Genomic DNA, 144,179 nt, shown 5'->3' with positions numbered 1-144,179 from the left:
ACTCATTGTAAAAGGTGTTACCTATAAACCTACAAAAGGACTCTTAGAACTTCTTTTCTCACGAATACCTGACAAGGATATAATTTTACAAGATGATCTTAAAAAATATAAAGCAGTACTTTTTGCTACTGACGCAACACGACGTAATTACAAGAGAACAGAAGCTGTAAATGCGAATAAGAGTTACAAGTATCGTGAGTTTATTTCTAAGCTGTTTCCGACTGCACGTAGTCTTGATGTTATCTACAAGCCTTTGTTGCCGTATGTGGATGTAAGATACTGGAATTACCCAAACTTACTCGTTGAACGATTACAACTTTTAAGAGCATCGCAAGAGGCTGGTCACACTGGTCACGGATCAGAAATTCTAGAAATAGAAAGAGAACTAAGTTATGCCGGTATTATTTTGTAGTGACTCGTCAAGAGAAGATCTCACCTGTAAAGGTAAACATCTCACATGAGTTACATAAACCAGCACGTCGCACCTACTGTCGCAGACGCGTTATTACACGATGAAAAGATGATCTCTGGCAAGCAGACTTAGTAGAAATGATTCCATATGCCTCTAGTAATAAGGGGTATAAGTATCTACTTACTGTTATCGATGTGTATTGGAAGTTTGCTTTTGCACAACCCGTGCGTTCTAAAACAGCAGCTCAAGTTAAAGAAGCATTTAAACATATTGTTGAAGAATCGAAACGTTGCCCAAGGCTTCTTCAAACTGATCAAGGTAAAGAGTTTTACAACAAGGATTTTTCTTCTTACCTCAAGTTACTTGGCATTCAACACTACTCTACGTTCAGCAATCTCCAGGCAAGTGTTGTAGAACGCTTTAATCGTACACTCAAAACAATGATGTGGCGAGAATTTACAGCACAAGGTTCATATCGTTGGATTGATCTGCTACCTAGACTTTTATCTACCTACAACGATACACCTCATCGCACTATCGGAACAAAGCCACGTCTTGTTACAAAGAATACACCTCGTCTAGATGCTATTCATCTTGTAATTAAAACAGCTGATCCACGTCGCCATCGCTTTAAAGAAGGTGATTTTGTTCGCATCAGCAAACACAAATCTATCTTTGCAAAAGGATACACACCTAACTGGAGCACTGAAATTTTTCAAAGCAGAAGTGTTAAGCTTACTAATCCAGTTACGTATTTACTTCGCGATCTCAGAGGACAGCCTATTGAAGGAGGATTCTACATCGAAGAACTGCAGAAAACAAAATATCCTGATCACTATTTAGTTGAACGTGTTATTCGACGTCGTGGCAATAAACTGTATGTTAAATGGCTTGGTTTTAATAACAGCTTTAATTCATGGATTAATAAAGAGGATGTACTTTAAATCTTATGTGTGTTTTCTTTTAATCCTCTACGTTTCCTTTCTTCTAAGTCACTAGGACATGCTGTAGGATTAAACAACACCCGTAATATGTTTTGACAATTCATATTTATTTTAGAATATATATATATATATATATCCTTTGTTTATTTTACGGTCTTTGTCACTCAGTTTTCGTTTTATTGCACCAACAACGACAAGTGCTGTATATTCTTCTGAGCAGCTAAAGCACTAGGTAATAACACACACACACACACACACAGCATAACTTTACGAAGCAGATTTTAACAGCTACACGACATACTCTATGCAGGCAGCATGGAACTACGTGTCAGGCGAACGTGTTCTAGGGCCGCAGGGGAGATGAAGCACGAAGAAAAGAAGATCAAACACTCTATTGATGAGTCCACGTCCAACATGCTTCCTCATCTTTTTTCCAGCACGTTTCTTCACCTTTTCCTTGTTTACTCTCTCCACAGCCATGCTATGTGTTTATAAGCGAAGACAACTCGTTACTTTTAGGTCCGTGATACAGTTTAATTAGTTGACATGTACGGCACTGTCTCACAGAAGGTCTTCTACCTAAACTCACGTGTTCATGATGTAAACTACTCGTTTGAAGCTCTGACAAAACAGGATCTTGAGTCCACTCACGAGGCACCTTATGCCAAATCTTCTTTACAGCATTCGCAGCTACATTAACCAAAAATGCCTTTGGTAATACATTTAACTCTTCTTCAGTAAAAGTGTTTAGTTTCTTTTTGCATGCATAAAACTTTACGATCGCCTTTTCACCTGCGTTACACTTAGTATCTGTTAGTAATGACATGATGTCTTTACTCTACAAATGTTTCTTTTACACTAAGGTTATTTCGACACTGCAGTTTACATATGTTGTTCACTTCCCGGCATGCACTGCAACACAACCAATCAAAGAGCATGCATACATGTTGTAAAGACTGTTTACTTGTTTCTCTACTATGCTCTTTCGGAAGAGTTTTAAATGATGGGCACCCTAATTCATGCATGTCGATAATTTCACACGATGATGGTAGAAAATCACGCAACCATTCTTTCTTTTCACAACCCTTTAAAAGAACAAGATCTGCTCTTGACAAATGTGCATTCATCATTAAAGGTAGAAAACGATAAGGTATTCCTTTTTCTTCCCACTTCAAACCTAAATTGTTTTCAATCCACTGAGTCTGCTTTTTATCTTCATCTGTTTGCAAACAGTAAGGGAACGGTGGGCTAAATACCAAACTAACAAGTTTTGGTGCCCACAACACACTGCAATCTAACACAGCCACCTCTTTAAACACAAATTTGTTTCCGTTTACTTTAAAGCCGTGCACATCAACTATTAATGTTTTCGTCATGTTTGCACTCTACTCTCTATCATTGTTTCTCGACGACTAAAGCTTTTAGTCAACGAACGGGTTTAAACATGCGCACCTACAATAACGTCATCGCTGCAGCACATGCAAACTCTTGTTTTTATGATGCATACTTATTGCATTCCTTTACACCGACTTACTCTTAAGAAAACGGACAAGTCTAAACATGCATGATGACGTCATCACTGCAGCACGTGCTTACTCTAGCTCCCCCGATGTATGATAAAACTTGCTCGAATTTACCGCCACCACATTTCAACTAAAGAGTGTAGCACCGAGGTAAGCGGTGCAAGATAGCGGTAACTGTGTTGAATAAAGATGGCTGTTTGTCAAAAAGAATTTTTCAAATTATCCGCTACTACATAGAGTGCGGCACTGCGCTCTCTTGATTAAAGATGGCGGATGACAAAAAGCACGTAGGTTTGTAAAGCACGTGGAATTTACCACCACCACAAAGAGGGCAGCACGGTGCTCTCTAGATTAAAGATGGCGGATGACAGCTGTTAGAAAAAAGCACGTGAGTTTGTTTCCAAACAAGAGCACGTGGAATTTCCCGCCACCACAAAGAGGGCAGCACTGTGCTCAAAGATGGCTGCTGTCACGTGGAATTGTCTGCCACCACATTTCAGCTAAAGAGGGCAGCACAGTGCTCAAAGATGGCTGCTGTTAAAAAGCATTTTTCAAATTATCCGCCACCACATTTCAAAGGTATGTAGCTAAAGAGGACAGCACTGTGCTCTATAGATTGAAGATAGCGGATGACAGCTGTCAAAAAAGCACGTGGATTTGTTTATCACGCGCTAGTGAGGTTAAGTTGGTGGCACTAAGGTTTAGGCCCGCCAAGATGGCAGCACTGCGGATGACAGGTGACGAATTTACAGCTACTGCGATAAAGAGGGCAGCATGGTGCTCCGTAGTTTAAAGATGGCGGATGCCAGCTGTCAAAAAAGCACGTGGATTTGTTTACCGATTCAAATCTCGCGCTAGTGAGGTTAAGTTGGTAGCACTGAGGTTTAGGTCCGTCAAGATGGCTGCACTGAGGTTTGCGATACGTTGTTGTCTGTCAAAAAGCACGTGGCTGTCAAATCCCGTGGATTTGTTTACAAATTCAAATCTCGCGCTTGTGAGAAGTTGGTACTTCTGAGGTTTTGGCCCGTCAAGATGGCAGCAGTGAGGTTAGCGATGCGTTGTTGTCGATGATAGCTGTCAAAAAGCACGTGGCGTTGTTTACAAATTCAAATTTCCCGCGGGTGGTGGAGGAGACCTCTGGGAGGCCTCTGGCTGTGGTGGTGGTGGAGGAGGCCTCTGGGAGCCTGTGGTGGTGGTGGCCGCAGAACCATCCAATTATACTACTCCCGCCAACTTAAGCTCAGAGGGCCAGTGCTGTGCCGTCTGAGTTAGGCAGCCCGGTTTATCAGAATATGTATTTGTGACTTTTTCCTTCTAACATACGAGTTTATATATCAACATAACTTAGAATTAATTTATTTATCCAATATATCTTCGTATATTTCCTTTATCGTAATTCGCGACGCTTTTCTCTCTTGCAATAAATTTAATTTGTGTCCTTAAAATGTTCATTTTAACGCACTAATTGTTGTATAATCTAATCTGACACAAATTTTATGTTTGGCTGCTAGTGTAATAATTCATTTATCAGGCGAGTTGGCCGTGCGGTTTGGGACGCCCAGCTGTTAGCTTGCATCCGGGAGATTGTGGATTCGAACCCCACTGTCGGCAGCCCTGAAGATGGTTTTCCGTGATTTCCCATTTTCACACCAGGCAAATGCTGGGGCTGTACCTCAAGTAAGGCCACGGCCGCTTCCTTTCCACTAGGCCTTTCCTATCCATCCCATCATCGCCATAAGATCTATCTGTGTCGGTGCGACGTAATGCAATAGTGTGATATATTTTGCTTTATATATACACTGTGTTCTTTTTATTAAGTAGAAGCTTGCACTAAATCTTAATAGGTTGAATGAACTTCATGGAGAGGGCTTGTGACGACGTGTGTGCTGGCCTGAGCAAGATATTTCTTATCCTGGGGCTATCGTCGCTAATTTATGAATGCTGGGGAGGATCACTGTGGTGTCGCAACGTATACTTCGGCTTAGCGTAAAATTGAAAAGACAGAGTGACCAATTTGTAAACAGGAAAATGATACTGTCCAATTACTAATCGGGAAAGAAGGCCTGTGTTTAGAGTAAAGGAAATTCTGGGCGGTGTAGTGTATTTAGTAGAACAACTTCGGAAGATAGGCACATGGATTGAAAAAGGATACTGAGTAACTCGATTATGTTATTAGTGTTTGATTTATTAACAAAGAGTGAAAAAAAGGGTGAAATTATCGTCCTCTCCGCCGATCTTGTTATTCTTTTCTCGTCTCTTGTTGGATCTTGTAAATTGCGGACTTCGGAGAATATCTTCATAGCTGGGTGGACTCTCAAATATTCTTACCGCTTATCAGTAACGGGAGGATTTGAAATCAGTCATGCATTAATAAGCTAAGTAGACTAAAGGAAGAAGAGCGAGTTGGCCGTGCGGTTAGGGGCGCGCACTGTGAGCTTGCTTACGGGACATAGTGTGTTCGAACCCCACTGTCAGCAGCCCTGTAGAAGGTTTTCCGTGGTTTCCGATTTTCACACCAGGCAAACCTTAATTGATGCCACGGCCGCTTACTTCCCATTCCTAGCCCTTTTCTGTCCCATCGTTGCTGTGATACCCATCTGTGTAGGGGTGACGTAAAACCAATTGTGAATAAAGTTTGCAAAAACCAGTTTACATAATTCCAGTGCCAGGATGAGCAAATTGGAGTGCAATTATTTTAGTACTATTTTTCGTACGTAGATGTTTTCACACATGGTAGTTTATAGTAGCAAGCTTTCTAGATAATCCGCATGTTTTGTTCGTTGTTAGACTGGGTGGGTTGCTTTTGTTCCAAAAAATAATCAGAGACTAAGTCGTAGAAACTGAGTAATCTATGTAAAGAGGCGGTGTGTAATTGTTTTATTTAATTAGCGACGCATAATGTTGTGCTCCGTTATCATCCCCTTCCTCCTCAATCATAGTTGTCAAATCAGTGGTGCAATCGGTTACTTCTTGGCCCTCCATTCGATCCTAGCTGAGATCGGTAGTTTTTACTGTAACTTATTTAAATCCAACATCTCTGTCGTAGGTTGCAGTACGTTCATGAACTCTCATGGGGATGATTCGGATATTTCGGCGTATATGATGACTGTTGGCAGTTAAGATCGACGTTAAACAAACAATAAAAAATAATCAGTAACATGACTAGGTACTTGTTAGACTAGTTACGAGATATTATTTACTTCACGGGTTTGGGGTTATGTTGAAGAAACATCTAGAAAAATATTCGTATGTAATAATCCTGTGTTGCATATCATGCCGGGAGGAGGGAAGAAGGTGGAGAGATTGGTTGAGGGAGGGGTAACGTATGATGATAGTTTCCAAAAGATGTTCCGTCAACCCTGCTAAATATCTTAAAATCCTGTGTTATTTGACAAAATTCTTGATTAAATTACGAGAGAAATGTTTCTAAACGTTGGTTCATTAAATCAGGTGGCTCAATTGAGCTTGCAATGACTCTAGAATAAAACAAGTTAAATTTACATCGCATATAGCCTACGCATAAAATGTTGTTCTTGTAGCAATTATTATCAAATTGATGTCCGGGTACATGGTTAGCATGCTGGCCTTTGATTCAGGGAGCCTCGGGTTCGATTCCTGGTCGGGTCGGGGATTTTCTTTCATTAGTTAATTCCCATGACTCGGGCGCTGTGTATTTGTGCCGCCTTCAGCATTAGATTTCATCGGTAGGGCCCCATCTTCATAGACGTGCAGGTCGCCTATACAGCGTCAATTCGAAAGATCTGCACCAGGCCTCTCCGGGGACCACATGCCATATATCTATCTTTCTATATATATATTAACTTGTCCTAACTGACTGACTGACTGATTCATCATCGCCGAGCCAAAACTACTGGACATAAAGAAATTAAATTTTGGGAATACATTCATATTAACATGTAGGTGCTCACTAAGGGAGGATTTTTGGATATTCTGTCGCTAAGGAGGTGAAAATTGGAGTGAATTTTATAAATGAGGTTATCTATATCTCACAAACTTAAAAGTTTACAGACGTAAAAATTGGTATTTGCAGTCTCTTTTAAAAATAAACACGTATTTTTTGTTTTCGGAAAATCACATTGCGGGGGGCGGGGGTGAAAAAAGGGGGGGAATGGGTTGAACACCTGTTATGGGGAGACATATCTCAAAAACGGAAGATGTTACAGACATGAAAACTGGTATTTGGAATCTCTTTTAAAAATAAAGAAACACGCATTTGTTGTGGGAATTAACTTGGTAGTGGGGAGGGGGATGAAGACGGAGATGAATTCCTTTAACGAGGACACATATATCTCAAAAACTGAAGATGTTACAGTCGTGGTAAGTGGTATTTTTAAGCTCTGTTAAAGAAACGGATACTGTTTGTTTTTGGAAAATTCACTTGACTGGGGAGTGTAAAAGGAATGAAAAATTGAATTCTTTTTGTGGAGAAACTTCTCAAAACTGAAGGTTACAGACTTGGAAATTGGTATTTGGAATCTCCTTTAAAAATAAAGAAACACGCATTTTTGGGTGGGGGAACCAACTTAACGAGCGGGGGTGGAGTGAAAAAGGAGTTGAATTCTTTTCATGAGGATACTTATATCTCAAAAACTGAAGATGTTACAGACATGAAAATTGCAATTTGGAATCTCCTTTCAAAATAAATAAAAACGTATTTTTGTGTTTTTGGATAATCCGATGAATAGGGGGTGAACAGGAGTGACAAGCGGGGTGAATTTAAAAAAAGACTATATCTGAAAATTATCTCAGACACATAACGTATTACAGATTTGAAAACTGGCATTTGGAATTTCCTGTAAATGTAAAGAAACATATATTTTTTCGGAAAATCCACTTAAGGGCAACTGAAGAAGGGGGTGAATGTTTAAAATGAGCGTATCTACAGTATATCTCAAAAACATATTGCAGACGTGAAAATTGGTATCTGGAATATCCTTTAAAAATAAGGAAACACTTATTCTTTGGTTTTCGGAAAAAAAAACCTTTAACTGTGGGTGGGGGGTGAACGAATTGAAAAATTAGTTGTATTATTTGTATGGAATGTATATATACCAAAAAATCTAAAGATGTTAGAAACGTGAAAACTAGTATTTGGAATCTCCTTTAAAAATAAAGAAACACGCATTTGGTGTGGGAATCAACTTGGTAGGGGGGGGGGGGATGAAAACGGAGATGAATTCCTTTAACGAGAATACATATATCTCAAAAACTGGAGATGTTACAGTCGTGATAATTGGTATTTGAAAGCTCTTTTAAAGAAACGGGTACTTTTTTTTTGGAAAATTCACTTGAGTGGGGAGTGTGAAAGGAAGCAAATATTAAATTATTTTTGTGGAGAAACTTATATCTCAAAACTGAAGGTTACAGATGTGGAAATTGGAATTTGGAATTTCCTTTAAAAATAAAGAAATACGCATTTTTTTGGGTTGGGGAAACCAACGTAGTGGACGGGGACGGAGTGAAAAAATGGTTGAATTCTTTTCATGAGGATACTTATTTCTCAAAAACGGAAGATGTTACAGACGTGAAAATTTCTATTTGGAATTTTCTTTCAAAGTAAAGAAACACGTAATCTTTTGTCTTTGGAAAATCCACTCTGGGGAGCGAATTAATTGAAAAATTTTGTTGAATACTTTCTAAGAGGATACTTATGTTTCAAAAACTAAAGATGTTACAGACGTGAAAATTAGTACTTCGAATCTCCTTTAAAAATAAAGAAACACGCATTTGAGGGTGAGGGAAATCTACTTGGGGGCGGGGGCGGTGAAAAAAGAGTTTAATTCCTTTCTATGAGGATACGTACATCTCAAAACTGAAGATGTTACAGTCGTTATAATTGGCATTTGGAAGCTCCTTTATAAATAAAGAAACAAGTTTTTTTTTTTTGGTTTTCGGAAAATTCACTTAAGGGGGAGGGTGAAAGGAAGTGAAAAATTTAATTGTTTTTATGGAGAAGCTTATATCTCAAAAATTTAAGGTTACACATGTGAACATTTTTATTTGGAATCATCTTAAAAAATAAAGAAACACGATTTTTTTGGAGAGGGCGATTGAACCTAACGGGCTGGGGTGAAAAAGTAGTTGATTTCTTTTTATGAAGTTACTTATATTTCGTAAACTGAAGATGTTAGAGGCATGAACATTTGTATTTGGAATCTTCTTTCAAAGTAAAGAAACCCCTGTTCTTTTGTCTTCAGAAAATCCGCTAAAGAGGGATGAATAAATTGAAAAATTAGTTGAAATTTGTGTGAGGATACTTATATCTCAAACACTAAAGATGTTAAAGAAGTGAAAATTGGTATTTTGAATCTCCTTTAAAAACAAAAAGACACACACTTTTGGGGAGGGGGAATAAACTTAACGGGTAGGAAGGGGGGTGAAAAATGAGTTGAATTACTTTTATTAGTATACTCATATCTCAAAAACTGAGGATGTTACAGACGTGAAAAGTAGTATTTGGAATCTCCTTAAATGAAGAACACTCACTTGTTTTTTTCGGAAAATCGACGTCAGGGTTTTGGGATTGAAAACAAGTAAATAATGAGTTGAAATATCATTATGAGGATACTTTATCTTAAAAACGGAATCTGTTATAGGCATAAAAGTTGGTATTTTGAATATCCTTTCAAAATAAAGTAATACGTATTTTTTGTTTTTGGAAAGTCCACTTAAGGCGGGAGGGGGTGGAAAGAAGTGACGAAGATGAAGTTGAATTATTCTTATGAGTATACATTTATATAAAAAACTGAAGGTGTTACAGACGTACAGGCATAAAATCTGGTATTTTGGAATCTCCTTTAAAAATAATGAAACACGTATTTTTTTGTTTTCGGAAAATCTAATTAAGGGACTGAGAGGAATTGGAAAAGCGGGTGAATGTTAAAATGAGTACTGGTATATCTACATTATATGTCAAAAACTTAACATGTTACAGACAAGAAACTTGGTATTTGGAAAATCCTTTAAAATACGGGAACCTGTACCTTTTTGTTTTCGGAGAAGGCACTTAACAAGGGGTGAAAAGAAGGGAAAAATAGTTGAATTATTTTTTAAGTGGATACTTATGTCTTAAAAACTGAAGATGTTACAGATGGGAAAATTGGTATTTGGAATCTCCCTTAAAAATAAAGAAACATGTATTTATTTTTTCGACCTGAGAGAAGACTTTCTCACATGTACAGTTCTATGTCGCATGGTCGTCTTAGCCCCGAAAGGTAATACCAAAAACATGGTTTACAAAGAATTTCTGGGGTAAATTAATCTCAATTTGTGGGTGAGTTTTTATACTTTAGGAATTTTCAGTACGATGCCGAGGAACGATTACTTTGATCAAATTACGAAATCCACGCGAGCAAAGCCGCGGGTAATTGCTAGTCTATATACATAAAATAACTTGTCCTGACTGACTGACTGACTGACTGACTGACTGACTGACTGACTGACTGACTCATCCTCGCCAAGCCAAAACTACTGGACATAGAGAAATGAAATTTTGGGGTTACATTCATATTAACATGTAGGTGCTCGCTAAGGGAGGATTTCTGGATATTCCATCGAAAAGGAAGTGAAAAGGGGTGGTGAATTTTTAAAATGAGGACATCTATATCTCAAAAACTTAAAGGTTTAGAGTCATAAAAATTGGTATTTGGAATCTCCTTTAAAAATAAACTATTTTTTGTTTTCGGAAAATCCCATGAAAGGGGGGGCTGATAAGGGGGGAAAAGGGGTTGAACACCTTTTATGAGGAGACTTATATCTCAAAAACTGAAGATGTTACAGTCATGAAAATTTAAATTTGGAACCTCCTTTAAAAATAAAGAAACACGTATTGTTTTGTTTTTGGAAAATCCAAATAATGGGGGGTGAGAAGGGGGTGAATTTTTAAAGTGAGTGTATCTATATCTCAAAACTTTAAAAGTTTGCAGATGTAGAAATTGGTATTTAGAATCCTCTTTACAAATAAAGAAACACGTATTTTTTTGTTTTCGGGAAATCCCAACAGGAGGAGTGAAAAGGAGTGAAAAATGGGTTGAATGCCTTTAATGAGGATACTTATATCTCAGAAACTGAAGATATTACAGACCTGAAAATAGGTATTTGGGATCTCCTTTAAAAATAAAGAAACATGTACGTTTTGTTTTTGGAAAATCCAAATAGTGGAAGGTTGAATGGGGGGAGGATTTGAATTTTTAAAATGAGTGTATCTATATCTCAAAACTTTAACAGTTTACAGATGTAAAAATTGGTACTTAGAATCTCCTTAAAAAATAAAGAAACACGTATTTTTTGTTTTCGGAAAATCCCAATAGGAGGGGTGAAAAGGGGTGAAAAAAGGGTTGAATGCCTTTAATAAGGATACTTATATCTCAGAAACTGAAGATGTTACAGACCTGAAAATCGGTATTTGGGGTCTCCTTTAAAAATAAATAAACTGTATATTTTGTATTTGTTAAAATCCAAATAGTGGGGGGTAAGAGGTGGGGTGTATTTTAAAAATGAGTGCATCTACAGTATATCTCAAAACTTTAAAAGTTTGCAGATGTAAAAATTGATATTTAGAATCTCCTTTAAAATTAAAAGAACACGTAAATTGTTTTTCTGTAAATCCCAATAGGAGGGGTGAAAAGTGTGAATAAGAGGTTGAATGTCTTTAATGAGGATACTTATATTTCAGAAACTGAAGATATCACAGAACTAAAAATTAGTATATGGGATCTCCTTTAAAAATAAAGAAACTTTTTTGTTTTTGGAAAATCTAATTAATGGGGGTTAGACAGGAGTGACAAATTGGGGTGAATTTTTAGAAAGACTATATCTACAGTATATCTCAGAAACGTAAAATGATACAGACGTAAAAACTGGTATTTGGAATTTCCTGTTAAAGTAAAGAAACAGGTATTCTCGGAAAATCCAATGGAAGGAGGGGGAGGTGAAAAAATTGAAAAATTAATTGAATTAATTGTATGAGGATACTTACATCTAATAAAAACTAAAGTTGTTACAGACGTGAAAATTGGTATTTAGATCTTCTTTAAAAATAAAACAACGCGTTTTTGGGGGGTAATCATCTTTGGGGGCGGGTGTGAAAAGGAGTTGAATTCGTTTCATGAGGACACATATCTCAAAAACTGAAGATAATCGGTATTTAGAAGATCCTTTACTATTAAAGAAACAAATATTTTTTGCCGGAAAATTCACTTAAGAGGGGGGGGGGGAGTGTGAAAGTAAGTGAAAAAAGTGAATTATTTTTATGGGGATACTTATATCTCAAAACTGAAGGTAGCACACGTGAACATTGGTATTTGGAATCTCCTTTAAACATAAAGAAACACGCCTTCCTTTTTTACTGGGAGGGGGAGGGGTGGTAAATCTACTTAACCGCGGTGGGGTGAAAAAGGAGGTGAGACTAATTGATTTTACTGTTCATAAAGTACTTATGAGGAGCCTCCGTGGCTCAGGTGGCACCTCGCCGGCCTCTCTCCGCTGGGTTCCGTGGTTCAAATCCCGGTCACTCTATGTAAGATTTGTGCTGGAAAAAGCGGAGGTGGGACAGGTTTTTCTCCGGGTACTCCGGTTTTCCCCGTCATCATTCATTCCAGCAACACTCTCCAATATCATTTCATTTCATTTGTCATTCATTTATCATTGCCCCAGCTGAGTGCGAGAGGCTTCGGCAGCCGGCACAATTTATATCCTCACCGCTAGCTGGGGGCTTTATTCATTCCATTCCTGACCGGTTGAATGACTGGAAACAGGGTGTGGATTTTCAGTGTACTTATTCTGATCATAAACCGATCATTTTTAATCTTTCCTGGGTTCGTTTTCAAGAACCATCTTTTCCTTTGGAGAACCTTCTTAGATTACAGTAGATTCTCCTGGCATATAAATAAAAATGTAAACACATGCAAAATAAACGATAGGAATGAGATTGACCGTTCAATTGTTCACCTCTATAATAAGGTCAATAATGCACGGAAGTATGTCATTGGTATCGCCAGAAATCCTGCGCACTTGCCTACGGGCAGCAATGGTGCTGGTCATATTGTCGTCAATGACAATGGCAGCAGATGTATATTACCGCCAAGTAGCGGTTCTGCATCCTGCTGTGGGGTCAATAATAATAATAATAATAATAATAATAATAATAATAATAATAATAATAATAATAATAATAATGTTCTGGACCGTCGTCAAAATGTGCGGACCGCGCTGGATACGGGTCCTGGACGGGTAATGACTACGAATGCAATCCGGCTGCGGGTTCAGTACCGCCAAAGCACCCAAGATGACACCACGCCGGATCTCCTCAAGGATTTGATCCATATTAAAAATGCTTATAGGGAAAGATGGCAAAGATTTAGGGACCCAACTGACCGGGTGGAATACCTGGACCTAGTCCGGGAAGTACGAAATCGATTGCTGGAAAAAAGATTGAAAAATGGGAGGAACTTTCCCATAATCTCTCAGAAAACGAGTCAGATCTCGAATTTTGGCGGAATCTCTTAGAAGACGAGTCAGATCGCGAATACCGGCGTATTATATATAAAACGTTAAGCATTCAATTATAAAGTTCAGTATAATACCGTAGCGAAGCACAGGTATCTTGCTAGTATTTATAATTGGTAGTGTAGCAATAAATGGTAAAGCATTTTTGTTTTACCCGTTGAGTAGTGCTTATTTATTTATTTATTTATTTATTTATTTATTTATTTATTTATTTATTTATTTATTTATTTATTTAAAACTGACATTTTATGAGCTTCATTGGACCACTTAGGTAAATTTTATAAAAAGGATTTTACAGTTTTCTATCAGCCCAATACTTCTTCATCCTCTCGGATCGTAACTTTCTTTCTTCGTCTAAAATCACCCGTCCCAATGTCCGTCTGGTTATCTTCGTCTGTAGTCTGGCTTGTTTGCCCGTGAGTTCTTGATTTTGTCTGTTTTGTTTTTTAAATCTTCTATTGTAATTTGTAGTTCACTCATGTATTCCTTGATTTCTGTAATCCATCTAATGTTGCTCTTACTGTGCCATCAATTTTCAATAATTCTCCTGCTGATCCTGTTTTCTGGAGTCCTGACTAGATGTTCAAAGAATGAGATTTATTTCTTACTGATATTGCTCATTACCGTTTCCATTTCCTCGTAGACTAGAAGCTAGTGTCCTTTTCCTTGGTAGTTTTTGTTTATGCACGTTCTGATTCCTCTTCTTTCAATCTTGAGTAATCTGTCTATATGTTCAGTGTCAGTTGTTTTAAACGTGGTTTCACTTGCGTATGTTATTTCTGGTTATGTAGCTGTTTTATATCGTTTTAATTTTGTGGCTATTGAGAGGCCTTTTTTGTGTGTTCTTGGTGATATATAGTGCTCTTGTCAGTTTATTTATTCTATTATTCCATGTCTCCTTTTCGTTGTTGTTATTATTATATGTATTTATTTGTCCGCTCCATGGCTAAATGGTTAGTGTGTTGGCCTTTGATCACAGGGGTCCCGGGTTCGATTCCCGGCAGGGTCTGGGATTTTAACAATAATTGGTTAATTTCGCTGGCACGGAGGCTGGGTGTATGTGACGTCTTCATCGTCATTTCATCCTCATCACGACTCGCAGGTCACCTACGGGTGTCAATTCAAACGACCTGCATTGGCGATCCGAACTTGTCCACAGACACTCCCGGCACTAAAAGCCATACGCTAATTCATTTATGTATTTATTTAATTAGCCACGAAAGTTAATTTATCGTCCTGTCTTAAGGAGTTTCCGTATGATTAAAACGGAATATAGTCAGGAATTTAGCACTTTACGGGTATGTTTGTCTCTGTTATTACTAATTCTGTTTCACTTCGTGTCTCTGTTGTTTTTTTCTCACTGTAAAACATCGTATATATGTACCAAAGTGACTTTAAATGAATGAACCCCACCGTCAGCAACCCTGAAGATGCTTTTCCGTGGTTTCCCATTGATTAAGGCCACGGCCGCTTCCTTCCCAGTCCTGATCCTGTCTTCTTCCATCGTCGCCAGAACCTGCCTGTATTAGTGCAACGCTAGGAAATAAAATCAGTTCTGTATGATAAAGAAAGGTCGATGAAATGCAGATTTTTGTACAGCATTTCAGGAGCAAGAACAATTTCAAGTGATTCGTTCTTAGAAACAAGTCCCATTGCATTCATATTTCTTCATTATGAATACTTTCCAGTTCAAGCAGTGCCATTAAAATGTATCGTTTTTTATATATTAGATTACTGTACTTGCGATAGTAATGATTTTTGTTGAGGTGCAGTGCAATGTCTGTAAATTAGAAGTCTTCTATGGATTTTTCAGATATCATTTTACTGAAATATATTTTTATATTTCTCCTATTGAACGTTTAAATGGTCTCTACACTCGTAAACTCAACAGAGTATCGAGCTAAAACTCTTAAACTCTTGAGGTCCTTACCTGCGCCATTTGTGCACGAGTGTGTTCATAAAAGCAATCATTTCTTCTTCGGAGCCTGTGCCTTTAAGCGTTGGGAATATTTTTATTGCTCTCTCTTTCGATTAAGATTTGATGAAATGAATCGATAGTGGGTAGATTGAGATCCGCGAATCGTTAGCTCAATAATGCTACACTATAAACAATATTGTAATGTGCATGTGAAAGAATTTAACGTCTAGTACCTGGTCGACTGAATCATAATTGTGTAATTATTACTACTATTTGTTGGCTCCATATATACGAGTCAGCTGTTTAACAGATTCACAGTTTGAAATCTCCATATGAATAACACTGTAATGGTGTTTTCATTCACCAAATAGTACGTGTGGTTTATATGTTCTCTTGTTTCCTTCTGTTCATCTCATGGACGGAAGGAATGGTAACGCAGCCATAATTATTTCTGAGGCCCGCAAGACTGAGGGCAGGAACCTTCAGTTTAATCGTCAAATGAGTCGTAGTTCAAATCTTAATTTTCTCTCTCTCTCTCCCTCTCTCTCTCTCTCTCTCTCTCTCTCTCTCTCTCTCTCTCTCTCTCTCTCTCTTTCTCCTGACGTTTTGCCCACATGATTGCAGGTTCCGCAAGATATTTTGCTTTTGTCTTTCCAGACACAAACACTGTGGATAGGTCAATAGCGATACAGTTTATTTGACCTCCCGAATCTAGAACATCTGCTATATCTTGGTAAAATCCTACTTAAGCCACACAGGAATAACCTTTTCTAAACCCACACTGCCTTCTATCAAACGAATAAGTAATTTGGCAAACGTGTGCAATATACACTGACTGACAGAGCAAATGCAACACCAAGAAGGAGTGGTCAGAACTTTATGCCAATTGCAGGGTAGACTGACGTCACTGAGGTATGCTCATGATGTGAAATGCGCCGCTGTGCTGCGCACGTAGCGAACGATAAATGGGACACGGCGTTGGCGAATGACCCACTTCGTACCGTGATTTCTCAGCCGACAGTCATTGTAGAACGTGTTGTCGTGTGCCACAGGACACGTGTATAGCTAAGAATGCCAGGCCGCCGTCAACGGAGGCATTTCCAGCAGACAGACGACTTTACGAGGGGTATGGTGATCGGGCTGAGAAGGGCAGGTTGGTCGCTTCGTCAAATCGCAGCCGATACCCATAGGGATGTGTCCACGGTGCAGCGCCTGTGGCGAAGATGGTTGGCGCAGGGACATGTGGCACGTGCGAGGGGTCCAGGCGCAGCCCGAGTGACGTCAGCACGCGAGGATCGGCGCATCCGCCGCCAAGCGGTGGCAGCCCCGCACGCCACGTCAACCGCCATTCTTCAGCATGTGCAAGACACCCTGGCTGTTCCAATATCGACCAGAACAATTTCCCGTCGATTGGTTGAAGGAGGCCTGCACTCCCGGCGTCCGCTCAGAAGACTACCATTGACTCCACAGCATAGACGTGCACGCCTGGCATGGTGCCGGGCTAGAGCGACTTGGATGAGGGAATGGCGGAACGTCGTGTTCTCCGATGAGTCACGCTTCTGTGCTGTCAGTGATAGTCACCGCAGACGCGTGTGGCGTCGGCGTGGAGAAAGGTCAAATCCGGCCGTAACTGTGGAGCGCCCTACCGCTAGACAACGCGGCATCATGGTTTGGGGCGCTATTGCGTATGATTCCACGTCACCTCTAGTGCGTATTCAAGGCACGTTAAATGCCCACCGCTACGTGCAGCATGTGCTGCGGCCGGTGGCACTCCCGTACCTTCAGGGGCTGCCCAATGCTCTGTTTCAGCAGGATAATGCCCGCCCACACACTGCTCGCATCTGCCAACAGGCTCTACGAGGTGTACAGATGCTTTCGTGGCCAGCGTACTCTCCGGATCTGTCACCAATCGAACACGTGTGGGATCTCATTGGACGCCGTTTGCAAACTCTGCCCCAGCCTCGTACGGACGACCATCTGTGGCAAATGGTTGACAGAGAATGGAGAACCATCCCTCAGGACACCATCCGCACTCTTATTGACTCTGTACCTCGACGTGTTTCTGCGTGCATCGCCGCTCGCGGTGGTCCTACATCCTACTGAGTCGATGCCGTGCGCATTGTGTAACCTGCATATCGGTTTGAAATAAACATCAATTATTCGTCCGTGCCGTCTCTGTTTTTTCCCCAACTTTCATCCCTTTCGAACCACTCCTCCTTGGTGTTGCATTTGCTCTGTCAGTCAGTGTAATTGGAAAGAATGCTTTCCCAGAACTTACAGGTAACAAGTCAAGCTGACGGGCCAGTAATTATCCGCCTCATATTTTTCACTGTTTCTTTTGTATACAGGAGCTGCTATTGCAACTCCAGAGCCATTTGGTAGCTCCTTCATGCAAACAGTAATTAAATATGTGTCTCAGATACGCTACGATATCCCATCCAATAGCCTTTAGTATAGCCCAAGTGATCTTATGAATTCTATTTGCCTTTGTAGTTTTCAACTCTTATACCTTATACCTTTCTGTAAATATCTTTGTTATCATAGGCAAATTTTAGTACTTCGTTAGCAAAAATCACTTCCTCTACCTGGGCATTATCATTACATCATACTATCTGACTAAATATTTCTGTCTTCTGTAAATCCTCACAGTCATATACAGAGTGGTCGGAAACAATGAGCGTTGGATGGTTGATCATACTGATAAATAATTTGAAAAATTATTCGATATCTCACACCGTTGCCATTTTATCAGCTGCTGAAATTAGCCAATTAGATCGCTTCGGGGGCGAATTCAGATGGGCTTTGCGAGGCGGCGTTGCTGAATGTGCACGTGGCTAAGACCAGCTTGGGAGCACCGTTCGAAGAAAAGAACTTCGCCAGGAAAGGGATTTGAATACGGAATTCGGAGCTGACAGGATCGCGCTACGGTGACACTGGCTGTTTGTGTTTGATGCTGATTGGCTCTCAAGGCACGTGACGGTTTAGCAACACTGACTCGCAAAGCACATTTGAATTCGCCCAAGAAGTGGACTGATTGGCTAACTTCAGCACATGGACAACGGCGCGAAATATCGAATTACTTTTTACAAAGTATTTATTAGTATGACAAATGCTCTAACGCTCATATACCCAGTTCACCTTGTTTCCGACCATCCTGTACAATCGCCTTGGCCATTTTTATTTACTCCTGGAACCCGTTTCACCCACAAAGTACCTGTATGTCCCCTTCCATTTTTCACAAAAACTCTTACAACTGCCAATTATGTTTGCCATCATGTTATCCGTAGCTAACATCTTCGCTAAGTTCAATTTCATGGTGAGTTCCTTCAATGTCTCCACAACCTTCATTAACTCTCTTTCATAAACCTCTTTAATGCCTTTATTGATTTATTTTTCCCAATGGTGTATCTTCGCACCAACACATAGACGGTTTTATCGACCAAAGGATGGGAAGCCACAGAAACCATTTTCTGAGCTGCCCACATTGGCATTCCAACACACCATCTCCCGAATGTAACATCACTGCTTTGAGACCCTAACCGCACGGCCAACTCGCTCGGTAATATATTTCTCTGTTATAATATACCCTAGTGGATGTTTGCCATTCCTTGCCACTTTTAAAGGTATATAGGCCTTCGTATTTTGACACATCTCAACATCACTTTAAACCCATCCCGTACGCTGTTTATTACTTTATTTACCATTCCCACTGATCATAATTACTTTTTAACATCCTTATGACTTCCTCATCAACCATAGGGTACTGCCAAATACTCATACTTTTACAAATTTCATATCTATGACATTTATTTTTAACTAAGGCGAATACTTTGTGATCACTTTATCTAACACTTCAGTTTCCCCTGTAGAGCTCACCTAGTCCGTTCTTTCCGTTCAGTTGTACTTCTCAGTTTAACTCATTTACCATTTGTTGATGATGTTTTCTGTCATTCGCATGCATTACAATCCCAGTTACGATTTGGTAATTTTAGATCACCCGCTGGAAACACGTTCTTATCAGTGTCATTTCCAACATAGCTGATTAACTTACCAAATAATCCTGTATCATCGTCACCCTTTCGAGGACTGTACACCCTAACAGGTCAACTTATCTGTTATCTTGAGAGATGATCCTGTCCTAACTTTTCATTTCTGTGTGCTCTGCATTAATCTGTATGTCATATTCATGCCTTAGTCAAACCCTACAGTACTTACCGCCTACATTTCCCTCAAAAACACAGCCACAATCGCTTAAATTAGAAGCTAAGCTAAGCTTAAATTAGGCTTGCGACAACCCTACAATTTAGATTAATTTTATGTAGGCAATTGCCAAATAATTTGACCATTTCAGCATCCAACCAATCATTCACACTCATACAAACGTAAATGTATAACATACATAATTACACTGTAGTGAAATGAAATGGCGTATGGCTTTTAGTGCCGGGAGTGTCCGAGGCCAAGTTCGGCTCGCCAGTTGCAGGTCTTTTGATTTGACTCCCGTAGGTGACCTGCGTGTCGTGATGAAGATGAAATGATGATGACGACGACACATACACCCAACCCCCGTGCCAGCTAAATTAACCAATTAAGGATAAATTTCTCGATCCTGCCGGGAATCGAACCCGGGACCCCTGTGACCAAAGGCCAGCACGCTAACCATTTAGCCATTGAGCCGACTACACTATAGTAATACATGCAGACCATAATTTTTTGACACATATAACTAAGCAGAAAAACCATTCCAGAAATTCATATGGATTTCGTATCATATAGTATTCAGTCGGGTAGTCATTTGCTTGTACAACTACTGCACATCAAGTTGGCATTGAGTCCACCAATTTCTCAAGGCATAAGAGAGGAATTTTGGACCATTCTTCATTTAAAGCTTCGAAATATGCCTCCTTGTTCATGTACGTTTTGCGTTTAACACGCCTTTAGAGTTCCTATCATAGATATTCATTTGGGTTTAGGTCAGGGCTTTGACTTTGCCAATCAGTAATCCTGACTCTTTTCTTGCTGCGACATGTTTTGACAGACTTGGAGGTATGTTTAGGATCACTATCATGCTGATACAATAACCCACGAGGCATGTTTTTTCGAGCATAAGGTGCAATATATTGTTTAATGGTCCTGCCATATACAAATTGATCCATAATCCCTTCAGTTTTTGCCAGTGGACCAACACCAGTTTTAGAAAAGCAGCCGCAAGCCAATTCATGACCACCATGTTATACTGTGGGTTTTTGGTGCCGTACATCATTGCGTCTGTTAACAGGACGTATGAGAAAGGAATTTCCATCCGAGTTGAACATACCTCATCGCTCCACAGTACTTTACTCCATTCCTTGTTCGTCCAGGCACCATATTTCTTAGCAAAGGCAAATCGGGCCTTCCAGATCTTCGCTGAAATCAAGGGTTTCTTGCTCGGTCGTCGGCCCATTAAACCTTGGTGTATGAGGTACTGTTTGATAGAAGTTACGCCAAGTTTAAGCCAAGATTGATCTTATAATTGTCTTCTAAATAACTCCGTACAACTAATGGCGTCATACGAGGATCAGCAACACATTCTCTTCGAATGAGTCTCTCAACAGCAGGGGTAACAATTCTAGGGTGACCAGATCCAGGGTTATTTAAAAGTGTTCCGCGGTTGTTCCAAACAATTTGTCTAGAAAGGCCAAAGTCTTTTGCAACTTGTGCTTGGATATTGCCTCTCTTCAAAGCCGCAATCACTGCCTGCCTAAGATCTCATGAATACTTTTCCTTTTCCCCATTGTAAAATCTGTTTGAGCGAAAGAAAGAATTGGAAATCAGGCGTAAGTTAATCATTGTTATAAGTAAAATCTCACATGTCAAAATACTTGCGGTCTCCACTAAACAGTTTACTGCTAGGTTTGAAACATAAACAACACTGAACTCTCTAATCCAGGGCCTCTCAAACGCCCAAAATCTCACGCGTGCAAATTGAGACGCAGAGTTCCTGTGCACAGTGCATTGGTCCCATTCGGCTCGGCTCGGACCTACGCTTCGTCTCTGGGCTACTCGGCTAAGCTCGGCTCAACTCGGCTCGGATTTGGAGCGCTGCGGAGCAAGTGAGGGAGAGGGAGACAGGCGGAGCGAGCGAGACAGGCGTGGAGAAAGAGAGAAACAGCGCTATTGCTCCAAATCGAGGAGTGGGGGTATGCACTCTGGTCAACCAAGCGAAGTCGTCTCTTGCACCGTGCACAGTGTATGCACCAGGTGCATGCACTCTTAGAGGCTCTGCTCTAATCAGACACAAGCAGGTAAAGTAATGAACAGGTCTCATGTTTGTTTTGCATCATAGGTGTCATTTACGCTATCTATGGTCGAAAATATGAATGTCAAAATACTTATGGCCGGTACTGTATATTCCGTTACACTGAAACTCGTTATTCGTATCTCGAATTACGTTCTTGGTGTTTCTCAAGGCAATTCTCATAACTGTACTTCTTTGCCTACCCCTGCATCCGGTGTCGTCCTGATTGCGAACAGTCCAGATTGCGAACAAGTGGGAAATACCAAGTTACCCAACCCGCTTGACTAGAAATGTTGACTTGGATATGAACAAAATTCTAATTTGACGGGCTGCAGAAAAATTAACCCTCAGTTGGTACACCAAGTTCTGGTACACACAATTGGAATACTGGGTAATATACAAAAACAGTTAAAAGCATGTAAGAAAAAACCCACTTTTTCCAAATAAACTGACTATTTCACTTCTTATGTATTATTTTGAATAATAATAATAATAATAATAATAATAATAATAATAATAATAATAATCAATATTCTAAAGGCTAATGCCTTGTCGATGCAACCACTCACTTCTTTTATTGGCATAATAATGATACCGGGAGAGTGTGCCGTGCGGTTAGGGGCGCGCGGCTGTGAGCTTGCATCCGGGAAATAGTGGGTTCGAATCCCACTGTCGGCAGCCCTGAAGATGGTTTTCCGTGGTTTCCCATTTTCACACCAGGCAAATGCTGGGGCTGTACCTTAATTAAGGCCATGGCCGCTTCCTTCCAACTCCTAGTCCCTTCCTCTCCCATTGTCGCCGTATTACCTGTCTGTGTCGGGGCGACGTAAAGCCACTAGCAATAAAGAAATATAATAATAATAATAATAACAATAATAATAATAATAATAATAATAATAATAATAATAATAATAATAATAATAATAATAATAATAACCTATTAATAATACAACTCTCACTATCCACCATAAACAACTACCCCTCTAGTTATGTTATACAATAAAAAAGATAATCTTCTAAATGGTAAGATTACCTCGAACCAAATTATTAAACATTTTCAATAAGAAAAATATTTTTATAAAATATGGTTAGGTTATCTAAAACATCCTAATGTACCAGTTAATGTTAATACTACTAGAACAAAAATTACATATGAGACTGTTTTAAAAATAGTATCTGTTTTATGTATCTCACGTCAACACTATTCTCTTGTTCGCAATCTGGACTGTTCGCAATCAAGACACAACCCTGCATCCAACCCCCCCCCCCCCCACACACACACATCCTCCGTCGAGAAACCGAAGCCCGTTAACTGAAAGCTGTTTAATAATATTTGATGGTGGTCTTTTAGCAGATCTTAACGTTGCAGTAAGTAATTTGTATTTTACTCGACTCGCTTTCTAATTTGCATTACTTATTATGCACAAGTACCTTGTAAAATAAATCTTCTGTTGCGACTTGTATCAGGGAGTCTTGCGGCGGAAATCAAAGACGGTCGTCAGCATCATATACTATCGACCATTTATATCTTAAGCTCACATAATGAGCTACGTTAGTTTTAATGTGGTTTGCTCCGTAGCTAGAATAATGGATGTTAATGTACTCCATATTGTGCTGTTGCCTAGCAACGTGATGTAGTTTTGGTCGTCTATTTAGTACTTCCAAGTTCCTTAGGCAGGAGTATGTCAGCAACGTGATGTTCCTTTCGCTAGAGAGCTACGTTCCATTGTTAATAATTTACACTATCTGTGCAATTTGTGCTAGCTAGCCAGTAGTGCTTCTGGAAAATTAAGTACTGTATTGTAAAAATATATAACAAACAAGGAGAAGTAGAGGGAGATCAAGACGACGATGATTAGACACAGTTTCTAACGATTTAAATATAAGAGGTATAACAAAATGAGGCCACATCATTAGTTTTAAGTAGAGGAGTGTGGCGACATTCAGTAAATTCACAGAGGCTTGCAGCGGAACGCTGAAAGGCATAACGGTCTATAATGATGATGTATGTATCAAAGAGGACACTATGTTAACCGGCCTGCTCGGTATCAGACTGTGTCGGATAACGAAATGACCTGTTAAACCGACAATATTAAAATCAAGGGCCTATACAACAATTTGTAGTACTTTCACCGTACATTTGCCGACTCCTAATTTATTACAAATTAACTGAACAACCTTTATCTAAATGTTCTAACGCACCAAGTTTCTGCTGGATTGTTGTTGTTTTTTTCCAGCACTCATTTTACAACCACTAAAATAGTCCAGCTGCTTACTCCACTGATTAAGTCAACAAACTGACTAAAAACGGTATCCGCGGTTTTACGTCGCACCGACACAGATATGTCTTATGGCGACGATGGGACAGGAAAGGCCTAGGAATGGGAAGGAAGCCGCCGTGGCCTTAGTTAAGGTACAGCCCCAGCATTTGCCTGGTGAGAAAATGGGAAACCACGGAAAACCATCTTCAGGGCTGCCGACAGTGGGGCTCGAACCCACTATCTCCCGAATACTGGGTACTGACCGCACTTAAGCGACTGCAGCTATCGAGCAACATGGAATAAGTTGTGGGATGGGGGTGGGAGGCAGCGCGGGCTCTCGTGATCGTGGGAAACCGAAAGTGACATTCGGCCGGACGGCCGTTTACCAAGTTATCTCTAGCTCTCTTCTATTCGGTTTTATTTTTACTTGCGGTTTAAAAGTGTCGCGCTGAAGCATACAGGTTTGTTGTGACAGTGGGATGAAAAAGGCCTAGGATTGGGAAGATAGCTTCGTGGCCTTAATTATACTCCGAATAATTTGGCTTCTAAATTGGCAGTTCCAAACCACGTGACCAACTCTCACTCTGTGTCGTCAGTGTTCTATCAGCATGAGAACAGATATACTAATGCAATACATTCATGTAACATATGTGTTCTAAAATGTTATACCCAGAAAAGTACACGAATTACGAATGCACGTTGTAAACAAATACACTAGAACTGAAAAAAACACCGTGCATACTTACTAGCGACATCTCACGCGAAAACGTAACGATTGAATTATTAAGAACTGCTACTACTACGGAACGTTTTCATTCCTCCCCTGAAGAGCGAAGGGCTAGGAGAGGGAAGGAAGCCACCGTAGCCTTGATTAACATACAGCCCCAGCATCTGTTTGGTGTGAAAATGGGAAACTACGGAAAACCATTGTAAGGGCTGCCAACAGTGCAACCTGTCCTTAATGTTTTTAGCAGGAGAGTAGCTATGCTGTAATCATCGTGCGTATAATCGATTTGATTCGTAGGTTCAAGAGAAATAATCCTGAATGTCAAACCGCCGTATGATCGGAGAGTAAGACCTACAGTATTACATCGTTTAAGTTTGTTGTATTGTAAATCATGCCCTCGTACTCCGTAGTTGGTACATTTTATTTCGGGTAGATTTGTATTGTTCAGGTTATTGAATCCCTTTTCACGGAGATAAGCATATCGGAGTATCATTTATGATCTTTCGAATTCCTCTCATGCCGGCCTCATTGTCTAAATGTTGCAAGCCCACCTCTTACCAGGTGGTCCTGTGTTCTATACCTTGCCATGTCATGGATTTTACCTGGATCTGGGGGTTGGTTGGAAGATCTCTTACCCAACATGAGAACAGTTGAGAAGCTGCATGACAGTGAAATTGCGACCAGGATCTGGGGATGTTTTAAGTACTCTGAGCCAACGTGAGAACAATTGTGAGGCTACCTGATGGTGAGATTGCGACCCTGGTTGAGATAGCCAAGAATAATGATGGATTCGTCGCGCTGACCATGCACCTCCATCGCGTAATCTGCAGACATCCATGCCTTGAACCTTGTCTCTTTGAGAGTCCTATGAGGTATTTGGTGGCGATACGTTTTTTATTTCATATTACGACGTTGGATATTGGATATCAATTTATTACTACTACTACTACTACTACTACTACTACTACTACTACTACTACTAAACACCGACCTCAGCCAGGATCGAACTCACTCTCTTGAGAACAAAACGACAACGACTAAGTTCGATTCGAAATTGTTATCTGATTATAAATATATAGTGCAGTCTCTCTGCGCTGTTTGCTTGCGGCTAGAACCACCAGATCTGTCACGGGACGTCTCGTCATTAAAAGAGTTACAATAAAGAAGTGTTTAATTGATGATTGTGGTGATGAAGGATAATTGTGTAACTCGGTCTGGAAGTGATACACACCCACAGGAGAAGCCAATTACGCTGATCCTTGACTTAGGTAGGTGGCGTACTGTTTTTAACCGTGACGTTGGAATTGATCGTATTAATTAACTCGTTTCAGTACTGCCATAGCGTACCGCATGGAGCAATTGAAAACAGCTCTAACGGCTCCAGATAACAAAACACGTTTCTTCTCTATCTCTCTCTCAGTCCCACTTCTTGTTTGTAATTCGAATGCAAATTAATTTGATAATTGATTGTTTAATGTAGTAGTCGCCTGACTGAGGCAGTTCGTGTACATATATATACATACTGTGTACTGATTGGTGTTTAGAAATGAATGTGGATAATTAGAGAAGAGAGTTCCTCGCATTCCGTCCGGCATGACGGTGCGTAGCGCGCTTCACGGTCAGCCGCGGGGGACAAACGAGGACCTTCCACCCAAGCGTCCCTGATACTTGCTGGTCAAGCTAAAGAGAGATTGGCATTATAGAGCTAGATTTTCTCTGTGTGATGGATCCTGTGTTATAACCACTCGGTGGCAGGGTGAAACCTCGATAAACACCCATTGGAAAGTATACTGGTAAGTGTTCTTGTATATTCTTTGGAAATATTATTATTAAAGCAATCACGTAAAAAGAACACAGTGTTTGATTTTGCTCTACCTTTCACGTCTGCACGACATAGTGGTGCCGAAAGTCAGGAAAAGTAGTTAACAGAAAAATCTTCAAAGCAGAGTTTCAACCGAGTGAAATCAGCAAACTTCATCACATGGAAGAAATTACGTCAATACGGTTCTCTGTAAATTGATGTCACCTACATCTCACATACAAATAAGTAATAATTACAGAGTGTTTGCTTACGGGTGGGGCCGGAAGAAATCTCGCTAACCACGGGCGGGCTTGAGAAGCGCCAGTCAAGGTCGAGAAGGCGGCAGTTGTAAGCCAGCCAGCTGTGCAGTGCGTGTGTAACGCAGTGGTTAGAATTTTTGTGTACGGTACATATGTAAAAACAGAGTTATATAGAGAGGTGCGTAGACAATTTGCAGTGAAATATCCGTGTGCTCCAATTCCGGATAAAAATGAAATGGCTTATGGCTTTTAGTTCCGGGAGTGTCCGAGGACAAGTTCGGCTCGCCACTTGCACGCTTTTGATTGACTCCTGTAGGTGACCTGCGCGTCGTTTTGAGGATGAAATGATGATGAAGATGGATAAACTGTTGGAGACTTGTTAACTAAGGACCGGGCGAGTTGGCCGTGCGGTTAGGGGCGCGCAGCTGTGAGCTTGCATCCGTGAGATAGTGGGTTCGAGCCCTACTCTCGGCAGCCCAGAAGATGGTTTTCCGTGGTTTCCCATTTCACACCTGGAAAATGCTGGGCTGTACCTTAATTAAGGCCACTGCCTTTCCTTTCCCATCGTCGCCATAAGACCTGTCTGTGTCGGTGCGACGTAAAACAAATTGTAAAAAAAACTAAGGACAAGAGGATCGCTAAATGCTTTAATTCCTAAGCGAAAAAGAAGATTATTGACGGAGGACAAAATTGGTGAAATCAGCGCATCATTCACACGATCTCCGAATACATCTCTAAGATGTGTTTCACAAGAAGTTAGAGTTTCAAAAACAACCGTTTTTACGGCCACTAGACTTCTAAAACAGTATCGTGCATGAATTACGGCCTAGAGACGATGAAAAGCGAGTTCAGTTTTATAATTGGATGTTACAAAATATTGTAACTACTCAACTAGGGATCAATGACCTCGCGTCACAATCGGCATAGCCTTACTACTCAACTAGGGGTCTATGATCTCATGGGAAAATGCTGACTCAACACCGATTGTTTTAGAACATACATTGGTCATCTAATTTCCTTACTCTGGATTAAGGTTTTCCGTGCAATCTCGTGGTTCTCTTCTAACATACGAGTTAATCCCTCGGTTACATTCTGGTACTCACAGTACGTTGGCTCCGGTTTTCTCTGCAATATTCCCGGTATGTTTGCCTTTCGCCCGAATATTAGCTCATACGGTGTGAATCCCGTATTGCTGTGCTTCGATGTATTGTACACGAAGGTGGCTGTTGGCAAGTCATTTTGATCTTTACACACGTTGGACCCGCCCATGTGGTGGTCAGTGCCAAGTTATCCCGGTAGCTCTTGATTTCTTCTCATTCCGCTCATAAAATCTGTGATTTTATATATAGTTATTTTACGTGGTTTCGGATGAGAATCAGTCCGCTGGAATACGCGTCACGGGAGTACTTACACGCACAAGTACGAACCTGTGGCCGATAAGTTCAAAGGAATCTCTTACCGCTTGTAGAACTAATCAATTGCTTATATCTACAAAACTTATTAACTAACTTACAAACTAACCGTTACCCAAACAGAAATTAAGACACAGTCACTTACTAAAAGAAAAATATAAGATTATTTATTGAATAAACGATGTTCGATGTAAAATAAGTGAAATCTGGGTAGTATTATTCGAGTAATATTTAAACATGAAGGATTAGAGTCAGCGCTGGCTCAAATAAAATAAAATGATTAAGGTTTAAAATATTTACATTCTTTCTTAATTAATGTTCAAATTCATGTTAATATATATCTCAATATTCGTAGCCATGTTCCGAAAAGTATTTCATTTTCTCAAATTATATTCAAAAGATCACTGAGGAATCACGGAATCAATAAAAATACACGTTGTGAATATTGTCACATTAATTATTTAAATTATTCTCACAACATTTAAGTCATCTCGCTGAGATAAAATCAATGGTTTGCTAACTTGAAACGAAGAAAAATTAAATGGGAAAAAAGTCAGATTGTAAATATGAATCTGCTCATATTTTCGCGTAATTATTTCCCAAACAAACACTTGCGTGAATATTAAATTGTAAAAGTGTTCTCCAACTTTCCATTCATAAATTATAATCATTCATAGATCTGAACTCTGATTATTTGGTCACATATTTCGAGTACGCACAAGTAACAACTTACGGGCTAAGACAATACCTCCCTAAAGCCTACGACATATGGATCCTAACTAACCATTATCATATTCTTCATATTTAAAATACTTCAATTGAAATCATTATTGCATGAAAAGAAATAAACATCTAACTAACTATTCAAGTAGTTTCCAATCCACACACTCCTCTATTAACGGCTCGATGTGCTCTAGCAATATACTCTTTCTCAATATTTCATATGTATACGTGCTACTCAACTCGTATGGATAGTATAGAATGAAATTATTACGTATTATATTGTAACGTCACCGCACTAAAGAATATCCGATGTATACTCAGTCATGAGTCTAGCGAACTGTATATTAAAGTACTCTCATATACACAGTACCCGTTATTCACCAAAATCAGACATAAATATAACTGTCACGATACACAATTCTACCATAATACATGTCAATCTTACCTTAAAATGGTCATCTGCGCGATGTTCACACTTTAGTATAATCTTTCCAATATGGCACAGAAACTCACTTTGTAATTCTAATACACGTTTCCTCATCGAATGGCAACTCTTACTCTTTCCGTATGACATAAACAAACCTCTATACTTTAACTATTCATCAATATACTCCAATAACTAATCACATTTCAACGCCATTCCACATATACTTTAACATAACACTGGCTTACATATAGCCGAATGCATATAGCCATTACTCCCAAAACCATATGCTAAACATTCTAGAATTGCCTTGTAAAATACGCAGTTAATAACCTTTATCTTAAAAAACAGTAGTACGAGTTCAATGCCCTCTTTCTATGAAGAAAGGAATACTTAATTTGACAATATTCATAGTATCGCGCAGGTAATTCGTGACGTAATCTATGTACAGGTAAGCGAGATTAATCGAAACTTCACTAGTAAATTAGACTCATAGCTACTAGGTCTTCACAAGTAACACTTCTTTCTTTTATCCAAACTAGTTTCCACTGTATGTATGCAAGTGCGGTTACCTGTATATGTCATAATAGCATTCTAATTCTACACTTCCATCTTATCTTATAGCCTTAAATATCTCACACATCACTTCATATTTCACACGCGTTCTTAAATAATTCATAAATATCACCAAATATTCAGCACATGCCGAGTTAGATTGAGGGTGCAGATTACAAGAAACTACTCTACTAAAGAAATGTATGGACTTAGCTCGTCAGTTGCTACGTTTGGACTGGTTGTTGCTCCATCCCTCGGTTGTAGTTAGACCCTTCGATCGGATCTGGATCTCTGGTTGGATTGCATGTTCATGGTCATCAGCTGGTCACATGGCTCGCCGGTCCACTCCTTATCGTCCGGTATTTTGGCTGGCCGGTGCTCATCCACGTCATCATGTCCACTGGTTGGCCGGTCCAATCATCCTCAGCTGGTCATCTGGCTCGACGGCGCATATCCCCAGTTCAGTCCATCATGTTGATTTAGCAGATAGTCAACATTTCGAATCTGTAGACAACGAAGAAAATTCCTTTTGCGGAGCAATCAGTCATGATATATTCCATATTTCTATTATTTATAGTAATCGTCGAAGTTTTCTTTGATTGGAAAAATTTCTCCGTAAATAGTTATTAACTTTACTGCCACAGTAGTAACTATCTTCTCGTATGAAATAATCAATATTGTAAAATGGTGAGTTCCTTTTCCTTTAATCGTAGAGTGGTTGCTCACGAATCCAAGTCCGACGTATCTCACCACAAATTCTTTATTTATATAATTTTTCGCCTCTTTTCTTAGCATACACCGGTGAATTACTTAATCGTATGCTATCGCCGATTGTAAATCGTTAATATTCTCCTCAGTAGTTAAGAATATTCTTCAAATATGTAGCTTCGCTCGTAACTGCGTCTTGCTTCTCCGAATGTAATTTTTTTAGTATATTCTTAAACAATCCTTCCGCTGCTATATTTTTTTTAAACAATTCAAAATGAGCCTCTACTGTTCTGGAGTGTCTTCCAAATTAATCCATTCCGTGACGTACGTAGCCTTCTATACGCTGTATTAATATGAAGTTCATTGCCTTAGTAGATCGCATGGGCCATACCTTCCTACGCCACCATTTTGAAACTGGTCAACGAGATGCGAACGGGCACAACGTAGTGACACAAATATTCTGTAATTACACGGTGTGATCGCTCTGTACCCTCATTTGATTGCCGTTGTATGGATCTTTTCAGTTCTCAATATTTTACAATCTCTTAAAGGTTTGGCTCATGAAGTTACTTCTCATATCTGTCAAGATTGTACTAGGAATCCCCAATATGCTGTTCACGTTCATTACCAATGTTTTCACCACCGTATCAGCTTCCAGATTTATCATATGACAAACAATTAAATATTTCGACAGTTGGTCCTGGTAGGCAAATATATACATGTTTCCTTTCTCTGAAGTGATTGGTAATGGACACATTATATTGATTGCCTCCTTACTGCGTGTGTCTGTGATAACCATGGGCGCTCTGACCTCTGGACCTGTGATTTTATTCCTCTGGCATGAAGGACAAGATCGGATAAATGCCTCTATGTCCTTATTCATATTTGGGCACTGTATTGCGTCGTGCTAATGTTCTCGTGATCTCTTGATGTCCGCCTATAAGGGACGTACGGTCATCACGTAATATCGCTAACTTTTCCTCCTCGGTTAAGTCCTTCCGCTCGTTCGCAGGTGAACCTTGTTCTTCCTCGGACTCATTCTCCTCTGCTATCACATCCTCGGATTTCGAGTCTTCGGTTCGCACCTCTTTTCCTGACCTCTCTGCTGACGCGTCCTCGAGATCATTCCGTTCATCATTAACCCTTTCGGTTTCATCTGTCTCACTTTCCTCTTAGGGTATAGTTCCCTCTGAATTGACCGCTTGCGTTGCTCTCTCAGGCACAGTGGGATTTCTACTCAACGCATCATCGTTCTTGTTCGTCTTACCCGTCTTTTATACGATCGTAAATTCATACTCAGCTAACTTTAGCCTGAACTTTTATTAACCTGGAGGACGGGTCTTGGACATTGAACATCGAACTGGCCTTCGGTTCAGAGGGTCCTGGCTTCGATTCCCGGCCGAGTCGGGGATTTTAAGCTTCATTGGTTAATTTCAGTGGCCCGGGGGCTGGGTGTTTGTGCTGTCCCTAACATCCCTGCAACTCACACATCACACATAACACTATCCTCTACCACAATAACACTGTTACCTACACATGGCAGATGCTGCCCACCCTCATAAGAGGGTCTGCCTTACAAGGGCTGCACTCGGCTAGGATTAGCCACACGCAATTGATTGTTTACCATGAAAGACACTGCAACTAGCTCAAAAATTGGCATCATTGCTTTCGAGAGTACTCACGCGTTTACTGCCCAGCTTAGCGTTCCTCAAGACATCACTGCTCTCATGCGCACCCATAAATTGAATTTTGCGGGCACAAAGAAAGAAGGGGAAGACATTCCAATAGAAGTTTTAATAGGAGGTGATAATTATTGGAAAGTGGTAAAGAATGCCACTCCTAAATGAATTTACACTCCATTGTCTTTATTCCCACGATATTTATTTGGATGTGTGCTCAGTGGGAATCGTTCCGGAATATATGTGAACTTACTTGTATTCAACCTCATCGATCTAGACCAGACACCACCACTTCTATACGACGAAGATCTACATGGTACTCAAAAACGTTGTAAAGGAAAAAGCCAATACACATAAAATAATTGATATATATCTTGAAGTGCGTGAGGTCAGTCATCTTGTGTTTACTGTACTGTAAGCATATTGTACCACGAACGCCCGTACTTAGCAATCTTGGAGAGCATGGATTAGCAAGGCGTGTACGGTCCATGCTTGGAATGCATACAGAGAGAGAGAGAGAGGTTTATGGAAAACTTTTTAAATTGAACTGTTAGTTTATTCATAAAATAAGACAAGTTGAATATAACCTTTAATACAGAGGAGTGAATGTCCTTAGTGTTATGGCAGGCGATGTTCCTCGCTGCTGATACTTCTTCCCGGCACCATAGGTCAGCACTCTGTACCATGGGACCACGTGAATTCCCACGACGACTAAGAGTTCTGGAAGTCCTGGCAGATCGCAGACGGTCTGGGAGTCCAAGATCCGGGGTTCAATCATTCGGTACGATTGTGTACACTCGACTGAATATTGGTGTAGTTTGAAATGAAATTGAATGGTTTGAAGGGTTCCCATGAATGGAGTAAAGAAATGTGGTTATACCGTGTAGAATGTCAGTAGAATCTATCACGAACATTTCTTTACTATAACTGCATTTAGGAAAATAAAGAGATGATTCTGCGGTTCGAATATTAATGGGATCAAACGTGCACTCAAAGCAAAATTCACTTGACGCAGGTTTTAAAGATTTTCAAAAGAAACATTTCACTGGGCACAGTTTTAACTAAATTCAAAGTAATGATCCACATGTGCGTTTCACAGTACATGAAATAAGAGGACGCAAATGCGTAAGAAGTTTCGTTACGTCTTACTATTGTCAGAATTATTTATAAGTCGGTGAGACTATAACATGTTAAGTACAGGCGTATGAATTTAGTTCCGTTCACACGTGATAATGTGGGGCATTTATTTACGAAGGTAAATGACGTTTTGTTCACTGAGACCACTTTGTTATGTCTAATATTACAGATAGTAGTAGCTAGTAGAAGCTACTTGGTTAAGTATATTCAGCTCTAATCTATATATATAAAATAACTTGTCCTGACTGACTGACTGACTGACTGACTGACTGACTGACTGACTGATTCATCATCGCCGAGCCAAAACTACTGGACATAAAGAAATGAAATTTTGGGGATAGATTCATATTAAGAAGTAGGTGCTCACTAAGAGAGGATTTTTGGATATTCCGCCGCTAAGGGGGTGAAGAGGGGGGTGAAATTTTAAAATGAATGTAGCTATATCTCAACACTTTAAACGTTTACAGATGTAAAAATTGGTATTTAGAATCTTCTTTAAAAATAAGGAAACACGTATTTTTTTGTTTTCAGAAAATCACAATAGGAGGGGTGAAAAGGGTGAAAAATGGGTTGAATGCCTTCAATCAGAATACCGGTACTTATATCTCGGAAACTGAAGATATTACAGACCTGAAAATTGGTACTTTTGATCTCTTTTAAAAATAAAGAAACACGTATTTTTTTGTTTTTGGAAAATCCAATTAATGGGAGGGTGAAAAGGGGGGTATATATTTAAAATGAGTGCATCTATATCTCAAAACTTTTAAACTTTACAGATGTAAAAATCGGTATTTAGAATCTTCATTAAAAATAAAGAAACACGTATTTTTTTGTTTTCGGAAAATCCCAAGAGTAGGGGTGAAAAGGGGTGAAAGATGGGTTGAATGCCTTGAATGAGGATACTTATATCTCAGAAACTGAAGATATTACAGACCTGAAAATTCGTGTTTGGGATCTCCTTTAAAAATAAAGAAACACGTATTTTTTGTATTTGGAAAATCTAAATAATGGGGGTGAAGAGGGGGTGAATTTTTAAAATGAGTGTATCTATATCTCAAAACTTTTAAAGTTTATAGGTGTAAAATTGGTATTTAGAATCTCCTTTAAAAATAAAGAAACTCATATTTTTTGTTTCCGGAAAATCCCAATAGGAACGGTGGAAAAGGGTGAAAAACGGGTTGATGCCTTTAATGAGGCTACTTATATTTCAGAACCTGAAAATATTACAGACCTGAAAATTGGTATTTGGGATCTACTTTAAAAATAAACAAACACGTACTTTTTTGTTTTTGGAATATCCAATTAATGGGGGGGGGTGAACAGGGGGTGAATTTTTAAAATGAGTGTAGCTATATCTCAAAACTTTTAAAGTTTATAGATGTAAAAATATGTATTTAGAATCTCCTTTAAAAATAAAGAAACATGTAATTTTTTGTTTTGGAAAATCCCAACAGGAAGGGTGGAAAAGGGTGAAAAAGTGGTTGAATGCCTTCAATGAGGTTACTTATTTTTCAGAACCTGAAGATATTACAGACCTAAAAATTGGTATTTGGGATCTACTTTAAAAATAAAGAAATAGGAATTTTTTTTCTTTTTTGGAAAATCCAAATAATGGGGAGTGAAAAGGGGGTAGAATTTCTAAAATGAGTGTGCCTACATCTTAAAACTTCAAACGTTTACAGATGTAAAAATTGGTATTTAGAATCTCCTTTAAAAATAAAGGAACACGTATTTTTTTGTTTTCTGTAAATCCCAATAGGAGGGGTGTAAAAGGGTGAATAATGGGTTGAATGCCTTTAATGAGGATAGATATATTTCAAAAATTGAAGATATTGCAGAACTGGAAATTTGTATATGGGATCTCCTTTAAAAATAAAGAAACATGTAAATTTTTCTTTTGTAAAATCCAATTAATGGTGGTTAAGCAGGAGTGACAAAGTGGGGTGAATTTTTTGAAAGACTATATCTACAGAATATCTGAGAAACATAAAATGTTACAGACGTAAAAAGTGGGTATTTGGAATATCCTGTAAATGTAAAGGAACATAGGTGATTTGTTTTTGGAAACTCCACTTAAGGGGAACTAAAAAGGGGTGAAATTTCAAAATGAGAATTTCTACAGTATATCTCAAAAAAACTTAACAAGTTACAGAAGTGAAAAATGGTATTCTTTATCTCTATTAAAAATAAAGAAACGTGTATTTTTAGTTTTCGGAATTACCACTTGGGTGGAAGGGGGGCGGTAAAAGTGCCTGAAAATGGTGTTGAATTCTTTTAATTAGGCAACTGATATCTCAAAAATGAAGACGTTACAGACGTGAAATTTGATATTTGGAATCTGCTTTAAAAGTAAAGAAAGACGTATTCTCGAAAACTCCAGTGAAGGGGGGGGGGGGGGGTGTGTGAAGAATTGAATAATTAATTGACTTAATTGTGTGAGAACATATACTTCTAATAAAAACTAAAGTTTTTACAGACGTGAAAATCGGTATTTGGATCCCTTTAAAAACAAAAGAAAAACGCGTTTAGGAGGGGAAACCATCTTGGGGGGCGGGAGTGAAAAGAAGTTGAATTCCCTTCATGAGAACACATAAATAAAAAACTGAACAAGTTAGAGTCGTGATAATTGGTATTTAGAAGATCCTTTACTATTAAAGAAACAAGTATTTTTTGCCGGAATATTCACTTGGGGGGGGGGGGGGGGAGTGTCAAAGGAAGGGAAAAAGTTAATTATTTTTATGGGGATACTTATATCTCAAAACTGAAGGTAATAGACGTGAACATTGGCGTTTGGAATCTCCTTTAAACATAAAGAAACACGCCTTCTTTTAATTTTCTTTTTTTGGGGGGGGCGGGGGGAATCAACTTAACGGCAGTGGGGTGTAAAAGGAGGTGAGACCAATTGATTTTCCTGTTCATAATGTACTTATAAGGAGCCTCCGTTGCTCAGGCGGCAGCAAGCCGGCCTCTCACAGTGGGTTCCGTGGTTCAAATCCCGGTCACTCCATGTGACATTCGTGCTGGACAAAACGGAAACGGGACAGGGATTTCTCCGGATACTCCGGTTTTCACTGACATCATTCATTAGAGCAACACTGTTCAATATTTCACTTCATTTGCCATTCATCGATCATTGCCCCAGAGGAGTGCTTCGGCAGCCGGCAAAATTCCTATTGTCGCTCCTAGATGGGGCTTTATTCATTCCATTCCTGACCCTGTCGAATGACTGGAAACAGGCTGTAGGTTTTCGATGTACTTATTCTGATCATAAACCGATCATTTTTAAGCTTTCCTGGGGTTCGTTTTCAACAGCCATATTTTCCTTCGGAGAACGTTCTTCGATTACAGTAGATTCTCCTGGCATATAAATAAAAATGTAAACACATTTGAAATAAACGATAGGAATGAGATTGACCGTCAAACTGTTCACCTCTATAATAAGATCAATAATGCACGGAAGTATGTCATTCGTATCGCCAGAAATCCCGCACACTTGCCTACGCGCGACAATGGTGTTGGTCACATTGTCAAAAATGACAATGACAGCAGATGTAATTTACCGCCAATTAGCGGTCTTGCATGTAGCTGTGGGGTCCAGAATATCTAATAATAATAATAATAATAATAATAATAATAATAATAATAATAATAATAATAATAATAATAATAATAATAATGTTCAGGACCGTCGTCAAAATGTGCGGAGCGCGCTAGAAACGGGTCCTGGCCAGGTAATGACTACGAATGCAGTCCGGCCACGGGTTCAGTACCGCCAAGGCACCCAAGACGACACCACGCCGAATCTCCTCAAGGATTTCATCCATATTAAAATGCTTATAGGAAAAAGATGGCAAAGGTTTAGCGACCCAACTGGCCGGGTGGAATCCCTGGACCTATCCCGGGAAGTACGAAATCGATTGCTGGAAAAGAAAGATTGAAGAATGGGAGGAACTTTGCCGTAATCTCTCAGAAAACGAGTCAGATCAAGAATTTTGGCGGATTCTCTCAGAAAACGAGTTAGATCACGAATTCCGGCGAATTATATATAAAACGTTAGGCATTCAATTATAAATTTCATTATAATACCGTAGCGAAGCACGGGTATCTTGCTAGTCTATATGTATAAAATAACTTGTCCTGACTGACTGACTGATTCATCATCGCAGAGCCACAACTACTGGACGTAAAGAAATGAAATTTTGGGGATATATTCATATTAAGATGTAGGTGCTCGCTAAGAGAGGATTTTTGGATATTCCTTCGCTAAGGGGGTGAAAAGAGGGGTGAAATTTTAAAATGAGTGTGTCTATATCTCAAAAGTTTAAAAGTTTACAGATGTAAAAATTGGTATTTAGAATCTTCTTTAAAAATAAGGAAACACGTATTATTTGTTTTCAGAAAATCCCAATGGGAGGGGTGAAAAGGGGTGAAAATGGGGAAAATGGGTTGAATGCCCTTAATCAGGATACCAGTACTTATATCTCAGAAATTGAAGATATTACAGACCTGAACATTGGTACTTTTGATCTCTTTTAAAAATAAGGAAACACGTATTTTTTTGTTTTTGCAAAATCCAATTAATGGGAGGGTGAAAAGGGGGCGAATTTTTAAAATGAGTGAATCTATATCTCCAAACTTTTAAAGTTTGCAGATGTAAAAATTGGTATTTAGAATCTTCATTAAACATAAAGAAACAAGTATTTTTTTGTTTTCGGAAAATCGCAATAGGAGGGGTGAAAAGGGGTGAAGAAGGGGTTGTATGCCTTTGATGAGGCTACTTATATTTCAGAAACTGAAGATATTACAAACCTGAAAATTGGTGTTTAGGATCTCCTTTAAAAATAAAGAAACACGTATTCTTTTGTTTTCGGAAAATCCCAATAGGAAGGGTGTAAAAGGGTGAATAATGGGTTGAATGCCTTTAATGAGGCTACTTATATTTCAGAACCTGAAGATATTACAGACCTAAAAATTGGTATTTGGGATCTACTTTAAAAATAAAGAAACACGTATTTTTTTAGTTTTTGGAAAATCCTATTAATGGCGGTTAAACATAAGTGACAAATTGGGGTGAATTTTTTGAAAGATGATCATGGAAACGTAAAATGTTACAGACGTAAAAAGTGGATGTTTGGAATCTCCTGTAAATGTAAAGAAACATAGGTGATTTGTTTTTGGAAACTCCATTTAAGGGGAACCCAAAAAGGGTGAAATTTTAAAATGAGAATTTTTACAGTATATCTAAAAAAACTTAACATGTTACAGAAGTGGAAAATGGTATTTTTATCTCTATTAAACCTAAAGAAACGTGTATTTTTAATTTTCGGAAATACCACTTGGGTGGAGGGGGGGGGGTGAAAGTGACTGAACATGGTGTTGAATTCTTTTAATTAGGCTACTGATATCTTAAAAATGAAGATGTTACAGACGTGAAATTTGATATTTTCAATTTGCTTTAAAAGTAAAGAAACACGTATTCTCGGAAAATCCAATGAAGCGGGAGGAGGGAGGTGAAAGAATTGAAAAATTAATTGACTTTAATTGTATGAGAATATATACATCTAATAAAAACTAAAGTTGTTACAGACGTGAAAATTCGTATTTTGATCTCCTTTAAAAACGAAGAAAAACGCGTTTTGGGGGGGAAACCATCTTGGGGGGCGGGAGTGTAAAGGAGTTGAATTCCTTTCATGAGGACACATAAATCAAAAAGTGAAGAAGTTAGAGTCGTGATAATTGGTATTTAGAAGATCCTTCACTATTAAAGAAACAAGTATTTTTTGCGGGAAAGTTCACTTAGGGGGGGGGGGGAGTAGTTTGAAATGAAGTGACAAAAGTAAATTATGTTTATGGGGATACTTATATCTCAAAACTGAATGTAATAGACGTGAACATTGGTGTTTGGAATCTCCCTTAAACATAAAGAAACACGCGTTCTTTTAATTTGGGGGGGGGGGGGTTGGCAGTAAAAACTAACGGCGGTGGGGTGTAAAAGGAGGTGAGACCAATTGATTTTACTGTTCTTAATGTACTTATAAGGATCCTCCGTTGCTCAGGCGGCAGCGCGCCGGCCTCTCACAGCTGGGTTCCGTGGTTCAAATCCCGGTCACTCCATGTGACATTCGTGCTGGACAAAACGGAGGCGGGACAGGTTTTTCTCCGGTTACTCCGGTTTTCCCTGTCATCATTCATACCAGTAACACATAATAGTAGTAATAATAATAATAATAAGAAGAAGAAGAATAACATTAATAATAATAATAGTAATAATAATAATAATAATAATAATAATAATAATATTGTTCCGGACCGTCGTCAAATGTGCGGACCGCGCTGGAAACAGCTCCTGGACGGGTAATGACTAAGAATGCAGTCCGACCGCGGGTTCAGTGCCGCCAAGGCACCCAATATGACACCACGCCGGATCTCCTGAAGGATTTTATCCAGATTAAAAATGATTATAGGAAAATACGGTCTGGCAAAGATTTACGGATCCAACTGACCGGGATGAATACCTGAGCCTAGCCCGGGAAGTACGAAATCGATTGCTGGAAAGGAAGATTGAAAAATGGGAGGAAACGTGGCGTAATCTAATAGAAAACGAGTCAGATCGGGAATATTGGTGGATTCTCGCTGAAAACGTGTCAGATCGCGAATTTCGGCGGATTATATATCTAAAACAATAAGCATTCAATTACAAATTTCAGTATAATACCGTAGCGAAGCACGGGTACCTTGCTAGTGTGGAATAAATGTTAATCAACTTTCGAGCTGTATTTACGAACTCCTAGTCGTATGCACTGTCTTGAAAGACTGAGTCAATATCTCCACTCGAAGAAAGAAATAATTCGAATTTAGAAATAATTCGAATTTCACTTGGAAATACAAGTCCTAAGATTAGCACTCGACATTCAACAAAGTTTGAATTCACAGTTAAGAAATCTAAGTTCAATTGCATAGTTCTAATATAAGATGAAAAATGAGGTCTCAAGTACACTACTCGGAATATGAACGGATGGAAACCTTTATACGACGGATTTCTATCGAAGTTCATAGTAACACACTTGTAGCAAACGTTTCGTCGTCGGCCGTCCTACAGTCAGCCAGCAAGGCTAGGCTGTGGAATCACACACTGACTAGCGTGCCTGAGCCTGAGCCTCGCGCAGCGACTGCTGCTTCGAGCGGCAGCCGTGGATTTGTTTGAAATTTCCGTCCGATTGGGTCATTAATCTCAATTTGACGTGTAGCTCTTAAGAGTGTTGACTGGTGGGTTTGTTTGGTCCTTAATCTCCAGTATTTCAGGGAAAAAGTGTAATGGCGAAGGTGGAGGTATTGAAATGTGGTGGTGGCAGTTGTTTGCCATTGTTTGGGACTTAGGAATAGGTGACTTATTTGCACTTTGCAAGGCGCTGCCATCTGTTGGGCTCATTGAGAGGTTTAGAAGGGATTTATTTAGGGGTGCGTTGTCGGTTGTTGGGGCATGCAGTGTTTCTGGGTGGGAAAAGTCCTTAGGTTGGGATACTTGGGTTATGTAGTGCTGGTTAGTAGAGAGAGGAGGTTTTTAAGAAGTTCTGTGGTGGGGATGGTTTGTGTGATGTGCGGTTTGGATAGTGCGTGGGAAGGAGGTTGAGGTTTAGTAGGGATGGAAGTTGTTGGTGTTGGTTAGTTGGTTGTGGTTGGCGGAGGTGTTTGTTTGCTATGTGATGAATTTTTATTGTTTTTTTGAGGAAAGGGCAGTCTGGATATGAAGCGGCATGTTTGCCTTTGCAGTTAGCGCACTTGGCCTGGTCTCGTGGGACTGGGCAGACGGTGTGGTTGTGATGATCACCACATCTGTTGCAGTGGATCTGATTTGTGCAGCTTGCGGCGGAGAGGTTTAACTATAGACAGTTATAGCACATGAAGATTAGTGTGGACTGTGGGCGAGGCTTATTTCGGTTTGTGTGGGTTCGATTCTGGATAGGTACTAGTTAGCAGGCCGTTGAGGGGGATGTTTGTGGTTGTGACGGAGGAAGTGATTGTTGAGAGGTATGAAAATTTTGAGGAGTTTTTAGTTGTGAGGAATTAGTTTGGGTGGCTTCTGTGGCTGGAGGTTGTGTGTTTATTGGATCAGTTTGGATTTCCTGTTCCGTAGTTAGAGGTGAGGTTTGCGTGCCGATGTCCGGTAGGGACGGTGGTGAGGTGGTTTGGTAGCCGCATTCATAAAATATAGGACAATCCTCCGATGTTTCTTCGTCTTCGTCGTCTTCTTCTTCTTCTTCTTCTTCATCTGTATCTTCAATGTCTTCATAGTCATCATCTTCTACTTCAGGTGCTTCTTCTGATTCTTGGGCGTCTGAGGAGCGGGAACCATTGGTCTTGGGACTTCTTTGAGTGCTCTTATCTGTGTGTGGAGTTCTTGGCCAAGATTGCATTCTGGAAGAGTAATCATTAATATGTTATTATGCGTCTCTTCTACACTAGTGTCCAAAAGTTAAGCATAATCACTAGACGGGGCCATACCGCCTGATAGGAATGTCAAACGGATTGCTGAACAAATGGAAGCTGACTCACACACCACATGTCACACAACTTGTCCAGAAAAACAGTGTCAGAAAGGTTCTGATAGTTAAGGTACACCTTTGACAACAACTAACAAAACTTGGCACGGTCTTCCAAAACAAAATATGCTGTTAATAGGGTGTATGCTTAGCCCTAACGGCCACATATGCTTCGCAGCGACGTGGCATTCTCTCTGTCAGATGGTCCAAGAGCTCTTGTGGCAGTCGTTCCCATTCCTCCGAAAGGGCAATGCGAAGTTCTTGCAGGGTCCTTGGTGGAGGCTGACGGGATGCAATTCGCTTTCCAATGCATCCTAGGTATGTTCTATATGATTCAGATCCGCAGACCTCGCTGGCCAGTCCATGCGATGAATGTCTTCCCCAGCCAGAAATTCATCCACCAGAGCAGCGCGGTGCAATCGGGCATTATCGTCCATTAAGAGGAAGTCTGGACCAACCGCACCTCTGAAGAGTCGAACATGTGGTCTCAGTACCTAATCCCTGTGTCTCCGAGCGTTAACAGTGTTCCTTGGACCACCCATGACGATGTAGAGGTCCGCACGGCCATTCAACATTGTGCCGCTCCACACCATGACGCCACCATCACCATACTGGTCCCGTTCCACGATGTTCCTGTGGTTGTATCGGCTACCCGGTTCTCTCCAGATTAATGTGGCGAGAATCGTTCTGCAAACTGAAGCGGGATTCATCTGTGAAGAGCACATGCCTCCATTCATTGATGGTCCAGTTTCGATGTTGACGGCTCCATCGTAAACGGGCCCGTCTCTGTGCTGGAGTGAACGGGACGCACACCGCTGGACGTCAGGCAAACAGCCCTGCTGTTCTGAGCCTCCAGTACACAGTTTGCCGGGAAACGACAACCCCTGAGACGTCTGCAAGCTCCGCCGACAATTGTCTTGCTGGTGCACTTCGATTTCGTCGGGCGGTTAAGGTCAGATATCGGTCCTGCTGTGGGATGGTTATCTTTGGTCGACCTGGTACTGACCTACGACTAACATCTCCTGTACCGAGCTCGATAGCTGCGGTCGCTTAAGTGCGGCCAGTATCCAGTATTCGGGAGATAGTAGGTTCGAGCCCCACTATCGGCAGCCCTGAAAATTGTTTTCCGTGGTTTTCCATTTTCACACAAAGCAAATGCTGGGGCTGTGCCTTAATTAAGGCCACGGCCGCTTCCTTCCCACTCCTAGCCCTTTCCTGTCCCATCGTCGCCATAAGACCTATCTGTGTCGGTGCAACGTAAAGCAAGTAGCAAAAAAAAAAAAAAAAAAAAAAAAAATCTGTGGCTTGAAATCGTCTCCAAAGCCTGGAAATGACACATGTGGCACATTCATGTATACGGCGACTTCGGTCTGTGTCTGGCCTGGTTCCAGGCGGCCGAATATTCTACCGTGCAAAACGGGGTCTATATGGCGTCGTTGTGCCGTTATGTTGTCACCTTCACCACGAGGCTACACTCCGCTCACCATAACAGGGCAAACACGACTGAGGGAATATGCGGCGCAGGCACTGGCTGTGTTTACCTTGCGGTTACGCCGCTAGGCAAGGTAGGGAACACTCCTTTCCTATACAGAGCGAACACGTAAGGTTGGTAGGTGCATATGTCGTGCGTTTTGCGGTCTATTTCCTGTTGCCCTGCTTACTCGTAACTTATGCTGAACTTTTGGACACTAGTGTATTACAGCTACGTGGGTTTGGTTAAGATCGCTGATGGCGCTGAGTATTGTGCACCTATTCAGAGGCACAGGTCCTACAAGGCTGAGAGGAATGATAAGTACATTGCAATTTGGTGAAATTGGGAACATTGAGTTATGTCGTTTATATGCGAATGGGTACTCAAAATTCTGGTTCTCTCTGTCTGTGTTGAGGTAAGAAGCGGTGTCGGAGTTTTGGGAAAGTGCTGGCGACGGGGTTCGACTGGAATTTTGAGAAATGGGGTTTAGGGGAGGGTATACCTGGGTCTCTTTCGTGGAGTTTCCATTAAGGGCTGTGTAGCTTCTGGTTTGGGGTTGAACAGGGGCCCGGCTACTCGATCCACCGAGGTTGTTCCGAGATCTTGAATCTTGAAGCATTGTGGGTTTTTCTTGGTGGGGATTTGTTGGGTAGGGTTTATGAAAAGAACGGATGAAATACTGGAAGGTCGAATTGCGGACCGGGTTATAAGTATTTCAACTTGTTGCTGGAGCCGTGTCAAGTTAGTATTGTACGTGGATTACGCCACGGGCATGGCACGAACTCAGGACACCAGTTGGACTGACAAATGTTGTGGGGCCACCAGGGTAGCTGGTAGCTGCAGTAGACTCCTTGGCTTGTGGGGCTAGTGGATGCTAGCGGCGATTGGCCGTGCAGGCTAGCGGGTGCTAGGGGCGGTGCTGTCCTCTGGGCAGTCGGTGAGCTGGCAGTCTGGGCTACCGGTTCCGGCCGTCGGGGTTAGCTCTCTCCTAAGTTCTCTCTTTCGGGGCTGCACGTCGAACGTATGTCTAGCGACACACTCGTTCTTTGAGCCTCGAGTGCCAGCAGTGGATTTGATTGAGATCCCCGACCTTATCGGGTCCTTTATTTCAACTTGACATGTGGCCCATTAGAGCGTAGACTTTGTGGTTTAATTTGGTATTTAATTCCAGTATTTTGGAAAGGTAATGAATGACGAAAGTGAAGTGATTGAAATGTGGCGGTGGCAAGGAGACTTTTGTGCTTAGGAAGGTGCTAGTCATCTGAAGGGGTTAGATGGTATTTATTTTAGGGATTCGTAGTGGGTTGTTGGGGCATGCTGTGTTTCTGGGAGGGAAAGTCTTGGGTGGCGGTGGGGGGACTTGAGTTATGTGGAGCTGGTTAGTAGAGAGAGGAGGTTTTTGAGAAGTTCTATGGTGGGGATGGTTTGTGATTTGCAGTTTAAGTGATGTGTGAAAGGGTGGGGGTGGGGGGCTGAGGTTGAGGTTTAATAGAGATTGGATTTGTTGATGGGACTGTTGTGGGTGGTGGAGGTGCTTGCTTGCAATGTAGTGGGCTTTTATGGCTTTTTTGATGAATGGACAACCAGGATATAATGCGGCATGTTGGCTTTTACAGATGGCGCATTTGGCCTGATCTCGGGGAACTGGGCAGACAGTGTGATGGTGATCACCACATCTGTTCCAACGGGTTTGATTTAGACACTTTGCTGCTGAATGATTTAACTGGAGGCAATTGTAACACATGCATATGAGTGATGTTTGTGGGCGAGGTTTGTTCCGGTTGGTGCGGGTTCGATTCTGGGTGGTAGCGGTTTCATTGTCTGTTGAAGGGTGTGTTTGTAACTGTGGCATGGGTAGGGATTGTTGTGAGGTTTGATAATTATTTATCTGTGAGGAGTGGGTTTGGCTGGATTATGTGGTTGCGGGTTGTATGTTGACTTGGTCTGCTTGGATCTCTTTTTCTATGGTTAGAGGTGTGATTTGGGTTGAGGATGGTAGTGTGGTGGTTTGAGAGCCGCATACGCAGGGTGAGGGGCCATCCTCCGTTGTTTCTTCTTCTTCTACTTCTTCTTCAGTGTCTTCTAGGTCTTCTTCTTCTTACCCTTCTACTTCAAGTTCTTCTGATTTAGGGTAGCAGGATAGGAGGTGGAAGTACAGGGTTCTTGGAACATCCTTGAGAGTTTCAATTCGTGTGGAGAGTTCATGGGCATGATTGTCTTGGAGGGGGGTAACCAGTAGAATGTTATTGTGCGTTTCTTCTATTAATGCTACATGGGTGTGGATAAGGTCCTTGATGGCGCCGAGTATTGTGCTTCGATTCAGGGGCACAGGTCCTACTAGGCCAAGAGTAATGGTAATTACGGTGCTATTTGGAGATATTGGGAAGATTGAGTTGTTTCTTCTATATATACACGGGTGGTCCTCTATACTGGAGTTGTGGCTAGTTGTGCTGTCTGATTTTTTGAAAAAGCTGGCGATGGGGATCGGTTGGGATTTTGGGAGGAGGGGCTTAGAGGAGGGGATACCTGGGTTGCTTTCTTGGAATCTTCCTTGTTGTCAGTCGAAATCTGCTGGTCGCGTCACGAGATTTCCCTATAAATTCAGCTTGCCGTAACTTCGTTAATTTTCCATGGATTTGCTTGAGACTTGGTAGTTATACATAGTTTACCATTGGCTACACGGCGGTGTTGTCCGAATCGTGACGCTAATTTTATTTATTGAGTTATCAGGCATGGAACTGTAGAACATTCTATATGACGTAGCCTGTCCTTGACCGACCTGTACCGAGCTCGCTCCTCGTTTGCCAGCTGCGGTCGACTAATCTCGCGCGCAGCGGGTATTTTGAACTTGAAATACTTCGAGACAGGGTGCTGTATCAGTGTTCCAGGTTCAATATACAATCAAAAGTATGTAATTTATGGTTATGAGCAGCTTTTTTTAAACAGCTATTAGACTGAAGTCTTTGGTATTATAATTCCTTATCAGTATAGTAATATGTCCCAGTAACACGAATTAAGCCAGAGAGCGAGCGAGTTTGCCGTGCGGTTAGTGTCGCGTAGCTGTGATCTTGCAATGGGAGAAGGTGGGTTCGAATCCCACCGTCAACAGCCCGGAAGGTGGTTTTCCGTGGTTTGCCATTTTCACATCGGGCAAATGCTGGGACTGTAGCTTAACTAAGGCCACGGCCGCTTCTCGGCTTCGGCTTGTCATTGCCCCAACGTTCACAGTGGCTAGTCTGATCCTATTTGATGATCTTTTGGCCTAGCTTCTCTAGCCGACGTCAAGCATGCATCGGTAGCCCTCAAGCATTTTCCATATCGTTCGTGCGAAAACGGTGCGCGTCGCTTGCAGGGGACGCCCTAGCATTTATATCCGAATGTAGAGAAAGTTGCATGGAGATGCGACAAAAAAATGTCTCAACCGACGTGTCGCTCCGCCTGTCGTCAAGGGCAGGGTTTCTTGAGAGGCCTCCCGTAACTTGGAATAGACATATTGTACAGGTGCTCCTAACATGAAGTACAGACGCTGAGTAGTGGTTTTCAGTGGTATTTCCTCCAACTGAGGGACCATTATGCTCCCAAAGGAAAAAAAAATACCGTCCATTTACTTATCTTCCAATGATTTACAGTTTTAATTTAATTTCCACTTTTATCGTCTTAACCGCAAATTTATACCTAAAGAATTTGAAACTTAAGTCAGGAATTATTTCATATAATTTTATTTAATTTTATTTATTTAATTTCATGTATATTTGAATGTTTTCACTGATGAAATGCTGAACACAATGAGTAATAGTTTTTTAATTACTAATTATTTTTTACGTTTAATTGTATTTTTCATGGATGTTCTGAACTCAATATTGATATAATTTGATAATCAAATAATTATAAATAATAATTAGCACGAATGCCAATTTTGCCCTTGATGTTTTTTATCTCTTAGGTAGGTGGAAAATTTGTAGTGTTCCTTTTCTAAAAAAATTGTTTATTTTTAACTAAAGTACATAAATTATGACTGAATCTATACTAATATACAAAGCGGTAAAGTTCGTTTGTATGTAATGGCTAATCTCAGGAACTACTGAAACGATTCTAAAAATCATTTTACTAATGTACCTAAATATTCGCAATCTCTGAGGGACATGGGCACTATTTTATTTTCAAAACAATTCGAGGAGGGCACGGTGATCTTGCATTATGAGAAGATGGGTTCGAATCCCACCGTCAGCAGCCCGGAAGGTGGTTTTCCGTGGTTTGCAATTTTCACACCGGGCAAATGCGAATATAGGCAAAATATCGAATTTGTCGTACAAGGACGAGACAAAGCTTAATTTAAGCACCTTGATGCAAAGAACAAAACTCGGAAAACCATGTTTTAAGGCCCTAAAACCAACCGTTACGGAGATATTGGCACCACACTACCCCTGCTCTAGGAGTCGGATAAATAAATTAACTGCCGTAACCATGCCACCGTCAGCTCCAGGATTCTACAGTAGCGAAATTATCTACAATATATAACAAAAACTTAACATGTTAGAGACATGAAAATTGGTATTTGGAATCTCCTTTAAAAATAAATGAACACAAATTTTTATTTTCAAGAAATCCACTTAAGGGGGGGTGGGGGGTGGCGGGGTGAAAAGAAGTGAGGAATTGAATTCTTTATAGGAGGATACACATATCTCAGAAACTGAAGATGGTACAGACATTAAAAGTGGCACTTGGAATCTCCTTTAAAAATAAATGAACTTTCTTCAGGACAATCCACTTAAGGGAGTGAAAAGAATTAAAAAGGACGAATTTTTAAAATGAATATCTTCTTCTTCTACAGCTTTTCCCACACCTGTGGGGTTACGGGTGCGAAGTATGTCGCACATGTGGTTTTGACCCTGTTTTGCGGTTGGATGCCCTTCCTGACGGCAACCCTATGTGTAGGTATGTAATTACTATTGCGTGTTCCTGTTGTGGTTGGTAATGTGGTGTGTTGAGTGAATATGAAGAGGAGAGTGTTGGGACAAACACAAACAACGTGTCTCCGAGCCAGAAGAATTAATCACACGCGATTAAAAACCCCGACCCAGCCTGGAATCGAAGCTGGAACCCTGTGAACCGAAGACCTTAACGCTGACGACTCAGCCAAGGAGTGGGGCATTTTTTTTTAATGAGTATATAGTATATCTCATAAACTTAACATGTTACAGACGTGAAAATTGGTATTTGTAGTCTCCTTTAAAAATAAAGAAACACGTAATTTTTGTTTTCGGAAAATCAACTTAAGCTGGAGATCGAAAATAAGCGAAGAAGGAGTTGAATTCTCTGTATGAGGATACTTATATCTCAAAAACTAAGATGTTACTGACGTGAAAATTGGTATTTGGAATCTCCTGTAGAAAGAAAGAAAATTTTCGACATAAAAGAGGACTGTTTCTCACTTACAGAGTTCCATGTCGCATGTTCCAGATTTAGGTCTCCCAGTAGCTTGGTCATCTTAGCCCCAAAAGGCAATGCCACAAACGTGGTTTACAAAGAGGTTCTGGGGTAAATGAAATGCAATATTTCGGTGAGTTTTTATACTTTAGGGATTTACAGATGATGTCTTCGTGTCTTAGTACCGAGGAACAAGTAATTTTCATCAAATTACGAAATCCTCGCGAGTGAAGCCGTGGCTAACAGCTAGTTTGATATAAAACGATGGAAAACATAAATCCCACCAGTGGTTCATACCCTGTTACCTCGAATACACATTTTTCTGAATATTGCCCGCAGAAAGCAAATGTATTATCATGATTGATACACAGTTCATTATACTGGCTAATTATCGAGTTACAATGGAGTGTGGCCTCCGGAGATGCCTGGTGCAGGTCCTTCAAGTTGACGCACATTGGCGACCTGCGTGCATGAAATCTAATGTTCAAGACGTCACGAATACTCAGTCCCCAAGCCAGAAGAAATAACGAATAAAGGAAATCCCTGCCCCGGTAGGGACCCGTTGGACCAAATATCTGCATAGTAACCAGATAGCCACGGAGCTGGACAATTCTCGAGTTAATTGACATAGAAAATCGTAAATCGAAGCTTTAAAGCGTTCTTCTTGAACGGGGGGAATCATGTCAAAATGGCCCGTTTAGAAACGAGAATACCATTTCCTTGTCGTACTTTTCCTGAAGTCGTTCTCCTCATCTTCTAAGGCTTCCAGTATATTTGCTGTTTGTCAGATTCAAAGATATATGTAGAAAATATTCTTGTTTTTCTACTTGACACTCCATTACTATAGCCTATAAGTTACACTTACGCACAATTCTGTTATATTTACTATTCCGTAATAAGTGACCTGCTGAGCACTGCCGTAGTAAACAAAGATTCCACTAACTTAGAAATCAACCTTAATGGCCCAGTTATATTTCTTCGTCCATTTTTCACCATACGTGCACCGCTGTTGGTGTGGTTGTGATTTGTCTATGGAAAATCAGATTTTCTCAGCAGGGGGCGTACGTTTTATTTACCAGAAGCGTACATTGATTGCACCCTTAGCAGTCTGACTGACTGACTGACTGACTGACTGACTGACTGACTGACTGATTGGTTGACTTAAATATTTTGAAACTCAAGGCGGGACTTATATTTGATATTAATTAAAATAAATTGAAATCATGATGCTTATGTCAAATGATCTTTGCTCTTAATCCTTTAAATCAGCAAGTGAACTCATTATGATCGAAATATCACCGCAGGCCTAACTTCTGTGGCTAGCATAAGATGAATAAAATCTCCTGAGTAAATTATCCTTTCTGTAAAAGCGTCGTTTCTGTTCCATACCGGTATCAGCCAATCGACATTTTGATAGAAAGTTGTAGTATTCTCGTAGTTTACATAAATTACTTAGAACTAATTAGTATAGGCGTACAGTATTTTTTGTTTTTTGTTCTGTTTTATTTAGATTAAATCTGTGATTTCTTATTACATATTTTTATTAATCTTATTGAATGCCTCCGAATTCGAAAGCAACAGTCAACTTGGAAAGCCAAGGCTGTATGTCCCACGGGTTTCTTTTTAATGGATATTTGAAAAACTACCTTCCACTTCGGGTAGTGCAACGTCTCTTTGGGTCAGTACAATAAGGCTTGGAGTGTTTCCCGAGACGATCTTCCTATTCTTGTTTGTATTCCTCCGTTTTCATAGCTGTTGTCCGGCTCCATAGGTAAATGGTTAGCGTGCTGGCCTTTGGTCACAGGGGTCCCGGGTTCGATTCCCGGCAGGGTCGGGAACTTTAACCTTAATTGGTTAATTTCCCTGGCACGGGGACTGGGTGTATGTGTCGTCTTCATCATCATTTCATCCTCATCACGACGCGCAGGTCACCTACGGGTATCAAATCGAAAGACCTGAATCTGGCGAGCCGAACTTGTCCTCGGACACTCCCGGCACTAAAAGCCGTACGCCATTTCATAGCTGTTTTGTAATTCAGTGTTAACGAACCATGGAAATAGAGGGATTTCTTCTGTAGACATGCACAAAATATGCACGACAAACAGCATATCCCTATTACGTCTGCTGCAGTGTATAATTTTGACTCGGCAGGGTTATGATGTTCGGACAAGCACCGTAGCGGTTGAATAATATAAGGAGCGGCTGTCACTCAATGACCGACAAGAGATCTGCACGGCAGGATCGCCAAATTAAAGATCTCTATCACTTAATTACCTTATTACTGAAACACTCACCTTTTATTGGTCCAGGATGTCAGCTCCTCAAGATTACTTGTTCTTTTTACGTCTTTAATGTATTCTAATAATACTGTACTCGCGGTCTGCAGGATCAGATCGTGGGATTATTTATTTATTTATTTATTTATTTATTTATTTATTTATTTATTTATTTATTTATTTATTTATTTATTTATTTATTTATTTATTTATTTATTTATTTGGCAGTAAATCAAATAAGCGTTCAGAGAGAAAGCACGCTCTAATTTGCCTTAATGTAAATTCAGAATCATTCTTGACATCTTACGCAAGTGCTCTTGCGATGCTTTTGTTGATGCTGTTGCTTTTCAGATAGAATCACCCCCTGCGGTTGGGGATGGTAGAATAACACCCATGGTATCCCCTGCCTGTCGTAACAGGTGTCTGAAAGAGGTGCCAGGGGCTCTCTACTTGGGAGCGTGGGTTGGCGACCATGGGGCCTTTATCTGAGTCCTGGCATTGCTTACCCTTACTTGTGCCAGGCTCATCACTTTCGTCTATCCTATCCTATCCTCCTTGGGCAACTCTTGTTGTTTTCCGACCCCGGCGGTATTAGAGCATTCGATGCCTAGGGAGTCTTTCATTTTCACGCCCTTCGTGCTCCTTTTTGACTAATATCTTCATTTTTGGTAGTGTGGAGTCCCTTCCATTTGTTCTCTCTGATTAGTGTTATACAGAGGATGGTGCCTAGTTGTACTTCCTGTTAAAACAATAATCATCACCACCATCCGACATGAGCATCCCTCCCCCTGTGGGCGGGGGTGATAGAATAACACCCACGGTATCCCCTGCCTGTTGTAAGAGGCGACTAAAAGGGGCCCAAGGGCTCTGAACTTTGGAGCGTGGGTTGGCGACCACGGGACCCTTAGATGAGTCCTGGCATTGCTTCCATTTACTTGTGCCAGGCTCTCCACTTTAATGTATCCTACCCGACCTCTCTTGGCCAAGTCTTGTTCTTTTTCAATCCCGATGATATTAGATTTACGTGGTCTTGGGAGTCTTTCATTTTCACGCCCTTCGTGGCCCTTGCCTTCTTTGGCCGATATCTTCACTTTTCGAAGTGTCGGTTCCCTTCCATTTTACCCCTCTGATTAGTGTTAGAGGATGGTTGCCTAGTTGTACTTCCCCTTAAAACAATAATCACCACCAACACCACCATCAGCATCCCCGCAATTTGGTGGAATCCTCAGCGAGTGGTTTAACTTGGATGCGACGTACTTGCACAACTTTGTGTACTCGCTTCCTAGCCGAATCCAGGCGGTTATAAAGTCCAGAGTCGGAGTTTAAAAAAAAAAAGCTATTTGTTCGGGGCGTCGACCCCTGTGGATCTTTTGCCCCTACTGGCACCATATCGTATGAACCTGAGTGTAAGTGGAATGTTGTGTGTGAGGAAAGGAAGAACCCAGGCCCTACACCGCGCAGCTGGACAGAGTCGGAGCTACACAGTATTAAATGATGTTTGTAATGATTTCTTCAGGGGTGACTCAGGTGAGCTTATAAAGTGACGGGGAGGGATTCAGTTAGGTGAAAATGTAGTGAGCGGTTTGGCTTATGCTGACGATTTGGTTTTAATGGCAGACTGTGCAGATAGCTTGCAATTTAATATCTTGGAATTTGAAAATAGATGCAGTGAATTTTCATGTCCAACCCTTATCCCGCTTCTGTACGGGGTCGGGTATGAAGTGAGATGAATCTTCGTAGCGAGTTTGGAGTCTTTCATTTTCACACACTTCGTGGCCCTCGTCTTCCTTTTGCCGATACCTTCATGTTTGGAAGTGTCAGTTCCCTTCCACTTTTTTCTCTCTGATTAGTGTTATGTGGAGGATGGTTGTCCAGTTGTACTTCATCTTGAAACAATAACCACCACCACCACCACCACTTTTAGCCTTCCTGACTTCAGCCTCATGAGAGGAGTTAAGGAGATGAAATGAAACAGACATGATATATGATAATAGGAAGGGAGAGGGTGAGACTCGGTGGCGGCATATCGTCTAGTCCTGTTGAGTAGCTCTAAGGCGTCTGCTTAAGACTTAACGTCCCCATCAAACGGACGAATCACCATCATCATCATTATCATATAAAAATTCGGAGAAGTTTGGAATTGAATCCAGGCCTGTGGCACCCAATCTAATGAATAGACATTGTAAATTACCACATTTCCTACCCTACCATCCTACATTCTGACTTAGCGCCTTAACGATATGAAAATTATCATTTGCAAGACTAAAGTGATGTCAGTAGGGAAGAATCCTAGGAGAACTGAATGTCGGGTCGAACACGTGGATCATTTCAAGTATTTCTCGCAGGATGGTAGTATAGTACGTGAGATTGAATCCACTGTAGGTGTAGTAAAGCTAACGCAGTAAGCTCGCAGTTTTGATTAACGGTATTCTGTACGAAAGAAGTCAGCTCCCGGACGAAAACTCTTTAAACGGCATGTTTTCAGACAGACTTTGCGGGAGTGAAAGCGGGTGGACTCACGATACATTATTGATAAGTTAGCACTAACATAAATGCAAGTAGTAAGAATGATTGCTGGTGCAAACATATGGGAGTGAGGCGAATGGATGAGGATATGTTACTCGTGAGAAAAACGGATTCTGTCATGGATCGTGAGAAAAGTAGAGGAATACCAAGGTGATGATGGTTAGACTCAGTTCTTAATGATTTAAGGTAGGTCATCACGGAGCCGGTTGGAAATAGAGGATTTTGGAGGCTTTAGTTAATTCATAGAGGCTTGCAGACTGAACCTGAAAAGCTTGTCAGTAACGGTGGTAACGTTGGTGTATCTTCAGCTCTTTCTTGTTTCCAGTCTCGCTTCATTTGCAAGGGAGCTTAACTTTTTTATTACACTCTCTTTGATATGTGTTACATTTCATACTACCTCTTCCGCTCATAGTGAAATACGTAATTCAGTTACCCGTTTCGTTAAGAATTCAAAATGTATTTTCTAATAAACTTTAAGAGATGCCTGATCTAACCACAGTTCATTATAGCCTAGCACAATGTATCTTATGTGATATTTTTATCTTGGAACGTAAAATTCAGCATTCCTATATTGTAGCTTTTACTGTATGTATTTAATGTGCTACATAAGGCATTCATTGTTTTAACCGTTTGATGGTGATTCCATTCTTGAAGAGGGACAGAGTGTGATACCTGCCTATGGTTGATTCTACAGGTTTGAGGTTTTAGAGTTCACTGGTCTTCGGTTTGCGGTGGGAGGTCTCCAGAAGTTCTAATGGTCTAATCTTGTCGTGGGAAGGAGAATGAGCAGCTGCAGTCGTCTCCAGTAATTAACGGTAAATTTATGAGCACTGTAGATAGTACCGTGGTGAATCTGAGATCTTAACTTGTATGGCACTCGTAATTGAGCCTTGAGCGTTTAAACAAACATAATGCGTTACTAATTGTTTTCCCGACTATCTTTGTCTTTCCAGATTGTACAGCCAGTGGTTTTACTGCACTTCTATTGCAGTCCCTTTACGCTGATTACTCCGACAGTTTATGGCTTTTAATTTTATCATCGTTGGCACATTCTACATGCGCGTCACCCGACTTGCATTTTATTTAATTGCTTTTAACTGCATTATGTGAATTAATGGTATGAAATGGTACAGAGGAAATGATTGCAAGTATGTTCGATAGGTTCATCTTTTTTCATCAATAATTGTTTCGTCCATAGATTTTCTGTCTTTCTTACTTTTCGTTCTAATTTTTTAGTGCCGATGATCTAGAAGTTAGGTCTCTTTAAACAGCAAGCAACATCATAATCTATTTTAACGTGGAACCTTTTTTTCGGAGAACATTCATGACTAAAACAGGCACGGGCAGCGTTATCAACAACTGTATTGCTCATGCATGTACTCTGTCATGGGCATTGTCATATTTAACCATAAACCATTGGTCAGTATAACATCAGAATGTGAAAAATAACATAACACTACGCTTCACATACGGCAATACACATATAAGATATCTGACATACAATCATTTGACACACGGGTGCTTCCTTTGCTCACACTGTTTACTGTTTACTGGTATATGATTTCGTGACAGACGGTTGTTGGGCATGTAAGTGACATTCCACATACCTATTAATTTTATCATTGTTCATTTTGCCGACATTTGGCTAAATGTAAGCCACATTTGGCATACTTCATTTCACGTATTTATAAACTGTTGTTATGGCGACAACTTCCTCGGTAATGTAATACGTGACCTTCGTCAGTATCACCTTCTGTGATCATTTGTTGCATCTCATGGATGATACATTCCTAACACTGCCTTATACAATTATGTTAGGCTTCGCTATATCAAAATTGTAGGGAACGTAACTTCCCGTTTGCCGAAACGTATACATAAAAAGGCATGTTCAAAATTATTTTGTCCCTGGACGACTGTAGTGAAGAATATGCAGGTATGAAGAATTGTAGGATGTGAATAGGCAGCAGGCAAGATTCAATACGTCAAATGTCTGGCAACCAATAAATAAGCGTATTTATATATTACGTGTTTCGTGTATCTATTTGTGCATTTTAAACACAGTTAGTGTACCACACCGCACTACCAACCACCACAGAAATATGCAATAATGAATGGACCCGTCTACATCAGGAAGGGCATCCGACCATAAAACTGAACCAAATCCACATCAAATGCCATCGCCAATACGTTGGAAAAAGATCAGGAAGAATGAGGAACACTGTTAGGGCAAATAATAGTTGTGTATTACAATACAATATTAATATTAGTAACAACACAATGTAGATAGTTATATAATAACACATTATTGTCCAAATTTAATCCCTAGATAGCCTAGTTGATACTTAAGATAAGTGAAAGTTCCTTTAAAAGGGAGTGAGGAAAGTCGATTGATATCTTTTTTCATTTTCGTGTTTGTGTTGTTTCATTTTTTTAAAGACGTATTGTGCGCATGATGTTTTCATGAAAATGGTTAAAAAATTACATTTTTTTGCTTTATCGAACAATTTGCTTTTACCATTGACGACGGCTGAAATGAAAAATAAAGAATTCATAAGATCTTAACTCTTCATATTTATGTCTATTGCACACTTGTTTAGTTGTTTTAATTTATGTTAAAAGATTGTAATGAGGGAGGGTTGTTTTCGAAGGAACTTATGTAATCAGTAATTTGTTGGAGCTTATGTTGAACAAGGCGCCACAGGATTATCTTGTTCTTTATTGTAGTTGGTATGAGAAAGTAACGGACGACCATTCTAAGCTAGAATACTCTTTTTATTTTGGCAAAATGTACAGTTTCGTCTATTCTGCTTTGTTCTCTGTGGAACTATTTCACATTTTGTTTCAGCTAGTTACCTATGTTAAATTTCGAACGTTTCTTGGACAAACGACAGATCTCGTGCTCTTTTCGCTTGTAAAGCATTGTAATATGTCTTGTCTCCTAACTTAACCACAACGTACTTCCTGTTCTTCATGACGTTGCGCTTGTATTTCAGTTATATTTATATCTACAGAAAGCATGGAATATTGCACCTGCTGTACCACCGATGTATAATATAGGGTAAAAAACAGAAGGAGGCTAATCGAATTGGTGGTCATTATTGATTATGTACGAGACAGCAGAATGAGTGCTGTAATTTAGTTGTTTTCTACTTTAGTTGTTAAACTTCGTTACGTTACTGTTGCCACCGATTTCAGTCGGGGCTGTACCGCACTCTCGGAACAGAAGGACGATGACTAGATGATTGTCCACTGTGATCAGAAATTGATAACTTTAAGGTATTGAGAAATTAGAGGGAATTGCACGCAGAAAACGTTAATAGTGCGTAATACGTCAGACGGTGTAATTCCCAAGTGCTCTATAATTTCATATTTTATAAAGGTTAACTAGATTATACTCGTAATTAATAGAGATTATTGGAAGAAAATGACCGTGTCGTCACTTAATTTTAAACTGTTTGTGCATTTTAAGAGTCTCGTATTTTAAAAAGTGGTTTCTACTCGTGAAATGAACAGTAGCAGCAAATTATAAAACAAGAGAAACAGTTTGTTTTCAAACAATATTGAGTGATGTGTATATGGATTTTTTTTGCTACTTGCTTTACGTCGCACCGACACAGATAGGTCTTACGGCGACGATTGAATAGGAAAGGCCTAGGAGTTGAACGGAAGCGGCCATTGCCTTAAGTAAGGTACAGCCTCAGCATTTGCCTGGTGTGAAAATGGGAAACCATGGAAAAACATCTTCAAGGCTGCCGACAGTGGGATTCGAACCCACTATCTTCCGGATGCAAGCTCACAGCTGCGCGCCCCTAACCGCAGGGCCAACTCGCCCGGTATGTATATGGATGTTAAATTCGTACATCATACCTACCTTGTGTTAGTCTATATTAATAATCAGTTAGTATTGATGCTATGTTGTTCAGTAACAACTGTCATCTTCCTGCAGTTGTTGTTAGATTATTCATTTAGTTAACAACTAGCTGTAGTACCCGGCATTGACGGGACAATTACTTAAGCATGTGTGTGATGACATTTTTGTCTACCCCTCACACTGTTGCCCAGATTCTGAGGCACATAAGTGGGCTGCCTCCCCTGTCAGCAGCTTGTCATGACGTACTCACTTCCTTGCTCTCTGTGACCCTTTAATTTTTTTCATTATTGCTGCTCTTGAGCCCGCCTGGTGGCCATGATCGTTGAGGCGCTGAAGTCTAAACGGTCTGACACCGAGGTTAGCCGGTTCGAGTCCCGTTGGTCGAAAAAAATTCACCATCAGAATGTTGGCCGGCAGGGTAGGGGAGGTGGTGGTATACAATTTCTAATCACTAGATTGCGTGCCAAAAGCCTGGATTAAATTACAAACCTCTCCGCACTACTGATATGGAGTGAGGGCATATGGCGCGGTTGATGGTCATTCGTCCGTCGGATGGGGACGTTAAGCCTTGAGCAGACCCCTTGGTGCTATTGGACAGGAGTAGGTTGTGTGCCGGCACCGGGTTTCACCCTCTCCCTACTATCATATATCACGTCATTCATTTCATCTCATTAACTCCTCTGATGAGGCTGACGTCTGGAAGGGCATCCGGTCATAAAAACCAGCCGCGGACAGATTCATCTCACCTCATACCCGACCCCGTAGGGAAACGGGACAAGGGTTGGACAAACATTATTGCTGCTCTTAATTTGATCTCTTTCTTCCGGTATAAAAGAGAGCGAAGTATCGGGTTAATAATTAAATACTGACAGATGTACAAAGCCTTTATAACGTTGCGGAAACGATCTCCATACTAACTCTCTTTACAGTCTGTAGAACTAGTTATCGGTTCTTGGGTTCACATTACTGCCACTGATTTTTCTCTTGGTTTACACTGTATCAGGAAAACGTATAGAACCAAATTTCTCCATGAGCTTTCGTTTAAAACCCAACGTAAAAGAGATGCATGGAGTTTAATACTTTAAGCCCCTTCTGAAACAACTCCTCCAGGTGATTTTTTTTGACAATTTATAGCTAAGATTCTACTCGACCTTATTCTAAACTGAAATACCAAGTTTCATTAAAACCCACGCATGCATGATGCTGTAACAGACACGGACAATGTTAAACTGAACTCGACATAGATAACGTCACTATTTTTGTCAGAATACAATATTAACCGACTGAAAAGTCGTGGTTAAAATCAATGGTATCATATGAAATGCTTGATCAGATGAAAAAAAAGCACAGTTTCTCACTTTTGACGAACAGTAAGCCTACTATGCTGACGTTCTAACAGTGCCACTTTCCAAAACTGCAATGACCCGGTCACAGACAGCGGTGAAAAACACACACACACACATCCTTTTCTATGCCACAGGATCGTGAAAATGTTGTCTCGTCGACCGGTACCGGTCTTGAATGCCCTATCTCAATTAATTGTTTATCCTCTGATTGAATGGTTTATGTTGCGGGTTAGAATTTGTATTTTGTCATGGATGGCGCTGGGCGTGTTTAGTTAGCTTTTTGTGTTTAAGGCCTGCGGTGTCGTATTGGCCTAAGGTGTTAATGAGGGGATTGCCTCCTAAGGGTAACTTTCTATATAGGCCTACTTTGGCAGTCATATTCCGCCACATAGCCACTCTAGAGGAAAGAATCAGCATTGCGTACAAACTACTCGGCACCTGTATTCACCTTATTCAGGTGCCAATCGACGGCAATGCCCCATATAGTGCAGGCAAGCTCCAGTAGCGGTCTTAGTAGTGAAATGTACGGTTGAAGTTCTTGTCTGTTGAGAGACTGTTTTCAGCGTTCAGTAAAGGGAATAATTTTGATATACTACTACTAAATTGGTTTAATTCTTCTCTTGAAAGAGCAGGCGGGCCTTTCTTCTCATGCCAGGAAATTTGTTACAGTGAAGGAGATGCTTGGAGTTGAGGGGGTTGGCGCCATGGCCTCTATTAGGAACTGTCCTGGCACTCGCCTTAATGCAGGAGATGGAAAACCACGGGAAAACCATTCTCAGTACAGCTGACGGTGGGAACCAGCCCCTCTCCGTCTCGCGAATATAGAGGTGTAGAACCAGGGTAGAGCCATGGCCACCCCTCCTCTGCTCGGTTGGTCGGACGGAATGCAGAGCTGTCGGACCACGGACCAGCCGTGGCCTCTTGTAGGCCGAAGCCCAATCTTCAACTGCCGTTTTCAATTAATTGTGCACACTCATCATTCGCGTCAGCGCCTTAGAGCAGGGATCAGATAGCTGTAATACAATGATGAGTCAGTGTGCCACGTACCAGTAGTTATCAGAACATGTATGAACCAGAGGAATGGCATTCTAAAAATAAGAAAGTTGTATAACTCCCCAGCTACTTCCCGCCAAGATTCAGGCAGGTTGTTCTACTCGGGGCGAAGCAGTAATATCCCATCTATGGGAGATGAGTCTCAGCAGAAGAGACAAAGCACAGCACGACAAACATTAGTCAATGTAATGTTATTGTTATCAATGTATGGGGTATAGATATTTTAGGCCTTACATTTAGTTTTCTTTCTACGCTGTGATGAAATGAAATGGCGTATGGCTTTTAGTGCCCGGAGTGTCCGAGGACATGTTCGGCTCGCCAGATGCAGGTCTTTTGATTTGACTCCCTTAGGCGACCTGCGCTTCGTGATGAGGATGAAATGATGATGAAGACGACACATATAACCAGCCCCCAAGCCAGCAGAATTAACCAATTAAGGTTAAAACTCCCGACCTGCCGGAATCGAACCGGGACCCCTGTGACCAAAAGCCAGCACGCTAACCATTTAGCCATGGAGCCGGACTACGCTGTGATATTAGAGCGTCTAGTGTAAAGGAAGTCCTTCTCCCTCCTTTCATGACTCCCTCTAGTCTTATTCTTCAAACGATCGTTCCTTTACTAATTTGTTCTCATAACCACGCGTTCGGACAATCACGATAGAAACGATAGAAACCGCTACCATCGCCAGTTAACACGATTGAACCATATTCCCACGTTTAATGATACTCGGCGTCGATTTTGGACTAAACAACGGAAGCCTGAATTAATGGATTCTGTTTATCATAGTCGGAATGGTAAAACTGTATAAGATATAAATGGTAGCATATTATATTCTGTATAACTTTTGTTATATAGTAGTATATTTATCGGCAGTACCACTAATAACATAGACATTTGAGACTGAAATGTTAGGCCTTCCCGTAAACCACCGTTTCACTCTCAACGTGAATAACATTATTTGCAGGCTAATGTGTAATACCTTATTCCCCGAATTTACATACCGATCTTCATTCAATTCTGCTCAGCCTTTCTCTCCTGATGCGCGTAGGTACATACATATATACATACATACATACATACATACATACATACATACATACATACATACATACATACATACATACATACATACATACATACATACATACATACATACATACATCTATATATATAAAATAACATGTCCTGATTGACTGACTGACTCATCATCACCGAGCCAAAACCCACTGGACATAAATAAATGAATATTTGAGAATACATTTATATTACAACTAGCAAGATACCCGTGCTTCGCTACGGTATTATACTGAAATTTAGAATTGAATGCTTATTGTTTTATATATAATCCGCCGAAATTTGCGATCTCACTCGTTTACTGCAAGAATCCGCCAAAATTCGCGATCTGACTCGTTTTCTAATAGATTACGGCAAGTTTCCTCCCATTTTTCAATCTTTTCTCCAGCAATCGATTTCGTACTTCCCGGTCTAGATCCAGGAATTCCACCCGGTCAGTTGGGTCCCTAAATCTTTGCCATCTTTTCCTATAAGCATTTTTAATATCGATCAAATCCTTGAGGAGATCCGGCGTGGTGTCGTCTTGGGTGCCTTGGCGATACTGAACCCGCGGCCGGACTGCATTCTTAGTCATTACCCGCCCAGGACCGTTTCCAGCGCGGTCCGCACGTTTTGACGATGGTCCAGAATACTATTATTATTATTATTATTATTATTATTATTATTATTATTATTATTATTATTATTATTATTATTAGATGTTTTGGACCCCACAGCAAGATGCAAGACCGCTACTTGGCGGTAAATTACATCTGCTGCCATTGTCATTGTTGACAATGTGACCAGCACCATTGTCGCGCGTAGGCAAGTGTGCGGGATTTCTGGCGATACGAATGATATACTTCCGTGCATTATTGACCTTATTATAGAGGTGAACAATTTGACTGTCAATCTCACTCCTATCGTTTATTTCAAATGTGTTTACATTTTTATTTATATGCCAGGAGAATCTACTGTAATCTAAGAACGTTCTCCGAAGGAAAAGGCGACTGTTGAAAACGAACCCAGGAAAGATTAAAAATGATCAGTTTATGATCAGAATAAGTACATCGAAAATCTACAGCCTGTTTCCAGTCATTCGACAGGGTCAGGAATGGAATGAATAAAGCCCCATCTAGCGGCGACAATAGAAATTTGCTGGCTGCCGAACCACTCCTCTGGGGCAATGATCGATGAATGACCAATGAAATGAAATATTGGACAGCGTTGCTGGAATGAATGATGACAGGGAAAACCGGAGTATCCGGAGAAAAACCTGTCCTGCTACCGTTTTGTCCAGCACGAATGTCTCATGGAGTGACCGGGATTTGAACCACGGAACCCAGCTGTGAGCAACGGAGGCTCCTTATAAGTACATTACGAACAGTAAAATCAGTTAAATTATAAGAAGGCGTGTTTCTTTATGTTTAAAGGAGAATCCAAACACCAATGTTCACGTCTATTACCTTAAGTTTTCAGATATAAATATCCCCATAAAAATAATTCACTTTTTTCACTTCCTTTCACACTCCTCCCCCTCCCCAAGTGAATTTTGCTTCATTAATAGTAAAAGATCTTCTAAATACCAATTATCATGACTCTAACATCTTCAGTTTTTGAGATATGTGTCCTCATGAAAAGTATCCACTCCTATTCACTCCTGCCCCCCTCCCCCCCCCCCCCAAGATGATTTCCCCTACACCAAAACGCGGTTTTTTTTAAAGGAGATCCAAATACCAATTTTCACGTCTGTAACAACATCTAATAAAGATGTATGTATTCTCATACAATTAAGTCAATTAATGTTTCAATTCTTTCACCCCACCCCCCTTCATTGGATATTCCGAGAATACGTGTTTCTTTACTTTTAAAGCAGATTGCAAATATCAAATTTCACGTCTGTAACATCTTCATTGTTGACATATCAGTAGCCTAATTAAAAGAATTCAACACCTATTTCAGTCACTTTTACCCCGCTCCACCTAAGTGGTATTTCCGAAAACTAAAAATACATGTTTCTTTATATTTAAGAGATAAAAAAATACCATTTTTCACTTCTGTAACATGTTAAGTTTTTGGAGATATACTGTAGAACTTCTCATTTTAAAATTTCACCCTATTTAGTTCCCCTTAAGTGGAGTTTCCAAAAACAAATCACCTATGTTTCTTTACATTTACAGGAGATTCCAAATACCCACTTTTTACGTCTGTAACATTTTACGTTTCTCGGATATTCTGTAGATATAGTCTTTCAAAAAATTCACCCCGATATGTCACTCCTGTTTAACCGCCATTAATTGGATTTTCCAAATACAAAAAAATACGTGTTTCTTTATTTTTAAAGGAGATTCTAAATACCAATTTTTACATCTGTAAACTTTTAAAGTTTTAACATGTAGACAAACTCATTGTAAAAATTCACCCCCTTTTCATCCGGCCATTAATTGGATTTTCAAAAAACAAAAAAAATACGTGTGTGTTTATTTTTAAAAGAGATTCCAATTTAAATTTTCAGGTCTGTAATATCTTCAGTTTCTGAGATATAAGTATCCTCATTAAAGGCATTCAACCCATTTTCACCCCTTTTCACCCCTCCTATTGGGATTTTCCGAAAACAGACAAACACGTGTTTCCTTATTTTTAATGATTCTAAATACCAATTTTTACATCCGTAGACTTTAAAAGTTTTGAGATATAAATGCACTCATTTTAAAAATTCACCCTCCTCTTCACCCTCCCATTAATTGGATTTTCCAAAAACAAAAAATACGTGTTTCTTTATTTTTAAAGTAGAACCCAAACACTAATTTTCAGGTCTGTAATATCTTCAGGTTCTGAAGAATAAGTAGCCTTTTTAAAGGCATTCAACCCTTTTTTCACCCTTTTCCACCCTTCCTATTGGGATATTCCGGAAACAAAAAAATGCGTGCTTCTTTATTTTTAAAGGAGATCCTAAATACCAATTTTTACATCTATAAATTTTAAAAGTTTTGAGATATAGATACACTCATTTTAAAAATCCACCCCTTTTCATCCCCCCCATTAATTGGATTTTCCAAAACATAAAAATACCTCTTTCTTTATTTTTAAAGTAGATCCCAAATACCAATTTTCAGGTCTGTAATATCTTCAGGTTCTGAAATATAGGTAGCCCCATTAAAGGCTTTCAACCGCTTTCTCACCCTTTTCCACCCTTTCTATTGGGATTTTCCGAAAACAAGAAAATACGTGTTCCTTTTTTAAAAGGAGATTCTAAATACCAGTTTTTACATCTGATAACTTGTAAAGTTTTGAGATATAAATACACTCATTTTAAAATTTCACCCCCTTAGCGACGGAATATCCAAAAATCCTCTCTTAGCGAGCACTTACATGTTAATATGAATGTATCCCCAAAATTTAATTTCTTTATGTCCAGTAATTTTGGCTCGGCGATCATGAGTCAGTCAGTCAGTCAGTCAGTCAGTCAAAATCAGTTAATCAGTCAGTCAGTCAGTCAGTCAGTCAGTCAGTCAGTCAGTCAGTCAGTCAGGACAAGTTATTTTATATATATATAATTGTAGGTGGTCTCTAAGGGAGGATTTTTGGATATGCCGTCTCTAAAGGAGTGAAAAGGGGGGGGTGAATTTTTAAAATGAGTGTATCTAACTTATATCTTAAAAAATTAACAGTTTATAAACATGAAAACTGGAATTTTTAATCTCCTTTAAAAATAAAGAAACACGTATTTTTTTTTCGGAAAATCTTCATAAGGGGGTTGAAAAAGGTGTTAATACCTTTTATGAGGATTCATATCTAAAAAATCGAAGACTTTACAGTCATAAAAATTGGTTTTGAAATGTCCTTTAAAAATAGAAACAGGGAAATATATATATATTAAATCTACTTTAGAGGGTGTAACAAGTGTGACAAAGAGGGTGAAGTTTTAAAATGAGTATATCTACAATATATCTCAAAAACGTAATATGCTGCCGACGTGATAACTGGTATTTGAAGCACCCTGTTAAAGTTAAGGAACACGCATAATTTGTTTCCTTAAAATCCACTTAAGGGGAAATGTTAAAGTGGGTGAATTTTGAAATGAGCATATCTACAGTATTTCCCAAAAACTGAACATATTACAGACGTGATAATTGATAGTTTTAATCTTTTAAAAATAACATAACACGTATTTTTATTTAATAATAATACTCTTAAAAAGGGGGGGATGACTGAAAAAGAGAGTTGAATAATTTTTATAAGGATGCTGTTATCTCCAAAACTAAGATATTACATATGTGAAAATTGGTATTTGGAATCTCCTTTAAAAATAAAGAAACGTGTAATTTTTTGTTTTTGTAAAATTCACTTAAGGGGGTTGTAAAGAGAACTGAGAAAAGGGTTGAATATTTTTATGAGGATACTTATATATCATGTACATGAAAATTTGTATACGGAATCTCCAGTAAAAGTAAAGAAACACGCATAATTTGTTTTTTGAAAATCCACTTAAGGGGAAGTGTTAAAGGGAGTTAATTTTTAAAATAAGCATATCTACAGCATAACTCAAAAACTTAACATATTACAGACGTGAAAATTGGTATTTTTAATGTCTTTTCAAAATAAGGTAACATGTAATTTTTGTTTCGGAATAAACACTTAAGGGGTGGGGGTTGTAAAAAGGACTGAAAAAGGGGCTGAATTCTTCTTATGAGGATACTTATATCTAAAAAACTGAAGATGTTACAGACATGAAAATTTGTATTTGAAATCTCCTTTAAAAATAAATAAACATGCATTCTTTTGTTTTCCGAAAATCCAATTAAGGGGGGGATAACTGAATTGAAAAATGAGTTGAATTCTTTGTTTGAGGATATTTATATCTCGAAAACGAAGGATGTTACGGACGAGGAAATCGGTATTTGGAATCTCCTTCAAAAATAACGGCACACGTATTTTGTGGTGGAGAGGGGGCAGGGGTAGAATCAACTTAAGGTGGATGTAAAAGGAGTTGGAATTCTTTTTGTGAGGATAAAAATAAGAAGTGGACTTAAAACAATATAGCTCTAAAGGGGTTTTGACTGGGGAGTGAGGAATGATGATAAAAATATGCATTTATATGAAGCTGTTTGAATTATTAAGTTAAAATTTCAAATGATATCTTAAGCGTTAAATAACAGAAGGTTTGAAACAAATTTATCTGCTCAGGGAGTTAAATGAGGATTAAGATCCGAAAACAAAATAATATATTCATTCCTTCATCCGAAACGGTTTAACGTACGAAGACAAAATTCCAAATAGTGGTATAGATTTTAAATTCTAGGTATGAAATAGGAAATATTTTTTTACGTTCCATCCATAAAGTGTTAAATGAGGTTAAATTATTCATCCCTCCAAAACCGTTTGACGTACAACGTTGTAATTTTACGAGAAGGGTCCTCTTTTATGTCCTGGGTGTAAAATATTGTATACTTCAAAATATTTCTCCCCTAAGGAATTTATATGGTGGTTGACTCTGAAAAACACAATATCAAATCTTCCGACACTGTTTCAGACACGAACTTACTTTTTTTATGAAGGGCTGCCTTCTGTATCCTAGATGTAATAGATATTTTAAAACATTCACCCTTAAAAAAGTATTCATTCCTCCATTACTGTTCGACGTTAAAAAAATCAAATTTTCACAGGTTGGTCGCTTTTACATCTTAGATGTTAAAGAAGATAGGATTTAAAACATTAAAATTCTTCCGAGTGTTAGATCAGAAAATAAATAGAACTGAGGGCGTGTTTTACAGGCTCGCCTGACAGTGGACTCTCCAAAATGTAAAACTTTAAATAATAAATTTCAGTTTAAAACCGTAGCGAAGCACGGGTACCTTGCTAGTCTATATACAAAGTTCAAAAATATTAGGGGAACATGTTTTTGAACGTATGCCATGCTCCACAAAACAATATCTCACACCCAGGTATATTACCAACTAAACCTTTATTCTTTACCGTTGAAGTATACAGAAGAACATCGATGAATTCACGTTCATTTTTAGAACACAAAGGCGAATGTCCAAATAATGGTGAAAACAAGGTGATAACAGTCCTCTAGGGTGGATTTTTTAAAATCAGAGTTGGAGAGCTTCAGTATGGTGTATGTCCTCCACGAGTATTTATCACAGCTTGCAGCTACGTGGCATGCTCCGTATAAGTCGACGGAGGTCACATTGCGGTATCAGGTCCTATTCTTAAATGAGAACCTGTTCGAGATCTTGGAGAGTCTGTGGTGGAACAGGACGCCTACGAACACTTCTGTCAAGCCTATCCCACACATGCTCGATGGGATTAAGGTCGGTACTCACTGCTGGCGATTCCATCTCTTGAATGTCCAGTTGTCGCAAGACAGCTGTGGTGATGCGCGCTGCATGAGTCCTGGCGTTGTCGTGCATGAGTACGAATTCAGGGCCAACACCGTATGCAGCAACCAACACATGCTGTAGCAGTATCCGATCGATGTACCCCGCAGCGGTAAGATTACCACGGTCGACGACAAGACCCGTACGACCATCAATACTGATGCCACCCCAGATCATCACAGAACCTTGTTCGAATTCGTCGCCTTCCTGGATAACATTTGGGATGTACTGCTCAACACGGCAGCTCCATACACGTTGACACATATCACGCTGTGTCAGGGGAAATCTGGACTCGTCTGTGAACAGCACAGGTCTCCATTGGGCAAGTTGCTAGTTGACGTGGGTACGGCAAACAGAAGGCGAGATGCGCGATGTTGCTGCGTTAAACGAGGCACTAGAACAGTACGTTTGGGTCGTAAAGACACTTCTCTTAACCTGTTCCTTACTGTCTGGTCAGACACCGTGACTCCAGTGACCCTCCTGAGACCGTGTTGCAGTTCTCTGGCAGTTGCTGAACGACGCGGCAACGTACAGATGGTCAGATATCGATCATCCTGTGGGGTTGTTATGCGTCCACGAACTTGTCCAACCTTCCTTGTGAAGTGGCCTCTCTCACTGTAGCGATTCCACAAGCGGTGAATAACTGACGGAGAGACATTGAGATCCACAGCGACACGTCGAAAAGTTCACCCTTCCTGGATCAAAGTACCGGCCCTTGCGACTTGAACCTCGTTAAGGTGTCTCATGGGATGTGCTGGTTGACGTACAACGTGCTCAAATGACCGCAGTAGTCTGTCTACCTCATAACGATACACGGACGCACCGCTATTCACTTTGTTTTGAGGGGGTCACCTGGCACTTGAATGCATGGCTACGCCTACAGATGGCGCATAACTTCGATTTGACATTCCCTGAGTAGCTAAGGTCACAGGGTATGCTATACGTCCATTTGAACCCCATCTACCAAATTAACGTTCACATACCAGACGTTACAAAACATGTTCCTCTAATTTTTTTAACTGCTTATATAAAGTACTGTAACATGTCCTGACTGACTGACTGACTGACTGACTGACTGACTGACTGATTCATCATCACCCGGACAAAACTACTTGGCATAAAAAAATGAAATTTTGAGGATTCATTTATATTACAATGTACTGTATGTGCTCACTAAGGGAGGATTTTAGGATATTCCATCGCTAAAGAGGTGAAAGGGGGAGTGCATTTTTAAAATGAGCGTATCTATATCGCAAAACTTAACAGTTCAAAGACGTAAAAATAAGGAAATACGATTATTGTTTTCTGAAAATCCTCTGCAGGGGTGGGTGGGTGGAAAAAGGTGAAAAAGTGGTTAAATATCTTTTATGAGGATACTTATATCCCAAAAACTGAAGACCTTACAGTCATGAAAATTAGTATTTGGAATATCATTTAAAAATAAAGAAACAAGTATTTTTGTTTTTGGAAAATAAACGCAAGAGGGGGTAAACAGGAGTGACAAAGGGGGTGAAATTTAAAATGAGTATATACAATGTATCTCGAAAAACGTAACATGTTACAGACCTGAAAATTGGTATTTTTAATCTTTTGAAAATAAAATAACAGAAATTTCAGAAAAAAACAATTGGGGGATAAAATGACTAAAAAAGTGTTGAATTATTTTTATTAGGATGCTGGTATCTAAAAAACTGAAGATATTACAGACGTGAAAACTGGTATTTGGAATCCCCTTTAAAAATAAAGAAACACGTATTTTTCGTTTTCGGGAAGATGACTGAAAAATGAATTGACTTATTTTTATTGGCATACTGCTGTCTCCAAAACTGAAGATCTTACAGACGTGAAAATGGATATTTGGAATCTTCTTTAAAAACAAAGCAACATGTATCTTTTTTGTTTTCGGAAAATGCACTTAAGGGGGTTATGTCCTACGACTGAAGAAGATGTTGAATTCGTTTTAGGAGGATACTTATATCTCAAAAACTGAAGATGATACAGACATGAACATTTGTATTTGGAATCTCCTTTAAGAAAGTAAAACACGTATTGTTTTGTTTTCGCAAAATCTAATTAAGGGGGGGGGGTGAATTGAAATTGAGTTGAATTATTTGTTTGAGGATTCATATATCTCGAAAACGAAGGATGTTACGGACGAGGAAATAGGTATTTGGAATCTCCTACAAAAATAAAGGCACGCGTAATTTGTGACGGGGACGGGGGGGGGGGGGGGGGGGCGAATCTCACTTAAGTGCTGTGTAAAAGGAGTTCAATTATTTTTATGAGGGTAACAATCAGAAGTGGACTTTATATACCTCTAAGGGGGTTTTGAGTGGCGGGTGAGGAATGATGTCAAAAATATGCATTTATACGAAACCGTTCGAATTATTCAGTTAAAATTTGAAATTATATCCTAGGTGTTATATAAGAGAAGATTTGAAACAAATTTAACCGCTCAGAGAGTTGAATGGGGGTTGAGATCCGAAAACAAATATATTCATTCCTTCCTCCGAAATGGTTTAACGTACGAAGACAAAATTCCAAATAGCGGTATATATATTTTGAATCCTAGGTGTGAAATAGGAAATAACTTTTAACGTTCCACCCTTAAAGTGTTAAATGAGGTTAGCTCCATAAATGAAATTAATCATCTCTCCAAACCGTTTGTCGTACAAAGTTGTAATTATACGAGAAGGGTCTTCATTTATGTCCTAGGTGTAAAATGTTGTGTGCCTTAAATATTTCTCCCCTAGGGATTTATATATTGGTTGTCTCTCAGAAACACAATATCCATCTTTCCGCAACCGTTTTTATCACGAACTTATTTCTTTTATGAAGGATGGTTTGTGTCCTAAGGGGCTGCTTGGTCGAGGCGGTAAAGGCGTGCTCGGTTCGCTCGGAAGGACGTGGGTTCGAATCCCCGCCAGGAAGTCGTAAAATTTAAGAAACGAGATTTTAACTTTCGGAGGTGTATACGGCCCCTGAGGTTCACTCAGCTTACACCAAAAATGAGTACCAGGTTAATTCCTGGGATCAAAGGCGGCCGGGCTTGAGCTAACCACTCTACCCCATCACGTGCCGAGGTTAACAATGGTGGAAGCCTTTACCTTCCACTCCTCCAAGGGCCTTCATGGCCTGTATGGAGGTGGCTTTGTTTTTTTGGGTCTGTATCCTAGATGTTAATAAATATTTAAAAACATTCACCCCTTTAATATTCATCCCTCCATTACTGTTCGACGTATAGAATAAAAATGTCACAGGTTGGTCGCTTTTACATCCTAGATTTTAAATAAGATAGGGTTTAAAACATTAAAATTCTTCCGTATAAGGTTCAAATGAGTGTTAGATCAGAAAATAAATAATTATTCCCCAAACACCATTTGACGTACGAACTGAGGGCGTATTTTACTGGCTCAGCTGACAGTGGATTTCCCACAATGTAAAATGAATAATAACTTTCAATTTAAAACGTCAACGTGTATGGAGACGTCGTGGTGAGCAGTACATGCCAAATGTTGTTCAGGAAGGCGACCGATTGGGACTAGGTTCTGTGATGGTGTGGTGTGACATCAGTATTGATGGCCGTACTGATCTTGTCGTCGATCGTGGCAATCTTACCGCTGCGGGGTACATCGATCAGATACTGCTACAGCATGTGTTGGTTGCTGCATACGGTGTTGGCCCTGAATTCGTACTCATGCATGACAATGCTAAGGCTCATGTAGCGCGCATCACCAGAGTTGTCTTGCGAGAACTGGACAGTCAATAGATGGAATCGCCAGCAGTGAATACCGACCTCAATCCCATGGAGCATGTGTGAGTTAGGCTTGACAGATGTGTTGCTGAGCGTCCTGTTACACCACAGACTCTCCAAGACCTCTAACAGGCTCTCATTGAAGAATGGGACCTGATACCGCAACGTGACCTCCGTCGACTCATACGGAGCATACCACGTAGGAGCCAAGCTGTGATAAATGCTCGTAAAGGACATACACCATACTGAAGTACTCCAACTGTGATAAAAATCCACTCTGGAGGACTGTTATCAGTTTGTTTCCGCACCTATTTGGACATTTCCGTTTGTTTTCTATAAATGAACGCGAATCCTTCGATGTTCTTTTGTATACTTCAACGGTAAAGAATAAAGGTTTAGTTGGTAATATACCTGGGTGTGAGGTACAAAGGGCACTAGGAAAGTGCTGTGAGGAAAATGTTGCAGCAAGAGAGGCGGTTGACATATCGGCAGGTAGAAGAGACCCTCCACATCCCTGCACCAGCTATTCTTTCAATTCTACACGACCATCTCTATGTTGCTTTCAATCCCATGCTTGGTAACAACTGGTGTGAGGTCGCGCCTTACTGTCTTCTAGACCGGTCTTCACTCCTATTTTCATCCCTCACCATAACAGGGGTGTCCAGACAACCGTTTTTGCGTATGTTTTGGGTGCCCCATTCACTTTCAGAGGAACAAAGGGCACATCGAGTGAAATGGTGCCGAGAAATGCTAAAACAGTTTGAAAATGGGAGTTTGAGTAACGTCAATAGCATCGTTACAGGTGACTAAATTTGGCTTTATTATTACGAAGTCCCAACAAAATCCCAGAACAAGGTGTGGCTGTTTGAAGATGAGCACTCCTGTGACTGTGCGAAAGTCAAGGTCAGTGAAGAAAAGGATGATTGCAGTATTCTTCACTAAACGGGGCATCCTGACTCGGGTTGTGCTAGAAACATAAAGGACAGTTACTGCGAAGTGGTACAATGAGACTTGTCTGCCTCAGGTCATCCAGGCTCTCAAGCAGCTCCGTCCAAGGCACTTCTCAAACACTTGGTTCTTGCATCACGACAATGCTCCGGCACATCGTGCTAATGTAACAGTGGATTTTCTTGCCAGATCATGGTTGACTGTGCTTGATCACCCTCCATCTAGTCCTGATCTTGCCCCACGTGACTTTGCACTCTTCCCAGAAGTGAAGATGAAGCTGAAAGAGCGGCGTTTTGCATCCTACGAGGAGCTTCTGGCAGCATGATATCAAAAGTGTGAAAATGTAACCGAAGAAAAGTGGCAGAGTTGGTTCAGTGACTGGTTTCCACGTATGGAGAAGTGTATTGAGTGTGGTGGAAATGATTTTGAAAAAGTCTAAAGCGTTACTCACATTGCAGAACTTTCCTAGTGCCCTTTGTATTGTTTTGTGGAGAATGGCATACGTTCAAAAGCATGTTACCGTAATTTTCTGATCTCTGCATATCGATATAGGCGATGTTTCCTGAGTGTGACACAAGATACACACGGCTCCTTATCGGCACAATGGACACTGGCGGAGAGCCGAGCTTCCGCTGCAGCGAGACATACAGTGAGCCATACAGTGAGCCATGGTACACAGAAAGAATCGTATGCTATAATGGACTCTCGAGCTCAAGCTCATTTGAAAATAATACCCACTTGCATTCACTGTCCTCTTCTTACAGGAAGGTTTAAATAATAGATGGATTTATTTGCAGTGTTAAAAATGTAGTCAAAACATAATTCTGAAGTAGCTAGTAAGTAGGTAGGCTATTAGGTTATACTATTTATTAGTTTAATGAATCTTAGTACTATAACTTATTTAACAATTAATTGAACTCAACTCTAGCCTGCCCTATGACTGAGTCATACTCATGACCACCACGGCTCAGTATTCTCTCAGTTCATATGTCACATCGTTGCACAAGACTTCAATCATACGTGGACAGTAAGTGAGCCGACTGACGCAATAACTTAACCACAAGTATGTTGAATCAGAAAACCAGCGGGCTACTGTACATCTCGGGTAGCCTATACAAAATATGACGATTTTAAAAAAAATCCTCAGCTGATAGAAAAATACATATTTTCAAAAATGACTGAGCGAGTTGGACGTGCGGTTAGTATCGCGTAGCTATGCGCTTGCATTCGGGGGATGATGGATTCGAATCCCATCGTCGGCGGCCGTTAAGATGGTTTTCCGTAGATTCCCCATTTTCACACCAGGAAATGCTGGGACTGTACCTTAATTAAGGCCATGGCTGCTACCTTCCTAATCTTAGACCTTTTCCCATCCTGCGTCGCCGGAAACCTTCGATGTATTAGAGTGACTAGCATTTTTTTCTAAGAAAGGAGTTCATACTATGAAGACCAGCTGGCAGCTGCGAGCACTGAATGCTGTTGCTGCTGTCTTACCAGTACATATTACACAGATGCAGTAGGAGCGGTGACTAATGTGCCGTGAATCGGATCACTGTATCGATTCAGTAACGTGAACGGAATCAAATGAATCGATTCAGTACAATGAATCGAATGTTCCATCACTAGTTTCCTCAAGTATGAAATTCAACGTCCAATAAGTGAATGTTGTAAATAAAGGAATGTATAATGATTGTCTTTGACCTTATTTAAAAATCCCTCGCAGGAAGATGAGTTAGTAGCCTATGTAAATTGTTTTACATGTTTTGTTTTTAAATTTTAATTCTGAGGTAATGCTGGCAGGATACCTATTTTTCACCTATATTCACTTTCTTCGCAAGCCTAGCTCCGGTTAATTTCATGCACCACAGAAGCACAGGTTATCAGACAGATTTCACAAGAATCGTAAGAATTTTCGTCCCTCTGACGAATGCTGGTTGATTATGTCTGTGCTACCTGGAAGATTGGTTTGGGCCATTCGGTCGTTTGTTTACTGTTTTACTGTTCTATGTTATCGTCTGGCTTGAGTGTCCATTTCACTTACATCTCAGTGGAGTTTCAGAAGTTGATGTCTCTATTCACGAAAGACCGTACGGTTCCAACTTCTAAGTCGATTCGTATTAGGTCTGCTTGTTTATTTTGAGACTACAGTGGTTTTTTTCTTACCTCTCCGATATCAGTGAAGTAGTTCCAGGTAGATAACCTGCATACCTCTGTTAGTATGTCGTTAACTTAACAGCCTGTTATCTGGGGTACCACTTGCTCCCTCTCATAAGTATTCTTTAATTACATCGTTAAAACAGTCCATGTGGCTCGGTTATCATGCGCTTCCAAAGAGCTAAGCGTATCATCATGAAGTGTGGAGTCCTTTCATCAACTGTGACTTGGAATGTGTTGCTATATCTCAGCTCTCATAAACCATCATTACACTTAGCGGGTAAGGGTGGGATGGTTAAATGCACCATCGGAGATTCGTGACTTAAATCTCAGCGCTAATAGGTAGCGGTACTGGTATGCGGACTGCAAGGCCGTACGCGGTGGGTGGGTGGGGGTTAACCCCCATCCCCCGAAATGCACTCGACAAATTTAAACAGCACATACGGGTTTTCGAAAATTCAACCCATTAAATCAAAATTATTATAAAATAAAATATTCGGAAAATAAAAGTTTAATTTAACGTAGGGCATATAAAAATGTGCAGTTTTAAAATGTTTCTCTAAGAATTTAGTTAATAAATTATGAGTGGATGTATTCACTATTGCGTGCTTCTGTGGTAGTTAGTAGTGTGATGTCTTGTGTGTGGGTGAAGGCGTGTAGTAGGGCGATCACAAACACCCAGTCTCCGAGCTAGAAGAATTAACTAAACTTGGTTAATACCCTTGAAACGAACCCGTGGCCCTAAGCCAGTATGCTGACCATTCATCCAGGGAGCCGGACTTTCAGATATCCTTAAGAGCCTGAAAAAAGGATTTTCTATTCTTTATAACAAAGAATTCAAATAACCGATTCGTTTTTGTTGACAAAAAATTCAATTTTTAATCTCGACATTTTTTATAGTCCTGCAAGACTTTGTACCCAATACTTATCGCTAAAGATGAGAATTTGCCTATTTTATTCCTGTGTTCAGAAACGTAGGCTGTTGAGGTATAAATCCGTTTTGGGGTATTTTTAGCTAGATGCCGTTGGTTTTATTGTGCCTACAAACGCCTACTTCACGTGTTTATGCCTATTTGAAGTATAATTGCCTATTTGATGCCTTTTCACTGTATTTTAAAGAAGCCGATTTTCTTCTAGTCGAGTGTTTTGATAGACAACAGATATGTATTTGAACCCAACTATAGAGAACGGCTGGGTAAAGTAACAGTGGTGCGAGAGCAGCGAAAGGTGAGACTTGTCAATCAATATTACGGAAGAATTATCTTCTCATTTCTCAATATCTGTTTACCTCACGAACAGAAATGGGAATCCTCGGATGTCACCAGTAATAGTGCTTGGGAAAATTCCATCAGGAGAAACAAGGAACAATTTGACCACGAAGCCTTCAACCCCTCCAACCTCCTAAGACATATGCGAGAACCCGTCAACGTCGAACTATGTTGCACAACCCACTCATACCCTTTGGTCTATACCTCCCTCTCGATGTGAACTGTTGTACGCGCACGCTTTATCTTCAGAACGTATTGTGATTTATTGTGAAGAAGTAGTGTATCTGCGACAATGCCCAAAGAAAAATCATCGAAGTCCTACTGGCTGAAGCAGTGGATCACAGGGGATCCCAATTTCATTACGGATGGAAGGGTGGTCTTCTCCCAAGCTTGCTGTAAGGAGGTAAGTTCGTTTGTTCCGTTTATCTGTTTTGTGATTGAGAACTACGACCGCATTTCAGTGTAGTATTTATAGGACTATTAATTTATGTAATGTGCCAAGTAGATTGTTGCAGTGCTGTATTAGTCGTGAACTTTGAATATTTTTTATGGCTAAAATATAAATAATCATTTAATTAATGAACGAGGAGTTAGAACACCGATGGTCTTTTGTCACAGAGTGGATGAAAATTGAAATTCGGTATTTTGAACTGTGATACATTTCCTGTGAACATAGATACAACTGAAATGCATATTTTTAAAAATCGTAACTTTCACCAGCGCAATGTGTACGCTCTGCTGAACTGTATTGCGCTTCCGCTGAGTCTTCAAGAAGCATAGGTTGCAGGCCCAATGTGGCGCGGCTAGGACAATGTCACAGAGGCTAGACATACAAAATGACACGGCTAGGACGATGTCACAACGTGTTTTACAAGGCTGCCAAGGCTATTTTTACAAGACCAGGCCAGTGAAAAGACTGTTGGTCTGGATTGGTGAGGTCCGGTTGGTAACCGATGTGCTGGTGGGCAAGCAAATAGAGTCTTGGGGGGAGGGGAGGGGCGTAACCTCCCAGGTTAGGGTCGCGAAGTGTCCAACAAGCTTCTAGCATCCCCTCTAAGAGTCTTGCTAAATTGTGACTAAAAGTAAGGTTATGGGCACATGCCACAACAATTTCAAATTACGCAGTTTTCTAATTTTCAACGAGGGTGGCAGCCTTGTGAGCACACATGATGCAGGATCTACAGTATTGAGGGCAACAGAAAAGAGTCTTCATCACAGCTGGCCCGGCTGACCAAAGCCGGCGAATAGTAACAGATAAAATGTTCACAAATCTGAGATTTATAGTGCCTCCGTTTTAATTCTTCTGTATGAATGTTGCTAGGGGCAGCTTGGTTGGTCCCTGGCAGGCATAAAGGAAGGATCTCTCCTCTACGCTACTCAGGTATCATTTCACGTAATTTTTATTATTTTTCCACCCGGTGAACTCGACACGATAGGCCAATTTATAACTGAAAAGTCTTTGAACACATATTTCCATGTAAATTACGATTTCCCTTTTTCCTACTGTACTTTAAAGTTTTGTACTTCTGGAAAAATAATCTCTAATAGTCTTTTTCTTTCTGTGAAACAAATGCTTTATTACCAATTGACCCAACTGTAGAAATTTAAGATATAGGAACACTGCAATTTAAGTCAATTTTATTATTTTTCAGATCAAATGTGAAAAGAATACCATATAGACCAACATAGAAATACTACGATGCATCTGACACGAGTACAGAGAGCTGTATCAATGCAGCCTTTTTACCAGTCTACTGTGAACAGCTACCAACAACAATTTTCTTCAGACCTATGCACTGCAATGGTGGGAGCTAAAATCCCCCTGCATAAACTGGAACATCTTCAAACTTCAACAAGCTGCCGGGAACAATCACCGAGCTGGAAAAGAGTGACATGCCCCTGTAGGAGTCATTTAGGATTGTGGAAGAAGTCAGGAGAAGTTTTGACCGAACCTCTGGAAAGGTAGCCGCTGTCATCGAAAAGTTCGATAGGGTCTTGCAGCGGAATCCAGGATGGAAAGCGATGGTAAAAGTAGTCAGTGTGCTACGAGGCGAGGTAAATGAAACAATCGAAGTAAAATCAGATGAAGTGGCTTCATTGAAGTTTTTTTTGTGTTAAGAGATCATTCTCTCATTACAAAAACATTCTGCATGACAGGAGAACAAGATTGTTACAGGAAAACATAGAAAAGTTGCATGTTGTAAATTCCTCTTATAGTAATTGAATGTGTTATTAAATTATAAGTAATTTTTTCAATGCCTATTTTGTTGCCTGTTTTACACGTTAGTGCCTATTTACATGCCTATTTTGGCTAATTTAAGAGCCTATATGCCTGCCTATTTTAACTATTTTGTAGTGTCTATAATTCTTATCTCTACAGTTATCGCCTATTCATGCTTATAAACATTTTTAAATATTTGTTTAAACAGTACGTGGTGGTCATTTTTAATTTTCGTCAGAATAATTGAGTTTGTAAAGCCGTTACAGGTTTGAACCCCACTGTCGGCAACCCAGAAGATGGGTGTCCGTTGTTTCGTATTTTCACACCGGACAAACACTGGGGCTGTACCTTAATTAAGGCCACGGTCGCTTCCTTCCCATTCCTAGGCCTTTTCTCTCCGATCGTTGCCATAACACTTATCTGTGTTGCTGCGACGTAAAGCAACTTTAAAGAAAACATTACCTGAGTCACTCGATTAACAAAAGGCCAGTCCGTGACTCAAGAGCCACAGAAATTGGACGAAGAACCCAGCAGATGTAGGGCATCTATTTTCTAGCATACATATTATCCGCACACTTTATCTTGGTGCATTTACACCCTAGTGCTGAATCGGTCGACCTCGGCGATCTTCGAGATTCGTACTGGCAACCTTTGAAACACAAACTATGAATCGCTTAAGCATCGTTGTGTGACATCTGGCGTACACTTTACGTACTAGTACTGTTGTTGTTTACACAACAAAGCCAAAGTATAGGATTCATGCTAGGAACAAGATTCGCATCGAGAAATGTTTTATAATGTTATATAATGTGTATGTGACATAGTTGTTGGCTTAAGATGATAACGGTTTAGAAATTTCATATCGATCGATCATATTCTCGATTCAATTCAGATTTCATTTTCATTCAGTTGGCAGCACCAGGCAGCACTATCGATACCGGGACAGCTCCCTCCCTACTCCTCACCCCCGTACACAAATGCACCAAGATAAAGTGTGCGGATAATACCTTAAGTATTTTTGTCATCCCCACCTTAAAACGTCATCTTTTCAGTAAATAAATAGAGAAGTGAAGCGAAGGTATTTAGTCTAAAATCGTATTTGGGTATCGCAAGTCTCACCATAGTATCGTTCTGACTGCCAGTTTACTTGTTAATAGTTACAGTTTGATCGTGATCTCGTCATTTACTTATTAACATTACAACATATCCGTACGTTTTATGGAAAGTTATTTTAAATAATATAAATTTTATAAATTGCTATAATAAACGTGATTATACATATTTATTTGCGCGAAGTGTTATACTGTAGTTAATTGGATTGCGGGGATGTATTGATCTTAAACTGATTTTATGCAGCAATATACCTATCGGGTAAGAAGACGTTAGGATATCACTAAATTTGCTGCATAATAATATTTATACATTTATTTGTGTTCACGACTGATTAAATATTAACCTTTTCAAATCCTCCCCATGTAGAAAAGTACATATTAGTGAATATATTATAATCTCAAAATTGGTACGATCAAATTATTGCATACAACATTAAGTCAAAAGGCAACATTTGGTACTTACAAAAAAATGAAAAGGAATATTTTTCTCATGCACACATTATTTATTTGTGACGTAAGAACTCGAAGAATGAAGTGAAAATGATATTTATTAAAAGAGTCAAAATACGTGAAGTGGCACCTATTTCACCTACATTACCCAAATGCAAAAATTATATACGTTAACAGTAGTAAATGAAATATATTTGGCTGTAGGTCTGTAGCCATCTTAGCCCCGTTTCTCTACGGGGTCGGGTATGAAGTGAGATGAATCTTCGTAGCGAGTTTTTACGATTGGATGCTCTTCCTGACGTCAACCTCATCAGATGAGTTAATGAATCGAATGACGTGATATCTGATAGTAGGAAGGGAGAAGGTTGAAAACCGGTGCCGGCACTTAACCTTCTCCTATCGAATAGCACCAAGGAGTCTGCTCAAGGCTTTACGTCTCCGGTCGACGGAGGAATCACCGTCAACATCGTCATATGCCCTCACTCCATATGAGCCCTCCGGAGAGGTTTGGATTTTAATCCAGGCTTTTGGCATACAATCTAGCGATTAGAAATCGTATAGCACCATCACTCGTACCCTACCGGCCAACTTCCTGATGGTGAAACTATTTTCGACTAACGGGACTCGAACCGGCTAACCACGGAGTCACACCATATAGAATTGACGCCTTAACAATCATGGCTACCAGGTGACTTTATTTTGGCTATAGGTAAATTTGAAAATTCAAAGTACTATAAAAATTGTAAACAAATTAATATGTATTCAATGTTTAAGAACTGCATAAATCAATCAATAAATGCAAGTTTTAAATTTAAATAATCCTTTTAATAAAAAAGAAATATTAGCATGTTATTAAGACATTGATTTGTAAATGGTACTGCTCTAAACCTCCCCTGACCGAGGTCGATAGCTGCAGTCGCTTAAGTGCGCCCAGTATCCAGTAATCGGGAGATAGTGGGTTCGAGCCCCACTGTCGGCAGCCCTGAAGATGGTTTTCCGTGGTTTCCCATTTTCACACCAGCCAAATGCCGGGGCTGTACCTTAATTAAGGCCACGGCCACTTCCTTCCAATTCCTATGCCTTTCCTATCCCATCGTCGCCGTAAGACATATCTGTGTCAGTGCGACGTAAAGCAAATAGCAACAACAAACCTCCCCTGCGAACCATGTGGCCTTGCTGCGGTGGGAAGGCTTGCGCGTCCCAATGAAGCAGATAGCCGAGCCGCAGGTGCAACCATATCGGATGGGTATCTGCTGAGAGACCAGACTAACGAATGGTTCATCGAAAGGGGGGTAGAAGTCTTTCGTAAGTTGCAAGGGCAGCAGTCTAGATGATTGACTGATATGGCTTTGTAATACTACCCAACATGGCTTAGCTGTGTTGATACTGCTACACGGCTGAAAGCAACGGGAAAGTACAGTCGTAATTAACTCCCGAGGACATGCAGCTCTCTCTCTGTATGAATGATGTACTGATGATGGCTTCCTCGCGGGTAAAATATTCCGGAGGTAAACTACTCCCCCATTCGGATCTCCAGGTGGGGACCACACGGAGGGGGCGATCGTCAGGAAGATGGATACTGACATTCTGCGAGTCGGAACGTGAAATGTTAGAAGTTTGGATCGTAGTGGTAGGTTAGAGAATCTGAAAAGGTAGATGGATAGATGTAGTTGGTATAAGTAAAGGACGTTGGCAGGAAGCACAGGCTTTTTGGTCAGACAGCTACAGAATTATCAACACAAAATCAAACAGGGGAAACGCAGCAGTTGGTTTAATAATGAATAAGAAAATAGGGCAGCGGATAAGCTACTACGACCAGCATAGTGAAATAATTATTGTTGTCAAGATAGACACCAAACCAATGCCCACCACAAGAGTGCAGGTCTATATGCCTACTAGTTCAGGGATGATGAGGAAATCGAAAGAATATATGAAGAGATAGAAGATTTAATACAGTATGTAAAAGGTGACGAGAATCTAATTGTGATGGGAGACTGGAATGCAGTGGTAGGCCAAGGAAGAGAAGGTAATACAGTAGGAGAATTCGGATTGGGACAAAAGAACGAAAGAGGAAATCGGCTGGTTGAATTCTGCACTGATCATAATTTAGTCCTTGCTAACACTTGGTTCAAACATCACAAACGACGGCTGTATACGTCGACGAGACCTGCAGAGACACTGGAAGGTGTCAAATAGACTTCATTTTGATTAGGCAGAGATTCAGATCCCAGGTGTTGAATTGCAAAACTTTCCTAGCCTCTTCAGTCCCGAGCTTGTTTTTGCATTCGATGGATTATAGTTTTCTCAAATAAATTTAAAAATTTCACCAAAGAATGTAGTATCTTTCACTAAGTTGTTTTATGATGTGTAGCGTGTTCAATGTTTACATAGAACAGGCAATAAAGGAAATCAAAGAGGAATTTGGAAAGGGAATCAAAATCCAAGGAGAGGAAACCAAAACCTTGAGATATGCCGATGATATTGTTATTTTATCTGAGACTGCAGAAGATCCCGAGAAATTGCTGAATGCTATGGACGAAGTCTTGGGTAAGGAGTACAAGATGAATAAATTAGTCCAAAACAAAAGTAATGTAGTGTAGTTGAACGAAGGCAGATGATGCAGGAAATATTAGATTAGGAAATGAAGTCTTAAAGGAAGTAGATTAATATTGTTACTTGGGTAATAAAATAACTAACGATGGAAGAAGTAAGGAGGACATAAAATGCAGAGTAGCACAAGCAAGGAAGAGCTCTTAAGGAAATAAATTTGCTTACTTCAAACATTGATGTAGGAATTAGAAAGAGTTTCTTAAGACTTTCACCTGGAGCATGGCATTGTATGGAAGTTAAACATGGACGATAACTAGCTCAGAAAGAAAGAGAATAGAAGCTTTTGAAATGTGGTATTACAGAAGAATGCTGAAGGTGAGGTGGATAGATCGAATCACGAATGAAGAGATACTGAATCCAATTGGTGAGAGGAGATCGATTTGGCTAAATTTGACGAAAAGTAGAGATAGATGATAGGACACATCTTAAGACACCCAGGACTTGTACAGTTTATTTTTGAAGGAAGTGTAGGTGGTAAGGACGGTAGGGGTAGACGAAGGCAGGAATGTGACAAGCAGATTAGAACAGATGTAGGATGCAGTAGTTACGTAGAAATGAAAAGGTTAGCACAGGATAGGGTGGCATGGAGAGCTGAATCAAACCAGTCTATGGACTGATGACTCAAACAACAACAACAACAACTGCTCTAAACATTACTTTATATCTATTTCATAAATAAATATATACATATAGCATTTTTATTTGCTGATGGTGTTGATAATTGTTCTGTGAGCAAGCTCAGCCTTGCATCGTCCGCCTTCGTAGCGTACCTGTTAGCGCTATTAGCGGGTTCAATTCCAGATACTTCCAGAGATATAAGAATGGCAGGAGGGCTGGTACGAGGTTAAAATGACACTTGCCGCTCACCTCCATTCATTGGGTGTGTGCCTGTAAAGAGCTGCACCACATCGGGACGAGGACACGAATTTTGTTCGGCTCCATGGCTAGCGGTAGAATTAATCTTAATTGGGGCACCGTCCTCGCAGATGCGCAGGTGTTCTGTAGAACGCCATCTCGAAAGACCTGCACCGGACCTCTCTCACGCCATTATTATTATTATTATTATTATTATTATTATTATTATTATTATTATTATTATTATTGAGCATTCAGCCTCTATTAACACTAAGCAGAGGGAATGTGGAAGATGAAGAACGAAAGCATCGGCCCTGAAGGGGTGAAAATTAAAGACTCCCTTAGCCTTGCAAACCTAATAATGTCGGGGTCAGAAAACAACTCGAGTTGACCAGGGGCGATTGGATAGGAAAGATAAAAATGAGGCGACTGATACAAGTAAGTGGAAGCAATGCTGGACTCAGCTAGGGAAACCGTCGTTGTTACTCCACGCTCCCAAACTGAGATCCCCAGGTCCCCATTTTAGTCACCTCGTACGGCAGGCAGAGGATACCGTGGGTGTATTCTTACATACCCATCCACATTTTTGTTTTATTTTCTCCTATAGCATTTGTTTTGGAAGCCCCAAGAAAAAACATCCCCCCCTCACCTCCGGAAATATTCCTGAGTATGACCTTGGCGGATGGCATCGTACTTATTGCGAGGCAGAAATGACAGAGCTTCTGGACCGTGTCAGAAATGAGAGTATCAGTTGTGTTTGCAGATCAACATACAAAAATGATTATGGTTCATAGGATTAGAAAAACTGAAAATATCCAGTACAATAATAGCGTATGACCTCTGGAGAAGCCTGGTGCGGGTCTTTAGACTTGACGCTTATGGGGACCTGCGCATCTGTGAGGCTGGGGCCCTACCTACGCACACAGAGTCAGTCCCCGAGGCAGAGGAATCAAACCAGTGAAAGTTATGGTCCTCAACCCGATCTGGAATCAAATCCAGGATTCCTTGGACCAAAGACCAGCATGCTAATCTTTTTACCACGGAGCCGGGCAAAGTAAATTCGACCGGGCGAGTTGGGCATGAAGTTAGGGTTGCGTAACAGTGAGCCTTGCATTCGGGAGATAGTGGGTTCGAATTCTACTGTCGGCAGCCCTGAAGATGGTTTTCCGAAGTTTCCCATTTTCATACCAGGCAAATGCTTGGGCTGTATATTAATCAAGGCCACGGCCGCTACCTTTCCATCTCAGACTACATATTCAAAATCATGCGATTGACACTTGTGGCTTAGTCTAATGAGCAGATAAATATCTAAGAAATCTGCAGCTGGCACTACACTTGACATGAATATTCTATTGAAGCTCACATTTTAATTGGTGCCGTAGGAGTGAGTTGAGCCGTGTCATTGATCCCCATCAAGATGAGAATGTGCTACTGTTAAGTGTTCCGAGAAGTGGCTTCACGCTGGTCGCAATTTGGAGGTGCTAATGAGTGTGAGCGCGGAAGATAGATCGAGGTCCTGCCCAGGACGCCTGCTGAGCGCTATTACTCGCCACGGCGCCGAGGACATCTCCAGCATCACACCACTAGAATGTAAAGTGGGCGACACTCCGTGAGAATAGACCAGACATTCATCATCACCATGTCGTTGCGTTAACAGCGCCTAAAATCAGAAGTATAACGGTCGGGTAGGCAATCCTTCGACAAGTCTTGGACTACATTGGACTCCTAATTTCAACACTAAGGACACAATTTAACAACATTGAATTACATTCTGTTATATTAAAATGGCAATTTATAATTTCCTGCCAGATTAAGAACCGCATTCTGATATAAAAATAACATGATTCATGCACCGATGAAGTTAGTATGAACAGAACTGACCTTAAACAGAGTTAACTTTTAAGCTGCTACTACTGCAGTTACTAAGTGACAGATTTACAAACGAAAGTAATGAAAAATTCATCAATAATTTTACGTTCAATGTGCTCGAATAGCACAGTTTTGCTGCCTAGGGACCAAAACACTCTTGTGCTATAGATATTACAAATACAGCAGCACGGAGATACAACAACAACAACAACAACAACAACAACAACAACAACAGTCCTTTGATTGCATGTTAAAAGGTCCAATTTAGCTTAAGTAGTCGTATTTTAGACTGACTCATCATGGGAATGGGAGCCTCGGACCGAGGCATAAATTTGCGATCCAAGAAGTCTGGAACAGTCATGAACTCAGATTCGGAAAGTCTTTCTAGAATAACCAACATACCCAAAATTCTTGACGCAGTTTTTCTGAACGAGAGAAGAAAAGGCACCCTTCATAAGGCTTTTTAACATAACAGGACCTACGAGTCTACTTTTTCATTCACACAACTATTCTTATACATACAGTCATAAATAAATTGAGCCTTCCAGCCGTATTCATTTATCTGCTATAAGAACGATCTCACTACTGCGTTGTATATAAATATATTGGTCATGAGGGCTACACAATCTGTTCACAATTACAGCCCGTAGCCAATCTTAAATTAATAGTTCTACACTACTCCGAAGACAACACGTCACGGCGAGTAACAAGACACAGGTAGAAAGAAAAGAGTTCTTTCATTACGCACACCCACTTGTGAATAACCAGTTCCGTCAATAAAGACGGCCATTTATATTTTTCGCCGCAATATTAATGATCTCTTGCAAACGGATGTGGGTTAGAGTATGGGACATCGTTATTCCAAAGTTTCAAGTTCCTAGAAGTAAACTTATTAAAGTTTATCCAAGGAGCAAATTTTTGGGATGATGTGTTTCAAGATCGTTCCAAGTATTTGCACTATATACACATTAACAGCCTAGCATTGCTAGTCATGATTGAAATAGACTTCTCAATAGTCCTTAAACTCGGCTACACGTGGGAATACCTACTCGCAACACAGTGCTGCTCTAGTTTAATAGGAAGACATCTTAAAAATGAGATTCTGAGATACCAAAAAGTACATTTATAGCATAGTTCTTGCTCTGTCTGGTTCTATATCTTGAATTCCAGTTTGCCCATACTCCGAGAACGATGGCTTAGTGTTACATTAATACGTATTACAGGATAGGAAATTAATGTTTAAAAGCTCTTATCTCAAAACAGCTAATTTTCTTAAAAACTGAATTAGGGCAGCGAAATGTTGGCACAAAGTCGTCGAATAGAATCAGTAACAGAAGACACATGTACTCTGGATCAGAATATTCACGCATCACAGGGAATTGGTGACCACTGTCCAACGCAAAGTGCTGCAAAAATGTAACATATTCTGTGTGAATTATCCGCTTATTTATAAAACTATAACGCTTCCATTCACCGCATGCAGAGTCAGTCTTGTTTCAAATGTTATCCTAAAACGATTTAAGACGAACAAACAACCTTCGTTCCCACAAGCATTAAACGATTAACCGAAGGCAACATGTAAATAAACCAGTATTGCATCCATGCCAGGCTGAATAATATATTCAAGCGTACGTATGCAGAAAACATAAATTAACACACGTAAATGTAAGTAGATTGAAGCAAGCAACCTCTAACTAGTTTTATAGCGCTCTTTTGCCAATGCTAATCTGTCCCCTACCCGCCCAGCCATTCACAAAACCTCGCGCAAGAGATTATTCTATCGAATGCTAATGACGGACTCTGTGACTCAGACACGTGTGTTTCGTCATAACCAAACTCGCTGGTGTCCCCACACGTAAGAAAATTAGTCATAATGAACGCTAATTTAGAGGAAAAGCTTGATGTTCCTCTCTTCTAGACCTATCTACACAACTTCAGTCTTCTCATCGCTCCCTCAATCCTGAAGAACGTTCCCCTCCTTTACGGTCTTCTGCCAAATGGGTTGCTTGTGTGAGGGATGTCCGGATTTCTTGTTTTATGCAGTCTGCCCAACGCGTAGGAGATCGTTCACGTTCCCTCTTCCCAGGAACATTTCCTAAGGTTGTGTGTCTTTCGAGGCTACATTCTCTATATCGCAGGAAGTGACAAAATATGCATTTCTTAAGATCCACGTTTCAGCAACGTAGAGGAAGACAGAAAATACTGGAATCTGGACTAATCTCAACTTCAGCTTTACTGAAATAGAGTGATCCTTCCAAATGTGAGATAGTTGAGTCATTAGTTCTTGGGCACACCAATCCTCCTGATCCCTCTATGCAGCTGCTGCTAGTTATAATAGCATAGAGGTGCGACATATCTGAAACTCGTTTCATTTGCCTGAATACACTGGATGCGTTGCGCATTTCCGCAGTGAAACATTTATCGCTACTGGCTGCCACCCTCAGGATTCCCGGTACTGCTAGAAATTTAACATTGGCACGAGGGCTGGTATGTATTTAAAAATATACATGCGGCTCACCTCCATTGTGGGTGTGCCTCAAAAGAACTGCACTACCTCAAGGACGAGGACACGAATTTACTTCTTTTTCAGTTTGTTTTACGTCGCGGCGACATAGATAGGTCTTATGGCAAAGATGGGAAAGGAAAGGCCGTGGCCTTGGCGGATGCAAACTGTATGACAGTGCTGATAATTTTGCTGGTAATTTCTAAATAATGAAGTTTATTGATTTTCACTCAGGTATTACTCTTATTTTTGCTTGTGGCGCCAACGGCCGTAGCCGTGTTGAAACACCGGATCCCGTGAGATCTCCGAAGTTAAGCAGCATTGGGCGTGGTCAGGAGTTGGATGGGTTGCCAAGCGCTGTTGGTGGGGGGTAAGGGAATGAAGGAGCGGAGAGGAACCGGCCATCCTACCGCACGTAAACTCCGGCTCAGGAACACCTCTGCGGAGGTTCGGACCTGCCTTCGGGCAGAACAACCCTTACCTACCTTGCTTGTGGCTTGGTGACCCTTGACAGTGGTTTGGGAGAATGATGATATATAAAGTGCCTTGGGACCATAAAGCCGTAAATCTGACCCAAGCCTAACTGGCTTCTGCCCGCAATGAATGGAAGGAAGGAAAAAGGTCAATACGTCGATGGTTGTCTCAAGAGAAAATCCCTCATAAACCTACGACTGCAGGGGCTCTGGTGCCAGGTATCAGGCCTACCGTTTCAGTACCGGTACCTTGGGTGTAATATACTGTAGTTAAATATTTATAATAACCGCGGATAAACATTTGCGGATGCGGATAACCATTCGCGGATGCGGGTGCGGATGCGGATGCGGCTAATATTTTTTATATCCACGCAGGGCTCTTGCCATTGCACAGGAGACGAACATCAGCCGGGCTTCTGTTATGTGGATGTTACATACCCAGCGGTTCACCCGTACCATCTGCACTTACACTAAGAGCCCCATGGTCATAATTTTGAAGCTCGGGTGGCGTTCGGTCAATGGACCCTACAGCATGTGGCCATTGATTCTGCCTTTTTAACGACCATTTTATTTAGTGAGGAAGCGGGGTTCCACAACAACAATGAAACCGTTAATCGCCATAATATGCTCTACTGGAATGTGTTGTCTCGTGTTTCCTAGCATCGTCCAACCCAGCTCCGTACCATACGCCACGATACCACGGCCCGTTTTAGGGCCATATAAACAAATCAGTCTGTGGAAACTATTAAGACCTTGCGACATCCCAGTCAATTTGCAGCAAAAAGAACCTCCGTGGTATTCGATCTTCCGTACTCTTGAACACTGTCCGCTATCACATCTCCGACCGCGCCCTTGCCAAGTGAGCTACGGCGTGGCCTGACATGCAACGGGCAGTTCCCAGCGTGTATAATACCTGTTTCTGGTCTGTGTGTGGATAATCCCAGTTGGGTACGACAGGGAACTTTTCAGGTACAGTGGAGCATGATGATATAGTGTGACATCGAGGATGATCACCTCATTGGTCCCCATTTCTTTGAAGGCCATCTGACGGTAGGACGCTATCTGCCGTTTTTCCAAGATTAATTTCCACACATGTACCATTCCTTGACCGCTGCAGGATGTGGTTTCAGTGTGATGGAGCTCCAGTGTACGCGGTGGCGGCAGTCGGCCAGAACCATCTCCATGCGACGTATCGTTATAAATGAATAGGAAAGGCAAGACCTATCCCCTGGCCCGCCAGATCGCCCCTCGATTTTTTTCCTGTGGTGACATGTAAAACAACTAGTGTATGCACAGAAGCCGGCCTGAGACAGCTCATCTCCGAGGCATGCCGATCTATTACGATGGATAAATTACAACGTGCCAGACGGTCTTTACAGCATCGCGTGCAATTCTGTATCGACCACGGAGGTCGTCAGGCCGAGCAGGTGCTTGTTTAAATGACATAGCTAACTGAAATCTTGTCTTATGTTTCCTAGCATCGTTCAACTCAGCTCCATACCATACGCCACGATACTACGGCCCGTTTTAGGGCCATATAAACAAATCAGCCTGTTGAAACTACTAAGACCTTGCCACATCCCGGCCAATTTACGGCAAAAAGAATTTGCGTGGTATTCGATCCTCCGTACCTTTGAACACTGTCCGCTATCACATCTCCGACCGCGCCCTTGCCAAGTGAGCTACGGCAAGGCTTGACATGCAACGGGCAGTTCCCAGCGTGTATAATATCTGTTTCTGGTCTGTGTGTGCACCTCCAGTTGTGTGGTACGTGTTCTTCGTATCTGCGTTCGGTTTACGGGTTCATTCGGGGTACTCATATTGAATTAAAATGGAGCTCACAATTCCTGCTGCCTTCTAGCCCGTTACCACGCATCTCGTTATATTATTCCGGTTAAGGGAGAGGAACTAATATATTTCAGAATTCCAGTAAACGTGTCGGGTTGCTTAAAACTAGATATCTTGCATTCGGGAGACAGTGAGTGCGAACCCCACTAACCTTTAAAATAGTTTCCGTGGTTTCCAATTTTCGCATCAGACAAATGCTAAAGCTGTGCCGTAATTAAGGCCGACCTTCCACTCCTAGCCCTTTCCCAACCCATCGTCGCCATAAAACCTATCAGCGTGGGTGGGAAATAAGGACATTTTTAAAAATCGCCAGGGGTGGGTGGACCACATGGTATTATGACCATGTGTACCGCATGCAATTTTCGGTCTGTGGTGGAGAGCAAATCTAGAGGTTTAGACCTAATTTGGAGGCAAATGCAGTATGATGTTTTACACGTATATCATATTAACAAATACACTATTTATCTTCACGCATTAATGTAAGATATTGTTTGCAATTTGTGAGATTAGGAATACTAACGCTAAATATACAAATACCTACATCCCCATTTAACTGTGTGTCGTTGATGTGAGCCTACATTATTTAATCAGTACTTATTCAATTAACGTAATTGGTGATTACGAACATGCTAGTATTTTGAACTTCACGATATTTTTTGTCACTAGTTGGCATTCCCTTTACGAGGTCGTGAGTGTGTTAAGACACTTCACGTTACTCGAGTTGTGGTTATGGAACATAATTAATTTCATGAATGACGGCGTGGATCAAGACAGTCTTGACAGTGGTGAGTGAGAATCAGCGTAAGGAGACTACCTAAGTTAATTAGATATTTCTCGATGTATTAGGAGGGTCGTCGCACCAGAGTAATGCAGATAAGTGAATCATGTGTATCAAGTTTGTAAACATTTACCGTTTAGTTCCTGCGTAACATGATATGCAAAATTTATAATTCAATGTGTAAATTTAATTATATGTGGGCGTTTTTTAAGCATACTGTATATTATGTTTATCGAAATAGTTGTTTGTTGGTTATTGGTAGACGTATGACCTTTCGTGATATACCAACTCACTTATATTTCAGCGGGTACTCAGGTAAGATCAAGGCGTGGATATCGTCAGTTCATGATCCCCCTTTGTAGATGTATTTTGTTCTAATGCTACCTTCATATTAAATATTACATTGGCGCCCAACTATATTTTCCTTTTAAAACTATTATTTGTAGATGATCCACTTGGCGGGTGTGATCAATTATGTTAATAGTTGAGTACTCTAATCTATTAAAGTGTAAATACATAGGGGAGTCCAGATGCCAGTGAATGACACTTGGCCATTACGATACATTATTTTTAGAATTAATAATGATACATTGTGCTTACAGAATTATGATTTTAATTAACGTTTAATAGTGAGTGTAGGGCTAATGAGGGAAATAGGATTTTTTCTGCTAGTGGCTTTACGTCGCACCGACACAGATAGGTCTTATGTCGACGATGGGATAGGAAAGGCCTATGAGTTGGAAGGAAGCGACCGTGGTCTTAATTAAGGTACAGTCCCAGCATTTGCCTGCTGTGAAAATGGAAAATCACGGAAAACCATCTTCAGGGCTGCCGACAGTGGGATTCGAACCCACTATCTCCCGGATGCAAGCTCAAAGCCGCGTGCCTCTAACCGCACGGCGAACTCGACTGGTGGCAAGAGGATTTAGGAGCTGTTGCAATGCATAGCATTACTACTACTACTACTACTACTACTACTATGGCTAAATGATTAGCGTGCTGGCCTTTTGTCACAGGGGTCCCGGGTTCGATTCCCGGCAGGGTCGGGAATTTTAAACACAATTGGTTAATTCCGCTGGCACGGGGGCTGGGGGTATGTGTCGTCTTAGTCGTCATTTCATCCTCATCACGACGCGTAGGTCGCCTACGGGTATCAAATCAAAAGACCTGCATCTGGCGAGCCGAACTTGTCCTTGGACACTCTCGGCACTGAAAGCCATACGCCATTTCATTTCTTCCTCCTCTTCTTCTTCTTCCTCTTATTCTTCTCTAACCTTTCAGCATCCACTCCTCAACATAGGGTCTTCCCCTCTTCCAGTTGTTCTCATGCCGTTCTCTGTTGGATAGTTTCAATCCAGTTTCTCCTCAGGTGGCGCTGGATATTGTCTTGCCACCTTGCTTGGGGTCGGACAACTCTCATTTCGTGAATGGGGTCTTCACTGTACAACAGAATTGGTTCATTTGTTACCTCGTACACGGCCAGCCCCTTGCCACCTAAGTTTATTTAAAATGTATCGAATGTATATATTAAAGAGTAAGACAGTACATACTATTTTATCACGAAAAACCATAGCACGAGACGAAGTGAACAGTTTGACGCTCAGTTTTTTGTCAATAAATGTACACATCGTACTTAATAGCAATCTGGTACCTTGTTAACGTGAGTTCTTCAATAATATTATAACACACTAGAGACTATATCTTTTTTTTATGTTTTCGTTTGTACGCCACGGAGTGATTGACATTACTATAATTCAGATATATTGTATTTGAACTTCAAATGTTCATAGTTCATGGTGTGGGTTACTGTAGTCACGTCCTAGTTCGTGAACCATGGGCAACGGCTGAATGGCCTAGTAAGTTGCTACGAAATGGGAGTGAGCATCTCGGACACATTCGGAGTCATGGCCCTCCTTGTGCTCAGGTGGCTAAGACTATACAATCCACCGATGGTCCCTAATCCTTTAGGGGAGAGATCATCACTTGGAGTATGTGTAAGCAGGGTAGCATCCTGTTTCACGAATTTACCGAGCTCAGAACATTTCAAGCAAGCCTCGGACCAATGGGAGTAACAGAGTCCCACTCCCATTTAACAGGCGAGGGACTCCTTGAAAACAACTTGGCAAACGAAATGGAATTCGGTGGGGAGCTATCAGTATGAATGAGGCTTATGGAAGAAAGAAAGTAGAACTGGCTGAGTCAGCAAAGTGGATGCATATGGATGTGCTAGGAGTAAGTGATATTCGGGTAAGGGGAGATGACGAGGAAGAGATAGGAGATTACAAAGTGTACTTGACGGGTGTTAAAAAGGGAAGAGCAGAGTGTGAGGTAGGACTGTTCTTCAGAAATACTATTGCACGCAACGAAGCGAATGATTTGGGTAGATTTGGCAGATGTAGGAATTAGGATGAGAATTGTCTCAGTGTATTCACCATGTGAGGGTGCAGGTGAGAATGAAGTTGAAAGTTTTTGAAGCACTGAGTGAAATCGTTGTCAGGATGAACAGCAAGGATAGGAGAGTGCTAATGGGCGATTTCAATGCGAGAGTTGGAAATAGAACTGAAGGGTACGGCAGGGTGATTGGTAAATGTGGGAAAGTTATGGAAGCTAATAGGAATGGGAAGCGTTTGCTGGACTTCTGTGCTAGTATGGGTTTAGCAGTTACGAATATATTCTTCAAGCATAAGGCTATTCACCGGTACACATGGGAGGCTAGGGTACCAGATCCACATTAGACTATATCTTAACCGACTTCGAGTTCAGGAAATCTGTTAGGAATGTACGGGTACTTCGGGGATTTTTCGATGATAGAGACCACTATCTGATCTGTAGTGAACTAAGTATCTGTAGGCGTAGGATAGAGAAAGTGAAATCTGTCTGCGAACGAATAAGGACAGAAAATCTCCAGGACGAGGAAATTAGAGAGAAGTACGTGGATATGATTAGTGAGAAGTTCCGAACAATGGACAGTAAGCAGCTTTAGTATATAGAAAGAGCATGGGTGGCATACAGAGCTACTGTAGTTGAAACAGCAAGGGAATGCCTAGGAACAACTGTGTGTTAAAATGGGAAAAAGCGAACATCTTGGTGGAACGATAAAGTGAGAGCAGCTTGTAAACCTAAAAAGGCTTATCAGTAATGGTTCCAAACAAGGGCTGATACAGACAGAGAATTGTACGTAGATGAAAGGAACAGAGCGAAACAAATAGTTGTTGAGTCCAAAGAGAAGTCATGGGAAGATTTTGATAATAGCCTGAGAAGGAGCGAAAGCTGGGTGGACTCAGGATATCTTATTCATAAGTTAGAAGTGACAGACATGAAAGTAGCGAGAATATTTCTGGTACAAATGGGTGGGAACAGTGGCTGAAGGGTAGTCGGAATGAGGAGATAAAGGCTAAGTTAGGAATGAACTCGATGGATGAAGCTGTACGCATAAACCGGCTTCAGTGGTAGGGTCGTGTTAGGCGAATGGAGGAAGATAGGTTACCTAGGAGAATAATGGACTCTGTTATGGAGGGTAAGAGAAGTAGAGGGAGACCAAGACGACGATGGTTAGACTCGGTTTCTGTCGATTTAAAGATAAGAGGTATAAAACTAAATGAGGCCACAGCACTAGTTGCAAATAGAGGATTGTGGCGACGTTTAATAAATCCACAGATGCTTGCAGACTGAACGCTGAAAGGCATAATGGTCTATAATGATGATTTATTATGTATGTATGTATGTATGTATGTATGTATGTATGTATGTATGTATGTATGTATGTATGTATGTATGTATGTATGTATGTATGTATGTATGTTCAAATGTAATACCTTTTAATGCAAGTATTTACCACTTAATTGAGTCTCATAAATACAAACAGTTAGTAGTTAGTAGAGATAGAGGAGTAAATTGATCGACAAGAATTTGTCTACAGGATATCAAAATATTTATCTTATATTCACGTGAATTATAACAAGTTAACTAGTTCCTTTGATAGTGATCTCTGCTCTAACACACTCTGTAAATGAATTAAACTTTTCTCTTTTTATTTTAAGTATTCACTTTATTTTGTCCACAAGCCGCCATGGGTCACAAAAGCCTTTTGTATGGCCACAGCTCTCATACGCTAAGAATTCAATGTAAGATGATTAACCTGTACAATACGCAGGACTACGCTTCACTACCTGATTATTCTTGATCATTCATCAACATGTCTGTGGTGGTGGTGGTAACCAACAGCCCATCCGCTGCACCGAATATTGATTAGGATGCCGACATGTTAAATGTACTACAAATATTCGAGTCGGTTCTCGATGTGATCCTACCGTATTCATTGGCATGATATAAGTACAGTCCGACCTGTTTTAGGATCACCTTTGCCCCAACTTTTAGTGTTTTGTTTTATGCATAAACTGCCGTTTATGTGTGCATGTGCTGTACACGCCGTACTTACTAGAAGCATCTTTTTTTTTTTTTAATTTATACTCTTTCACATTTGGAATTCAACTATTATTACGTTTTGGTATTATTAACAATCTATACCGTAAGAAAGCGGCGGAATCCCTTCTGTAACCTAAGAAACACGAGGCAACACTTTTAAATTGAGAATGCCTTTGGAAAGGCAAGTGATAAAATGTTTTTGTTTGTAATGTAACGATATGGTCCAGTGAGGATAGCAATTTGCAAACTACCTCACTCCTCATCGTGCGTTTGTACTCCTCTTTGTAGTTAGTCCTGTGCGGATATACAAAATATTATCCGCATCCACAAGTGGTAATCCGCGGATATTGTTACTATTTAACTATAATACACCGAAAGTATTGAAACCGATAGGTCTTTTAACATAATACAATAGGCCTGATACCTGGCAGCAGACCCCCTACAATCACATGTTTATGAAGGATTTCCTCTCGCGACAACTACCGACATATTGAGCGGTTCTCTTCTGAAACCATTGTTCGTTCCTTCCGCTAACTATGGCGGGCAGGAGCCAGTGAGACTTAGGACATATTTACGCCTTTACGCTCTCAAGGCTCTTTATTTATCACCATTCTCACACACCAGTGTCAAGGGTCCCCTAATTCACAAGCAAAAGTAACAGCATACCTGAGTGAAAGCCAATAAACTTCATTATTTAGAATTGATCGCAAAATTATCCGCACTGCCATACAGTTTGCATCCGCCAATACTCTAATTTTGCGGAATCAGCGTATATCCGTATTCGTACAGGGCTCTATTTATAGTGTCACTATATTTTTTTGTTTTTTTGTTTTCCGGTTTCCTCATAACCGCATAATCTGTAGTGGTGCTATTTCAGAATCGAGACAGAAGATTTAACAGACAGACGGACAGATGATGATGATGATGATAATGATGATGATGATGATCGAACAAGTGGGCGCGCGGTTTGAATCTCGTAACTATCAGCTTGCATTCGGAAGATAGTGCATTCAAACCCCACTGTTGGCAGCCCATGCTTTCCCATTTTCACACCAGGCATATGCCGGGGCTGCACCTTAATTACGGCCACGACCGCTTCCTTCCCACCCCTAGCCCTTTACTATCCCATCGTTGCCATAAAACCTATCTGTATATTTGAAAATAATTAAAATGATGATGATTTCTGTTGTCTGATATCTTTTTTCGTACGATACTCTGAATTAATTTCTTGTATCTTTTCTTCCACGCTTTTGAATCTTCCTTTTTTGTTTCTACTTTGTTACGTGGCGCATTTATTTATTCTTTACACGTTTTTGATTTTGTTTGTACAGTGTATTTTACTTTACACATTTTTTTCCCTTTGATTACCGTCCAAAGTTTGTGAGTACTTCATAACGTATTGACAGATTGAAAGACAAGAGATGTTAAACTTGATTATACTGAAACATATGGCATTTAATCTATATATATAAAATAACTTGTCCTGACTGACTGACTGACTGACTGACTGACTGATTCATCATCGCCGAGCCAAAACTACTGGACATAAAGAAATGAAATTTTGGGGATATATTCATATTAAGATGTAGGTGCTCGCTAAGAGAGGATTTTTTGATATTCCGTCGCTAAGGGGGTGAAAAAGGGGGTGATATTTTAAAAAGAGTGTATCTATATCTCAAAACTTTAAAAGTTTACAGATGTAAAAATTGGTATTTAGAATCTTCTTTTAAAATAAGGATACACGTATTTTTTTGTTTTCTGAAAACCCCAATAGGAGGGGTGAAAAAGGGTGAAAATGGGGAAAAATGGGTTGAATGCCTTCAATCAGGATACCGGTACTTATATCTCAGAAACTGAAGATATTACAGACCTGAAAATTGGTACTTTTGATCTCTTTTAAAAATAAAGAAACATGTATTTTTTTGTTGTTTTTGGAAAATCCAATTAATGGGAGGGTGAAAAGGGGGTGAATTTTTAAAATGAGTGAATCTCTATCTCCAAACTGTTAAAGTTTGCAGATGTAAAAACTAGTATTTAGAATCTTCATTAAAAATAAAGAAACACGTATTTTTTTGTTTTCGGAAAATCGCAATAGGAGGAGTGAAAAGGGGTGGAAAATGGGTTGAATGCCTTTAATGAGGTTACTTATATCTCAGAAACTGAAGATATTACAGACCTGAAAATCGGTGTTTGGGATCTCCTTTAAAAATAAAGAAACACGTATTTTTTGTTTCTGGAAAATCCAATTAAGGGAGGGGGTGAAAAGGGGGTAATATTTTAAAATGAGTGTATCTATATCTCAAAACTTTTAAAAGTTATAGATGTGAAAATTGGTATTTAGAATCTCCTTTAAAAATAAAGAAACACGTATATTTTGTTTTCGGAAAATCCAATTAATGGCGGTTAAACAGGAGTGACAAATTGGGGTGAATTTTTGAAAGACTATATCTACAGAATATCTTGGAAACGTAAAATGTTACAGACGTAAAAAGTGGGTGTTTGGAATCTCCTGTAAATGTAAAGAAACATAGGTGATTTGTTTTTGGAAACTCCACTTAAGGGGAACTCAAAAGGGGTGAAATTTTGAAATGAGAATTTTTACAGTATATCTAAAAAAAACTTAACATGTTACAGAAGTGAAAAATGGTATTTTTTATCTCTATTAAACATAAAGAAACGTGTATTTTTAGTTTTCGGAAATATCACCTGGGTGGAGGGGGGGGGTAAAAGTGACTGAAAATGGTGTTGAATTCTTTTAATTAGGCTACTGATATATCAAAAATGAAGATTTTACAGACGTGAAATTTGATATTTTCAATCTGCTTTAAAAGAAAAAATACACGTATTCTCTTAAAATCCAATGAAGCGGGGGGGGGGGGGTGAAAGAATTGAAAAATTAATTGGCTTAATTGTATGAGAATACATACATCTAATAAAAACTAAAGTTATTACAGTTGTGAAAATTCGTATTTGGATCTCCTTTAAAAACAAAGAAAAACGCGTTTTGGGCGGGAAACCATCTTGGAGGGCGGGAGTGTAAAGGAGTTGAATTCCTTTCATGAGGACACATAAATCAAAAACTGAAGAAGTTAGAGTCGTGATAATTGGTATTTAGAAGATCCTTTACTATTAAAGAAACAAGTATTTTTTTCGGGAAAGTTCACTTAGGGGGGGGGGGGGGGAGTAGTGTGAAAGGAAGTGAAAAAAGTAAATTACTTTTATGGGGATACTTATATCTCAAAACTGAAGGTAATAGACGTGAACATTGGTGTTTGGAATCTCCCTTAAACATAAAGAAACAAGCCTTCTTTTCATTCCTTTTTGTGGGGGGGGGGGGGGGGCGGTAAATAAACTTAACGGCGGTGGGGTGTAGAAGGAGGTGATACCAATTGATTTTACTGTTATTAATGTACTTACAAGGATCCTCCGTTGCTCAGGCGGCACCGCGCCGGCCTCTCAAAGCTGGGTTCCGTGACATTCGTGCTGGACAAAACGGAGGCGGGACAGGTTTTTCTCCGGATACTCCGGTTTTCCCTGTCATCAGCCATTCCAGCAACACATAATAATAATAATAATAATAATAATAATAATAATAATAATAATAATAATAATAATAATAATAATAATAATAATGTTCCGGACCGTCGTCAAATGTGCGGACCGCGCTGGCAACGGCTCCTGGACGGGTAATGACTAAGAATGCAGTCCGGCCGCGGGTTCAGTGCCGCCAAATCACCCAATATGACACCACGCCGGATCTCCTGAAGGATTTTATCCATATTAAAAATTATTAAAGGAAAAGATGGCAAAGATTTACGGACCCAACTGACCAGGAGGAATACCTGAGCCTAGCCCGGGAAGTACGAAATCGATTGCTGGAAAGGAATATTGAAAAATGGGAGGAAACGTGCTGTAAAATAATAGAAAACGAGTCAGATCGCGAATTTCGGCGGATTATATATCTAAAACAATAAGCATTCAATTATAAATTTCAGTATAATACCGTAGCGAAGCACGGGTATCTTGCTAGTCAATAATAATGTTATTTGCTTTACGTCCCATTAACTACTTTTTAAGGTCTTCGGAGACGCCGAGGTACCGGAATTTAGTCCCGCAGGAGTTCTTTTACGTGCCAGTAAGTCTACCGACACGGGGCTGTCTTATTTGAGCACCTTCAAATACCACCGGACTGAGCCAGGATCGAACCTGCCAAGTTGGGGTTAGAAGGCCAGCGCCTTAACCGTCTGAGCCACTCAGCCCGGCGGCATTTAATCAAACCTTATTTAACGCCACATTCGACACATTAATACATGTAGACCTAATCAAAATGGTTTCTCCATCGCTGGTGGCCAAGGCTAATGAAATAATCCTATATGTAGCTCCGATTTGATACCATACTGACAAAAGCAACGTTAGGCGCAAAATATTTTTTAATGTCATGTTCCATGGCTTAGGTGATAAATAGAAACTTCTACCTCCCCCAAACATTTCCCGGTACAGGTCTTGATGCTGTGGATACTTGGTTCGAACACAAGCCAAAATGCTCGTGGGTCCACTATTAACGTTCTCGTGGTTATGACAGTTCGTTACAGACTTGTTAATGCCCTTCATCTACTTGACTACCAGTCAGTCCAGTTGTTGTTGCTACAATTTAATCTGCCATGCCACTCTAACCCAGTATTATATGCTCACTGGAAAACAACGCAGCATAAAGAAATTGCTATAATAAAGACACTCCTTAACACCTCCTTAATGGCTTCTTAGTCCGCGGCTAGTGCACTTGAGGTATAAAAGCGTACAAGACAGGAGGTGGTTTTCACATCTACGGGGGAGCTTATGAATATAAAGCTGGAGTCATAAGTATTCTGAGCTCAGTACTCACAAGCTGCGTGGGCTTCACAGGAAGAAAAACGATCATGATGATGATGATTATGGTAGAAGATTGGCATTGCCACTATGAATATGGAAATACATTCCGGCTAGTTTCTACCATCCTAGTACTTTACTTGTCGTTTATCTTCCGCACTTGACGTGCCCAAGAGATAGATCATTTCCCTCAACAGTCACCATGTGCGAGATTCTCTTCACAGTCTGTCTTGCACCTGTGAAGTTTATATTTCGACTACAGACAACCTGCGATTGTGTTCGTGTAAGATGGCTCGGAATGTGTGATTTAAAAAAATCAATGTATGGAAATAAGAATATTTTACGCAAACTATGCAAAGTGTTTTCTAATTCTGAAATATTCCTTTATCTGAATCCAGTACGCCGATTTATTTCATCGTTGGAATCGAACCTAACGGACTCAAATCGACTATTAATTTGAAACATAGATTGTTTATTGATGCTTACATTTTTATGTGAAACGGGAGAAATTTCAGATGGTGACGATGATGATATAAATAATAATATCGTATGTCGTCGGCTGCCGATTCAAAATCTTGATTTGACACGACTTGGCGAACTTGCACGTCAGTTTTGATGTTCTGTTCTTACCATGTAGCATCGCCATTCTGCAGCCATGCTATAGCCAATGCTACAGAGCGAAACCAGAGAGCCTGTGGGGACGATTTAGAACACTGGGGGTTGACATTTAATGGATGGGCGCGTGTCCTTACGTTCAGTAACATGTTGGTATGGACGGCGAGTACGATATTGTGAAGAATGGATTTTCCAGACTTCAGACACACATCATCCCTAATTACAATCGGTTGCGCAATTGTAGGCAGAAGAAGTTGGTTCGCTAATCATTTCGAACCAACGCTGGCTGAAGGTTATGGAAGTTACTGGCTCCATGACGACAATTAATGTAGCAGAAGAGCAAAGCAGAAATACAACACAATTTCGATATTCAGCATGCAATAGGATCAGGATGATTTTCTGTTTGGTGTCACAAATAAATTATTCGTATAAACAATTATCTCTTGTCAGTGTACATATTTCAAAATAAATCTTATTTCGTTGGATTGAAGTATTGGACTTGCTGCCTGTGCCCTGTCATACTTGCCTATACGAGAGGGACATGCAGTCACCGACATATCTATTGGATGGAACAGACTGATATCGGCAGGTTGTCTGTATAAATTCGTAAATAACAAGCTGAAAGAAATCGATATCTTGAAGTATTTTATATTTTCGAAGGCACTTTGAGATATCGAATTTCGACTGTTTAAGCATAGAGAGCGAACAGTCAGGGCTACAGCAATTTCGGAATCAATTTTAAGAACAGTAAGGAATCAAACACAAAATAAGAGAGAGTTGTAATGTGAAGTGAGACAACTTTATTATTAATACTGGCTACCAGTTCCTGTCATAACATAAACAGTAATCCTTATGCATGAATGTTTACAAACTAAACTAACGTATTTCTACTTGACAGAAGTATTGGAATATGAGTTTTACAAGGAATTCAATTTGGTTATGCGTCCTCTTCCTAGAATAGCTGCAGAGAGTAATGTGGGCATCAAATGGACGTACTTTTTGTTACATCCGAACTGATATTTTCCCATTGTTGTCGAAGAATGTCCTTCAGATATCCTTTGGACCTGATGTGGTGTTTCGTCACACGATCAAGTTTTTTCCTAATGTGTTCAACTGGATTGCAGTCTGCGGTGCTTTTTTTTTTTCTTTCTAATGTGTGGGGTGTAGGTATTGTATACGCCAAACAATTTCTGATGTATGCTTAGGATCGTTGTCCTGTTGGAAGTAATAGTTGTTTCCTAAGCCCAACCTCTCGGCACTGCTCTTGAAATTATTCTGCAAGATGCCTTTATACAGTGCTGGATTAAGGTGTTTGTGGGCCCTGGTCTATTTAAAAATGTGGGACCCCTTCTTCGTAACATCACGTAAGACTAGCATACTGAAGTCATTATAGAACTACTTCCACTTAAATTGATGAATAGGGAAGTGTTGAAATAGACTACAATTTTTCTCTATTTTTAATGTTGATATTTCACAATGCCAAAACATATTTTACATTTATCTCATCATCACTATCAAATCGACATACAAAACAAAACTTACGTTTTTTGGCATCACTAGGATATTTTCTATCCATTTTGCAAGAACATTACAGTTGTAACTTAATAATGGTTCAATAATCAGAGGTGAACTAGAAATTCTCTTCCTGATGTAGAGATATAGTATAGCATGCGCATTCCACCGTGCTTCCCCTGTCCCCTCCCGCTCACTTCCTGGACCTCTTACCCCCTGCCCCCTCTGTCCGTACTCGCAAGCTGCCAGATTTAAATTTTCGTCAACAATAACCTTTCCAATAATTACAGTGCGTAAGTAAAGAGGATTCGTGTCTCCGGACGGTAATTGATTCTAGCAGTGATGAAATACTAACGCGGACAGCTGATAAGAAGGAAGGAAGAGTGCGTGTTCGATATTTTGCTAGCGTAAATATTCATATACATGCACGGTGGTGGAGCAGCAGGCATTTTTATACAATTTTAGGTTCGCCAAGGGCCGGGGCCCCTTGGCACGTGTGGCCCGGGGCCGCAGCCCCTTTAGCCCCCCCCCCCTTAATCCGGCCCTGCTTTACAGTATACTGAAACCTATCCTTATTGCCGTCTATAAGTACATACATACATACATTATCATTATAGACTGTTATGCCTTTCAGAAAGAACTATAATTGCAGGGGATCTAAATCTACCGTCAGTAAACTGGGCTGGGTAATCTACAAGGGGGAGAGGAGCCTATCGCAGGAAGCAGTTAACTTATTAGTGTGGAATAATGGCTTTTCCAAGTCGTTACAAAGAACACACGTAAACGAGCACTTTTGGATGTTTTTCCACTCTGACCGCACGACATAGTTATATCTTGTGACGTAATTCAGGATATTAGTGACCACAGTGCATAACACTCGATCTCTCTTGGGAGACTTCTTAAAACTATTTGGTGCTATGCGAGGGGAGATTTTCAAAACTATTTGAGCTTGTGTTGTACTAATTGGTTAAAAGAGGGCAAGGGGATGGACGACATTTGAGAGAATTTCAAAACAATTTTAAATACTGGAATTAATACATTCTTTCCTAAAAAGATAATCAGAGAAAATTCAGATCCGCCGTACTACACCACGAGTATTAGGAAGCTTAAACGTAAGACTAGGAGAGTGTTCAACAAAAGAAACAATAATAATGCGTGTAAAGCGGAATGTAGAAGTCTGATGAAGCATTCGCTAGCAGAAAAGCAAGTGGCTGAAGAGAAATGTCTTGACAATATCCTAAATGAGAATCGAATTCCGGGAACCCTGGAGAGAAGAAGTCAATTCCTTCTCTTTGTATATATAAAGTGGAAGCGTTAAATAAGTACTGCGGAAAGGTTTTTAATCCGGTGGCACAGTTATTCATGGACAATTTTCCGAAAAATAATTATTCCCAAATTAAGGCTTCATTACTGCGTAAAGGTCCATCCAAACTCAGAAAAAAAAATGTGGGCCAGATTCTATTTCCGTAGAGGCACTTAAACTCGGGTTTGAAGCGATCCTACCGTACTTAATAAGGATCTTTAAAATATCACTGAACAATACGAATGTTCCAAACGATTGGAAATTGGCCATTGTAGTTCATATTCACAAAGGGGGTGACCAGAGTGACTTGAATAACGACAGACCGATAAGTTTGACGTCAATCGTATGCAAACAAATAGAGCAATTAGTGGTAGATTATTTGAGGTTAAAATAGGACTCTTCTGGAATGATATTTAGTGGGCAGCATCGTTTTAGGGAAGGCTTCTCCTGCGAAAGCCAGCTCTGTTCCGTACGTCAAGACATATTGGATAAGTTCGACAATGGGTCTAGGATTGTGTAGTAATTCATTTTGCCGAGGTATTCGATCTTGTGCCACATGGCATCCTCCTTAACAAATTTTCATGAATGATATACCTGATTCGATAAAATCGGAAGTGCGCCTCTTTGCTGATGATTGTGTCATATACCGGGAGATAAAGACAGAGGAGGACGAACTATTGCTTCAACAGGATTTAGATACGATTGAAAAATGGGCGCGTGAAAATCGAATGAAAATTCACAGTGGAAAGAGCAAGTAATTGTGTTTCATTAAAAAAAAAAAGGACAGGAAAGAGTAATTACGGACTTGGGAAGGAAGGGAGGAGTCTTATTGAAGTTGATAGTTGTAAGTACTTAGGTGTTACTATTAGAAAAGACTTAAACTAGTCAGAGCAAGTGGAAGATGTAGTTAAGAAATCCTGGAGATCGTTACATTTTATTATGCGGAACCTCAAGAAAACTAATTCTGGTGTCAAATGTAAAGCTTATAAATGTTTGGTAAGTCCGATTCTCGAATATGGATCTGCTTGCTGCGATCCGTACACGACTGGTTTTAAAAATTCCTTGGAATCATTTCATAGAAGAGCGATGCGTTTCGTGAACATGCATAGGAGGAATACCATTAATGGGGAAAGTCTTGAATCTAGAAGAACTAAAGCTCGCCTGTGTGGTCTTTATAAAGAGATACACGGGAAGGGCTGCCTGGAGTAGTATTAGAAATAGGTTGGAACCTCCCTCGTATTTTTCGAGAAATGACCACAAGCATAAAATTAGGGCCAGAAAAAAACATACAGATGTGAGCAAGTTTTCCTTCGTAAACAGGACCATAAGGGATTGGAATAAATGACCTGCAACAGTCTTTGATATATTCCCTTCCGGTATTAAATCGTATAAGATCATTGGTGCTCGTGAAAAGTTGTAAATGACGGACACTGAATTTGAGATTTTCTGCTCGATTTAGAAAGTTAAAGTAGTAGTATTTCTTGTAATATTTTCTTTCCATGGAATTGCTTGTTGTACTCGTGTTGTTGTAGTTGTTGTTCTTGTTGTTGTTGGTTAATTATGTTTTAACTTTAATTTGTAATCTTAAGCTGAACCTATAGTATTGTAAGCCGTAGTGTTAACCACTAGAAATACTTAAGTTGTGTGTGTGAAATTGTATATGATGGCGCTGGATTTAGAATGTCACACTAGTAGTATTTCTTTCCGTGGAATTGCTTGTTGTACTCTTGTTGTTGTAGTTGTTGTTGTTGTTGGGTAATTATGTTTTAACTTTATTATTACACTACGCTAAGTGACCGACCATTGCCACCGGGATATTTCTCAATTGCGATGTATATGTTAATAATAATAATAATAATAATAATAATAATAATAATAATAATAATAATAATAATTACAACCTCCAAAACACACAACATTTTAATAAAATGCAAAGAACAGGACGCATGGGATGAATTAGGAAAGGAATTGAACAAATCAGCTGAGGAATGTTAAAGAAAAATGGGATACTTATTCGCATCCCTACGGTGAGAGAGAATGATGATAAAGAAACATACGGGAACGAGAAATGGTGAGTACTTCATAGCGATACGAAATATAAATTAAATATCGAATACCGGTAATGCTTTTATTATTAACTAGCAAGATACCCGTGCTTCGCTACGGTATTATACTGAAATTTATAATTGAATGCTTATTGTTTTAGATATATAATCCGCCGAAATTCGCGATCTGACTCGTTTTCTATTATTTTACAGCACGTTTCCTCCCATTTTTCAATATTCCTTTCCAGCAATCGATTTCGTACTTCCCGGGCTAGGCTCAGGTATTCCTCCTGGTCAGTTGGGTCCGTAAATCTTTGCCATCTTTTCCTTTAATAATTTTTAATATGGATAAAATCCTTCAGGAGATCCGGCGTGGTGTCATATTGGGTGATTTGGCGGCACTGAACCCGCGGCCGGACTGCATTCTTAGTCATTACCCGTCCAGGAGCCGTTGCCAGCGCGGTCCGCACATTTGACGACGGTCCGGAACATTATTATTATTATTATTATTATTATTATTATTATTATTATTATTATTATTATTATTATTATTATTATGTGTTGCTGGAATGGCTGATGACAGGGAAAACCGGAGTATCCGGAGAAAAACCTGTCCCGCCTCCGTTTTGTCCAGCACGAATGTCACGGAACCCAGCTTTGAGAGGCCGGCGCGGTGCCGCCTGAGCAACGGAGGATCCTTGTAAGTACATTAATAACAGTAAAATCAATTGGTATCACCTCCTTCTACACCCCACCGCCGTTAAGTTTATTTACCGCCCCCCCCCCCCCCACAAAAAGGAATGAAAAGAAGGCTTGTTTCTTTATGTTTAAGGGAGATTCCAAACACCAATGTTCACGTCTATTACCTTCAGTTTTGAGATATAAGTATCCCCATAAAAGTAATTTACTTTTTTCACTTCCTTTCACACTACTCCCCCCCCCCCCCTAAGTGAACTTTCCCGAAAAAAATACTTGTTTCTTTAATAGTAAAGGATCTTCTAAATACCAATTATCACGACTCTAACTTCTTCAGTTTTTGATTTATGTGTCCTCATGAAAGGAATTCAACTCCTTTACACTCCCGCCCTCCAAGATGGTTTCCCGCCCAAAACGCGTTTTTCTTTGTTTTTAAAGGAGATCCAAATACGAATTTTCACAACTGTAATAACTTTAGTTTTTATTAGATGTATGTATTCTCATACAATTAAGCCAATTAATTTTTCAATTCTTTCACCCCCCCCCCCCCGCTTCATTGGATTTTAAGAGAATACGTGTATTTTTTCTTTTAAAGCAGATTGAAAATATCAAATTTCACGTCTGTAAAATCTTCATTTTTGATATATCAGTAGCCTAATTAAAAGAATTCAACACCATTTTCAGTCACTTTTACCCCCCCCCCTCCACCCAGGTGATATTTCCGAAAACTAAAAATACACGTTTCTTTATGTTTAATAGAGATAAAAAATACCATTTTTCACTTCTGTAACATGTTAAGTTTTTTTTAGATATACTGTAAAAATTCTCATTTCAAAATTTCACCCCTTTTGAGTTCCCCTTAAGTGGAGTTTCCAAAAACAAATCACCTATGTTTCTTTACATTTACAGGAGATTCCAAACACCCACTTTTTACGTCTGTAACATTTTACGTTTCCAAGATATTCTGTAGATATAGTCTTTCAAAAATTCACCCCAATTTGTCACTCCTGTTTAACCGCCATTAATTGGATTTTCCGAAAACAAAATATACGTGTTTCTTTATTTTTAAAGGAGATTCTAAATACCAATTTTCACATCTATAACTTTTAAAAGTTTTGAGATATAGATACACTCATTTTAAAATATTACCCCCTTTTCACCCCCTCCCTTAATTGGATTTTCCAGAAACAAAAAATACGTGTTTCTTTATTTTTAAAGGAGATCCCAAACACCGATTTTCAGGTCTTTAATATCTTCAGTTTCTGAGATATAAGTAACCTCATTAAAGGCATTCAACCCATTTTCCACCCCTTTTCACTCCTCCTATTGCGATTTTCCGAAAACAAAAAAATACGTGTTTCTTTATTTTTAATGAAGATTCTAAATACTAGTTTTTACATCTGCAAACTTTAACAGTTTGGAGATAGAGATTCACTCATTTTAAAAATTCACCCCCTTTTCACCCTCCCATTAATTGGATTTTCCAAAAACAACAAAAAAATACATGTTTCTTTATTTTTAAAAGAGATCAAAAGTACCAATTTTCAGGTCTGTAATATCTTCAGTTTCTGAGATATAAGTACCGGTATCCTGATTGAAGGCATTCAACCCATTTTTCCCCATTTTCACCCTTTTTCACCCCTCCTATTGGGGTTTTCAGAAAACAAAAAAATACGTGTATCCTTATTTTAAAAGAAGATTCTAAATACCAATTTTTACATCTGTAAACTTTTAAAGTTTTGAGATATAGATACACTCTTTTTAAAATATCACCCCCTTTTTCACCCCCTTAGCGACGGAATATCAAATAATCCTCTCTTAGCGAGCACCTACATCTTAATATGAATATATCCCCAAAATTTCATTTCTTTATGTCCAGTAGTTTTGGCTCGGCGATGATGAATCAGTCAGTCAGTCAGTCAGTCAGTCAGGACAAGTTATTTTATATATATAGATTGGCTGATGCATCCGTGCTTCGCTGCGGAATTCTACATTGTATATACAGAATTTGCAACAAAAAAAAAGAGAGAGAGAAAGTATTTTCTTCGTAACTCTAGTAATTTCCGAGAAAAGGATGCTTTTCTGTGTTTTTTCGTATATTTTTCGGGGTGGTGGAGTGTGATTTCCCTACTTTGAACGAATAAAAAATTTGAGATAATAGGTTGCTTATGCCATAAAAGAATATTACGATATCTTTTTATTTTATTTATAAACTAGCTGATGTACCCGTGCTTCGCTATGGAATTCTAAATTTTATACAGAATTCTAGGTTAGGTAGTGTAAACGTTGTGAGCAAGATTGTATTAAGTTACATAGCTCTTAACGTTGCCCTGGAAACACGACGGGGAAGTCACCAACGTCTTTTCTTATATGAAGTCTGGGTTAGGGAATTTTCATTGTAATGGTAGGCCAGCTTGCCTACCGTCAGTCACGATCAGGTTGGGGAGTTTTCATTATAATGGCAGACACTCACTCTCTGCCTGCCTTTATAGATTCTCAGAAAGACTCTCTTAGTGTTTTTCCCAACTGAAATGAACATGGGTCATTACAGTGACGTCAGTAGGAATGGCGCGATTAAAAGCAATGCTTTCATATGAAATACTCGATCAAATGAGAAACCACACATTTTCTCACTTTTAACGAACAGTACTATGCTGCCGAACTAACATTCCAAAGCTACAGAGCTGGAATGACCAAGACGCAGACATCCGTGATCTGTGAACAATCTTCAACCTTTTTTCGGCAGGGGGGAGGTTCGAATAGTGGATAGTCCCAGGGAAAAACTATGCCCGTTTACTTATCTGTTTCCTGGGAGTACTCGATGAGTCGGAAAATCTCAACGTACTACACTGGCGGGGGAAAGAACTATCTGACGTGGAGGCAATTTTTCCTCCAAGCCAGAGAAGAAACCACATCTTCGCTGCTAATTTGGAATAAAATTAATGTAGATTTAATAAAAGTGAAGAGCAAGAAGCATTTCTTAAGAAACGGCTCTTTTCAGGGTTGAATTTTGAGTTATTTAGTGAATTGTGGTACTATAATTTGGAATAGGCCTAAATTGTAATTCTAGACCAGTTCATACTACTACTACTAACTGAGCCTCTGACTTAAGTGCGCACACTGCTCATTCAAAACAACGTGTCAGAGTAGGTATCGAATAGTTGGCATACTATGATGAACCAGTGTGTTACGTACCAGCAGTATCAGAAAATGGATGAACCAGAGGAATGGTATGCTAAAGAAGAAAGTTATCAAACTCCTCAGCTATTTCCCGCCAATATTCAGTTAGGCTGTTATACTCGGTACGCAGCAGTAATCCCATCTATCGGAGTTGAATGTCAGCATAAGAGACAAAGATCATTACAACAAACAACGGTCAGTGTAATGTTATTGTTGATTAATGTTACGCGCTTTCGATATTGTAGGCCTTCACATTATTAGTTGTCTTCCGGTTCTGAAATACCACTCTTATCATAGTCGGTACGGTAAAACTGAATAAAACATAAACGATCGGAAATTGTATTCTCTATAATTATGCAGTACCTTTCCATAGGACCAGGAACATACGTATTTAAAAATTAAATTTTAGGTTCCTTCCCCTAAACTACCATTTCACCCAGGGTGAATAACATTGTTTATAGCTTAAACTGTAGTTTCTTATTCCCCGACTCTTTATACCGATTTTCTTTTTTTTTGTGTTTACCCATTTTGTCGGGGCTCGGCGTTTATATGGACTTAGCAACAAAAATCCAAATTCATGAATATCTGTGTTATCATAGCCGGTACGGTAAAAATGCATAAGACGTAAATGATCAGAAATGTAATTCTATATAACTTTAGTTATGTAGTATTTATCGATATGACCACTAATAATATAAATATTTGACAATTGAATTTTAGGCCTTCCCCTAAACTATCATTTCACTCAGCGTGAATAAAATTATTTATAGCCTAGATTGTAGCGGCTCACCCCCCGACTTTACATACCGATTTTTATTAAATTCTCTTCAGCCGTTTTCTCGTGATGCGTGTACATACATACATACATACATACAGACAGACAGACAGAAATTACGGAAAAGTAAAAACTGAATTTTCTTGTTACTGTGGACATGATCGATACAGAAATACCATTCTTTTCAAATTCTGAGCAATCTACAGACAAAACGCTTATTATATATCTATATATATAAAATAACTTGTCCTGACTGACTGACTGACTGACTGACTGATTCATCATCGCCGAGCCAAAACTACTGGACATAAAGAAATGAAATTTTGGGGATATATTCATATTAAGATGTAGGTGCTCGCTAAGAGAGGATTTTTTGATATTCCGTCGCTAAGGGGGTGAAAAAGGGGGTGATATTTTAAAAAGAGTGTATCTATATCTCAAAACTTTAAAAGTTTACAGATGTAAAAATTGGTATTTAGAATCTTCTTTTAAAATAAGGATACACGTATCTTTTTGTTTTCTGAAAACCCCAATAGGAGGGGTGAAAAAGGGTGAAAATGGGGAAAAATGGGTTGAATGCCTTCAATCAGGATACCGGTACTTATATCTCAGAAACTGAAGATATTACAGACCTGAAAATTGGTACTTTTGATCTCTTTTAAAAATAAAGAAACATGTATTTTTTTGTTGTTTTTGGAAAATCCAATTAATGGGAGGGTGAAAAGGGGGTGAATTTTTAAAATGAGTGAATCTCTATCTCCAAACTGTTAAAGTTTGCAGATGTAAAAACTGGTATTTAGAATCTTCATTAAAAATAAAGAAACACGTATTTTTTTGTTTTCGGAAAATCGCAATAGGAGGAGTGAAAAGGGGTGGAAAATGGGTTGAATGCCTTTAATGAGGTTACTTATATCTCAGAAACTGAAGATATTACAGACCTGAAAATCGGTGTTTGGGATCTCCTTTAAAAATAAAGAAACACGTATATTTTGTTTCTGGAAAATCCAATTAAGGGAGGGGGTGAAAAGGGGGTAATATTTTAAAATGAGTGTATCTATATCTCAAAACTTTTAAAGGTTATAGATGTGAAAATTGGTATTTAGAATCTCCTTTAAAAATAAAGAAACACGTATATTTTGTTTTCGGAAAATCCAATTAATGGCGGTTAAACAGGAGTGACAAATTGGGGTGAATTTTTGAAAGACTATATCTACAGAATATCTTGGAAACGTAAAATGTTACAGACGTTAAAAAGTGGGTGTTTGGAATCTCCTGTAAATGTAAAGAAACATAGGTGATTTGTTTTTGGAAACTCCACTTAAGGGGAACTCAAAAGGGGTGAAATTTTGAAATGAGAATTTTTACAGTATATCTAAAAAAAACTTAACATGTTACAGAAGTGAAAAATGGTATTTTTTATCTCTATTAAACATAAAGAAACGTGTATTTTTAGTTTTCGGAAATATCACCTGGGTGGAGGGGGGGGGTAAAAGTGACTGAAAATGGTGTTGAATTCTTTTAATTAGGCTACTGATATATCAAAAATGAAGATTTTACAGACGTGAAATTTGATATTTTCAATCTGCTTTAAAAGAAAAAATACACGTATTCTCTTAAAATCCAATGAAGCGGGGGGGGGGGGGTGAAAGAATTGAAAAATTAATTGGCTTAATTGTATGAGAATACATACATCTAATAAAAACTAAAGTTATTACAGTTGTGAAAATTCGTATTTGGATCTCCTTTAAAAACAAAGAAAAACGCGTTTTGGGCGGGAAACCATCTTGGAGGGCGGGAGTGTAAAGGAGTTGAATTCCTTTCATGAGGACACATAAATCAAAAACTGAAGAAGTTAGAGTCGTGATAATTGGTATTTAGAAGATCCTTTACTATTAAAGAAACAAGTATTTTTTTCGGGAAAGTTCACTTAGGGGGGGGGGGGGGAGTAGTGTGAAAGGAAGTGAAAAAAGTAAATTACTTTTATGGGGATACTTATATCTCAAAACTGAAGGTAATAGACGTGAACATTGGTGTTTGGAATCTCCCTTAAACATAAAGAAACAAGCCTTCTTTTCATTCCTTTTTGTGGGGGGGGGGGCGGTAAATAAACTTAACGGCGGTGGGGTGTAGAAGGAGGTGATACCAATTGATTTTACTGTTATTAATGTACTTACAAGGATCCTCCGTTGCTCAGGCGGCACCGCGCCGGCCTCTCAAAGCTGGGTTCCGTGACATTCGTGCTGGACAAAACGGAGGCGGGACAGGTTTTTCTCCGGATACTCCGGTTTTCCCTGTCATCAGCCATTCCAGCAACACATAATAATAATAATAATAATAATAATAATAATAATAATGTTGCGGACCGCGCTGGCAACGGCTCCTGGACGGGTAATGACTAAGAATGCAGTCCGGCCGCGGGTTCAGTGCCGCCAAATCACCCAATATGACACCACGCCGGATCTCCTGAAGGATTTTATCCATATTAAAAATTATTAAAGGAAAAGATGGCAAAGATTTACGGACCCAACTGACCAGGAGGAATACCTGAGCCTAGCCCGGGAAGTACGAAATCGATTGCTGGAAAGGAATATTGAAAAATGGGAGGAAACGTGCTGTAAAATAATAGAAAACGAGTCAGATCGCGAATTTCGGCGGATTATATATCTAAAACAATAAGCATTCAATTATAAATTTCAGTATAATACCGTAGCGAAGCACGGGTATCTTGCTAGTATATATATATATATATATATAGATGCCATCAGTCTAGTCCGACTCGTCGTAAATGAATATACCATACTGTACTTTTCCATACACAGACATCCATTTGCCTTAAGGAACACCTTTGTTGGCACAATATTTTAAAAGTATACTTATCTCTTGAACGCTAGTGGTTATGTGATATTTGAAGCAGAATATTTTCAACTTTTTATCAAATAGGTTTTTCGCACGTACATTTTTTTACGATTTTAGCTCATAAAATCCGCTCCCTAGTGATAATAGTGCGTTTGTGATGGAAAACAGCATTATGTTCGATGTGCTTCATCCGTCAACTCGGTAAGTAGCTGTGGATGGCACCCTTTTGATACGTATTCATCATGGTGTGGAAAGACGATAGGAAGTCTCGGGTCATGAGTGTCACAAACTACCAACAGCGTATTGTATAATTTATTAGACAGCATAATGGGACACATTTGTCACAGACAACTCGAGCAGCACTTTCTATGAATGAAGATAATGATTTATATGCTTCTAATGGGCCGGGGACTACTACAATAATTTGTCCTAGCGCGTGCTCCGTGTTGTCTGAGTTAAGACCTTAGTCTTATTATACTATGAACTATAAATACTGATATGGTAGCTTTGTGAATATGAATTATATTTGCTCTTATATCTATTTGTAACTGGCTTGAAAGAAAACTGCGTTCGGTGGAGGTCTTCTTGAGTGGGAGTATTCTGGCCCAGAAAGACAACCCTGTTTCGTAAAGTGGTGTAACACTTTTACCTTATATTTGCGGATTGAAGAAAAATCAAATAATGTGCTGATAATGGTTTAGACGTTTTTGAGTGGTCATAATAATGTCAGTAAAGCAAGTAAGGATCTGTTCGTGCGAGAGCGAACTGACCCAAGTCATGATCCATCATACGTTGGATGAAGTGTTTGTGCCTACAGTAGATTGAGCATGATTGTGGTGATCCAGTGACGTGACGTGACACTGAATTTAACAAGGAGGGAGGATTTATGCATCCTTCAGACAGCACTTAAGAACCCTGGATCGGATTCTGAAGTTCGAGTTATTTATTTATTTATTTATTTATTTATTTATTTATTTATTTATTTATTTATTTATTTATTTATTTATTTATTTATTTATTTATTTATTTCAAATAACTTATAAAAGAAAGAGCAGCGAAGAAACATAAAATAACAAAAGTAGCAGAAGAAAATTAAAAACTAACATGATAAACGTAGGGAAACAACAGTTAACAATAAAAATGATGGGAAATGAAAAGAACGAGGAAAATCAAAGATTGAAAGGAAGACGAACAGAAGAACTTAGAGTTAGGCACAGTAAGAGAAATACTGGTGTGACACATATGTAACGGTGCAGTACAGTAATAAATAAATTAATATTATTTTATGTACAATATATCCCTGCGAAAGAAATCAATATTACATTATGCACAATATAGGTACTCTGCAATCCTCCGCATCGACGTGCAAGACTCGCTTGTTATCATACTAGGAAGAATATTTATAAATAACATTTATCGTTATTTCCGTGACAAAGTTTTGTTAATCACGTCACGGAAATTCATTACTAATTAATGTAACTTACTGTACAAATTTGAATTAAAGGAGCCTCTTATCGCTATTAAATTCCTGGGTGGCCATATTGTTACCACTTTGTTACTGGTATCTCTTCTCTCAGGAAATAAACTACCGTTTTTAGTTTCCCTCTCGCCGGTTCTACTGCTATTTTCGTCTTGGTTCATTTTGTGGTTCTGAAGAATGTAAACTATTTCTATAATGAGGAGGTTCAGTTTGAACCTGTCGGAGCTGTATGTTACTCTCTATTAGTATTCCTTTGTGTCCTGCGTTGTTTTCTACTTTTTCTGTCTCTTACCCCTTTTCTTCCATGTCTCGGACCATTTCTTACCCGAGTACTTCATTTATCAATTTATTCTTCGCCTCACCTTTGAATATTTTTCGACTTCGAAAGGTGACCCTTTTATTGCTAACTTGTCACTGGTTTTAGAACGATTATTCTCCAACTCCGATACTAGTGATTTGGAATTATACAAGGCATTAGAATAATCTTCTTGAAGCGTAGAATACTTTGATGAGGCAATTTGACACACAATCTTCTTTAATATTCTAGTTAGCAACGCCAGTCGAATTGCTTGTAGTGAGTTATTTATCTTTTCTTTTTTTCCGTTGTCTGGGTTTTTAGATGAATGGTCAGCGTACTGGCCTTCGGTTCACAGGGTCCAGTTTTGATTCCCGGTCGGGTCGAGGGTTTTAAATGCATATGGTTAATTCCTCTGATTTGGTGACTATGTGTTCGTGTTCATCTCAGTACACTTTTCTTCATTGACTTACGACGCACTGCACTACTGACCAGTAGTCATGTGGAGTGAGTCATTACTACCTCAGAAATAATGAAAACCTCTAACGAGATGCAGTTTCTCTAGTTGAGCTCATAGGCCTTTCCATTTAGAATTTATCAGCATCTTTGTATTGTTGCATTCCCTGCAGTTAGTTTAGTTCAGTTCTTGTTGTGCCTGTTGATGTCATGCGATAGTAATTTATGGCACTGAACTAAATATGGGACCATTGTGTGTGCTGAAGAAGAATCCAACATGATTGTTCTGTTTCCCTGCCACAACATGTTCAACACATGTAAGGTATGTTGGAACAACTTATGATCTTCTTTTGATGCTGTTTTCATCGATTTTTCGAATTTTTCTTTTGTTATTGTTGGTGAAGAATGATCACTTGTAGTGAACTGTTAGGTTAATTACCAAATGTGATGGACATTAGTGATGTATAATTGACAGAAGAAACGTGAAAGCATAAACAACACTGAGTTCCCTTGTTTTGAGATCGTTATTATGACTGCAGTCTCACACCACACTACTATGCCATTTTTAAATTCTTGAAGGCATAAATAATCACATTCTAGTGGTTGTGTTACAGAAATGCTTCATAGTTGCAATTTTATTTTAACCGGTGAGAACGCCGTAATCTTTTATTTACGTAAACCAAGATTCTTTCTCTTGGAGCTCATATGCCATGCAATTTCTGTTAAGTAAGACGTGTTTTATTTTCTTTGGTATCATATGGACTTGACTTGTCACATGAAGTGTAGATCAGAGCCGATGCTTTTATCTTTCAATTATCAGTCTGCAGCTACCTTTTATATAAGTAGTATTCACCGTAGAAGAATATCAGAGGCTGGTACATATTTTGCTGATTTGCGCCGCGTTCCTTTCCACTATGTTTTCCTGTTCCCCCTTCCTTGATTGTCCGATCCCTGGGTCTGCTGCGGGGTATAGTTTAATCTGCGAATTGCAGTACAATCGGTTGCTAGAAAGTCGTGCCTATAAATTTTCTGACACGTTTTGGATGTTTTTCCAGGGTGATATTCTGAGAGCTCGGTGTCTTGCAGATGTTAGCAAATACAGGAAATTAAATGCGATGTATTGTGATCATCATCATCACCGTCACCATTTGCTTGGAAAATTAATTGGTTCTAATATTCTCGGAGACTTGGGGTCGGGAGGGGAGGGGAGTACATCTTTGTATTTACTGTGGGTCACTTGAAAAATGCCTGTCTTTAATTTGAAGAATATCGTTGGAATAAGGATAATGGTGTGAAAGCACTGGAGAGGTAAGGCTGTACTTCATCCCGCACTGGTGAAGCTACTGGTTCTGATGTAGCAGAACTGAAAAAATATCTTCTTTATAATTTATTTTTCCCCGTTTCTGCTTTCAGTTATGTATATCAATTGCTAGAATGTAACGATTACAATTTTATTTCAAGAGGTAAATTACAAGTAAAAATAATGAAGTGTGTAATCGTTACAAGTAATTCGCATACTTTTACTCGATTACTTCCCAACTCTGGTCCTTTCCAATCCTTTCGTTGCCGAAAAAGATATCATCTCCATACTGCCTTTTACGATGGCTGTAAATAAAGGAATGGCAATATTGATAGAACGCATTAGTTAATGAACTGACGAGTACAACTGCATTACATTCCTTCAGTGCAGTCACTCTCAAAGTCTATTACCTTTTGCCAAATGGTGGGGACTGTTGGCAAGGCGTTCTCTGGTGATGACAACTATGGAGAACCCTACCCCGCGGAGTACAGATGCCACGTCAGGAACTCGGCGGGCTCGCACGAGTTCCTTCAACTTCGGAAACAGGTCGAAGTCACAAGTACTCATGTCTAGTGAGTACGAAGGGTGTTCCAAGTCCTCGCATTGCCACCGTTGCAATAAGAGCTTCACAATTGTTTGCGACTTGACAACTTTCGTTGACATGCAACACAATAGGGCGATCCTCTCGCAATAAAAGTGAACGTTTGCGCCGCGTAGCCGGACGCAGATGTCACTCCAAAAATCGGCAACAGTTGATGGTTTGTCAATCAGGCACAGCATGCGTAAGAATAACACCCTCGTTGTCGTATGCCACAATCAGCATAAGGGTCACCCGACTGGGTTCCTGTCGAAATTTCTGGCGAACCTGGGTGACACCATTCATTCATTCTATTCGTGATTGGATGGCCATGACCAATCTAGACGTATCATGTGAGAGCACGGGAAGCTGAGGTCTATATAGGCATGTGAGAAAACGGCGGAGAAGACTGGACTGAAAACACCGGACGAGAGGCGATGTAACTTTTGTGGAACGTGGTCATATTATGTTTGTGGAATGTGATGTGTGGTACTTACCTACAAACTGTGGAGTGCGTAGGCAATTGGTATTTTATCACTTGTGGCGGCTTGGTGTCTTATATGTTTCTACTACAGCATCTCTGTATGCCACCCATTCCCTTCCTATATTCTGAAACTTCTTGCTGTCTATTGTTTGGAACATTTCACTAATAATATATAATATCTATGTGCTTCTAATTCCCTCGTTCTGGAGAGTTTCTACCCTTATTCGTCTGCAGACAGATTTCACTTTCTCTACTCTAGGCCTGGAGATACGTAGTTCACTACAGATCAATTAGTAGTCTGTATCATCAAAAAATCTCCAGAATACCCGCACATTCCTAACAGATTTCCTGTATTCAGAGTCGGTTATAACATATTATGTTATGGATATGGTGCTTCCAGCCTCCCACGTGTAGTGAGGAATAGACTTATGCTTGAAGAAGGTATTCGTAACTGCTAATCCCATACTAGCACAGAAGTCCAGTGAACTGTTCCCATTCCTATTAGTTTCCATATCTACCCCACATTTACCCATCGCCCTTTCGTATCCTTCAGCTCTATTTCCAACCGTCACATTGAAATCGCCCATCAGCACTATTATATCCTTGGTGTTGACCCTGACTACGATGTCACTCTGTGCTTCATAAAACTTTTCAACTCCATCCTCATCTGCAACCTCGCATGGTGAATACGCTGAGACAATTCTCGTCCTAATTCCCCCATCTGTCAAATCTAACAACATAATTTGCTCATTTATATGCCTAACAGATACTGTATTGTGTGGAATAATATTCCTGATGAACAGCTCTACCCCACACCCTGCCTTTCACTGTTGAACACCTGTTAAGGATGCTTTATAATCTCCTCTCTCTTCCTCGGTATCTCTCCTTACCCGAATATCATTAACTCCTAACACATCCAGACGCATCCTCTTTGCTGACTCAGCCAGTTCTACTTTATTTCTTCCATAAGCCCCATTGGTATTAATAACTTCCCATCGAATTCCATTTCGTTCGCCAAGTTGTTTCCAGTGAGTCCCTCGCCTGTCAAATGCAAGTGGGACTCCAAGTCGGAGGCTTGCTTAAAACGTTCTGACCATGCTCTGTGAAAATTCTGTGAATCAGCATGCTATTCTGCTTACACATAGTCCCAGTGAGGATAGCTCCTCTAACGGGTCAAAGACCACTGGTGGATTGTATAGTCCTAGCCGCCTGAGCTCAAGGAAGGCCGCATTTCCGAGATACTTACATTACATAGTAACTAGTAACTGGTATCCCGACTTTCTGTGCTAGGCCATTCATCCGTTTTCCATGGTTCACGAACTAGGATGCGAATATTCCTAAACAATCATCCTTTTTCCTACGTCTTTCAAAAGAAAACTACTACCATTGTTCATAGTTAGGATTTCTACTTGAAAAACCACTTCTTGGGGGTGATTTCAAGTCTTTTTTTTATTTTCTCGGTAATTGTGTAAAGTCCTCTTCATTAAAGACAGTAATAATAATAATAATAATAATAATAATAATAATAATAATAATAATAATAATAATAATAATACATCATTAGAGACCGTTATGCCTTTCAGCGTTCATTCTGCAAGCGTCTGTGAATTTACTAAACGTCGCCATAATCCTCTATTCGCAAATATTGCTGTGGCCTCATTTAATTCTATACCTCTTATCTTTAAATCGGTAGAAACTGAGTCTAACTATCGTCGTATTGGTCTCCCTCTGCGTCTCGTACCCTCCATAATACAGTCCATTATTCTCCTAGGTAACCTATTCTCCTCCATTCGCCTCACATGACCCCACCACCGAAGCCGGTTTATGCGTACAGCTTCATCCGTCGAGTTGATTCCTAACTTAGCCTTTATCTCCTCATTCAGAGTACCCTCCTGCCATTGTTTCCCCCTGTTTGTACCAGCAATCATTCTCGCTACTTCCATGTCTGATACTTCTGAATACGATATCCTGAATCCACCCAGCTTTCGCTTCCGTAAAGCGAAGTTGGTCTACAAACAGACCGATGTAAAGATAGTTTCGTCTGGGAGCTGACTTCCTTCTTACAGAATACTGTTGATCGCAACTGCGCTCTCACTTCATTAGCTTTACTGCACCTTGATTCAATCTCACTATATTACGAGGTACCATCATGGGAGAACACACATCCTAAATACTTGACATTATATACCTGTTCAAGCTATGTATCACCAATCTGACATTCAATTCTCGTGGATTTCTTACCTATTGACATCAATGTAGTCTTCGAAAGACTAATTTGCATACCATACTCATTGCACCTCTTTTCAAGTTCCAAGATATTAGACTGCAGGCTTTCGGCACGATCTACCATTAAGACCAAGTCGTCAGCATAGAACAGACTGCTTACTACATTCCCACCCAAATGAATCCCTCCGTGCTATTTTATACCTTTCAGCAGATGATCCATGTAAACTTCGAACAACAAAGGTGAAAAATGTTTGCCTTGTCTAACCCCTGTAAGTGCCCTGAAACAAGAACTCATTCTACCAACATTATTCTCACTGCAGCCCTATTGTCAACAAAATGAGTTTGATTGATTTTAATAATCTACACTTAATCCCATAGTCCCCTAGTATCTATTAGTAATCTTGACCGTAATTGTTGTAACCAAGGTTGAGATTTACAAAACACAACTTTATTATTCGCTTCAAATGCAAAATACACTATTTACACAAATAAAACTGAAATTTAACTTGAAGCAAAATGAATTAGGAATCTTGAGAAAGAGTCTATCTTTTGTACACTGTATACAAGTTTGCAGTATTTACATCCACTACTATCTCGAAAAGATAGTCCTTGATATGAAAAGTCGATAGTCGAAAACTATCCGAAGTACTGACATAAATGTTTTGGAAAGTCCTTCCTTGCTGAGTTCATAAAAGCAAGTTCAATGTAGGAAGAATTCTTACTTGGCGAAACCAAGGGAGCTTGCATTAATTAGGGAAATATAACGGTATGTAATAGTATGACTGGATATGGGCAGCGGAATAAGAGGAGCGGTGACCAGAGGTGAGACCTCGCACTGCCAGAAATTCAGTCCACCTGGTCGAAGCACATTTTCAAGAGGAGTAGCCTCCGTGCTCGACGTAGGGTGTATTCTGGAGCTGGACACCGGGGCAAGTGGGCATCAGGACAGGCTGGGAGTTCCTCTTTATAGTACACACACGACTGTTCAGGCACGCGCACTGAGGGCTGCGCGTCGAGGCTAGAAGAATGACACCTGGCTGGCTGGCTGGCGGAGCGAGAAGGGAGCGCCGGACATACAACAATAATGACCAGTATTGTGTCCGTTTTGACTTAATCACAGTAAATAGAGAGATGGATGATCCGCCTAGTCAATACTAGGTGTTAATTTTTTTAAATATTTACATTTCACATTTACATTATATTCATATAAGCGTGAAATGTAAATGTAATACAATTATATTTATTTTTAAATAATATAAATGTGAAATGTAAATATTTAAAAAATTTAACACAAAGTATTGACCAGGCGGATCATCCATCTCTCTATTTACTGTTCCCTAGTATGGCGAACAACTTTTCCCTCGGTACGCTGTCATATGCTTTCTCTAGATCTACGAAACATAAGCATAACTGGCTATTCCTCCCGTAGCATTTTTCAATTACCTGGCTCATACTGAAAATCTGATCCTGACAGCCCCTCTGTGGTCTGAAACCACACTGGTTTTCATCCAACTTCCTCTCAACCACTGATCGCACCCTCCCTTCCAAGATGCCAGTGAATACTTTGCCTGGTATACTAATCAATGAGATACCTCGATAGTTGTTGCAATCTTTCCTGTTCCCTTGCTTATTATATAGGTCCAATCTGAAGGTACCTCACCAACACTCCATACTAATTTTATTACTCTATGAAGCCGTTTCATCCCTGCCTTCCTATTATACTTCAATGTTTCAGGTATAATTTCACCTATCCCTGCTGCTTTACGACACTGGAGTTTATTTACCATCCATTCCACTTCCTCAAGCGTAATTTCACCAACATAATTTTCCTCCTCCCCATGAGCTCGGTTATTCGCGACACCACCAGGGATATTTCCTTTTACGTTGAGAAGATTTTCAAATTATTCCCTCCACCTGTCCAGTGATTCCCTGGGATCTATTATGAGTACACGTGAATTACCCAGAACACTGTTTCTTTTTTCCCTCCCTTCCTAAGATTCTTTATTAGTGTCCAGAAAGGTTTCCCTGCTGCTTGACCTAGTCTTTTCAGGTTATTACCAAAATCTTCCCGCGAATTCTTTTTGGATTCAACAACTATTGGTTTCGCTCCGTTTCTTTCATCTACGTACAATTTTTTGTCTCCATCAGCCCTTGTTTGGAACCATTTTTGATAAGCCTTTTTCTTGCGTTTACAAGCTGCTCTCACTTCATCATTCCACCCTTGCTGTTTCTACGGCAGCATCCCTGTGTGCCACCCATTCTTTTTCTATATCTTGAAACTGCTTACTGTCCACTATTCGGAACTTCTCACTAATCCTATCCATGTACTTCTGTCTAATTTCCTCGTCCTGGAGATTGTCTATCCTTATTCGTTTGCAAACAGATTTCACTTTCTCTATCCTAGGCCTAGAGATACTTAGTTCACTACAGATAAGATAGTGGTCTGTATCATCGAATAATCCTCGAAAAATCCGTACATTCCTAACAGATTTCCTGAATTCGAAGTCGGTTAAGATATAGTCTATTATGGATCTGGTACCCGTACCATCCCATGTGTACTGATGAATAGCCTTATGCTTGAAGAATATATTCATAAATGCTAAACCCATTCTAGCACAGAAGTCTAGCAGACACATCCCATTCTTATTGGCTTCCATACCTTCCCCACATTTACCAATCACCCTGTCGTATCCTTCAGTTCTACTTCCAACTCTCGCATTGAAATCGACTATTAACACTATCCTATCCTTGCTGTTTACACCGGCTACGATGTCACTCTGTGCTTCATAAAACCTGTCAACTTTATCCTAACCTGCACCCCCACATGGTGAATACACTCAGACAATTCTCATCCTAATTCCTACATCTGCCAAATCTACCCAAATCATTCGCTTCGTTGCGTGCAATAGTATTCCTGAAGAACAGTGCTACACCACACCCTGCTCTTCCCTTTTTAACACCCCTCAAATACACTTTATAATCTCCTATATCTTCCTCATTATCTCCCCTTACCCGAATAGCATTAACTTCTTCACATCCCGATGCATCCTCTTTGCTGACTCAGCCAGTTCTACTTTCTTCTATAAGCCCCATTAATATTGATAGTGCCCCATCGAATTCCACTTCGTTCGCCAAGTTGTTTCCAAGGAGTCCCTCGCATGTCAAATTGGACTCGGACTCCGTTACTTCCATAGGTCCGAGGTTTGCTTAAAATGTTCTGACCTCGGTAAATTCTTGAAGCAGGATGCTACCGTACTTACACATAGTCCAAGTGAGGATCTCTCCTCTAACGGGTTATGGACCACCGGTGGATTGTATAGTCCTAGCCGCCTGAGCACAAGGAGGGCCACGACTCAGAATATGTCCGAGATAGTGCACTGTAAACACTACATCTCGCCAGCAAAGGCAATAATAATAATAATAATAATAATAATAATAATAATAATAATAATAATAATAATAATAATAATAATTGCTCTACAGGCATTTCCGCGTCAAAATAATAACCTCTATTATGCAGGTCCCCTAACTCTTCCGAGTAGATTTTGTCAATGGGAGCGTCTTGCTCGCATGTTCTCTTATTCGCAAGTTACTTCTAAATGAGAGAAATCCGCTGCTCTCCATTGATTCTCGTTTGAACTAATACTTTATCATCTTTGGTCTTGACTCTAGAGCGTGCCTCGACTGCGTGTTGATATCAGTTTCGAGCAGCGCCCAGTCACAATACCTATGTTCTTTAGCTCGTTTAACGTTGTACCTCTATCCTTCATAGGGGCGGACATGGCCTACAGTGGCTGGTCCTTGATACTTCGAAATTATCCAACACAGTACAAACACATTGTGCTCCTAAACTGAATGATCCAAATAGAACAGAACATCGGGATAGGTAGATCGGATCTGAAATGAAATGTCGTATGGCTTTTAGTGCCAGGCTATCCCAGGAAGGGTTTGGCTCGCCAGGTGCAGGTCTTTATATTTGACGCCCGTCGTGATGAGGATGTACTGATGATGAAGACAACACATACACCCAGCCCCCGTGCCATTGGAATTAACCAATTAAGGTTAAAATCCCCGGCCCGGCCGGGAATCGAACCCGGGACCCTCTGAACCGAAGGCCAGTACGCTGACCGTTCAGCCAACGAGTCGGACAGATCGGATCTAATTATGGTTAAGAGAAATGTGGGTGGGCTTGGAGGGGAGTGAGTTTCTGCTTCCCTTCTTTCTCCGTCCCATTGTTTTCGGGATTAACTGCTGGGCATTTCCCTTGACCTATTGAACTCATAGGGAGCTGGTAGTTAAGCTAGCTATGAATAGGCCTACGTAAAGTGGGCGAGATTTTCACAGATTTATTTTTGGGTGTAATTGTCTTAAATGCCGCACCTTTAGGCCCCTCGTGGTCCTTCATTTTATTTTACGGGCCACATGATACCTTCATTATTCGATGTTTCGGACCTCTTCCTGTTCCTTTCTGCTTGTTGCTAATATAGTGTGGTTACTCAGTTTTATTTCCTTTTAGAACAATAATCACCACCACCACTCTTGTTTAAAATGGAACCTCTTTCTCGCCATTTACTGAAGAATAATTTGGACTGTATTGGCTCAAAGTCATTGCAGCGCAACGGAAACAAAGTAGAAATTTGTGAACGGTTCTGCCATGGGACTCCTTCTTTAAGAGAAATCTCTCTATTAGAAATGTCCATTGTCCGATAGTATGCGTCACCATAGCTAACACAAATAACGTTCAACAACAAGTGTAGGAATGCAACGCTAATAACGATAATAACATGAGCTGAACAGGAAGTCCAATCATTAACTAAAGATGAATAATAATGTTATTGGCTTTAAGTCCCACTAACTACTCTTTTACAGTTTTCGGAGACGCCGAGGTGCCGGAATTTAGTCCCGCGGGAGTTCTTTTACGTGCCATTAAATCTAGCGACACGAAGCTGTCGTATTTGAGCACCTTCAAATACCACCGGCGTGAGCCAGGATCGAACCTATCAAGTTGTGGTCAGAAGGCCAGCGCCTCAGCCGTCTGAGACACTCCCCCCGGCTAACTTAACATTAGTTCCAAACTATTGTTAACCGTGCTCGCTGCGCTGTCTGACCGCACACACTGTCCCCGCGACTCGGAAACAAAACAAGCACCTCTGCAGTCCTGCGCTACTCTTTTTGTTACCTTTCATGTATTTTCCATTGAGATGTTATACATTCACTCCAGGAAGAATACACAAGTCCAAGCTACTCCTCCGCCCTCCAGCTTCATTTGAAGAGTACACTTCGATACAGTCGCTATCAGACCTAATCTTTCTACTCAATAAATTCAGTCAATAACAACAGAAATCGTTAGGCGAACGATCTTTATTAGTGAAAGGCTGCTTTGTGGGTCAAGTGTACACGATTTGAAAATTTGTGCATTTCGTGTGACTGTTCATGAAAATTAACTGCTGTGCATGAAGATTGCGTTAGTACCGTATTGTTATGTGCCAGCTCTGTGGTAGCCCCTTACGGTACTGATTGGAAGGGACTAGTAAGTCAGCCGACCGGGGAGCTCCAAGCTGGCCTGGAGGGCATGCCTGGCATTTCCGTGCATTGTTCTCATCGGCTGGCTTACCTGTGAGTTTCTTGGAAATACAGCGAGAATATTCCGTCTGTGGCCACAGCGCGAATATTCTGGTTCACATCACCCGAGCTATAGAAAGGGAGGCTAGTCGCGGACAGTCAATCAGTATTGGGCTCCGTGTTGGGGTCAAGTTGCTACTGGATTCGGAGTCAGTGTTGGATTCCGTTGTGGGGTCAGTGTTAGACTTAGTGTGTGGAGGGGTTTGGTGGCTGGGCTGAGGGTGACAGAGTTGCTGGCTGTCGCTAGTGTCCCACCGATGTCTGAACAAGGAGATATTGTTGGTATCGAAGTGTCTAGTGAGTGGCCGGACCGAAGACGCGTTCGGAACGGAAGACCTGAGAGTACTGTGTGTTTATGTAGTGCTGTGAACTGAGGATCGCCGTGAGTCAACGAGAGAGGCCGCTATCGTGAGTGTAAAGTAATTGGACCTGCGTTAATATTCGCTGCTGTGAATACTGCTGTTGAGTACTGTTCTTCAGTGCATGTGACTCTGTGAATTACTGGACTGGCTCTGAAGTCGAACCAAGGAATAGTCATGGTGTGTTGTGTAGCCCGTAGGCCTCTGTTCAAATCCAGCGGCATAGCTATGCCAGTGGTCTACACGTAGTTGATGTATGCATTGAAAGTGAAAATGGGGAAGTGAAAGTAAGGGTTAGCTGTCCCCAGGTAATAGCAACGGGCCGGACAGCTTGCACCGCCATAAGTCAATCAATCAATACTGATCTGCATTTAGGGCAGTCGCCCAGGTGGCAGACACCATATCTATTGTTTTCCTAGCCTTTTCTTAAATGATTTCAAAGAAATTGGAAATTTATTGAACATCTCCCTTGGTAAGTTATTCCAATCCCTAACTCCCCCTCCTATAAATGAGTATTTGCCCCAGTTTGTCCTCTTGAATTCCAACTTTATCTTCATATTGTGATATTTCCTACTTTTATAAACGCCATTCAAACTTATTCGTCTACTAATGTCATTCCACGCCATCTCTCCGCTGACAGCTCGGAACATACCACTTAGTCGAACAGCTCGTCTTCTATCTCCCATTTCTTCCCAGCCCAAACTTTGCAATATTTTCGTAACGCTACTCTGTTGTAGGAAATCACCCAGAACAAATCGAGCTGCTTTGCTTTGGATTTTTTTCCCAGTTCTCGAATCAAGTAATCCTGGTGAGGGTCCCATACACTGGAATCATACTCTAGTTAGGGTCTTACCAGAGACTTATATGCCCTCTCCTTTACATCCTTACTACAACCCCTAAACACCCTCATAGCCATGTGCAGAGATCTGTACCCTTTATTTACAATCTCATTTATGTGATTACCCCAATGAAGATCTTTCCTTATATTAACACCTAGATACTTACAATGATCCCAAAAGAACTTTCACCCCATCAACGCAGTAATTAAAACTAAGAGGACTTTTCCTATTTGTGAAACTCACAACCTGACTTTTAACCCCGTTTATCAACATACCATTGCCTGCTGTCCATCTCAAAACATTATTGAGGTCACGTTGCAGTTGCTCACAATCTTGTAATCTATTACTCTATACAGAATAACATCATCCGCAAAAAGCCTTATCTCTGATTCCACTCCTTTACTCATATCATTTATATATATATAAGAAAACATAAAGGTCCGATAATACTGTCTTGAGGAATTCTTCGCTTAATTATTACAGAGTCAGATAAAGCTTCGCCTACTCTAATTCTCTGAGATCTATTTTCTAGAAATATAGCAACCCATTCAATCAATCTTTTGTTTAGTCCAATTGCACTCATTTTTGCCAGTAATCTCCCATGATCCACCCTATCAAATGCTTTAGACAAGTCAATCGCGATACAGTCCATTGGACCTCCTAAATCCAAGGTATCTACTATATCTTGCTGCAATCCTACATGTTGAGCTTTAGTGGAATAACCTTTCCTAAAACCGAACTGCCTTCTATCGAACCAGTTATTAATTTCGCAAACATGTCTAATATTGTTACGGACTTTTCCGTGGTAGGTAGAGGTGAAAGAAGGTGCGGGTGTGAATGGGTTTCAAGCTACGAAATTATAGTGCAATGTAAAATTAATTTAAAATTTAACAAGGTTATATTTTCTTTTCGAAAACAAAGAAATAACAAGCATGGCAGGTACAAAGTAGCAATTCAAAAGGGGTTAGTTACAATATTTACAGAATTTGGGCTTCGCGCCCTGACTTCACAATGCTTGGGCAATCAGCTCAGTTTTACCCCAAACACAAGTTTTAACAGAGGGGGAGAAAACCCCATTCATACCTAGGAGCCCTTGCTCCAAATTACACTGAAAAACCTCCATGAGGCATACAACCCAGAATTTTCAAAAGAGTCACTCGCTCTCAAAATTTAAGCCTCTCCCAGGCCACACCAAACTCCACCTTCAAGTTGTCCTCAACGGACATAAACACAGGGGTAAAATACCCAATCTACTGAGGTCTATTAAAAGAAAAGCAGGTTAATTAAATGACCTCTAAAATAACAATTTGAGAGGAGGCGAACTTGCACTCCTAATACACTTTGATTAAGACCTACTTGGCACTAGGCCGTTAATACAAGGGCTAATCCCATGCTAAAGAGGTGACTTAAGAAAAGAACAATTTGTTTTACATTAACGAAAAATAGGTTGGGAAAATAAGTTCACCTCAAGACAATGTGAGTGGGAGCTCGAGAGGGTTAGCACTCTCTATCCCAATATGTCGTTTTAAAAGAGAATATATGAAAGGAGTAGTTACCTTTTAGGAAAAGGTTACATGGCTGAACGCTTAGAACCCGCCCCGAAAGTTAAACTGCTGAGCTAGCAAAGAAAGAAGTTATTAATCGGCCATTACCTTGTGTTGAACGGCTGGAGAAGAAAGAGGCGCTTCCCGCCCCCTGCTATGTACTTAACACACTGAAAGATGGAACAGAAGTGGCCGAGAGACCCAAAAATCAGCAGTTTAAATACTCTCGCGGAAGTTTCTAGGCGTTAGGGGAAAGAAAACACCCTCCCACAAACTCTTTATTGGATAGGACCCCGCAACAGATTCAAGTTGGGGGAAGATACATCTGATTGGATAGAAATTAATTGAAGAAATTCGGGATTGGATACATTCATAACAAGGGGAAGAAAGGGGTAAATATTGCCAACTTAAACAATGATAGAAAGAAATTTAACAAAGAACAAACTCTTGAAATTAAATTTTCTCCAAAAAAAATAGTTCTTTGACTCCGCACTAGGTTGCACTATTGTAGATCTTCAGTAGTGTCCTCTAGAAGAGAAAGTTCACACTTCTTACTTCAAGCGAAACAAAAACACATCAAAAATGATACAGTTCAAAAACTCAAAATTTTCCACGTGGTGACATCTTCTGAGAAGGTAAAAAATTAATACTGTCAATAAAGTTCAGACTTCCTCCAGCAGAGGAGTTTCAACAGGCGCACATTTTAAATTAGCGGAGTGGAGGTGTACCGCCCGGTACAGACCTCCCCCCCCAAAAGTTCCTCCAGGGATGACACATGAAATCAGTTTGAAACAAGGTCCAAGTTATGCTGTGGGTATGAAGATTGATTGCCAAAAAAATTTATAAGAATTTCTTAATTTGGGTTGATTTGGTTTCAAAATTTGTTGTTGCAGATGAAGTAAAGTCTTTATATTTGTAGAAGTTGAATTTCTGAAGACAACTTTTTATACTTGAAAGTGAAGGAAAAAAATTTCAAAGTCCACCAAATATTGCAGTTGAATTCCCAAGTGTAGTCATTACTTATGGTATCTGTTCATGTAGTAGATGGTGATGAAGTGGGATTGCCAGACCGGCCGTTGCGGCTTGCGTCCAAAGGAGGCCGCTCGGACCCCTCAAGTACCCTGAGATACCGCTCGCCCGCACTATGAGGGGAGCAGAGGTGTTGAAGTACGCCGCGCCCGCGGTGAACATATACAGGCTGCGGGCAAGTAGCAGGTCGTGCGCCGCACATCAGCCTTGGCCGGGAGGAGAGCTCCGGCTCGCCGTGCACACGTCGTCCTCGCTGGGGCCGAGGGGGCCCGTCCTCAGCTCCATTATTTGCCCTACTAGTTTTGATCAGAGGACACTTATTGCGCAGATGGTCAGGCGACCCGCAAGCATAACATTTACGGGGGGTGACTGATCGGCGAGGTGGAGGCCGAGTATTACTAATGGAAGGCGGGGGTTCTTTCGCGACACGCAAAGAATCGGCGTATCTAACTCCTTCCGCTGAGACGGCCAATGCTTCAAGTTCCGAGAAAGTTTGCGGGCACGCCGCGAAACACAAATATGACCTATAGGGAGGTGAAATTCCCTCTACAATAGCCTGTACAATCTGATCTTCAGGAAAATGAAGGGCAAACACCCTAGTATAAAACTTAATGTCCTGTATGAAATCAGCCAAGTTTTCATCCAAGCGCTGTACACGATAATAGTACTTCTGAATAAGGGAGGACCTGGCCCTAGCAGGGATGAAGTTAGCTAGCAAATGGGCATGGAAATCCTCAATAGATGATTGCTCGGCAATGGCTCTTACGATTTTATCAGAGAGAATACCAATAGCATACGGATAGATAATTTGCAAGATTTGACATGGAGAAAGAGAAAAAACAAGGGCATGATCCTGAAATTCCACTAGAAATCTTAAAAATGAAATTACGTCACTGGTGGTATTAACGGAAAACTTAGATATACCTCTGAGCAACATTGCCAATGGATGAGGCAAGCTACTAAACCCGGGTGACATAGTAGGTAAAGGTTTCAATGGCAAGGAAGTTAATTCAGAACGGATGTTACTCAGCGATGCACGGCGTTCAGACTCGTTGTCCAATGGGGCAGGGATAGTTTGAGCAGCAACGGTTATTCTATTAACTTCTCCCTTGGGAGGCGCTTCCTCACTACCTGCATTTACTATGGTGGGTTGATCAGATTTGGGAGGAACTTCCCCAGTTAACAATTGAGTGACCTTACTAGATAATTCGGAAATATTTTCCAGGAGCGTACTAGCTTCCTTCCTCTGAACATCATTCAGTTTTAGAGACAACAGATCGTTAACCCTATTCGAAAAATGATATAGCCTGCCTTGCACACGCTTAATTTGATTAGGAGACGGATCATTTTCATCAAAAAAACTAACTACAGAAGCTAGCCCAGTAATATTCTCCGTGATCGTGGAAAGAGAGTCGTCAATTTCTTTCTCTCCCAAATGGGGGATGGAAATGGGCAAATCAAGGGACTCTCTAAGCTTGTTAGTGTCTATTGCAACCGTGCCTCCAGATTGCACATTTCTGATAGTTAATTCATAGATCAACTCCTCCTTACGCAAATAGTTAAGAAGGAGAACATCACGAGGGCCGGGCATGATGACAGACCAATTTTGAAAAGGTCAAAAAATTCCAGCAACTGAGAAAATGGTTAGAGTTCGGATCAAAACAATGTGTAGCCGTCAAAAGGGGCTAAATTGAGACCCATTCAACCACGCTCTGCTACCACTTGTTACGGACTTTTCCGTGGTAGGTAGAGGTGAAAGAAGGTGCGGGTGTGAATGGGTTTCAAGCTACGAAATTATAGTGCAATGTAAAATTAATTTAAAATTTAACAAGGTTATATTTTCTTTTCGAAAACAAAGAAATAACAAGCATGGCAGGTACAAAGTAGCAATTCAAAAGGGGTTAGTTACAATATTTACAGAATTTGGGCTTCGCGCCCTGACTTCACAATGCTTGGGCAATCAGCTCAGTTTTACCCCAAACACAAGTTTTAACAGAGGGGGAGAAAACCCCATTCATACCTAGGAGCCCTTGCTCCAAATTACACTGAAAAACCTCCATGAGGCATACAACCCAGAATTTTCAAACGAGTCACTCGCTCTCAAAATTTAAGCCTCTCCCAGGCCACACCAAACTCCACCTTCAAGTTGTCCTCAACGGACATAAACACAGGGGTAAAATACCCAATCTACTGAGGTCTATTAAAAGAAAAGCAGGTTAATTAAATGACCTCTAAAATAACAATTTGAGAGGAGGCGAACTTGCACTCCTAATACACTTTGATTAAGACCTACTTGGCACTAGGCCGTTAATACAAGGGCTAATCCCATGCTAAAGAGGTGACTTAAGAAAAGAACAATTTGTTTTACATTAACGAAAAATAGGTTGGGAAAATAAGTTCACCTCAAGACAATGTGAGTGGGAGCTCGAGAGGGTTAGCACTCTCTATCCCAATATGTCGTTTTAAAAGAGAATATATGAAAGGAGTAGTTACCTTTTAGGAAAAGGTTACATGGCTGAACGCTTAGAACCCGCCCCGAAAGTTAAACTGCTGAGCTAGCAAAGAAAGAAGTTATTAATCGGCCATTACCTTGTGTTGAACGGCTGGAGAAGAAAGAGGCGCTTCCCGCCCCCTGCTATGTACTTAACACACTGAAAGATGGAACAGAAGTGGCCGAGAGACCCAAAAATCAGCAGTTTAAATACTCTCGCGGAAGTTTCTAGGCGTTAGGGGAAAGAAAACACCCTCCCACAAACTCTTTATTGGATAGGACCCCGCAACAGATTCAAGTTGGGGGAAGATACATCTGATTGGATAGAAATTAATTGAAGAAATTCGGGATTGGATACATTCATAACAAGGGGAAGAAAGGGGTAAATATTGCCAACTTAAACAATGATAGAAAGAAATTTAACAAAGAACAAACTCTTGAAATTAAATTTTCTCCAAAAAAAATAGTTCTTTGACTCCGCACTAGGTTGCACTATTGTAGATCTTCAGTAGTGTCCTCTAGAAGAGAAAGTTCACACTTCTTACTTCAAGCGAAACAAAAACACATCAAAAATGACACAGTTCAAAAACTCAAAATTTTCCACGTGGTGACATCTTCTGAGAAGGTAAAAAATTAATACTGTCAATAAAGTTCAGACTTCCTCCAGCAGAGGAGTTTCAACAGGCGCACATTTTAAATTAGCGGAGTGGAGGTGTACCGCCCGGTACAAATATAATCAGAAAGAATGCTTTCCCAAAGCTTACATACAATGCATGTCAAACTTACTGGCCTGTAATTTTCAGCTTTATGTCTATCACCCTTTCCTTTATACACAGGGGCTACCATAGAAACTCTCCATTCACCTGGTATAGCTTCTTCAACCAAACAATAATCAAATAAGTACTTCAGATATGGTACCATATCCCAACCCATTGTGTTAAGTATATCCCCAGAAATCTTATCTTTTCCAGCCGCTTTTCTAGTTTTCAACTTTTGTATCTTATTGTAAATATCATTGTTATCATATGTAAATTTTAACACTTCTTTAGCATTAATCTCCTCCTCTATTTGGACATTATCCTTGTAACCAACGATCTTTACATACTCCTGACTGAATATTTCTGTCTTTTGAAGATCCTCACGTACACACTCCCCTTGTTCATTACTTATTTCTGGAATGTCCTTCTTGGAACCTGCTTCTGTTTTAAAATACCTATACATAACCTTCCATTTTTCATTAAAATGTGCCAGTTATGCTTGCCATCATGTTATCCTTAGTTGCCTTCTTTGCTAGATTCAATTTCCTAGTAAGTTCCTTCAATTTCTCCTTACTTCCACAGCCATTTCTAACTCTATTTCTTTCCAATCTGCACCTCCTTCTTGGTGTATGTATTTCTCTATTATAATAAGGTGGGTCCTTGCCATTCCTTACCACCTTTAAAGGTACAAACGTGTTTTCACATTCCTCAACAATTGCTTTAAACCCATCCCAGAGTCTGTTTACATTTTCATTTACCGTTTTCCACCGATCATAGTTACTTTTTAGAAACTGCCTCAACCCTGCTTTATCAGCTATAAGGTACTACCTAATAGTCCTACTTTTAAGACCTTCCTTTCTATCACATTTATTATTAACTACGACAAAAACAGCTTCATGATCACTAATACCATCTATTAATTCCGTTTCTCTATAGAGCTCATCTTGTTTGACTAGCACCACATCCAGGTTACTTTTCCCTCTAGTTGGTTCCATCACTTTCTAAATCAGCTGTCCTTCCCATATTAAATTATTTGCCATTTGTTGGTCGTGCTTCCTGTCGTTCGTATTTCCTTCCCAATTGATATCTGGTAAATTCAGGTCTCTCGCTACAATCAACTTCCTTTCCATGTCGTTTCCCACATAGCTGGTTATCTTATCAAATAATTCTGAATCCGTGTCAGCGCTACCCTTTCCCGGTCTGTACACTCCAAATATATCAAGTTGCCTATTATCTTTAGAAATGAGCCTTACACATAGAATTTCATATTTTTCATCTTTAACTTTCTCGTAGCTTACAAATTCTTCTTTCACCAGAATTAATACTCCCCCTCCCACCATTCATATCCTATCTCTACTATACGCACTCCAGTGCCGTGAAAAATATTCTGCATCCATTATATCATTCCTCAGCCTTGATTCAACTCCTATTACAGTTACTGGTAAATATATATATATATATATATATATATATATATATTAAATTACTTAATTCTATTCCTTTCTTTACAATACTTCTACAGTTCAACACTAACATGTTTATGTCATCCCTACTTGATTTCCAGTTCCCTGTTCCCTTATCACCGGTCCCTAGGCCACCCCGTTTCCCTGTATGTACCTCCGACCTTTCCAAACAAATTTCCTAACTAATACGTACCACTGCGGTTTAAGTGAAGGCCATCTGAGCGCAGATCCCTATTTCCTACCCACCCATTAGGATCTAGAAATTTCGCTCCCAGTTTCCCACATACCCACTCCAAAGTGTCATTAAATCCCCAATCACTCTCCAGTCAGTATCCCTCCTACACAGTATTCCACTGATGACAATCTCCGCTTCCTTAATCTTCACCCGTGCTGCATTTACCAGATCCCACACATCTCCAACTGTGTTGGTACTTATATAAGCTTGCCTTACGTTGTTGGTACCAACGTGAAACACTGCCACCTTCTCATTCCCCTCCTCCCTCTCTTCTACTTTCCTCAACATCTGCCTGAACCTAATTCCTGGATAACACACTACCTTGGTTCCCTTTTCTCCACACACTTTCCCCACATGTCTAACGGTGGAATCCCCCATGACCAGAGCCTCAACTCTACCCACCTCATTTGATCCCCTCCCCTCCTGGTCAGCCCTGTCTATCCTGATAGCTGCAGAAGCTACTTCCTCCTCCCTTTTCTCCTTCCCATGACCCTGTTCCACCTAGCTTTTCCTATCTTCTACTCTACATTTCCCTTTCCTACCTTATCCCTTCCAACTACTTCCACACATATCAGCAGCAGTTCCCTATTCCTCATCTTCCCTTTGTTGTTCTACCTTGAGTGACTCGTACCGATTTCGCACAGACACCTGTCCTGAATTCTGATCCTGAATAGAGCCCTTAGCCTGCAATCTTCTTCCTAACAGTAAACCACCTGTCTTCTACAAATCCCCCTTCCCTTCCCCTCACTCTAGTACACCTACTGTAACCTGTACATTGTTTGAGGGAGGCCTATCTTCCTTCCTGTCTTCTGTGAGAATCCTAATTATCTCCCTTAAACTCTCCAACTCGTCCCTCATACCCCTCAATGCCTCGCCACACCATTGTCTGGGATAGTACTCAAAGATCACATGAAAATAAGGTAATTAATATACGACTACACTGCAATACTACTTAGTCGTACTCTAATTTTTGTCCTACAGCTCCCTAACAGGATAAAAACTTCTGTCAATTACTGAATACCGAAAGGAATACACAAGAATTACACAATTCTAAACTGAAATTAAGCCTACCCTAATTACAGCAACAGAGTTTTAGTAAGAGAATTTCTACGGATACCTCTACTATACCTGTACTGCACAAATATTTTACAATAATAAAATAAGTACGCTAAATTCTAATAAGATATTACTCATATACTACGGTACAGTACACTGCAATCATTTTAAAACCGAGCTCGATAGCTGCAGTCGCTTAAGTGTGGCCAGTATCCAGTAATCGGGAGATAGTGGGTTCGAACCCCACTGTCGGCAGTCCTGAAGATGGTTTTCCGTGGTTTTCCATTTTCACACCAGGCAAATGCTGGAGCTGTACCTTAATTAACGCCACGGCCACTTCTTTCCCATTCTTAGGCCTTTCCCATTCCATCGTCGCCATGAGACATATCTGTGTCGGTGCGACGTAAGGCGAATAGCAAAAAAAAATATCATTTTAAACTACGGTCAGACGTATCCTAATTACAATACCGGTACCTACCATATGTCACTACTAAGCACAAACAGAAATGAAAATTGCAAGTTTGAAATTTGCTAGAACTACTGTACTCAAAGATTATCAACAAAGCTAAATGCTTAGACAGATTGTAATTAGTACTATGCTCTAATAGATGCACGAGAGACTCGTAAATAGACAACAGTTAGTGAGTGTGGCCATTCATGTTTGATTAGAATTGTGTGTATTTACTGCATATACGTGTGAGTGCATTTATTGGGTCATCTTGAAATAAATTATACGTAGTAATAAAACAGACGCTGTTTTATTCGTAACAGTATAATAAAGATGTCGTTATTGAAATCCCTTTTAGATACGAATGGAATGATAATCTGTAGTGGTGTGCAATTTTTAGCACGAGGTGTTGAGCGACTTTAGGAGAGATTTAGGAGAGGTGGGCATTGCGATGTGTTATCGATTGTGGGCAGAAGTGCGAGACGGGCCCAGGCACTTGTGCTTACGGCAGCTATGATCAGATCGGACATGATGATATCTTGACTATCTTTCAGTAAATGAAACATAAGATAATATACTATGTGGAATTATGAACTATTTAGGGATGTGAGTATCAAGAATCTACGTTAGAATTGTGCAAATGGAATAGACGTCTCCATGGGCCATGTAAACGGAGATGTGCTATTCAAAATTCAGTATTCATGTCGGAGGGTAACCTACGGAATGCATCTCGCTAAGTTCGTCACATCTAGAGACACATTTTATGGTCTCGTATAAGGTAAAAGTTACGTATTACAGATCAGTTGCGAGGCAGATTGGATACAACAGTGTATCGCATGATCTTAAAATTTCCGTGATTTTATTACGATTTGTCCACATTACGTATTGTGTCCTATAATGCCCTGGTCGCTATCAAGCAAATGCTGAGAACCGACCAAGTACATTATAGTGGACAAACATACTCGCCAAATGGTAAGTAACCTTTGGCACATAGCTTACCTGACTCGTAAATCCTCTTCTTCAGCACACTTCAATCGGAGATAGGGAAATTGGGTGAAAATGGGTCAGCGTAACAACAAAAATGAAGAGGAATTGTACGTTCAGGTTATAAACTAACACAAGCTGAAATAAGGGAAACGTGAGCTGCAAATTCGCTTAAATAACACTATTTATTACAAAATGAGAGTCTAATTTCTTGTATATAAATTAATAAGCATATTTTACACAAATGATATTTCTTTTGCAGTTAGTAATGATAAAAATAAATCTTCGATCGGCGTTCGAAGCGCTGTGGGAGAACCCTAGCATCGCAATCCTTAGATGCCACAGCAACCATCGAAAGGCTAACCTCCAATAAGTAAAACCAATAATGAATTTATGGATAGCTAAATCGCATACACAAATAACATAAAAAATGTATCCCTAGTGATTTTATGCCACAGGTTAGCACACGCACTTGAAACTAAGACATGCAATACAACTATCTACCATGTAAGATTCGAACTCGAGACAACAGAAAGTCCTGCAACAACCCTCATTATAATACAATTGGAAACACATTATTTACAATGCGCAGACAGATCATGAATCTCCAAGGACACGTACTAACCGTACAGGCAACTGTGTATAAATTTTACTTTCAAACAGCAGTAAGAATCAGGTCAACGATCCCTTCCTTTTGACAGAGACATTATTTTTCCAGCAGACGTGTAGAGAATTCCCCAGCAGTGACGTCAGAACGCTTTGCTTTTCTTTTTTTGCAAGATATGGAGCCTGCCCGAACCGAGGGTCCATGATAAGGCAGCCGTAAATTGCGAGCGGCTGACAGCTGGTAAACAAACCACTAGCGAACTATCATTCATACAATACTAGTCCATTAAAATTACAAATTGCCATGTCCTCTTATTGATACAACACACATGTAATTACCACATGTCTACTCATTCTATTTTGGGATTTATCCATTTCTGGGCTTATCAAACATATATCTCATTTCTTACTTACTTCTGCATAAATTCATAACCAACTCGATTTCGTGCTAGATTCCAAGTGCATTAAGGAAAATATAGGAGATCTTATAGTATTCCGTCTGACAAGAAACCATTAATATCTACACATGCCTCATGCCTCATGAATTAGCAGTATCAGGTAAATCGTGATATAAGAGAACTGCAAGGAAAAACCATGTTATAATGTGTTCTTATTTCGATGCCTAGGTTCGCCTCTTGCCTTCTGACTTAATCCCTTAAATATCTTGACTCTCCTTGAGCTTTATCTTTATGAAACGGTCACACAATTCTCAGTAGCAATGGACCTTACACTTGACCGAAATTAATCTGAAAGAATTGAAGTAATGCCGTCTTTCCGAGCATACACTAGCTTGTAACACTAATTGACAACACGTTAGCATTAGATTGTTATATACAACTTTGCGTGGAGAAGTTAATGACAAATAAATATTTTCAAAAAAATCAATTCAATCTATTTGCTGTATAAAGTTCTCTATTGCCATCTTACAAGGTTGTTACTTACATATCACTAGGACAATGCCGTCTCTAACTGCGATGCGTGGAGACAAAGGCTGTCTTCTTGACGTGTTGCCGTGAGGCATGAACACCTCCCACTCAGCGATACGCACAGTGAATGCCACTAGCGTCCTCGCGGACTGTATATATGAACGAGCGTTACCCACGCCTGCGAGATCATCTTGTGTGGCCCACTCGAAAGCGTGCGCGCGGAGATGGAAATTCTCTCACGGGGTACTTGAGATAATTATTCATAATTCGTTGAGATTATTAATACCGTCATGTTGCATATCAAAATTTGCAGAAAAATATGCTCATTCCAACTATTATTTCCAAATCTCTCTATTCCTCTTGTGGGCAGAAATATCCAATAAGTTTTGTTTCCCTCCAGGCTGAACTTCCCCGCGGTTTCTCATGAAGTTGCTAGCGTCCACCGCTATGAGCTAAGTGGTTCGCTTGGGTTCATAAATTGTAATGTTCATGCTGAGAACTTCATCTCGCTACTGACGCTCAGCTCTCTTGAAAAAGCGCGCAATGTTACGTACTATTGCACAATAAAATACAATCTAATGTCCTTCCTTTGTGGTCTCATCTGCATATCATAATTATCAGCGTATCATCGTTCTTTGACCATGAACGGAACGGTTCAGTATGTTTCACATGTTTCCATGAGAATATATGCGATGTTTCGTCCGTGTGCATTTGGCTAAATTATATTCATTCTGAATTCGTTTATCATGCGTGTCTGTCTCAAAAATGAAACTTCGTAATATTGACTTCAGTAAAGCCATTAGTTTTAAAGACGTGATGAAGCAACAAACCAAACCAAACCCCATGGCACTACAGCCCTTGAAGGGCCTGGGCCTACCAAGCGACCGCTGCTCAGCCCGAAGGCCTGCAGATTACGAGGTGTCGTGTGGTCAGCACGTCGAATCCCCTCGGCCGTTATTATTGGCTTTCTAGACCGGGGCCGCTATCTCACCGTCAGATAACTCCTCAATTCTAATCACGTAGGCTGAGTGGACCTCGAACCAGGCCTCAGGTCCAGGTAAAAATCCCTGACCTGGCCTGGAATCGAACCCGGGGCCTCCGGGTAAGAGGCAGGCACGCTACCCCTACACCACGGGGCCGGCGATGAAGCAACAACTAACCTTTATCTTTCAGTGTTTTTTTTTTTTTCATTTTAGTTTCTTCAGCATCCATTGCTTCACATGCTATCGAAGTTTGTAGTGGACATGTTAGTAGCTGTTCAGGGGAGTACGCTAATTAGAGTAAAACAAAGTCGTACCGTCAAAACGCTTAGAGAGATATGTATAAGTTTGAATGTCCTTTGAAAATTATAAATCCAATAAACATGGATGTGTAATTGGAATTACAGTTGTGTAATCAACTTGGGTAAATCTACTTATAAAACAGATCGTATCTAGCGAAGCTAAAATAAATTATTCTCCTGTAATTAATTCCTAAATAAGATATCGGATTGTAATAATATCTGTAGAAGTTACAGTAAAAACTCTAACTCTTTAAACGTAGTCCAGGTAATTTTGTTCTTTCTTACAATTAGAATAAATTGTTAAAATACTCTAAATATTTTGCTTTACGTTCCATTTTACCATTTAAGTTTCATTTGTCAGTTATTGTTGGCATTATTTCAAAGTGATCGATGCTCCTCTGGCCATCCTAATGACAAATAGTGGAGTGTGTACGTCATGAGCCAATTAATTATATAATAGCATGAATTGAAGAAACGGAAATCGTGAAGTCTTTGAGAGTGAAGAAATTGAATAGGTCCATTCATACAGCTTTTATTGTTTCGGCATCTATCTGTTACGAAAAGACGTATTTGTGACATTGCAGTGATTGTCAGGCTCTATAAGTAGACACTACTTTGAACTGCAAGACTTGGTCTTGTTTGACAATAGAGCATGAGACGAGGTATTTTATTATTAACTGTTCTCGGAGAGAGAACACTTTGTATGCATTTTGTCAGCTCAGCTTCTGATCTGTGTTGTAGCAGGATGTAGTCCCCGATATTTTAAATGTTATTGTCCGGTAAGTCTTATTTCTACGTCTGAGAGTGTAATTGACAACGTTTCTTTTCTACTGTGCTTACTTCCTACTGTTTAAAGAATGCACAGTCGACTTCAATTAGACAGGTAGTTTATTGTGAGCACAGTCTGGACTAGTCTTTCAGATCCTGAACGATAACCTCCAACTTCGTTGCTAATGTCCTAGTCCTTAGGCTTGGCGTCTGTTACAAAAGATTATTGCTGCGGCAGTATCAAAATCTCCATGGACTATAGTTACAGTATAACCCTGCCGCTGTATGGTGTTTTTAGAAGCGAATTACGGAATCCGTGGACTATTTTGAACCGCGTTTCCAGCTGTGGTTCTATGCGCCTTTGAAATATGGAATTTTTAGTTCTTCTCTTTTTTCTCTTAGAAGGTACATTAGTTAATAACTAAGTACTCTAAGTAATTTTCAGTTTGTGTTATTAGGCCTAAATATTGAAGTATTGCTGTCCATACCGAGATATTACATTATTCCGGTGGTGTAACATAGTTTCTTGGTAAGGTATTTAATTTTAAGAGTAGCTCAGAAAATCCAAGTACTTTTTCCTCGGCCTATCAACATACCTTTTGTTTATTGCAAGCAAGAAGGAGAGACCGTTGTAAAGCATTCAATATGAAATGATGGAAAATTCTGGTGCACTACTGTAATACAGCAATGAAAATTTAACAGAATGTAGATTACAGTAGATATTCCTTTGTAATCACGTAACAGTTGAATGAAGTAAATTGAATACATTATGAAATATAATTTCTTTACTGAAACATTGAATTTGCAGAATTTTTATCTTATTTTTCAGGAATATTATGGGATATAATTTCGTTCGCAATGACTCAAATGTAGGTCACACCCTTGACCCGTTTCTCTATGAGGTACGAAGTGAGATGAAACTTCATTGCGAGTTTTTACGACAGGATGCCCCTCCTGACGGCAACCTCATCGGAGGAGTTAATGAGGTGACATGAATGACGTGATACATGATAGTAGGTAGGGATAGGGTGTGTTCTATTGCAGGCATGAAGTCTAATCCTCCCGAATAGCACCAAGGAGGCTGTTCAACCTTAACGTCCCCATCCGACGGACGAATCACCATCAACAGCGGCATATGCTATTACTCCATATGAACACTGAGGAGCGGTTTGGAATTGAACCCAGGCTTTTGGTACGCAATCTAGTGATAAAATTTTTTTATCACCATGTCTCCTTCTCTGCCCGTCAACATTCTGATACCGAAAATGTTCTCGACCAACGCGACTCGAACCGGCTAACCGCGATGTCAGACCACAGAAACGTGATGCCTTAACGGTCATGGCCATTAGGCGGGCTTCTCTAATAACTTCAGTGAGTTGAGTATTTAGAGGACTGATAATTATGTTAGTAATACCATACTCTGGAAGTTTGAAAAAAGTGTACCAGAATTGTTTTAAAATATGTAATTGAGAAAACTGAATTTAAATTTTGACATGCATGAGTAGTATAATGGGAGAGTTCGGCCGCCACCTCCACCTCAGGCTCCCAGTGGCCACCTCCACCTCCACCTCAGCCAGAGGCCTCCCAGTGGCCACCTCCACCTCCACCTCAGCCAGAGGCCTCCCAGTGGCCACCTCCACCTCCACCTCAGCCAGAGGCCTCCCAGATGCCTCCTCCACCTCCCGCGGGAAATTTGAATTTGTAAACAAAGCCACGTGCTTTTTGACAGACAACAACGCATCGCAAACCTCAGTACTGCCATCTTGACGGGCCTAAACCTCAGTAGTGCCAACTTAACCTAACTAGCGCGAGGTAAACAAAGCCACGTGCTTTTTGACAACCACGTGCTTTTTGACAGATTTGTAAACAAAGCCACGTGCTTTTTGACAGCTGTCATCGACAACAACGCATCGCAAACCTCAGTACTACCATCTTGACGGGCCTAAACCCCAGTAGTGCCAACTTAACCTAACTAGCATGAGGTAAACAAAGCCACGTGTTTTTTGACAGCCACGTGCTTTTTGACAGATTTGTAAACAAAGCCACGTGCTTTTTGACAGACAACAACGCATCGCTAACCTCAGTACTGCCATCTTGACGGGAATAAACCTCGGTGGTACCAACTTAACCTAACTAGCTCGAGATAAACAAAGCCACGTGCTTTTTGACAGCCACGTGCTTTTGACAGCTGTCATCCGCCATCTTTAAACTACAGAGCGCTGTGCTGCCCTCTTTCGTCACCTGTCATCGGCAGTGCTGCCATCTTGGCGGGCCTAAACCTTAGTGCTACCAACTTAACCTCACTAGCTCGAGATAAACAAATCCACGTGCTTTTTGACAGCCACGTGCTTTTTTGACAGCTGTCATCCGCCATCTTTAATCCATAGAGCACAGTGCTGCCCTCTTTAGCTACTTACCTTTGAAATGTGGTGGCGGATAATTTGAAAAAATGCTTTTTTGACAGCAGCCATCTTTGAGCGCCGTGCTACACTCTTTAGCTAGTTACCTTTGAAATGTGGTGGCAGGCAATTCCACATGACAGCAGTCATCTTTAATCAAGAGAGCACCGTGCTGCCCTCTATGTGGTGGCGGCAAATTGAAAAATTCTACATGCTCTTGTTTGGAAACAAACTCACGCGCTTTTTTGACAGCCGTCATCCGCCATCTTTAATCAACAGAGCACAGTGCTGTACTCTTTAGCTAGATACCTTTGAAATGTGGTGGCGGCAATTTGAAAAATTCTATGTGCTCTTGTTGGGAAACAAAGCCACGTGCTTTTTTTTGACAGCTGTCATCCGCCATCTTTAATCAATAGAGCACTGTGCTGCTATCATGCGGGCAATTTCGTTAGCTGTCATCCGCCATCTTTAATCCAGAGAGAACAGTGCTGCACTCTATGTGGTGGCGGTAAATTCCATGTGCTTTACAAACCTATGTGCTTTTCTGACAGCTGTCATCCGCCATCTTTAATCTAGAGAGAACAGTGCTGCACTCTATGTGGTGGCGGCAAATTCCACGTGCTTTACAAACCTATGCGCTTTTCTGTCATCCACCATCTTTAATCTAGAGAGAACAGTGCTGCACTCTATGCGGTGGCGGCAAATTCTACGTGCTTTACAAACCTATGCGCTTTTCTGTCATCCACCATCTTTAATCTAGAGAGAACAGTGCTGCACTGCCCGACTCGTTGGCTGAACGGTCAGCGTACTGGCCTTCGGTTCAGAGGGTCCCGGGTTCGATTCCCGGCGGGGTCGGGGATTTTAACCTTAATTGGTTAATTCCAATGGCACGGGGGCTGGGTGTATGTGCTGTCTTCATCATCATTTCATCCTCATCACGACGCGCAGGTCACCTACGGGTGTCGAATAGAAAGACCTGCACCTGGCGAGCCGAACTTGTCTTCGGACACTCCCGGCACTAAAAGCCATACGCCATTTCATTTTTTTTTCAGTGCTGCACTCTATGTGGTGGCGGCAAATTCTACGTGCTCTTATTTGGAAACAAATTCTACTCGCTCTTCAGCTGTCATCCACCATCTTTAATCAAGAGAGCACCGTGCTGCCCTCTTTGTGGTGACGGATAATTTGAAAAAATTCTTTTCGACAAGCAGCCATCTTTAATCCAGAGAGAACAGTGCTGCCCTCTTTAGCTGCTTACCTTTGAGGCGGTTAATTTGAAAAATTCTTTTCGACAAGCTGCCATCTTTAATCCAGAGAGAACAGTGCTGCCCTCTTTAGCTACTTACCTTTGAGGCGGTTAATTTGAAAAATTCTAGCTGCCATCTTTAATGAAAAGGGCATCGTGGTGCTATCTTGCGGGTAATATTTTACGTCACAGCTGTCATCCACCATCTTGCATTGCTAACCTTAGTGCTGCCCTCTTTAGCTACTTACCTTTGACAAGCTGTCACCCGCCATATTGCATCGCAAACCTCAGTGCTGCACTCTATGTGGTGGCGGATAACTTGAAAAAATCTTTTTGACAAGCAGCCATCTTTAATCAACAGAGCACCGTGCTGACATCTTTAGCTACCGCCATCTTACATCGCTTACCTCGCTGCTGCACTCTATGTGGTGGCGGTTAATTCGAACAAGTTTAATCACGCATCGGGTAAGCTAGAGTAAGCACGTGCTGTTGTGATGACATCATCATACATGTTTAGACTTGTCCGTTTTCTTAAGAGTAAGTCGATGTAAAGGAATGTGGTAGCGGTAAATTCGAACAAGTTTAAACATGCATCGGGGAAAGCTAGAGTAAGCACGTGCTGTTGTGATGACGTCATTGTGCATGTTTAGACCTGATCGTTTTTCTTAAGAGTAAGTCGGAGTAAAGCAATGCAATAAGTACAACATTTTTGAATGCGATCAAATATTTATTTACAAATGTACTACAACAGTGTTCGTTTTTTGCTGCTGACAAGGTTGGTGTGCTTCTTAACAACGTATGCTTCTGAAATGCCTCCTGCAACATTCAAATTAAACAAAGCATTTAGAAATATATTATACTAAGTATGTTATGCTTTACAGAGAAGATCATATACTTCTTGGAATCATCATCATCATCATCATCATGAAGTACTAGAGAAAGTTCATTCATACACT

The sequence above is a fragment of the Anabrus simplex genome, chromosome 1 (genome assembly GCF_040414725.1).
Source record: "Anabrus simplex isolate iqAnaSimp1 chromosome 1, ASM4041472v1, whole genome shotgun sequence".
NCBI classification, from domain to species: Eukaryota; Metazoa; Arthropoda; class Insecta; order Orthoptera; family Tettigoniidae; genus Anabrus; species Anabrus simplex.
The sequence above is the reverse complement of the archived record's forward strand: the minus strand, read 5'-3'. Positions refer to the sequence as shown.